We start from the raw sequence: 144,179 nt of genomic DNA on the forward strand, positions 1-144,179 counted from the left end.
GGTAATTAAGCAATGGTATGTGTGATGAATGTAGAAACCACCGACCCCCAACCTCCTTGTACATGTTCCCCCAGAACACTGGTCGTTCAAGGTTAACCCTCCATACAAGAGATTGGAAGAGACTTCTCTGAAGGAGGCTGGCCCTAGAGGGGAACTCCGAAGATACTGACATGGGGTTTGCCAAATGGCGCGGCCAAAATCACCTGATAGCAAAACTCTTTTCATAAGCTCCACCCACACTTTCAGACCTTCCAGTCAGCTTTCTAGTACTTTCTTTTTTTTAAATTTTTTAAAAAATGTTTATTTATTTTGGAGACAGAGACAGAGACAAAGTGCGAGCAGGGGAGGGAGAGCAGAGAGTAAGTCGAGATAGAGGGAGACCCAGAATCCGAAGGAGGCTCCAGGCTCTGAGCTGTCAGCACACAGCCCAGCATGGGGCTGGAACCCACAGACTGTGAGATCATGGCCTGAGCCGAAGTCAGACGCTTAACTGACTGAGCCACCCAGGCGCCCCTCTAGTACTTTCTTCTTAAATGAACAGGCAAGAATTGTCAAACCTTTAAAGAACAGAGAAAAAAATCAAGCATCAAGCAGGAAAAAGCAAGTAGTTGTAAACTGGCTCTGCAGAATACAGAAAGCTTAAAAACTTAAAAAAAAAAACCCTACCACTCACTAACAGAAAGCTTCAAAAAAGGAACGTATAAAAAACAAACAAAAAACTCCAGCTCTTAGAAATTGTTAACATGCTATTTTTTATTCCCTTCCTCTATGTTCATCTGTTTTGTTTCTTAAATTCCATATATGAGTGAGATCATATATTTGTCTTTCTCTGACTGAATTATTTCACTTAGCATAATACACTCTAGTTCCATCCATGTTGTTGCAAACAGCAAGATTTCATTCTTTTTTTCCACTTAGTAGGATAAAAAATGACAGGGAGGCAAACCATAAGAGACTCTTTCTAAAAAAATGTTTTGATGTTTCTTTATTTTTGAAGAAGAGAGAGATAGCACAAGTGGTGAAGGTGCAGAGAGAGAGGGAGACACAGAATCTGAAGCAGGCTCCCGGCTCTGGGCTGTCAGCACAGGGCCTGACACGGGGCTCAAACTCACAGTCTGTGAGATCATGACCTGAGTGAAGTCAGATGCCCAACCGACTGAGCCACAAGAGACCCTTATATACAGAGAACAAACTGAGGGATGCTGGAGGGGAGGTGTGTGGGGAGATGGGCTAAATGGGTGATGGGCATTTAAGGAGGGCACTTGTGATGAACACTGGGTGTTGTATGTAAATGATGAATCACTAAATTCGACTCTTGAAACCGTTACTACACTATATGTTAACTAACTTGGATTTAAATAAAATTAAAAAAAAACTAAAACCAAAACCAAAAGAATAGCCATTTACTGATAGTGAACTGTGTTTATCATTAAATATGTCTTTGTTTGAAAAAAAAAGAAATCATAAACACAATAGCAGAAATAAAAAAAAAAATCAGGAGTTTGAAAGAGCCAGGAGAAGAAATCTCTCAGACAGAATTTTTTAAAAGATGAAAAATAGGAACACAAAGAATATTAAAGGATCAGCCCAAGTGATTCACCATTTGAACAACAGACGTGAGAGAGAGAACAATGAAAATGGAAAGAAAGAAGTCAATGAAATAACTCAGGAAAATTTCCCAGAACAGATGTACATGAGTTTCTGGGTTGAAATGGCCCTAGCACAATGGATGAAAACATACAGCAAAGCTCAGTCATGAGATTACAGAGAACATGGAGATTTTATGAGCTTCTGGGGGGAAAAAAATCAAGTTCTAGGGAAGGGGTGGGAGAAATCAGAATGCCCTTGAACTGCCACAGTAATACTGGAAGCTTAATGTCAGTGGAATAATGTTTTCAACAGGGAGGGGACATGTTCTATCTAGAATTCTACACCCAAGCAAATGATCAATTGAAGGTCTCAAATGTACCTCCCATATATCCCTTCTCAGTAAGCTACTGTAGGATGTGTTCCATCAAAAAGAGGAAATAATCCAAAGAAAAAGACATGGGATACAGGAAACAGGAGGTGCAACCTGTGATTAAAGGTGATGGGAACTCTCAGGATGATAGTGAAGTTAGATTCTAAGTTAATGGAGGGATAGTCTTAAGGTAAAGGAAGGTGAACGATCTAGCTTGAAATTGGTCAGAAGGTTCTAGGAGATACTTCTTCCAGGGATGAAGAATTGTTCGAATTCTTATTATCTGCAAACATTGAAAGGAGATATATGGACACTTGGTGGAGAGACTGGGGTTAAATCCTTAGAAAACCAAGCAAACGCATGAGAGACTTCTTATGAGCACTATGGGGTTCAAAGTGCAGGAAAGGAGAATTCATCATAGCTCTCCTCCACACGTTTCAGCCTTGACTAGCATAGTTATTCTAACTGAAACTTACTGATTTGATTACACTTCTATACTGACAGGATGGGAAGTGTGCCCCTGTATCGCGAGAGGTCAATGGATAAGGACAAAGCAGAGAGGTAGCAACACACTCACGTTATTTAGTTACAAGTCAGTAAATACCAAAACAATCCACTAAGAGTCAAAAGTGGATGGGCCGCCTGGTGCCTCGGTTGATTGAGCTTCCGACTCTTGATTTCGGCTCAGGTCATAATTCCAGAGTCGTGGGATCAAGTCCCAAGTTGGGCTCCATGCTGAGTGTGAAGCCTGCTTAAGATTCTGTCTCCCTCCCTCCCTCTTTCCCTAAAATGACATCATTTTTTAAAAAGTGGTTGCCTCTGAGGTAGAGGAAGCAGGAGGAATGAGGGCAGGGGATGGCTTTCTTTCACAAACTTGGTAGGGTAGTGAGCTTTAAACCTATGCTTTCCAAAAGTGGCTTGCAAATTCCCTAGAGGTGTGCTAACAGGAGAATGAAATTAGAGATTCAGTTCCTCAGTCACACTAACCCCTTTCAAATGCTCAGCAGCCACACGTGGCTAGTGGCTACTGTAAGGGATAGGAGAGATCCAGGACATTGCCAACTTCACAGAAAGTGCTGTTGGACCGCAGTATTTTACAGGGTTGTGAAATCAATAGGGGGGATCACAACCAGAATTTAAATAAATGAAATAGAATAGAAAGTTGGTGAGCAAGTCATTAATACTGTTTTTTCACCTAAACAAACAGTTTCACAGAATATCGCTTTACGTACATGTCAGTGGGTGTGCACAGCTTTGTGAATCACGGTAAAAAAAAAAGTTTGAAAACTCTTCTTTAAATTATGTGTACAGAATGCGGATTTTTTTTTTTTTAAACAAGAGAGTGGCAGACTCCTTGTACCTAGCAGAATCCTCACTTCTTGTGATGGCATCATCCACAGCCTCATTTCCTTGAAGGAAACTGTGGGACCTAGGGCATTAAAAAAAAAAAAAAAAACAGGGGCATCTGGGTGGCTCAGCCGGTCAAGCATCTGACTCTTGATTTCAGCTGGTCATGATCCCAGGGTCGTGGGATCAAGCCCTGTGTCCGGCTCCATGCTGAGCAGGAAGGCTGCTTCAGGTCCTTTCTCTCTCTCTTTCTCTCTCCCCTTCTGCCCCTCCCTATGCTCACACTAAAATAAAATAAAAAAACAAAGGGTATCTTTTTTGAAGTTTGGCCTTTGTATTTATTTTTTTAATATAGAAAGAAGAAAGTAAGGCTAAGAGGGTATTTTGGGATTTGCCCATAGTTACAAAGCCAGTGATAGAATGAGCCAGGTCTCCCTCACCTCTATATCCAGAACTCTCCACAGTCTTCAGGGACTGGCGATCCTTTTGGGCCGGAGTATGTTGATATGTTAAATAACCTGACTGACAAAGATTGGCTATAATGATGATGATGATGATGATGATAGCTAACAAAAGCTTACTATGTTTCAAACATTTTACCTGGACTAACACGTTTTAACCCTCACAACCCCCCTGTGAGGTAGATCCTATTATCAACCAACCCCATTTGTTCAGATGGAAGAATGCAGGGGACGGGTGTAGATTAACCTGCTCACAGTCACCCAGCTAGTGACCAGACTGAGGCAGCCTGGTTCCAGGGCGCTAACACTATATGACAGACACCCTCATAGAGGTGCCTGGTTGGTTCAGTCCATGGAGTATGTGGCTCTTGACCTCGGGGTTGTGAGTTCGAGCCCCCATTGGGTATGGAGATTACTTAAAAATAAAATCTTGTGGTGCCTGGGTAGTTCAGTCAGTTAAGCGTCTGACTCTTGATTATGGCTCAAATCATGATCTTAGGGTTGTGAGATCGAGCCCCGTGTTGGGCTCTGTGTTGACAGTGGAGCCTGGTTGGGATTCTCTCTCTCCCTTTCTCTCTGCCCTTCCCATTGCTCACGCTTGTGCTCTCTAAATAAACGTTTAAAAAATAATAGTAATGACATACACCCTCATATAACTCAGATAAACTGACTTCCTAAATTTTAAGTAGCCTAAAGATAACAGTTATCATTTATTAGCACCTACTAAGAATCCACACTGACAGGACTGTGTTTTGTTCCACAATTAGCAGTGTTACAAAGGAGGTCTACTCTATGAACTGTATCAATGTAACAGCTTTGGGTTCCAGCCGTCCAAACTAATGGATGGGATTTACACAGGCCAGGTTAGCTGCTTAATGCAATTCAGTAAACCTACATTTGAGTAATTTTAATTTTTTTTTAATGTTTATTTGTGTGTGTGAGAGAGAGACAGGGCGTGAGCGGGGTAGGGGCAGAGAGAGAGGGAGACACAGAATCCAAAGCAGGCTCCAGGCTCTGAGCTGGCAGCACAGGGCCGGATGAGGGGCTCGAACCCACGAACCGCAAGATCATGACCTGAGCTGAAGTCAGTTGCTCAACGGACTGAGCCATCCAGGCGCTCCTACATTTGAGTACTTCTTAAATATGTGTTTAAAAGTCTGGCTAACAGGGGTGCCTGCCTGGCTCAGTTAGAGGTGCCTGTGACTCTTGATCTTGGGGTTGTGAGTTTGAGCCCCATGTTGGGTGTAGAGATTACATAAATAAATAAATAAATAAATAAATAAATAAATAAATAAATAAACAAACAAACAAACAAACTTTAAAGAAGAAAGGAAGGAAGAATGGGAGGAAGGGAGGGGGAAGCAAGAGAGAGAAGGGAGGGGAGGGAAGGAGGGAGGAAGGAAGGAAGAAAGTCTGGCTAATATTCTGGATTTTTATCTGCAGATTTTTATCTTGGCACTTCATTAGGCACAAACTGGCTTGATATGGATGGTTTTATTTCTTAAGATTCGAGTGCAAACTTAAAAACAAGAACAAACCAAGTTTTTCATTAGGAATAAACACAAAAATCAAAGTAACAATCCTGCGATCGTGCATTTTTAACAGAAAGTACAAAATATGAATACATTATCATTTGTAACTACATTTGAAAATTAAAATATTTCTCTCCAAGTTCCAAATACCACACAATCATTAACCTGTCTTCTTCTTGTCACCTCAGAGACATTTGTCATGTGCTATCAGGAAAACATAGGCAAGGATTATTATGAATCAGTCTTTATGCCCCAAAGAAACATTATTCTCCTTAACTTCTGACTCTTTGAATCATTCACCTGTATCTAGGTTTTGAAAAGCCATACAATTATATCCTTCCACTCTAGGAAGAAAAACAAGAAAGAAGCAATACAAGTATCAAGGAGGCAAGATATTTTCATGTAATTAAAGCAAAAGTCACAAGTGTTCGATTTAGAAATATACAGAACTGTAGTAAAATCTTTAAGTACAACAGCTGACATGTCAGAATAACAGTGAACAATTTAAATAGGTATAAAAATGTAGGATTAAAATCTTTAGCCTCAAATACTCGAAAAGTCACTATGAACATGGAAAGACCGGTTTACATAAACATGTATATATATATATTTTTTTGGGGGGGGGGGATGAAAAATCAGGGGGTAGTGGCATCTCCCTGGTCCCTTAACAATATTTGGATTTTCCCAAAGAATTAGCAGCACCCAACTTGAAGTGTTAATTCCATGTTTCTAAAGGACCTATACAACAGATTAGTTGGCAGTGTTCTAGCTTTCTGGAGATGGGAATGGGTCGGGGTGAAGACACTGGGGTATGCATGCATTCACATATTTAAAATCACCATTCCAAATGGGGGGGGGGGCGGAATTCACATATTGAATAAAAGATCTAAGGAAATCATCCTTAAAGGATCAGTGGGCCAGAACAGCAGAAGCTGACCAGTAGTCTACTTGATGATGATGGTTATTCACTCTTCAAAGGCAAGTCGGGAAGAATGACAATACTCACATACACATAACTTCAGAGAGTGCTTGCCTTGAATTTGACATTGCAGAACACTGAACAGAAATCTCAACAAAAACCTTCATTCTTGCTTATAACAACACCAGACTATTTTTTCCTTTTCACCACCATATACAGAACATTTAAATATTTTCATTATAAATATCTTAGAGCAAAAAGAATGTATTTTGTTGCAGTGGTGGCCCATGTCTGTACAAAGCAATGTCAGCAACATATATGTGTGTGTATGTATATATATATATATATATATATATATATATATATATATATATAATGATTAAGAAAAAAGTGCAAAGAATAACAGTATTAAGGAGTTTTGCTTTTTACAGTAACTATGGTTCAAGTGTGAAAATCTGTCAGATGTAGAATCCCAGATCTTAATGAAAGATTCAAAAAGAAGCCCGCATTGCCAAGTTACTGCACAAGTTATCAGTCCCTTATTGAGTATCTTCCCTTTTCCCTGATCTAGCATTTCCAGTTTCTCAACTCTTCCCACAAACAGGAAAATAGGGGTAACAGTGTATCCTTCCCTTTAACTTCCCCAAACTCCTCCGAGCAAATCATTCAGAGATTCAAACAAAATACTGGGGAGGTCATTCATCATCACCCGCTTTGCTCAAATTAAAGCTAAATGAATCAAATCAGCAACAGCAAGCAGACCTTAAATTACAAGGCTAATTTAATATGAGTACACTTTCAAATCAATCCCTGTTATCAAAGATAAATCCAGAACTGAAATCCTTTCCCAGGTGGTAATTCTAATGGATTTCATCACCTTTTTGAACACAGAAAATAAAAATACTTCCTGTTAAAATGTGATTTCACTTTTTACCATTTTACCCATGGTCTCAGTCCTTTCTTTTGAACAAACCTAGAAAGACAGCTCTCGACATTCTTCAAAATGTACTTTACTCTTAAGTCATTCCAATAATTACAGTTACTGATTTCAGACCTCTGAGTTTCCAAAAAAAGAAAAAAAAACCAATTTCCCTTTAAATATATCACTAAGTAATTTTTGGTGCATTTAACGTTGTTGTATTCAGACTTCAGGCACTGTAATTATTCACAACATTACAATGATTCTATGTCTAACCTATGCCAACAATTATGAATCCTAAAATGGTTTCCAAGGTACTGTTTGATTCTGTAGATTATGATTGAATTTTGCCTTCAAGATAAATTGTTGGAAGAGAATTTTAAAGCCCTGCAACACTTCTGCTTTGAAGTAGTGTTAGTACATATTTCTTTTGTCATACTTAATATTTAAGCTTCTTCTGAACTAGGAAGACAGTAGACATTGGAAGATGCAAATTACCTCAAACTACATTCTACACCAACTCCAGTTTATTTTGTTCAACATTCAATATTTTCCTTTAAGAGAGCAAGCAGATGGTAGGCTAATTTTTAAAAACAGAATTTTTGCTCTAAAATTAATGACACAGCTAACGGGAAACAACTTTTCAATTTCAGCTTCATGAGAACTAGGCAAAAACTAAGTAGACTCCATGACTATTTTAATCACTTTGGGTTTCTTTCTTTTTTTCTTTTTCTTTTTTTTTTTTTTTACCATGTCTTTAGAATGATACGCCCCTTACATTCTAACAGACAGCTCAATAAGGCTTAAAACTCTAGAACTGAAAAACCGCCAGACAACCTCCTGCACACCTGTAAATGACAGAGCAGCATTTTATTTGCCCCCATACATTCGCTCAATGTCTTTGAGGTAATGGTTCTTCAGTTCCTTTCTCTTCAGTTTGAAAGCATCAGTGACCAAACCAGTTTCAGGGGTCCATGGCTCTGGACTCAAGCGGACCTTGATAGGAATTTCAAATCGTTCCAGATTCACTGAAATGAGAAAGGTAGGGGGGAAGGTGGGAGAGAGGGAAAGAAAGGGGAGATGGGAGGGAATAGTTAATTAATGATTCCGGTGCCTTCCAATTTCATCGTAGAGTTCTCAAACTATACTGAATTGTTTCAGTTGAATACAGTTTTAGCCTACAGAGATTTTATTCTACCATATTCCTACCATATGTAGGAAAAGCCTTCAGAGTCTTCCTATTCGTTGTTTCTTCTGCCTGCCATGGTCTTCCCTTTTGGTAGCTGCTTGGCTCATTTCCTTACTTCATCCATGTGTCTACTCAAATGCTACTCCTCGGGAAGGCTTCCCTGACCCTTCAGAACAGATGTCCCCGTATCCTCTTTGTCCATCCCTTGGCACGAGATTTTCTTCAAAATACTTATCACCACCCCACACATCATGTATATTTGTCTCACCTGCTGGAACATAAGCTCCATGAAAGCAGAGTTTTTGTTTCGTTCACTGCCATCCACGGGGCCACATTAAGAGCCCTCAGGAAATACATACGTATGTACTTATTCATTCTGCAGGGACCTAAACCGCTAGCCAGCCGTTCTTCTTGAGCTTTACTATGCATTCAAATTAGAATCAAAAGGGGGATTGTGAATTTCACACTTAAATGGTCTCAAGAATTGAGGTGGCACATACTGCACCTGAGTTAAACAACTCAGCACATGTTGAGATGTCAGAGCACAGAAGAAAATAAGGACACAGAATCAATCAATAGAGCACTCAGTAATTTTAAATTCAATTACACTCCATCAAGTTATTATTAGTACAAGCTCATTCCTAAAATCCTGAAGGCCCATTAACAGCAATGTTAATCTACAGATGAGCTTTATTTTTTTATTTAGAGAGACAGAACACGTGTAGGAGGTGCAGAGAGAGGGAGAGACAGAATCCCAAGCAGGGTCCTTGTTGACAGCGAGGGAGCTCCCAGATGAGGTTTATTTTATATGCAATTATTTAAAACAGCAATTTTGGGGCACCTGGGTGGCTTAACTGGTTAGGCCTCCAACTCCTGGCTTGGGCTCAGGTCATGATCTAAGGGTTGTGAGACTGAGCCCCGTCAGGCTCCATGCTGGGTGTGGAGCCTGCTTAAGATTCTCTCTCTCCCCCTCTCTCTGCCCCTCTACCCCTTGCTCATGCTCTCTCTCAAAAAAAAAAAAAATTAAAACAGCAATTCTGAAGGAGCACACATCTGCATGTTTAAAAACTACTGCTAAACAGCCTAGGTGACTTTAGAAACAACTTGGTTTCAGTGACAAGCACAAAAAGAAATCAAACTCAGGGATGTTTTTGATCTACTACCAGTCCTGAGTTTTTCAAAAGCTGGATTAAATTACTGAATTTCTCATTAAAATCAGAGAAAAATATAAACTGGAGTGTGGAAAAATAATCTTTCCCATTACACAGAACCAAATCCTTAAAAGTAATACCTGAACAGGAACATGAAACTTGCCCAAATTAACCAGGTCTGCTCTGTTGATACATTACAGCTCAGACATGGGGGAGGTGCCAGAAATAAGCCCATCTGTTCCCAAGGTCACATCTGGATGTTAAGGATACAGTTACATCCTCAGCTATAGATTTGGCTCCCAAACCTTTTATTTCATAATACAGTAAAACCTTGGTTTGCAAGCATAATTTGTTCCGGAAACATGTTTGTAATCCAAAGCACTTGTATATCAAAGCAAACTTCAAGATCCATTGGCCCAGTTGTGATCATGTGATGTTCAGCATCACGGACTATTTGCATTGCAAGACATCGCTTGTTTATCAGGTTAAAACTTATTGGAAATGTTTGCTCATCTTGTGGAATGGTCACAGAACAAATTACTGGCAATCCAAAGTTTTACTGTACTTCCCTTATTTACATAAGTCCTATTCCGGAAACACTGATAAAATCAGGACAAGGTAGGCATATTGTTTCAGTTGCACACAAGCAAATTTAGGTATATTTATAAAAGTGACTCTATTTAATCTTCATGAACTAAATTCCTGTTCAAAGGGGGAAAAGGCTACATTCTGGGAAATGTACATTTTGGGAAATTTCATTTTGGGAACTCCTAAATATTATCTAGTAACACAAGCTTCAGAGAACAATGGGTAATACCCCAGTTTCTTATAAACAGGATACACTGCCAACAAGTGAGAAAGAGCAGGGGGAAGAAAAAACAAACAGGATTTTTACACGTGGCATTTTATATGAATTACCTGCAACATTATGAAATACAGCCTGCAGGTGGCAGCAAATATTGTTGCGTTTTTTGTTTGTTTCCCTAGCCATTGGTAGTTGTCAAATCACTACAAAACTTTTCAGTTTGTATTCTTATGATAGGTAACCTGAAAGCAAGCCCCACTGGGGTTAATGAGGTTGAAACTAACAATTAATTTAAAGCTTGTTCTTCAGAGACGTGTTTCTCCCTAATCAGCTATGGTTTCTTGCCAGACCCCACTAGCAAACCTGCTAGATGTCTCTGCAGAGGCATAAACTGAGGGTCATGGATATGGCTCCAGCCTGTGAACAAGCATTCCTTCCCCGAGATAATGAGCTTGACACCGATCCAGTTTATACTGACTCACAGAGCATGCACCTAGCCCCTCACCTTGTCCTAAGAGGACCTCCTGAAGGCTGGGGCCAAATTTTGTCTCCTTCTAATGGTAAGTCTGCACCACAAAGTGAACATGGGATGTATGTTACTTATATGTGCAAGCTCCATCTTTCTTCATTCAGTTAAAAGTTTCCCAGCCCTTTTCATCAAGGTGCGTGTAATCCCAACCCGTATGATTATTTTTTAATAATTTTGTTTGAGAGAGCGAGTGAGCACAAATGGGGGAGTGGCAGAGAGGGAGACACAGAATCTGAAGCAGGCTCCATGCTCTGAGCTGTCAGCACAGAGCCCGACATGAGGACTGAACTCGTGAACTGTGATATTATGACCTGGGCTGAAGCTGGACGCTCACCTGAGCCACCCAAGGTGCCCCCCAACCTCTATGATTATTAATAAAGAAAAGAAAAGAAGAGAAAAGAAAAGAAAAGAGAAAAGAAAAGAAAAAACCTTGTCCTGTCCCCCTTCAGGAAGGCAGATTTGAGGCTTGCCCTTCTGTCTCTTTGTTTGGCTGCCTCTTAAACCCTTTCCTTGCTGCACATTCAATGTCTCAGTGATTGGCTCTGCTGAATGTCAGGCACATGAACTCAAGTTTGGTTACAAATGTGGTGAGCCAGCCAGGAGCTCATTGCACATGGTTTGTCGGCTCCCAGCCGGGAACAGGAGTCTGATGATGAGTCCAAGCAGCTGCCTAGCCTCCTTGTCGCAGGGACAGTTGCTGGGGCCCCAGCTGGACTGGGCACTGGACCTTTGCTGCTTAACTTCTGCAGCAATAGTTTTGGGGTTTGGTTTGGACAGAACTCTCTTGATGAGTACTTCACGTGGTATGGCACGTGAGCTTATTTCTTCCTCCCGTTCAGTTGCCTTCAAATAGGGGGTTTTGGTTTGGCTCTCTTAGCTTGAGTAGGAAGCCATGTGGTTGAGTCAGTAAACCTCTGACTTTTAACAAGAACTAGCAAGTAGGAAGCTGTTTCGTTCAGTTGGCGAAGTCCCGACTTTTGATGAGGAACCAACACTCTTCTGGGCTTTATTTATTGTGTTTCTTGCTGCAGTGTTTGGTATCTTTCGATCAAATGGGCCACATGCTAATTGGAAAATTGGAAATGCCTATTCAGTTCCCAAATGCAACCCTATGAGCTGTATTTCCCTAAACTTGACAATGTTTCATTATGAACCCATGAAAAGGGGGAAAAAATGGAGGCACGTGGGTGGTTCAGTCGGTTGAGCATCCAACTTCGGCTCAGGTCATAATCTCACAGTTCCTGAGTTGGGAGCCCGGTGTTGGGCTCTGTGCTAACAGCTCAGAGCCTGAAGCCTGCTTCAGACTGTGTCTCTTGCTCTGTCTTGGCCTCTCCTCTGCTGGCGCGCTCTCTCTCAAAGATAAATAAACATTTTTTTTTTAATTAAAAAAATGATCTTCTTTTTGCAACATGCAACACTGCTTGGCCACAATGTTCATTAGACTCTGGAGAAAAATAATGAACTAACAGACCCAGAAATTATAATGTTATCTTGCAATTAGCTTTGTTCTTTAAAAGGGAAGAAATGGGATGAAATACCCTATGTTCAGTTTTTTAGGATGCTGTATTAGAATAAGCCCATGCAGAAGAAATGTAATATTTTATTTCAACACACAAAGACAGACTTGGAAATTGGGCTTTTAATGTCCTCTCCACAAATATTAGTAAAACAAAGGCTGTAAGACTTTGTATCTTGTGTATTTGTAGGTGTGTCCATAGATGTTGTAAATATATATTCTCTACCTCTGGGTGGTACTGTTAAGATTAATTTATAAAAGAGCTCTATTTAGTTGGTTTATAGGCAAGAGCTTGTTAAGAATTGGGCATTCTTGGGGCTCCTGGGTGGCTCAGTCGGTTGAGCTTCCGACCTTGGCTCAGGTCATGATCTCACAGTCCATAGGTTGGAGCCCCATGACAGGCTCTGTGCTGACAGCTCAGCCTGGAACCTGGAGCCTGCTTTGGATTCTGTGTCTCCTCTCTCTCTGCACCTCCCCCACTCACACTCTCTCTCAAAAAATAATTGTTAAATTTTTTTTTTTTTTAAAAGAACTGGGCAGGGGCGCCTGGGTGGCGTAGTCGGTTAAGCGTCCGACTTCAGCCAGGTCACGATCTCGCGGTCTGTGAGTTCGAGCCCCGCGTCGGGCTCTGGGCTGATGGCTCAGAGCCTGGAGCCTGTTTCTGATTCTGTGTCTCCCTCTCTCTCTGCCCCTCCCCCGTTCATGCTCTGTCTCTCTCTGTCCCAAAAATAAATAAACGTTGAAAAAAAAAATTAAAAAAAAAAAAAAAAGAACTGGGCATTCTTAAAACTCAGAAAGATAGAAACCAACCCAAATGGTTTTCAAGTTCACATGATCTGCAAAAACAGTCAGTATTAAAGCTAACTTAAGGTTGTTTGTTTAATTAAAATGGACATGTCTTTCAAGTTGCCAGCATTAGATGTAAAACTTTTATTCTGCCTGCATTTACTTAAGTCAAATAAGTTGATAGGATCTGTTACAATTTTTTTAAAATATGCCTTGGGAGAATGACTGTGATATCTTATAAAGTTTTTATGGGTGATCAAAATATAATTGTTGAGAGCAAGTAAATTAAGATAAAAAGGTTTCTAGGTAAACTTTTAAATAGCTTCCAAAATCTTTGGTAACCTGAAACCTTAAAGTTAAATTCATTAAATATCCAGATCATTTCCAAATAAGAGAAAATAATAAAACATTCCTTACCGACCATAGGTTTATGCACTTTTGGTTTCTTTATTACAGAGAATCTAAAGATCAAGTGGGGTCTCGGGGCACCTGGGGGGCTCAGTTGGTTAAGCATCTGACTCTTGACTTCAGCTCAGGTCATGATCTCATAGTTTGTGAGACTGAGCCCCGCATCAGGCTCTGCGTTGACTGTGCAGAGCCTGCTTGGGATTCTCTCTCTCTCTCTCTCTCTCTCTCTCTCTCTCTCTCTCTGCCCCTCCCCCAGTCATATGTGCTCTCTCTCTCTCAAAAATAAATAAACTTAAAATAAAATAAGACAAAACTAACAAGATAAATTGGGGTCTCTTAGTAAACATGTTTTGTGCTTTATTAAGAGATTATACTATGAAAAGTCACAGGTTTCTAAAAATTATTAAATAAACTCATAAATGTGCCGAGCTAAAAAATTCTGGTGTAAGAGTCAGTTCACAATTGGTTACTATTAGTTTTCACTAGAAATTGAAGTTTATAATAGTTAATAATTCTAATAAATGTAATTAAGACTACTGGAAAAGGGGAACAAGTCTGTATGCAAAGAAAATGGTGTACAAAAGTGTTGAATCACTGTATCGTACCCCTGAAACTAATATTTTTAAAAAAAATTTTTTTTTTTAACGTTTTATTTATTTTTGAGACAGGGAGAGACAGAGCATGAACAGGGGAGGGTCAGAGAGAGGGAGACACAGAATCTGAAACAGGCTCCAGGCTCTGAGCTGTCAGCACAGAGCCCGACGCGGGGCTCGAACTCTTGGACCGAGAGATCATGACCTGAGCTGAAGTTGGCTGCTTAACCGACTGAGCCACCCAGGCGCCCCCCCCTGAAACTAATATTAACAGTGTATGTTTACTATACTGGGATTAAAATAAAAGTAAAAGAATAAAAATAAACCAAAAAAAAAAAAAAACAAAGGAAATGGGATATGTAATTTTGGTTAAAAAAAAAAAAGGTATGAATAATGTGAATACATTTTTGTTGAGGGAAAAGGATTTTGTCCTAAAATAATGAGACTAGTTATTTAAAAAAAACTGAGGAAAAAAATCTTTTTCTTTTTTTTTTTTTTTTTTTTTAAGAGAGAGGGGGTTGTGGACAGAGAAAGAAAGAGAATCTCAAGCAGGCTCCATACTCAGCATGGAGCCTGATGCAGGGCTTGATCCCACGACCCTGGGACCCTGACCTGAGCTGAAATCAAAGGTTGGATGCTCATTGAGTGTTGTATGTAAGCCAATTTGACAATAAATTATATTAAAAAAAAGAGTGGGACACTCAACGGACTGAGCCACCTAGGCGCCCTGGAAAAAATCTTAATGTAAAAAAAAAAAATTATGGAGGGTTTACAAAGGGAAATTTTTGAAACAGAATTTTATGTGTGGTCAGGACTAAACTTGTAATGAATGAGTTTTAATATTAATAGTACACTAGTATAAGACTGGAATTTGTTTTTTCTCTGTGTTAAGATAACAAAGTTTTCTTAGATTGTTGGTATGCTCTTGATAGAAAATTACAAAGGTTTTCTTCATCTGCCTGGGAAAACAATTTCTATGTTTTGTCTTTATCAGGCCATTGAAAACACTTAAGAAAGCTGAATCTTCTCCATATTGAAAAAGCTAAGTTTTGCTAATGCCTATGCAACCTTCTGTGTTTACCTTTAAAATCTCGTATTGTCATCTTGGTTAAACAGATAATTATTAAGTTTTGTAACGATCTGTAATCGTATTTTGGTATGTATTTTAAAACGTTCTGATATTTTTGACAAACTTCTCCAAATTCAAATTCTAAATGAAATCTTTTCAACCAATTAGGCTTATTTATTTGGTTTGTCAAATTACACAAGAAGCATTGCCAAATAAGTGCTGATAAACTTTCTTTTTAAAAAAAATTTTTTTAACATTTATTTATTTTTGAGACAGAGAGAGAGAGAGAGAGAGAGAGAGAGAGAGAGAATGAACAGGGGAGGGTCAGAGAAAGAGGGAGACACAGAATCTGAAACAGGCTCCAGGCTCTGAGCTGTCAGCACAGAGCCCGACGCGGGGCTCGAACCCACAGACCGCGAGATCATGACCTGAGCCAAAGTCGGACGCTTAACCGACTGAGCCACCCAGGTACCCCAGTGCTGATAAACTTTCTTAGGCTATACCGTGTAGATAAATGTTATGACTGTTCCAGAAATTACACAAAATTCCTAAGGTCTTGATATGTCCTGGTATAATGTCATCACTTGTAATTCTGATTACTGAAATGTTATGTGTTACAGAAGTAACCAAATTTGCCTGTCAATTGCATTATAATAAACTCTTATCAGATTTTTAACCATGGCCAATTTTTACGTCTTTTATCATTTACAGACAGTTATACTTTTGCTCAGATGCTTTTACAAAAGCATCCTGCAAATGTGTTTCATCATGAGAGAGATTCATAAAAAAGACTTTCAACAATTACAGGTTTCTGATAACCTTAAGATCATAAAACTAACACTGGTTAAGAATCCAGAAAAACTGGATTCAAACAGAACAAAAACAACATGGGCCTGAAAGAACTGACAAAGAGGATTATATTTTTTATGACTCTTGTTTGAAACATACTGGCTCTCTAATGTTGGCTCTTCCAAATTAAAAAAAAAAAAAGCTTTTTTTTTTCTCTTAAGCTAACTGGTCTATAGCAATTTGATGAATTATACCTTTGTAAGCATAATCGAAACATTTATCTTTTCCTCCCCACTTGGTCCCCCCAAAATTCAAAACTCCCAGTGATTATTCTTATTTTCATGGCAGTTACAATTGTTTGCTGAAGTTCAATAAGAATCTGTTCTCCTTGTAATAAGACACTACTGGAAACACTGGTTATATTACCAAGGCTTTGACTGGAAAGTCATATTTGAGGGCAACATGCACGGACCCGAACAGGACCAGACAGCTTAAAGAACTAAGGTTCAGGGGCACCTGAGTGGCTCAGTCAGTTAAGCATCTGACTTCAGCTCAGGTCATGATCTCCTGGTTTGTGAGTTCAAGCCCCACGTTGGGCTCTGTGGTGACAGCTCAGAGCCTGGAGCCTCTTTCCAATTTGGTGTCTCCCTTTCTCTCTGCCCCTCCTGCACTTACTTTCTCTCTCTTTCTCTTTCTTTCTCAAAAATAAATAAACATAAAAAATAAAACAATTAAAGAGCTAAGGTTGAATTTATGGATCCAATAGCACCCCTGGGAAATATCACCCTGATACCTTGCTCACAGAGTTCCCTGCAGCCATTCCAGGTGAGTAAAGAAGTCACTTCCTGGCAGGTGCAGGAACCTCAGGATATCTTGGTGGGGCCAGGGGGAAACCTCAAGAAGGGAGGAATTCACCCAAATCTATAGGTGTTGCAGGCAAGTCTGAGGGCAATTATTTGGCTTGGCTTCTTAGCTTCAAGAGGCTCTTCAAAGTTCAACTCTGGGGCACCTAGGTGGCCCGGTCAGTTGAGCATCCCTTGATTTCAGCTCAGATCATGACCTTGATCGTGGGATCAAGCCCCTCATTGGGATCCTCGCTGAACCTGCTTGGGATTCCTTTTCTCTCTCCCTCTGCCCCTCCCCCACTCGAATGTGGGTACATGTGCTCTCTCTCTAAAATAAAAATAAAATTAAAAGTTCAATTTGAAACTTCCTTATGAAAAGTTCCAGCAAAACAGATTCAAAAGAACATATATGGCCAATCACTATTCTTGCTGCACTTATGTAAATAATTAGGCCAAGTTAAAACTGGATTTATTTTACAAATAAATTTGTCTAAATGTGGCAGATCTTTGATGGAAATGAGGGTGATTTAGACAGAAAAATTATGTTTCAGTAATACAGCTTTGTGGATGTTACATGCTAGTTCTAATTACCTGTTTTTTTGAGTGTTTGTTGTTTCCCCATAAAACTGGGCTGGATAGTCAATTCTTCTGGTTTCCTCGGATATCTAGCCATGACTGTTCAAACTAAGGTTTCCAATTTTCTCCCACTCCCTTGACTTGAAATCATTTAAAACTAAAACTGGGGGCACCTGGGTGACTCAGTGGAGCATCCAACTCTTGATTTCTGCTCAGGTCATGATCCCAGGGTCGTGGGATTGAGCCCTGTGTCAGGCTCTGCACAGAGCATGGAGTGTGCTTGAGGTTCTCTTTCTCTCTCTCTCTCTCTCTCTCTCTCTCTCTCTGCCCCTCGCCCAAGTTTTCGCTCTCTCTCTCTCTCTCTTAAAAAAAAAAAAAACCAAATAACTAAAACTGCCCTTTTCCTCAAGCGCTCTGAACTGAAGCTAGACTGCCCAAAGTAAACTTCAGAGAAATTGCCACAATAGCTCATGTTTGGAAAATCTTCTTGCCTATTGCTGTATCAAGGCCACCCAAAAAGGTCGCCAAAGACATCTGAACTACAAACCAGGAAAATCTGTCAGACTGCCACTGCCTGCCCTCACTCCATCTAAAGATGCTTCAAGCCTGGGGACGCCTGGGTGGCTCAGTTGTTAAGCATCCAACTCTTGATTTTTGCTCAGGCCATGATCTCACATTTCATGAGTTCGAACCCTACATAGGGCCCTGTGGTGACAGCGTGGAGCCTCCTTGGGATTCTCTTTCCCTCTCCCTCTATCTTTCTGCTCCTCACCACCACCACCCACATACACACACTCTCTCTCTCGAAATAAATAAAAACTTAAAAAAAATGATGCTTCAAGACTGACATCTAGAAACCTTCTCATTGGCAGCACTGGGTTTGTAATTTGCTACAACCACCAACAAGGGGTTTTCTTTTGTTTCCATAGAAATTCCACTTAAAATTAATTACTTGCTTGCTTGCACAATATAGCCCTAAGTTTGAGATCCTGCTGGCATGACTGCCTCCTGAAATGGGACAAGTGTTCTAACTGAGCTGACCTTTTCTCAAGAAAGACTGGTTCATGCGATATGGAGCAAACTTCTTACCTAAGGTCCAGAACAAAACAGTTGAACCCTGGCTACTAGTGAACCATGTTGATCTGTGTGATGTTTTTCTAAGAAAAATCTTGGTCAAAGGGGGTATCTTCCCATTACTTCTAACCAGCCCTGGGTTAGCCATGCCTTGGCAGTTGGAAAATAAGAGAAATCTACTTATTTAAAAATTAGGTTTCGCTTTCTCTATTCGCAATCTCAATGAAACCAGTTATTGTACCAACCCTCTTAAACCTTTTTATCAAACAAAAAGGGAATGAACACCGGATGGGAGTTACCTGCCTGATTACCAAGAGGACAGATTTTGACATCTGTCTGGGAAAACATTTTTACCCTGGAGGGGAATCAGAGCTCATGATCAAGAATCTTTTCTATCACCTTAGGCATGCTCACCAACAAAACTGCTGTTGTTGTTGTTGTTGCCCAACAAAAAAGAAAATAAACGTGTTAGCCAAGGTAGTGTTTGATAAGCACGCTGCTTTGGACTATGCTTGCAAAACAGGGTAGGATATGTGCCAGTGCTAACACAACTTGCAGTGTTTATATAATGCTTCAGATTAAGAACAAACTCATTCAGATAAAAGCAGAGAGTAAGCCACTTGGCTACAGTACATTTCCCCAGAGGGGTCTAGAGAAATTGATTTGGTTAGTGGACTCTTTTCCCAGATTTCTCAAAGGATTAGGTCAGTGTCACAGGGAATACTACGATTTGGGTTATCTATACTTTACATTAATTAGATAATGTAATAATCAAATATGCTTTCCAATGTTGTTTCAAAACAATCAAAAAAGGAACTGATATTTTGGTCATGCCAAATGTACATGTTAAGTCAAGTACCAGGGAATATTTCCAAAGGGGTACAAAGTTGCTTCATTCCTCAAATCCAGAAGCTGTGCCCTTTTGCTGCAGGAAGCAGCCAGAGTGGCCACTGTCCCAACTCCTTCAAGACACAAGAGAAAGCGAAACCATGCCCATAAGGTTAATGAGGTTGAAACTAAAAGGAAATTTGAAGCTTGTTTTTCAGAGATGTGTTTCTCCCTAATCAGCTATGGTTTCTTTCCAGACCCCACTAGCAAACCCGCTAGATGTCTCTGCAGAGGCATAAGCTGAAGGTCACAGATATGGCTCCAGCCTGTGAACAAGCATTCCTTCCCCGAGATAATGAGCTCGACACCCAATCCAGTTTATACTGGCTCACAGAACATGCACCTAGCCCCTCACCTTGTCTTAAGAGGACCTCCCGAAGGCAGGGGCCAAATTTTGTCTTTTAATGGTAAGTCTATACCCCAAAGTGAACATGGGATGTATATTACATGTATGTTTGCCAAATGTGCAAGCTCCATCTTTCCTCCTTAAAAGTCATAAGTTTCCCCACCCTTTTGATCAACATGTATGTATTCCCTGGCACTATGATAATTTAAACAAAAACGAAAGCAACAACAACAACAACAACAACAACAACAACCACCAAAAAACCTTGTCCTGTCCCCCTTCAGGAAGGTGGATTTGAGGCTTGCCCTTCTGTCTTCCATTTTGGCTGCCTCTTGAACAAACCCTTTCCTTGCTGCATACTCGATGTCTCAGTGATTGGTTTGGCTGCGTGACAAGGCACACAAACTTGGGTTTGGTTGCAGACCTCACACTTCTATTTAAAACATGAAGAGGCCCACTATAAAAGTTGTGTGCTTTCAGGAAGTTTTAGCTGAACACAGTCAAGACTATTTTATACTTTTTTGCCTTAAGTCTCTGAAATTATAACTGGAAGCAAAAGGTTGGCAAGATAAATATTTCGTGGCACAGAAAAACTAGGACTTATACATTTAAGCTCATGATTACTGTATATTTTCCAAATCACTGATTGTTCAATTTCATGCCTCAATCTAGGCAAGTTATGGGGGTCCTGCAGATCCTAGAACCTTATTCCATTTGTCACCTGATTGTGATCCAGGTTGACTTTCCCCATTATTGCTTTCACACAGTGAAATACACAATGACAAATTATTCAAGTCGCATTTTACCCATTAGTACATTCAGCGGGTGACTAAGAATAACAGCCTATTTGCTGAAATACTTTTTGAAATACTACATGAAAAAAAATTCTGGTAGCCTGGTGATAACAACATAAAAAGTGTGATATGTCAATAATACTATAACTGACAAAGCCATCTTTGAGAAAAAAAAAACAAAACATTAAGCCCCTGTCTTTATGGTCATAAAGCAACTTACCTTTCAATCTGATTATGTTAACTGGCATCTGTTATGTAAAACTGTATAGTGTCCACAGTTAACTACAAGCATGTTCTTCTTGGGGAAAAATAGTTTTTCAACTTCCACCCAGTAGCTACTATTACAAACCATATTTTTAAGCCAAAATGGAACCTAAGTAGTTAATTAAAAAAAATAAATTATATGTAGCCTAGTTAGGGAAATAGGAGTGCTTGTGTACCTCTGATAAAGGTATAAACTAGTCTACAGTTTTTCTGGGAGAAGAGGGAGTTATGTGACAATGGAGAGGAAAAAGCCTTTTAAAAATAGACATTTTCTTTGACTCTGAAATTCCATTTCTAGGGATTCATAGTAAAAAAATAATTAAAAAAATAATTTGAGTATGTAAGATATGTGTTATATTTGTTTACAGTGCAGGACAGAGGACTCACTTAAAAAGTCCAACAAAGACTTAAGTGGATACCCTGATACTGGAATACTATTTAGCTGTTAAAAATGAAATGCAATTCTGTATCTACTGACTTAGAAACAGGTCAATGATGCTGATGGGTTGGGTATGTTTACCAGAATGTAAGGTCACCACCCAAAATAACTACTATAATCACATGATTTTTACTTCCTCTTTTATAATTTTCTGTACTGTCCAGCATTTTACAATGAATATACATAACCTAATCAGAAAATGATATTTTCACTTTTTAGGAGGGGAAGCAATAAGGTTAAAAACTGGGTTAATTTAAAAAAAAAGAAAATTTATTGGGGCACCTGGGTGGCTCGGTCAGTTAAGCATCTGACTCTTGGTTTCAGCTCAGGTTATGATCTCACAGTTCGTGAGTTTGAGCCCCGCTTTGGGTGACCTCGAACCCTGCTTCGGGTGAGTCCCAATTCTCTCTCTCTCTCTCTCTGCCCCTTGCTCACTTGGGTCCTCTCTCTCTCTCTCTCTCAAAAAAAAATTAGGTTAACAGCCTCCAACTAAGCATGAGGAGTTCACAGTTTCTCTACGTTCCCCTTGGAAAATCATGTAAACAGTTTAAAATAATTTTTAAAGTGAAAAAGTTATTAACCACAAGGAAACACCTGAAAGGAGAGAAAGAGGACACTGGATGAGAGTTCAACAAAATTTTGGAAGACCTAAAGCAAGCAAACTAGCAGTAACTGACGGGGAGCCGAGAGAGCTAAAAGCTAATGGCCAACAGAGGACACTGACGAGAGGCAAATGGACCCCCTGAGCCCATGCCTCTGAAGACAGAGATGAGGGATACGCTGAAGAAAGAGGGTTGGCCCTCAGCTTGCACAGAGGACAGTTCTTCTCCCTGATCCTGCTCTTCCCCAGCTGGGCTGGAGACAGGTTTTCTTTTCGGAAAAGCGAACGAGAGAAACTCTGGACTCCAGGACACTAGGTACAACAGAAGGAGGGAGTAAAGCTGAAACGAAAAGGATGCTGTGGGGGTAAGAACCACCCACCCTTCCCCCAGCCCCATTCCAATTTCCTCTTTTTGGCTACCAGAATAGGCAGTGAGGCTAATATCCTCCAGGCAAGGGACTGAAGAAGTCTGCTTTGTAGAAATGGAATGACTCAAGACACCAACATCTGAATAGCCTGTTGGTAAAGCCCAGTGAGCTTTCCAAACAGTATTTTAGTGCCTCGTTCTCAAATATGAATGGACAGACAAGGATCTGCAGATATAGGAGAGGCTGTGACCAAAACAAGCAGGAAGTGGAACTTGGAGGAGATAGGCAATAACAGGAGAAGAATCCTTCATAAAAGGAGTCCCTTGAACATCCTCGAAGGAATAAGAGACAAACACACTGACTGCATTCATGAAAGAGCAACAGGGTGCTACGAAAAGAACATGGAGGAAATGGGAACGAGCTCTTGAACATTAAAATTCTGATACTGGAAATGGAAACTCCAATAGCTAGAAGAAGTGATAAAGTAGAGAGGCTCTGGGGGCGCCTGGGTGGCTCAGTCATTTAAGCATCTGACTTCAGCTCAGTACAACAGAAGGAGGGAGTAAAGCCGAGTAAAGGAGGGAATAAAATTCATGGTTCGTGAGTTCAAGCCCCACATCAGGCTCTGTGCTGACAATTCAGAGCCTGGAGCCGGCTTTAGATTCTGTGTCTCCCTCTCTCTCTGCCCCTCCCCTACTTATACTCTGGCTCTCAAAAATAAACAAACATTAAAAATGTTTTTTTAAAAAAAGTAGAGGGACTACGCCAGAATGTAAAACAAAAAGGATGAGATGGAAAACAAAAATAATAAAACCAGAGGAAGAAAGCAGGTGGTCCAACAGTCACAGAAACGTAGTCCCAGATAAAGACACAAAGAATCTGGATGGGGAAAAACTATAAAAATAAGGAGCAAACAGACAAAAAAGATAAATGGGTATTTCCCAGAACTGAAGGGCAGAGATCTCTAGATTAAAGGGGCCCACACCAAGTTAGCATCCACAACAATAAATGGTAAGAGATCCACACCAGGGCACCTCATCATGAACTATCAGAACAAAGATGGACCATTCCGAGCACAGGCTGGGTGACCAGTCAGCAGGGATGGTTGTAACATGCGATAAGGAACTAGATAGGTTATTCTACTCTACGACATTTAAGGATCTTTCCAACATACAAATACATTTATATATGTTTCTATATATTTATTATAGTATAATACATAATGTATATATAATGTATGTGTATATATAATTTTTTTTCAAGAGGCAGGTTTTTAAAGCCCTGTTTTTAATCATTAAAACAAAGAAATAGATGTCTCAAGAAGACTAATGCACAAGACATCATTAAATGACATCCAGGGACTTCAACAGACAAGTGATTTCTTACTTACTGGCATTGGCAGCTTCTCTAATTTCTTTCAGTATTTCAGCTTCCATGGCAGGGTTATTGCAGATATCGACCCAAGTTCCTTCCACTCCTTTCTGTTGTGCCAAAAGTGTCAACCTTTTCTGATTAGGAACCACAAAACTAATCACATACGACTGATCACTAAAAAATTAGAAAATAACACAAAATAGAAATTAAAACATTGAGAAAAATTGTAAGTTATTGAATGGAACAGTATACATAATTCCAAATACATATTTCTCTTATGTGTTACAGCTTCATTAAGAAGTAATAAAACCCATAGTCCTGGCATAAAGACAGACATTTACCCAATGGAACAGAACAGAGAGCCCAGGAATAAATCCTTGCATATATGTTAAATGATCTTCAAGAAGGGTGCCATCACCACTCAGTGGGGAAATGACAGTCTCTTCAACAAACGATGTTGAGAGAATTGGATATCTATATGCAAAGGAATAAAGTTGGGCCCTTAGCCCATACCACACATGAAAATATACTCAAAATGGATCAAGGACCTAAACACATAAGAGCTAAAATTATAAAACATCTAGAAGAAAGCACAGGGAAGAAGATTCATAACACTGGATTTGACAATGCTTTTTTAGATATGACACCAAATGCATAGGCAAAAAAAATTGATAAATGGGACTACAACAAAAATCTAAAATTTCTATGTTACCAAAGGACACAGTCAACAGTGTGAAAAGTCAATTTATGGAATTGGAGAAAATACTGGTGAGTCATATATCTGAGAAGAGGTTAATATCTAGAATATAGAAAGAACTCCTATAACTCAATAACAACAACAAACCCCCCAAAATAACCCAATTAAAAAGTGGGCAAAGACTTGAAACTATAAAACTCCTAAAGGAACACACAGGGGTAAGCTCCCTTGACATCAGTCTCAACAATGTGTATTGTTGGTTTTGACACCAAAAACAAAGGCAACAAAAGCAAACATGAACAAGCGGGACTATATCAAACTAAAAAGCTCTGCACAGCAAAGGAAACCATCAACAAAATGAAAAGGCAACCTACAGAATGGGAGAAAATATTTGAAAACATATATCTGATAAAGGGTTAATATCCAAAATATGTGAAGAAGTCCTACAACTCGCGAGCAAAAAAAAAAAAAAAAAAAAAAAATCAAAAAATGGTCAGAGAAACCAAATAGACATTTTTCCAAAGACATAAAAGTGGCCAACAGGCATACAAAAAGACACTCAACATCACTCATCATCAGGGAAATAAACGCAAATCAAAACCACAATGAGTTATCACCTCACAACCGTGAGGTTGGCTATCATCAAAAAGACAAGAGATGACAAGTGTCGGTGAAGATGTGGAGAATAGGGACCCCGTGTGCACTGCTGGTGGGAAGGTAAATTGGTGCAGCCACTGTGGAAAACAGTATGGACATTCCTCAGAAAATTAAAAATAGAATTACTATACGATCCAGCAATCTAATTGCCTGGACAAAGAAATAAAAATCCAAAGGAAATGAAAACAAGATATTGAAGAGAGACGTGCATTCCCATGTTCACTGCAGCATTAGTCACAATAGGCAAGGTATGGAAACAACCTGTGCTCATCAGATGTGGGATATATATACGAGGAAATATCATTCAGTCATGGGAAAGAAGAAACTTCTGCCATTTGTGACGACATGGATGAACTCAGAGGGCATTATACTAAGCGAGATAAACCAGAAAGAGAAAGACAAATACTGCATGGTATCACTTATATGTGGAATCTTAAAAACAGGAAAAGAAGTCAAACTCCTGAAAACCAAGTAGAAAAGTGGTTTCCAGGGGTTAGGGGAAAGAGGGACAGGTTGATAAAAGGGTACGAACTCTCAGCTATAAGGTAAACAGGGCCTGAGGATCTAACGTAAAAACATGGTGACTACAGTGGAGAACACTGTATTGTATAACTGAAAGTGAGAGAAAAAATGTTTAATGAGCAAAGGACTTGACATTTCTCCAGAGGTGACATACAAATAAATGGCCATCAAGCGTATGAAAAGATGCTCCATGTCACTAATCAATAGCAGGGAGAGATCCCCTCGTACCTGTTATGATGACTGTCAAAAAACTAGAAACAAGTGTTGGTGAGGAGGTGGGGAAATCAGAACACTTGTGCATTGCTGGTGAGAAGGTAAAGATGGTGCTGCTGCTCTGGAAGACAGTACGGCGGGACCTCAAAACATAAAAATAGAGCTACCCCATGATCCAGCGATCCCACATCTGGGTAGATACCCAAAAGAATGGGAAGTAGGATCTTGAAGAGATATTTGTGCACCATGTTCATAGCAATATTATTCACAATAGTCAAGGGGTGGAAGCAACTGAAGTTGTCCATCAGTGGATGAATGGATACACAAAATATGGTCTATCTGCATAATGGAACATTATTCAGCCTTAAAAAGGAAGGAGATTCTGACACATGCTACAATATACAACCCTGAGGACATTATGCTAAGTGAAATAAGCCAGTCACAAAAAGACAAATACTGTACAATTCTATTTATATGAGGTATCCAGAGTAGTCAAATTCACAGAAACAGAAAGGAGAATGGTGGGGAGCCAGGGACCACAGCCAGGAAAAATGGGGAGTTGTTTAATGGACAGAGAGTTTCAGTTCTGCAAGATAGAAAGCTCTAGAGATTGGCTGCACAACAATGTGAATATACTTAACACTAGTCACCTATACACTTAGAAATGGTTAAGATGATAACCATTATATTTTGTGTTTTTTACAGTTACGTTTCTTAAAGGGTGTAATAAAGCCCATAAAAATAAACCATATTAACGTATAAAGAAAAGGATCTAACCTCTTAGGTTTTTGATTTAGAAAACTTTGACTAGGGGTGTTAACTTCTTAGGAAATTTACTTATGCTATGTCTCAGCTGTTAAGGATGTTGAATGAAGTAAGTGCTGTGGCATAGCTAAGTACTTAGCAAGACACAGAAGGTGTCCAATAATTAGTTAAAACGTCTCAATCATCTCAAACGATCTTCAAGCTGTTGAACTTTCAGAAATGCGTAACATTCCCCATTGCTGATGAAAATTTGATGTTTCCCTTATGATTATATGTAATCACAATTTTTTTTCCCAATCATCCTTTTTCTGGAAGTATAGGAGACACAAATGCAGCCTTTAAAATTACCTTTTGGCAAAAGCACAGATGTTGTCTATTAGTGGACAGTTCTTCAATGCAGCTTCAACTTTCCCAAGGGATACATATTCTCCTGCTTGTAACTTCACCAGATCTTTCTTCCGATCTAGAAGTCATGAAGAACGAATGGTAAGTTATCCGGTCCATTTTATTAAGATCTGCACAATTCTGATTTTCCCTCAATCTCATTGCCTTAATCTTTATTTACACAGATACTTCTTCTATAATTCTGTTATAGAATAATGCTTGTTCATGCACATCCATTACAAGGAAAACACCTAGCTGAAGAAGTACTAGCTAAAATGCTCAGTATTTTATTATAATCTTAAATACTATGATAAAGTTAATGGAAGGGACAGGGTCTTACAGCATTAGATTTGAATGACAGCTCTGCCCATTACAAGCTACATGATCCTGGGCAGGTCAATTGACCCCACCAACCCTCAATTTTATCAGAGATACTGACACCTACCTCATATAAGCATATAGGACAATGTCTGGCATACAGAACATGTTTAATAAATGTTAATTCCCCATTTTCCTTATTTGACATTACCTTATTAAAATGACAGTGCTCTAAGAAAGAATGTGCTGGCACAGGATGGCACAGCTTGAATAATCATCAGTGGCCTTACAACTCCATATGAATTCTGACTTGCCTACCCATAGCCTGGGAACCCACTCTACATGCTGACAGAAACCCACCTTTGATTCCAGTGCAATTAAGGATCAAGAAAAAAAAAAAAAAGTAGAGGGGATTGGTTCTAGATTAAATCATGTTTACCAGGGATTTCCCCAGTAGATCAAACTTCAGGATGAAGAACCAATTTTCCCAAGAAATCTTTAACTACATTCAGGTCAGGTACAGGTCCAGAGAGATTTAAATGGACCGCTAGAGATATGACTGAGGAAATTTTATGGCTTAAAAAGGACCTGAATGGGACTCTACAGAGTGGTCCTTCCCAGCTGGCTAGTCAAATTTTTATTTTAGCTTTTGCCTGATTAAAGGGAATAACAGAAGGGCTATTTTGGAGCTAAAAGTCTATTTCACTAGGCTTAGTGAGGGCAGTGCCAAACCAACTGACATTCTCAAGAATAGATCACTGTTGAGGATTTATGATTTTCTAAGGTTCCAGGATAGCTGGAGCCATATGTATAGATAGCCACTAGGGAAAATAATGTGTCCACACTGCCTCTTGGATAGGAAGGAAAATGGTGAGAATATACTGACCTATAATCTGTAAACATCCATCAGGGTGAAATTCTCCAATATCTCCAGTGCAAAACCACCTTTGGCCATTTTCATCCACAGAGTAATCCTCTGCCGTTTTCTCTTCATTTTTAAAATACCCCATGGAGATATTCTGTCCACCAATTACAATTTCCCCTCTGGGGTTTGGCTTGTCATGAATTGTGTAGCCGCCTGGAAGCCATTAAATTAGTTATTGTTCTAAAACAAAATGTACTTGCATTCATTCTTAACACTCCTGTGTTAATATTTTTCTGCAGATCAAATTTTGTTACTCCTTGGGAGAACATTAGTTTCCATGTATTCACATTGACCTGAGGATAATGGGTAACTGTAATTTGGGGGGTACTGAGGAAGGCGCAATGATAATAACCAACCACCACCCATCCCAAACCTTCCCAATGACAAAATTTCACACTTAGAACGCCACTGAAGCTTGGGGTTCATAGAGCTTTAAGAAAAAATTACCCCCAAGAAGGGTAACGATTGAAGCTGTTTTAAGTAAATTAGTAATATGCTGGTATCAATGCATTTCAGATTTTTTTCTAAGGAGGTTTTAATACAGGGGCGCCTGGGTGGCTCAGTTGGTTAAGCATCTGATTTTGGCTTAGGTCATGATCTCACAGTTTGTGAGTTTGAGCCCTGCATTGGGATCTCTGCTGTCAGCACTGAATCCGTTTTGGATCCCGTCTCCCTCTCTGCCCTTCCCTCTCTTGTGTTCTCTTTCTCTGAAAAATAAAAAAAAATAATAAAACATTAAGGAGGTTTTAATACAAGAGAGCAGGTAGGGAGTGTCTACCAAAGGCAACACCATGAAGTGAGAGGGAAAGAGAAGCTATGGGAAACAGGCAGGAAACTATATTTTCTTAACTTTGGCCTATGGCCAGTCACGACTTTAGACTTTTTAAAAAAATTTTTAATTTATTTTTGAGTGAGAGACCGAGCATGAGCAGGGGAGGGGCACAGAGAGAGGGAGTCACAGAATCTGAAGCAGGCCCCAGGCTCCAAGCTGTCAGCAGAGAGCCCAGTGCAGGGCTTGAACCCACGAACTGCAAGATCATGACCTGAGCCAAAGTCAGATGCTTAACTGACTGAGCTACCCAGGCACCCCACCCAGTCACAACTTTAAAACACTGAAATGACTGACAAGAGCTCTAAAATATTTTACCACTACTCATTACCTATTTATTATTGAATAAAGCTTAATTTAAGGGAAAAATACAAAAATCTGAATTCATAAACTGAGATGTTGATTAGGTTTTATGTTTAATTTTGTAATGTTTATTTATTTTTGAGAGAGAGTGCTAGAGGAGGAGAGGCAGAGAGAGAGGGAGACACAGAATCTGAAGCAGGCTCCAGGCTCTGAGCTGTCAGCACAGCACCCAACGCAGGGCTCGAACTCACGAACTGCAAGATCATGACCTGAGCAGAAGTCGGACGCTTAACTGGCTGAGCCACCCAGGCGCCCCTAGGTTTTAAGTTTTACAAGGATTCAAGCAGAGTCCTTTCAGCTGTTAGCTGCTCTTAAAAATTTTAAACTATTCAATATTTAAATATGAAATCCATTGCATATAAAATATTAAGATCATTCCTATTATATAAAACAAAGTTTCCCTCATGGCAAGGAAAACTCCAGAGACATATGCAAAAATGGCCCCACTCCCCAAAACTGATGGATGCTGAAGTACAATAACAGAAACTCAGAAAATAAAAATTAGGGGCAAAATTCGCCTTACCAAGTTGTACGATATACCTGCTTTCTCTAATTTCACTGCCTAATAAATAACCCATCTAATGAAACAGTTGTGCTGCTAAAGCTCAACACACCCAGACACATATTGTCTATGATGTCTTCAGATTTTCATCCTAAAATCGGAACAGCATGGCCATGGGAGACAGAAGGAGGACTTAGTCCCAGGATGTAAAGATCTTGGGAATGCAACTGGATTTTAAATGTGGTTTTTAAAAAGAAGTAGTTGTAGGGCACCTGGGTGGCTAGTCAGTTAAGTGTCTGACTTCAGCTCAGGTTACGATCTCATAGTTTGTGGGTTCTAGCCCCACATCAGGCTGTCTGCTCTCAGCACAGAGCTCACTTTGGATCCTGTCCCCCACTCTCTGCCTCTCCCACGCTCACATTCTCTCTCTCTCTCAAAAGTAAAATAAACATTTAAAAATAAAATAAAATAAAGGGGCGCCCGGGTAGCTCAGTCGGTTAAGCGTCCGACTTCGGCTCAGGTCATGATCTCACAGTCCATGAGTTTGAGCCCCGCGTCAGGCTCTGTGCTGACCGCTCAGAGCCTGGAGCCTGTTTCAGATTCTGTGTCTCCCTCTCTCTCTGCCCCTCCCCTGTTCATGCTCTGTCTCTCTCTGTCTCAAAAATAAATAAATGTTAAAAAAAAATTAAAAAAAAAGAAAAATAAAATAAAATAAAATAAAATAAAATAAAATAAAATAAAAAGAAATAGTCATTTGCTCTTTGAGCACTGACAATAATGCACATAGGCAGAAAGTCATAGGAGGAGAAACACTTAGGAACTCCAAGTTTATGTCAGATACAGCCGATTCATGGTCTTGGGTTTGAACAACCTAAGAGAATTGTCCTAGAAGGTAACTAACTGGTCCTTTAAATTTTCACCTATGGCTCCATTCAACAATGAATATTCCCTTTTAAGATCTTAAGTTTTTAAAAAAAATTTTTTTAAGTTTATTTATTTATTTTGAGAGACAGAGAGAGAGAGAAAGAGCACAAGTGGGGGAGGGGCAGAGACAGAGAGAGAGAGAATTCCAAGCAGGCTCCACACTGTCAGCACAGAGCCCCACGTGGGGCTCAAACTCATGAACCGTGAGATCATGACCTGACCTGAGATCAAGAGTTGGACACTTAACCAACTGAGCCACCCAGGCACCCCTAAATTCTTAAGCTTTTTAATTACTTTTCCTTTATCTGGCAAGGCCAGGCTGTTCATTATTTTGCAGTTAATGCAACACATTTAGTAGTTTTCAGTTTTACCAGGAAGACTGGTTTACTTCTGCCTCCAGCTGCTTTATAGAAAGGATTATCACCAATGTCTATAAAGTGCAGCCCTCCCTTTACAATTAAATATAAAGATAAAATCATACAAATGGCCTGAGAACTGAGTCTCATCTGTGAAAATGTTTGCGGGGGTCAAGAGCTAAGAGGTTGGAGCATGCATGTGTCATCAGTCAGTCCTTCAATCCCCTAAAAATCTGGGGTTTCATTTCCTGGCCCAAATGTCCTCACTAGCAAAGTCAAGCTTCCAAAGATCGGATATACATCCTTCTCCAGACCTAGGGAATGCCCCACTAAGAATGTTCTTCCTCTTTACCATCAAGTATTCTCAAGTTCAGAATCATCATGCCTAAATTCCAGAGGTTTTTCTTTTCCTCTTGGGACCCTCTTTACTGAGGAACAGAAAGCACCGGGAACCAGCAACAGCAAAGAGTCCCTTGCTATCACAGACGACCTAACACTTTAAAGACTGGGTGTCTTGGGGCTCATGGTGGTTTTCAGCGTATCTAGAACCAGTAGAGCTGGTCATAAAACTCTTACCTTCCTGCCAGTCTTTTAGCTTAATTTCACAGCAAATAAGAGGGGCTCCAACTCTGCCCGTAGTATAGTCAGTAACTAGGAGGAAAATGCAACAAATATATTAGCATACCACATTTCAGACTTGTGCCCATGGGAGACCAGGGATATTGGAGTTAGAACCAGAGTCTCACAGATGATAAAAGAGAGGCCACTGTGAGTGCAGCACAACGTGTGACCATGCTTCAGTATTTCAACTCTATTTCAACAGTGCAATCAGTACCAATGTTGTTACATCACTTTCGCTTCTCACGGGCTCTATTTCAGATAATAAGTACAAAAATCTCTGTGAAAGGAGGAGAGCTGCCCCTACCATTATCTACCTAGGATTCCAGGAGGACAGATTTGGATTGGAATTCCTTTTCTGCCACTCACTGATTGACTGTGTAACTTGGACAAATTACTTAACCCCACTGGGCCTCCATCTCCCCATCTATTAAAGGGGGAGAGTAAGAAAACCTACTTCTTATAGAGATATGCTGTAGGGATTCAATGAGATGATGCGTGGATGGTGCTTAACACTTCTTGGCACAAACTCAGTTTTCAATAAATGTTAACTGCTATTACCAAACAGGATGATGACGATATTCTCCTTTTGTAATTTGTAAGTACTGCTATCAATAATCAAGTATTTATAGATACCCTATAATGTACCTAGCATTATATTAAACACTGAAAGGAGGAAACACGTAAAAGATAAGGAGACTATGCCCTCAATGAGCTTACAAACAAACTACCTGGGACAAAATGCGCATGAAGCAACTCAGAGCACATTTAAATACTCAATTTCATGGTACTGGAAGTGCACACAACGGTACCTCAGGGACTTGAAAGATCAATGTGAAATGAAATCACTGGCAAAGACTTAATTGAAGAGTTGAGCATTAAAAGGTGGCTGTGTCCAGTTAGCAAAAAGGGCATTCCAAGACAAGGGAACAGAAAATACAGAGAGGTGAGAGCAAGAATGCCCGTAAGAGAAAGAGAGGAGAGCAGAGCCAGGGTGTGTGTGTGTGTGTGTGTGTGTGTGTGTGTGTGTGTGTGTAAAATAATGGAAAATAATGATGGATGGGGACAACGGCAACAGATTAAAGATGTCTGGAAGCTAGGTCCACCAGGGCTGAAGCAGTGTTTGAGGTGGAGATGCCCAACAGAAATATACAGGATCAATCACAAGTGATACAATAGAGGCAGGAATGGCCGCTAAAAGGCTGTTACCTCAGAGGAGTGTGAGGCAATAAGAGGCCAGGTACGAAAGGTGGCATGCAGGGGAGGGAGCAGTCCAATGAACAAATGGGAAGATCCAATTGAAGTTAAAGTTTTAAAAAATAAACAATTAGAAGACTTCAAAGCTAATGCTGTGAATGGTTTTAAGGATGGTAATACCACAGTCACCAACCATCTGCCAGGTGGACAGAGGTCTGGGATGATGGCATTGATTTTGGGCACATGAATATAAAGTGAAAGTGGGATGATCCAAAAAGTATTACCTACCCCAGTGTTTCCCAACCCAAGATGATTTCACCCCTCAGGGGGTATTTGGTAATGTTTTGATTTATGTTCCATTGCCACAGCTGGGAGGAGTGAGTTACTCCTGATACCTACCTGGCTGATAAACATCCTATAATGCACAAGAGAGCCCCACCAATAAAGAATTATCTGGTTTGAAATTTCCATAGTGCCAAAGTTGACACGGCTATCGGGTTTTGAAAAGAACAGAAAACAAACAAGAAGTCAGGGCAGGAATATACATTCAAGAGGGAGCATAAAAATGATACTTTTTTCCAAGAGTGCAGTTCTCCGAGGAAACAAGCATTTAGACAGAAGAGACTAAAGGACCAGGGTGACAGAATTTTGAGGACTGACAAGATGGCATAAATACAGACAAGGCTTAAACATAAAGGGCACACGTGATAGTTCAACTGGAAGTTTCTAGAACTAAACCTGTTCAGGATTACACTGAATCTGTTATTACTTAAGGGGTATAAACATTAGTGACAACAAACAGAATTATTTGCCATGTTACCAGTACTTACCTTCAGTAACTGTGCCGGCACCACATGATTCTGTCAGTCCGTAACCCTGACCCACAGGGCAGCAGAAGCAGACATTCATGAATCGGTGTGTCTGAGGAGACAGCGGGGCTCCACCAGACAGCATCATGCGGACATTCCCTCCCAGCAAAGCCTTCACCTTTTTAAACAGTAACCTTGAGAAAAGCACAAGGGGCAATAATTTGAATACATGCATACATTATGCTTGGTCACATCCTAATGTATAAGCTCTGGGAACTATTTCTTGACTTTGGTTGGACACCTACATTTCAGAACCATGGTGGTAATTAATGAGAGGTTCACAAAGCAACGATTAATAACACCTTGAAAAAAAAAATGCCAGAAAATGACAGATGGTAGCTATACTTGTGGCGAGCACAGTATAATGTACAGAGTGGTCAGATCACTATGTTGTCCACCTGAAACTAAGGGAACACTGTACATCAGCTATACTTCCATTTTTAAAATTCCAGAAAGACTCTTAAAAATTAAAAAAAAAAAGAGGCAGTGTTGGGAAACTGCTCTCACATACAGCAAATGAAAGAAAATGATGATGTCAAAGGAAACAAAAATTACAATTGTCTTTAGAACATTTAGTTATTGACCTTATCTCCCTTTTAATGAAAAATGTTTCCCTATCTCCACCCTCCAGTATAACATTTAAAATAGCTGTTATGCTCAGGGTGCCTGGATGGCTTGGTTGGCTGAGTGTCCAAGTTCTGCTCAGGTCATGATCTCATGGTTTGTGGGTTCGAGCCCCGCATTGGGCTCTGTGCTGACAGCTCGGAGCCTAGAGCCTGCTTTGGATTCTGTGTCTCTCTCGCTCTCTGACCCTCCCCCACTCATGCTATGTCTCTCTCTCTCTCTCTCTCTCAAAAATAAAATAAACATTTAAAAAAATTAAAAATAAGGGGCACCTGGGTGGCTCAGTCAGTTAAGTGTCGGACTCTCAATTTTGGCTCAGGTCATGATCTTACAGTGTGTGTGCGTTCAAGCCTCTCACTGGGCTGTGTGCTGAGAGCTCAGAGCCTGAAGCCTGCTGCGGATCCTGTCTCCCTCTCTATGCCCCTCCCCTGCTCTCTCTCTTTCTCTCTCTCTCTCTCAAAAACAAACACTAACCAAAATAGCTGTTATGTTCATATATTTATTACACTGTTTTATGAATACAATAAATCAGAAACCTTCCTGCAGATTAAAATCTTGAGTATCACCTTTTGTCAGAACTGACCCTTTGTAAACTCACGCATTTTGATTCCAAAGTCTAATCTAGTTTTTCTTCATAAGACCAAATTCTGCAATAAAGTCTTAAACATTTACTCAATTATTAAAATCTGTTCAACTGCCAAGATCAGAGCTCAGAGTCCTCTGTCTATGTTTGCTATGGAAGCAATGAGGGTTAGAAGTGAATAAAAGGGAAATGCAACCTTATGATGATGGTGGTGATGCCCAAAGTAAATTAGCTTGCCATTTACTTCTTCATCTTCCAGATGTAAACACACGATATCTCCAGGCTCACACTACAGAGTCTATGAAATGTACTTACATATTGCAAAGTGGTGCATCGTATCCTTTTTTGATCTGTTCCAACTTGTAATCATACCCTATCTTGAACAGTGTTTTCTGAATATAATTCATCTCTTGGACTTTGCTCATAACATTCTTATAAATTCTGTCCATGATTTCCTAAAAGGCAAGCAAAATATTCAATAATCTGAAAAGAATTACACCAACACGGAGATGGTCTTTAGTTGAAGATACCTTGTTTCTGACCTCTTAGGTCAAAGTTTTTAGTATAATGGATATATTTACTTTATTATATAATTAATTTCACTGACTTTACTTGTTCACGATTTCAAAAAGACTAGGGACACGTATAGGGATTTTCTGGTTCTATACACTAAGTTTATCTAAAAATTTTAAAAAATGTCTACTAGAGTGTAAATAATTCATTCACCTCCCACATAAGTATCATTTTTAATTCTTTTTTTCAAATATATTCACTTATTTCCCAATAGCACCGAAAAACACCCAACTATGTTGAATCTAATTCTGATGTTTTTCTCACTACTACCTTGTGACTCTTATAGCATGGCAGAGAGATTTACAGAGTTTCTTAAGAGTTGTCTTACAGAATTTTCTAGAGTTCCTTAAAATTCTTATGTCCCTGTAATTTAGGCATTTCTACTCCCTTTCAGTAGAAGCTAAGATTACAAAAACGAACAGGATTCTTGCTCATGGCTCCTTGGAAAATTCAAGGAGGACTAGGTTCGAGATACAGTGACTCCCAAGGTAATACACAAAACAACAAGAACCCCGAAACAAACCAGCAAAAAAGCCCAGACTATCACTAAATGATGTTTTCTTGAAACGAGTAAGCACAAATTAATAAGAATTATTGCATAAAGCACATCTATTTATAAACACCTAATTTTAAATAGTTAAAGTGGCAATTAGTGGAAATTCAGTTGTGCTACCATGAATAGTTTTATGAATGGCTCTTTCGATATCATAACAGAGCCATTCACAAATAAGCACAGCAAAAACATCTCTTGCCTTATGCTATGGGAAAGTAGTCAGAAAGAAAAAGACAAATACTATATGGTCTCACTTCTATGTGGACTCTAAACCGGCCAACCTCAGCAACCGAGAGTAGACTGGTGGCTGCCAGAAGCTAGCGGGTGGGGCAAATAGGGAGATGTTGGTCCAAGGATACAAACTTACAGGCAGAAGATGAGCAAGTCCTGGGGATGTAATGTACAGCACAGCACAGGGAGTAGAGTTAACAAGACTGTATTATATACTCGAAAGTTGCTAAAAGAGTAGATCTTAAATGTTCTCATCATATACATACACATGGTAACTTTGTGAGATGATGGGTGCGTTAACATTATTATAGTAATCTTTTCACAATACATACATATGTCAAATCACTGTACACTGTATACCTTAATTGACACGATGGTATGTGTCAATTATATCCCAATAAAGCTCATGGGGGTGGAGGGAGGCTGCAACAGCATTCAAGGATGGCACAATGTTGTCCTGTCCATTTCCACAGATGGAATCATTGTGTTAACTGACATATTTGTCTAGATCTGTGATTGAGAAATTCCAAAAGTTCCCTACAGGACTTTAATATCCTGTAACTATCCCACTTAAGAAAGTGAATAGGATGTCAGGTGGAGGAAAAAAGCCTACAGGAGTGAGACAGATGTGACAGAACTACCTCCACTGCTCTTTCCAGTAGATAAGAGTCATGGGCACTGGAAGGCCTCTATGAGTAAGGAACACAAATGATAGTTGTAACAAATTGGCAGGATTTATTATTAGCACAATAAGTCACCCTTCACTTCAACCTAATGTTACATGATGTTCAACTGAGTCAGTGCTTACAAGAAGCAGTGATGTATTCTAAATTCTCAGCCTGTGAATACGTGACTGTACAATACTAAATGGATCTTTCATTCTGATCCAGGAAAGAAACAAACTCAGATAATAGAATCTATCGATTTTCAGTAAAAAAGATTTTTTTAAGGCCTATTTATACAGGAGGGGGAGGAGTTAAGGGAACCAACAAAGTTCAGTGAAACACCCATGGACCAGCAACATGAGAGTCTGTTTACTATCCTCAGGCCTAAAGAACCAAGAGGAGAGATGTATTATTGGAACCCGGTGAAGACTATAGCCACGGGCAAGACCTGGTTACAGCCAATGGGAAAGAGATTGTTCCATGGACGCTTGACAACTGCCCCAAATTGCAGCCCAACAGGGAAGGAGCAAAGGCAGTAAATATGCAGAACCCCTCCTCTCTCCCTGCCCTGTGATCTCTCCTGAGTGCCAGTAATTGGCTGAACCCAACAAAAGACAAGCAAGCCCTGGTGATTCATCCACAGAAGTTAGCCTTCCAAGGCACAAAGTAAAGAAGAATGGACCATGGGCAATTAGAAGATACACAGCATATCCACAAACTCCTGCTTATCCTTCAGGCCTAAATTCAGACATTGCTTCCTACAGTCCTTGGTCTTTTTCCTTCCCTATGTTCTCTGATAGGGTTTACTAGGGACTCCTGTACTTTGAGTAATAAACCCAAAATATTTCCCAAAACACCAAACACAATCACAATCCTAAACAGACAGGCATAGTAGTTAAGAAAAGTCTGGTATCAGACTGGTAGAGTTCGGGCTCTGTGACTTCGGGAAAACTTTTTTTTTTTTCTTTATAAAACCAGAAAAATAGGATCCACCTAGGAGAGTCTTAGGGAGGATTAAGTGAGATAATCCATCTAAAGCCCTTAGGGACAGGTCCTGAAAACAGCAAGTACTGTAGTACCTATCATTAGCATCACTTTATTATGTTTTAATCAGAAGCTTCTTTCAGTTTCCAAACTTGCGGAATTCTTCAGCACCTCTAAATAAAAAGGCAAAGGCTACTCTGCCCTCTTTTAATTCTTTTGTTATTTAATAATTTTGTAATAAGAAGCTTAAAAAACAAAGTGGCTGAACACTTCATTATCTCGTCTCCAATTTTCCATGTACAAAAATAATTCTGAGAGAGATACTGGGATGAGACTTAAAATCTGATCACAATACAAGCAGTCACGGTATACAGTCCCGCTGGAGTTTCCAAGCCTAAAAGTGCTAGAACATATCTGATTATGCACATTTGAAACACTGTGTGAAATGTTTATCATTACAAGGCCAAAAACGCTGTAACATCTTATTTTGATGAAAGGCAGTATTTCACATAAGGATTTTAAACGTCTGGAACTAAGCTTTTTTCTTTGGAAAATCTCTCAAGTGCCAGTTTTCCTAGTCACGATTAGGGTCAGGAGGCTTGGATTTGAGACTCAGTTCCATAACTTTGGATATGCTGCTTCAGTTCTCTGGGATGACCTACGCTTCCTCATTTGTTTGAAATTTGTGATTAGGGGCGCCTACATGGCTCAGTCAGTTAAGCATCCAACTTAGGCCCAGATCATGATCTCGCAGTCCAAGAGTTCAAGCCCTGCATCAGGGTCCACGCTGTCAGTGTGGAGCCTGCTTGCGATTCTCTCTCTCCCCCCTCTGCCCTTCCTCCGCTCATGTGCGCATCGCGTGTGCACACTCTGTCTGTCTCAAAATAAACTTTTAAAAAGTCCAAAATAAAAATAAAATACAATTTGTGATTAAACAAAAATGAGATCTAGAATATCTTCTACCCTTGAAATATTATGGCCACTTCTCACGCTAGGTAATCTGAACTAGGTCATGTTCATCACTAATTTTCCAGGATCAGCAACACTAACAGGCATACATGTCAGAAGTTTGCCAATGCTGATCTCAGATTTAAATGAACACACTTGCCACGATCTCAATTGAGTGAAGTTGTTTAAAAATGTATGCAAAACCCTGAGAGCATCACCTTTTAAAAAGTCCAAGTGCAAGCAATAAAGGACATTTATATTCTGTACTCACCGGAACGGCCGCCATGAGTGTCGGCTTCAGCACAGTACAGTCTCCTTTGCTTCCCTTTTTAATTTTGCTGGACTACATGAAAGAAAAAGCAAATAGGATCAGGAGAGCCAGCCTCAGCAAAAAAGTGTGATAATTCAAGTACTGACAGTGACAGAAATTTACACAATGGAATCTGATCTTCTATGGCCCCGTTGAGTTATTGGTTACAACTCTCATAACTTGCAAACGTCTAAAGTGGAAGTGGCTTTGGTGCTTTAGCCTGGAGATGATTTCTTCTAGTACATTTCGGCTTTCCTTAGAGGAGAAGCTCTGACTCATAATAAAGGAGAGTGGGATATTTGGGTAAAGTGCGCATTCTTGTCTCTCACGTATCAAGCACAGCACAGATCATCCATTAAAAAAAGAGAGAGAATAGAAAACCTCAGCTAAGGTACAGTGAACACTAAAAGAAAATGGAAAATATTTTAACTTTCTTTGATTAGCCAAATGGCAAAGCCACCTCTTGAAGTCACTGCCATTGATGAACATGATGGAAAAACACTAATTTGGTAACACTGTGGTTGACAGAATACTGAAGACCCTGCCAGTGACCATGTGGGGATATGCACATATATATCTAAGTATGTATATATTTCTCCTTTCTTTTGTTTTCTTTCATTGCTTACACACATAAATACTATTTGGGATTTCAAATATCAGAGCAACAGGTAGAAAAACTGATAAAGCAGCCCACTGAAAAAGGGAGATGAAAGGAAGAACCAGCTATAATGCAGTTCATTAGTCTGTAAGTTTAGATGTATGATGTGTCTATTAGTCACGCTGACACAGGCGGGAAGTAAACCAGCTCTTAAGGGACAGTGTGATATGCCAGGACCACCGGCTTCGTCATAGAGAACTTTCTGCCAATAGAACCAAATTGCTTTTATCCTGCTTTTCTTTAAGATGGATAAAGGAAATAAAATAACTGCTTGTTGTTTCATGTATGTGCGAGTGTGTGCACATTTGCAAGTGGAAACTGACGCCCGCACGTGCATATGACACATGGGAGGGCAGCTCTGTAGAGAGAAAGATGGGCTCTCATGTCCTGCAAGTCCAAGCTGCCCTCCATGTAGTGCTGACCAGTTGTCGCTTTAAAGAGCTGTTCCAGGGTAGCACTAGCCACAAGGAGCCCTTCTTCACTTTCTTTATGACTCTATGTAATGGTATCAGTTCTCTTCTTATGATCGCAATAATCTCAGGACAGCATCACGCTTATCTGTTGGCTTCAAATGTGGCACCTCTAATGTCCCACCTGTTTCTGATTTCCTATCTGAGGGAGATTCCTGGGTTTTTGATTCCTAGAAATATTGAGACTTTTTATTAGGAAGTTCGTGAAAAAGATAGGTGGGGCATTCACTCCAACTGCCCCCCCCTTCCCTACACTGAGGCTATTATTTCCAGAAAGGCAGTGAAAGCTAGAGTTGCTAGTCCCTCACTTCTGAACTTCCCTAAGGTGGGGGGGATCAAACTCAAAGTTTACTGAAAGGTGTTTCACATTTTGAAACATTTCTAAATACAAGAAAAGCCCACTACAGTGCATCAAAAACATAATCGTTGTGGATTTTTTTTTCTTTTAACATTACAGAGTTTTCTAAAAAATTTTTTTTACAGTTCAAGCCCCAGTCTTATTCATAGATCAATTTTAACTTGACTACATCAAGTCTCGTTTATTACTTTACTTGATCACTTCTTTTCTCCATTACTGTTCTAGCAGATTTTAAATGTGAACTTTCAGCTGAGTAGTTCATACGGCAGCTCTCCATCTTACAAAGAGGTTGTGTTCCCTAAAGTACCAAGTAGGTAGTTGTTTAGAACACAGAACATTTTTCTTATGATAAAGCCGCTTCAAGAGGTGGTTGGATTATCCTGGGAAGTTGCAGGGAGGTGGTCATCATTCAGAAAGGACACAAGGACGTTATGGAGTTCCAGGAATGTTCTTTTTTATCTTGATCTAGATATGGATGATTACAGGGGTCTATGTGTGTACATTGAATGCAATCAAGCAGTGTACTTAAGATTCATGTCCTTTAAGTTATACATCCAAAAACAATTTTTTTTTTTAAAAAGATGGCTGGAATCTCAAATCCGAAGACATCCATTTAACTTTTCTGCCTTAATATCACACAACCTACCTAACCTCTCCCTAAAACCAAGTCATTCCTATCTATACTCAGAAACTCTTTTTTGCCTCAACCTCTGGTTGACATTTTTCTATAGCAACAGGTCCAAAGAAGAAATTAAACAACTGTGGACAGTAGGTATTAGCTGTGTAATTTCAAATGCACGTAAAATACGTGAGTTAGCTCTAGCCATTGTTGGGCTTCCTACTGTGAACAAAGGAGAAGGGAGAACCCAGTTGGACTCCAGGCGCAAAGCTGAGGGCTGCCTTTGGATACGCAATAGAACTTTCCATGATGATGGAAAGGTCTGGTACCTGTGCTGTCCAAAGTGGTACCCACTAGTGACACTTAGCTGCTGAGAACTTGAAATGTGGCTGGAGGGGAGGGGGATAAAACATAAGAGACTCTTAAATACAGAGAACAAACTGAGGGTTGCTGGAGGGGTTGTGGGTGGGGAGATGGGCTAAATGGGTAAGGGACATTAAGGACGATACTCATTGGGATGAGCCTTGGTTGTTATACATAGGGGATGAATCACTGGAATCTATTCCTGAAATCATTATTGCACTATATGCTAACTAACTTGGATGTAAATTTAAAAATTTAAAAAAAATTAGAAAACAAAAAGAAATGTGGCTGGAGCAAATGAGAAATGAGATTTTTCTTATATCATTGGAATTATCTCTACTTCAGCGTGCTGTTGTGGACAGCACAGTGTTAGAGAAAACTGAGAGCAAAACTGGGCCACGATCCTACCACCACATCTCCTCCCAGAAAACCTATCCCTGTTTATGGGTAATGTATCCAAAAGACTCGGTGCATTTATCTTCTCTACCCAAGCTATCCAGAGTCAAAATCTCATAAAACAAAATGAAAGTAACTGTAAGCTTCAAAATCATGTAAGAAGATGTAGATGAAGCAACACTAACAAATCCATAACTCTTTTTTACAGCTACATATTTGCCCACAGGGGCTATTTTTGAAGTCGAGGAGAAAGTGCCAGTGAACTGAAGTGTCTCACATTCGCAGTAATACGTTCTCAGGCAAACAGCGCAACTTAATAGGATGGCGCGGAAAGAGCAAAAGGCTTGTCACCTGGTCAGAGAGTGTAAGTGGAGAAGAATAGCCAATCCTACAGCCGTAGGTAAAGCAGGATATCTCTGCTGTCAGTTCTAGCACATGAGCCAAAGGCAAGTAGCCAATGTAAGTGTCCTTTGGTCTAAAATGAAATAAGAGAAACATGTCAGCCGTCAGGAATAAGGCATGGTTAAGTAGAAACATCAATAGCCTTCTCGTTTCTACACAGATGGAGTTTAGACGATGTCAAACAGGAGCTCTCATCGCAAAGAAGAACATGGAATGAGTCTCTCTTACCCCAGCCCAGGAATCCTCTCACACTGGCCTGTCATCCCAGCTATCAAATTGCTATGGTGCATCATCACTCCCTTGGGCCGGCCGGTAGAACCACTGGTATACATGACAATAGCCATGTCCGAAGGAGTTGGTCTGTTCGGAGGAACGCTCGCTAAAAGAATGAAAAAGCACTGCGTTTTCTTCAGTTTAGAAGTTCAATTCCTTACACAAAGATTAAGAGTTTTTAGGTATTTTTTGCATAATGATGAACCATGTAAAACAAATGCTCTCTACTGACAACCGACACAAAAAAAATGGTGATTGAATTTCTGGTTACCTGCAGTGAGAGTCTTGAATGCCACTGTGGCCCTTTTTCTGGGTGTTGAGCCCAATCCCGGTCTACCCCTGCCTGGCCGAGGTGCTGCACACACAGCAGTGCTGTGGAAAGCTAGCCAAGACTTTGGAGAATCAGGGAGATAGACTATCGTGTGCAAGCCCTTCAGGCCTCAGTTTGCTCACCTTTAAAATGAGATGGCTGGGCCTGATTATGGTTCTCAACCACTGGGGGGCATGAGAATTACCTGCAGAACTTAAACAAAATACAGTCTCTGTCTCTGGCCCCCACCTCTGAGCATTCCGGGTCTGGGATGGATCAAAGGCTCCACAGGTGACACTCATACACACCCCTGATTGAAAGCCACTGGACTTGGTATTTTTCTCACTTTTTATAAAAATAATTTCATTTAATAATAACTGAACCATGGACACTGAATTAGATAACCATTATACATTTAACAGATTATTTTAAGATTACGTTCCAAGCAGCACATATAATCCAAAGAACACCAAACCAAAATGATATTTTCTACTGTTTTTAGTGTTGCTTCTTGAAATCTGTATAGGAAATCAGTTTTTCAAAGTACTGAAAAGTGTGCCTAGATAAAAATAACACCAAGAGGTCCTTTCTCTCTTCTCTCTCTCTGTGACTCACTCGCTCACTCACTCCTGTAGTTACAACCCATGTTATGTGTCTGGCTTCAGGACTCTTTTGGGTCTTCCAGATTTAGTGCTTATTGCCCTATCTGGATTGGACCATACTTTGATTCTGTCTAATCAAAATGAGACAGGAATTTTATGATACTGAGAGAGACTGTGTGGAGAGGTTTATAAACACTTCATTCCCTATCAATGGTAATATCTAAATAGTATCTAAATTTCACTCCTCCTAGCCCTCTGTCTGAATTTAGGAATATTATTGTTGTTGTTATCGTAATTTATTGTATTTTTGAAAGAGAGAGAGTGTGTTTGCATGAGTTGGGGTGAGGGGAAGAGGGAGAGAGAGAGAACCTTAAGCAGGCTCCATGCTCAGCGTGGAGCCTGACACAGGTTTCGATCCCACGACCATGGGATCATGACCTGAGCCAAAATCAAGAGTCGATGTTCAAGTGACTGAGCCACCCAGGTGTCCCTGAAGGTACAAATGTTGCTCATCTTAAAGATGAGCTCCAGTGCTATCTTTGCTTTTCCTGAATGACTGGGGGAGGAAAATAGAGAGGTCTTCCTAACAGATTATATTCAGCCATCTTGAGCAGGGGTCGGCAGACTCCTTTTCAGAAAGGACAAGACGGTAAATATTTTAGGCTCTGAGGGCCATACAGCCTCTGCCAAAGGTACCCAGCCATAGACACTTGTTAAATAGTTGTCATGGTATTCTAGTCCAACTTTATTTACAGAAACAGACAGCAGGCTGTAATTTGCCAACCAATGCACTAGAGTCGTGTTTCTCAAACTATGTGTTGTGAGGACCTTTTCCCCTCTAATGATTTATGGATGGATGCTTTTGTAAAATACAATAAAAAGGGATTATTGGAAAAATGAAATGAACATAACACACAAACTTAAAATTTTTGCATTAGGGGTGCCTGGGGGGCTCAGTCCGTTGAGTGTCTGACTCTTCATTTCAGCTCAGGTCATGATCTAGCGTTTCATTGAGTTCAAGGCCCACGTCGGGCTCTGCGCTGAGGGTGGAGCCTACTTGGATTCTCGCTCTCTCCCATCCTCTCTGCCCCTGACCCACATGCACACACTCTCTCTCACACACAAAGTAAATAAACATTCAATCATATATGGTCTTGATAAAAATTTTAAAACTTTTTTTTAAATCCAAGAAGTGTACAGTTTCCACTTGCATTACTTCCTTTCCTGACCTACTGACAACAAACCTTAAACAGATGAATAAATTTGTTTTACCGGCTTTACTTACCGTTTTCTGGCTTGGATCCCAACTCTTCTACTGATTGCATGCTGTGAATCTCAAATCCTTCAGGGTATTCTGCTTTATTGATAGTCTTATTGTCCACATAAATTATATGTTTGACACAGCTGATATCTAACAGTGCAGTCTGTTGAACAGAAACAAGATCCAGCTATTAAATACAGGCCCACGGTAAACTCAGTCATTGGACATTTTCATGACCTGTCAGATAACACCATATTAATTAAGAGAAATGTTTTTATTTACCTTAAGTTTACTTTCCAGAAGTTCAACGCTAGTGATCAGGTAGGTGGCCTCGGATTCATTTAAGCCATGAACTACAGCTTCTTTGCCAAGCGTGGCATATAAAGTCACAACTACACAATAAAAAAAAATACAAATGTGAACTAATTAAACAGTTAGGAGCTACATTATTTAAGTCAGCCTTTTGTGATAGGAACATTCATGGATGCACACGTCTTATAATGTAATTTCATTTCACAGTCTCTGCCAATATCTTTCAACACTGCCTCAAACTTCGAGGTAGCCCCAACTTTTCCTTATAAATTCACAGGATTCTAACATCCTAAACCTGAAGAAACCCAGAAATACTGGAAGTGCCACAACTGTTCAAAAATTAGGCAATCGTGATTCTCGAGGTGAGTAAGTTTCTGGCTGAACTGCTAATTCCGGTCAGAGCTAGCCTACCTAGGACTACCCTATGACATGCAGGTTCACTGGCCATGGCACCAAACAGTGGGTAAGTCCTTGAGAATCTTCAGACTGAGGATCTCAAGTCTGAATCATGTTCTCACTCCTCCTAGGGAGTTTTTTAAGTGGGCCCAACGTCCACGCTGATTAGTGACCTCTAAGCCTTAACTGGGTGGCCAAGGAGATCTAGTCTTTAGGAGCTACCAGAGAAAGGAAACATGGACTGAAACCAGGACCAGTTAGTATCAAAGGACATCTGCTACACCTAGATCGGATTGGAAATTCAGCTCTAGGCTCGTAACCAAAACAGCAACGTGGGTAAGAAGAGCCACTTTTCACAAGGTATTATTTATTGAAGTTGGGTGATGGGTACATAGGGGATCATTTCATATTCATTTTTGTTTGCCTGAAATTCAAACTCCTGATTCCTACACTACACCTGTAGTGTTCTACCTCATTCAGTAAATAACTTAGTGCCTAGCACACGACAGGCACTATTCTGGACTTAGAATTTTTTTAAACCATTTCATGCACCATTGCAAAAACAAATGTTTGTGAAGCAGGAAGACACCCAACTTTACTTTCTGGCCAACATATCTAATGTGCTCATTTCACACGTAAAACAGAATGAGTCAAATGAGATGCCCTGGACATGAAGCAACAAATTAGAATTATCCTAAGCAATGGTATTTTTGTTTTTAATCATTATTTTGTGTGTCACTTCCTAAAAAACACCCCCAGGTCCCAAATATTTCAGGTACAATTCACTTCCAATTGAAAAGCAAAATCCTAAATTCTATCCATTCAGCTGCCAACTAATTCCCACGCTAGCTCTTAGAAATTAATAGGCATTATCAGATATCTTTTAACTACAATACGTACTGCTTTATGGATACAATGGATGCAGAAAAATTGCTAAAGAACACCTACCTTGAAAACAATAAGGTTGCAGGACAATTTCACATGTTACTAAAACCCTTTCTGTCCCCCTTCAAAAACACAAGGCACTTACGAGGGAAGTTGTACTTAAAGCAGGTCTGTGCCGCAATCATCCATTCGGCCCTGGTCTCACAGAAAATGGCAATAGTGTTCTTTGGTTTTAGTCCCAATGCAGTGAGTCCACTACCAAAATTATTCACTCTGCGGTTCACTTCGAGATAGCTCATCCACTTATAAGTCCCAAGAATTAACTGTTAAGGAGAGACATTCTCTGAATATTAGTACATTCAAGCAAGCAATTAAAATACCATTCAAAGTGTAGCGCTCTAAAATTGCCTTTAAGTGAATATACAGAAGCCATGAGCACCTTCTGAGAATTTGTTATGCAGCATATTTAAATGGAATGGCAGCATATTTAACATGCATTTGATTTATGATAAAGTAAAAACATACCTTCCCCTTAAAACAAATTAAAAAGCACAGAAATGCTATACCTTCTTAAAAACCTTTCCATTTGGCTGCATTTCATTTTCTTCACTTAGGATCTCTCTGGTCCCAAGGCTGTCCTTCTTCCCAAACTTGGACACAGCATGATCAAATAACTTATCCAGAGTGTCTGCTCCAGGGATGTCTATGACAGCTAGCGAGTCGAAGTGCGTGACAGAGCGATATGGACTTCCAGGTGTGTCTGAAGTGGGCTTAGCTTTTATTCTCTTTGCCATAGCGTTTTTCTTCTTCGCATTGGTAAGAAAATACCATGGAATAAATATAAGGGCACTGTATATTGTTATTAACAAGTGGACAGGCAGCAAAATAATGGTGAGCACGTTTAGCCTAAGTTTCATAGTGGCAAGGCTTCTACAATGGTGTTTATTTCTTGTTATTCTTTGGCTGCAGAAAGCCTTATTTTGCTGAAGAAGGCAATAATGGAAGCAGCAGTAAGAGGAGTATAGCCAAGGCAGTTCAATTTTAATGATACAGATAAAAGTTAGTAATCTTTGGAAGCCGACAATAAAGTACACCTGTAGGTGAAGACAATGAACCAGGCAGAGAGCAGGAAAAAAAAAAACAAAAACAAAACAAAAGAGTATTAACAAGTTGATAGCAACATTGATTTAAATACTCAGGTCTTCAGTAGTTTATATAATTGATTTGATACAGCAAGTTGAAATAACTGGTCTGAAAGACTGGCATTTTCCATTTTAATCATTATTACCATAAACTTCTCAATTTATTTATTTTTTTGGTTTTTAGGTATATTCTTTTTTTTTTTAATTTTTTTTCAATGTTTATTTATTTTTTGGGGGACAGAGAGAGACAGAGCATGAACGGGGGAGGGGCAGAGAGAGAGGGAGACACAGAATCGGAAACAGACTCCAGGCTCCGAGCCATCAGCCCAGAGCCTGGCGCGGGGCTCGAACTCACGGACCGCGAGATCGTGACCTGGCTGAAGTCAGACGCTTAACCGACTGCGCCACCCAGGCGACCCTTTTAGGTATATTCTGCCCATCACTCTGCAAGTCACTTGAGTGACACTACTTTAATGAGTACACGAATGCACGGATGTGATATTTCAGCTTGGCTAAACTTCGGGAATGCCAATGATGAGGTTTCTCTTAAGTATGCCCATGTGAACCAGGTAGTTTTAAACAGGAATGGGTTTTGTAGCCCAAAGGGGAGAAATCCACCAGTTTAAGGCTTACTTCTCAATGCTTAACCCAGAGATACTATTCTGAGTTCCTCATCAAGGTAAATTTCTGCGGTAATGCTATGCATTATCTCCAGTCCCCCAAAGTGGAACAATACAATCATATAATCATTTCCTAAGTGTCCGTTTTGTGCTCAAAATTGCACCCATGGCCTTGGAGGAGGAGGAGTCAGAAAGAGGTCCGAAGTAGTGTAAGTCCCGGCCTTCGCTCATTACCAGTTACCACTAATGAGGCCATCTGCACACAAGACAGAGCCAGTGTTTTTCAAACGTTTTGGAGGGAGAGGGGTGGCGAAACAAACCACTCCTTTGAATAAAAACTCCTGCCAACGTCCCACACATGCAAGCAAAGTGGAACTGCTCTGGCTGAACCCAGGGGTGAAGTGTGCCGAGTCCCACCCCGGACTTCCTGGAAGCGTGCTCCCAAAGTGCCCACCGAAGCATTTCCAGTGAAAAGCCTGCTGGAAACACCTAAGTGCTGTGGCATGCGGTACAAACAATGTGACAGACATCGTGAGGAAGTGCAAAACGGCCAGCAGTAACTAAGGGGAGCTCTGTGAAGAGTAGACTTTTAAAGTGGACCTGATGTTGGGGATCTGGAAAATTAAGGAGAAAGAATGGAGAGCATTCCGGGCAGGGAAACCACATGGCAAGATGCAGAGGTAGGAGTGAAAGAGCTTTGGGAGAGTGGGAGTGCCCATAAGGACACTAGACTGACTGGGGCATAGAGCGAGTACATGTTGGCTAAATAGGCTACGGGTAGTGCAGGATCTGACAAATCAGACCAAGTAATTTTGATCTGATTGAATCAGACAGAAAACTGGGGGCCTCTGCAGGTCAGAAACAGAGTGCCAATTGGAAAGGAATGGCAGAACCGGCCTCAGGGATGATTATAACTCACAGGGAGCTTGCCTTCAGCTGAGAAAGCTATTTTGGTGAGTGGAAGAGTATTTCAGCGATAAAAATTAAAATAAGTTTGCTTTGGGACACCTGGGTGGCTCAGTCGGTTAAGCATCTGGCTTTGGCTCAGGTCACGTTCTCACAGCTTGTGGGTTTGAGCCCGTGTCGGGCTCTGTGCTGATAGCTCAGAGCCTGGAGCCTGATTCGGATTCTGTGTCTACGTCTCTCTCTGCCCCTCCCTCACTCATGCTCTTTCTATCTCTGTCAAAAATAAATAAACATTAAAAAAGTTTTAAATAATAGTTCACTTTGAGGAGACAAATTGAATGAAGCCCGTCCTTCTGCAACTCTGGTGGAACCTATTGCACCCAGGACAGTTGTTTGTTTTAACACCAATTACCATGAAGTGGTTACCTAAATCCTGCCTCCACTTTAGTTCATGCCCTGCAACCTAGTGGGGCAAGATGAGCAAGAAACTACAGGAACAAAGACCTGGGTTTCAGTCTCTATCTCTGTCACTAAGTGGCTGTGGAAGCTTGAGCCAAACAAGCTATCTGAGCTTAAAATCAAACTAGATTGGTAGCCCTTAACTTCTTAGAGGTGATGGACCCTTTTGAGAATCCAACTGCGACCTATAAACCCAAGATATGCAAAAGGGTCTATGTGATTTTAGGGGGTTTGTGAGTTCCCTAAAATCCATCCATAAACCCCAAAGGGTGACACCAACTCTGAACTAAGAACTGCTGGCTTATATGATTTCCTGGGGTCCTTCTGACTTTAAATTTTGGGATTTACCCTACCTAGAAATTGCTGCCTTGGTCTGACAAGTCGGGTCATTCATCTCTTCAAAACTAGGTATGTCAAGTGTCCATCATGGTGTCTGGTCCTCAATATGCAAGATCCCCTCTAACAATCCTCCATCATTCATTTCACGATGACTCAAATCCACAATAATCTTTCCTTTTTCTAACTTCCTACATCACTTGAAATGTCTCCCACTCATTTCAATCCTTGATTATAGTACGGATATTCTAAACATCTAAGCCCCTAAGTCCACAGCAAGGACCAGTAGTTCTCAACCTGATCAAACCCAACACCTTTTTCTTAGAACAAATATTCTGTAATACTCTCTTATCAATCTTGAAAGGTAGTCATATATGATAACCCACTTACATACATAATTTTAAAAAATAATTCCTTACTGGTAATAGAAAGGAGTACCAAAAGGAAATTAATTTAAGACACAACAATACTTACTTCGATACATAAATTGTCAGAGACAGTACCAGAAGTCCCCCCAAAAAAGTCTCTGAATTGATATTATGCCCTAATGAGTACCACCTGACCTTCAATTGAGACATTGTCAGACTTGGGGCTGAAGATATATGGACAGCTTTTGAAGGGTTTATAATCGAATTGTATTAGTTGCATTATACATTTTTATTAATCTTTTACACATATTTGCCTTAAGGCTCAGAAGTAGGGCAATGTCTTTTGCTTAATCCTCGTAATACAGAGACACATTGGTGTAAACACACACACACAACACAACACATACACAGCAGACAAGCCTCAAAGAACATTCAGGTGAGGAGAGCTCTGAGACATCAGTTAGTTCAGGTGTTTTCAAATTCTTTCTGGTGGTGATGAGGGGGGCCTGGGTCATCCACTGGAATAAAATCTTATATGAACATGAAAATACAAAGGTAGATAGATAGATAGATAGATAGATAGATAGATAGATAGATAGATAGATAGATAGATAGATAGATAGATAGATAGATAGATAGAAAGGAAAACGCAGAGCTGCTTTGGGAGGGGAGGACTGACAGCCCCTGACAGGACTCCTTGGAACCCCCGGTTCAGCTGAATGTTTGAACCACTGGCGTTTTCAGTGAATGAGTGACAGCTGAGGCCCGTCCCCTGGTCAGTTGCTCATTCAAGCCAGCCTCTGCCCAGCGTCGCCTGTCATCTGAAAATCTTTCCTTGCCAAAGGTTTTCCAGGGTTACATTCAGGTCTATTGATAAATTGATTTCAAGAAAAGAAGAAAACACCTACTCTGTGTAAGTTTTGAGCCCTTAGTACAAAGATGAGTAAAGCACACATACCTCAATCATTTACATGCATTACATATGTGTTCATATGTATGGTAGGGGGCAGGGAGATCAGTTCACAAATACATAGAAAATGTAGAATGTAATATATCCCATAAGAGGGGTTCCTGGCTGGCTCAGTTGGAAGAGCATACAACTCTTGGTCTTGGGGTCATGAATTCAAGCCCCACGTTGGGTGTAGAGATTACTAAAAAAAACCAAATACTAATAAACTTTTTAAAATGTGTGTGTGTGTGTGTGTGTGTGTGTGTGTACATACACCTCCAGTAAGAACAAAAGGCTAAACATATTCAAGGGGGGGAACTGCATCAGTTTTGGGGGAAAAAGAGATGAAGGAGGAAGTAGAACCAGCTGGAAAGATTTCACAAAAACCATAGTAGTTGAGATAGGTAGGTTTTCAAAAGGAAAAGAAAAAGAGTGGAGAATGAGGACAGTCCTATCAGAGAGAACAAATGGATGAGCAAATGGATGGAAGCAGAACAGCGCAGGATGGAGGTAAGAACCGGCCAGTAGGGTAGCAGGTGCCTGATGCTTTCCATGTAAGATCCTGCTCCACTTTGGGGATCTAAGTCAATGAGAAAACTGCATTTTTTCAGAGCCAACTTCACTAGCATGTAGCTCTACTGTAAGAGTCACATGCGTATGATGATTTAGCAACTCAAGATTCACCCCCTGGCTATCGCATTACGGGGATATGTCCTCTGCAGAAGAGAAAGGCTGAGTTCCTGGGTGGTAAATGGGTTAAACCGAGGTGGGAGATCTGGGTCTGACCTCGTATGTGCTATGAAGTGTGACTCTGAACAGGTAATATGAACTCTCACAAGCTCTGCATCTCTGTCTCAGCTCATGTATAAAACAGGAATACTGCTTGTGCTATTTGGTGGCATTGTTGGAAGAATCCTTCCTCATGGCCAGCTTACATTCCATGGGCAATAATAATCAGTCTCTGGAATACCCTCTCGAGTTTCTGGCCCCTCTCCCATTTTGTTGTACTTCTTCAGCTAAACTACACCCGGGCTGAATCCAATCCTCCACTGAAGTGTGCACCTGCACCCATGCAGCTGAATTTGGCTAGAAAAAAAACGGACGTGCTGAGCGTCCCCCCTTCACCCCTATTTGAGAAGGACCTGGTGGTGCTGCTCCACTGACTCTTCCCTCACCCACCCCGTTAATTTTCCCTGCTTGACTGAATCGTTCCCATAAGCATCGTAACAGGCTATTACCTCTGTCACTTTAAAAACCATTCCCTCTGGGGCGCCTGGGTGGCGCAGTCGGTTAAGCGTCCGACTTCAGCCAGGTCACGATCTCCCGGTCCGGGAGTTCGAGCCCTGCGTCAGGCTCTGGGCTGATGGCTCAGAGCCTGGAGCCTGTTTCCGATTCTGTGTCTCCCTGTCTCTCTGCCCCTCCCCCGTTCATGCTCTGTCTCTCTCTGTCCCAAAAATAAATAAACGTTGAAAAAAAAATTAAAAAAAAAAAAAAACCATTCCCTCTCTCGGAAGCTCTTCTCTGGCCCCAGCCCCCTTTCTTCTCTTCGGGACTCCTTGAGAGTTGCCTACACTCTTCATCTCCCAGTCCTTTCCCCCTATTTCCTCCGGAACCTACTACTCAGGCTTTTACACACTACCACTCCACAAAAGTGCTCTGATTGAGGGCCCCAATGACTTCCATGCCATCACATCCCAAGGTCAGTTAAGGCTCCCACTTCTCCCTTGATTCATCAGCAGACTTTGACACAGCTGCCCCCTCTGTTCCTCACTGAAACAACTTCACTTGGCTTCCAGGAGACCACAGTTCTTCCAGTTTTCTCCTGACTTCTCTCGCTGTTCCTTCTCAGTCTTCTTTGCTGCTTCTTCCTCATCTCCCTGACCTCTAAATGCAACAGTCCTCAGTCCCTGCCCCTCCTCTTGTCTTTCTCTCCACCCATGCCATGGGGATCCCATTTAGTCCCATAGCTTCAGATAGCATATATATACGGTGATGACTTCCAATTTTTTTTTTAATTTTTTTTTTCAACGTGTATTTATTTTTGGGACAGAGAGAGACAGAGCATGAACGGGGGAGGGGCAGAGAGAGAGGGAGACACAGAATCGGAAACAGGCTCCAGGCTCTGAGCCATCAGCCCAGAGCCCGACGTGGGGCTCGAACTCCCGGACCGGGAGATCGTGACTTGGCTGAAGTCGGACGCTTAACCGACTGCGCCACCCAGGCACCCCGATGACTTCCAATTTTTTCCCCCTAGCCTGGAGGTCTTCCTTAAACACCAGATTTGTCAATCCAACTTCTTCCTCAACAGATCCCTATCAGTTAAATACCTCAGACTTAATATGGTCCAAGTGGAGCTGCTGATCATCTGGCCTCACACCTGCTCCGCCCAGTCTTGCCCATCTCTGTAATTCCAGTCACTCTGACCAAAAAAAAAAAAACCCTTAGAGATTCATTTCCACTCTTCTTTCTCACACATTCCACACCGATCAGCAGCAAATCCTACCAGCTCTGACAAGACACATACCCAGTTGAACTGCTTCCCGCCACTTCCACTGCTACTGTACTGGTTTCAGCCACTATCATCGCACCTGAATAAATGCATTTGCCCATCTGATCTCCCTGCCTCCACTTTTATAACACATTCTAAACTCAGCAGCCAGAGTGCTCTGCTGCAAATGTAAGGTTGATTATGTCATTGCTCTGCTCAAAACCTTTCAAAGGATCCCCATAGGACCCCCTCAGTCCTCACTCTACCCAATGAGACTATGTGATCTTTCCTCTATCTCTGAAATTTCTGACTTCCTCTCCTACGCTTTCCCCTGGCTCATTCTGTTATAGTTCTACCTGTTACTTGCTGTTTCTGAAACACATCAGGCATGACCCTGCCTCAGGGCCTTTGTACACACTATTCTCTCTGCCTGGAATGTTCTTCCAAGATACCTGCATAGCTTATTCTCTCAACACCTTTTTGTCTTTACTGAGATACCACCTTCTCCAGCCATCCGAAAATTGCACCCCAACAACCTGCAGTCCCTTTCTCACTCTGTTCTTCTCCTTAGTACTTATCACCAATATGACATATGCTTTCTTCTTCATATTTATTATTGACATCCCCATTAGAACATAAGCTCCATGAGACAGGGTTTACAGTTTGCTGCTGAACCCACAGTGATTACTGTGGTCTTTCCAAGCATTAGCAGTTCAATAAATTCGTTGACTGAAAATAAGAATATACATGGAACTACTCTAAAATAATAAAGTAAAAATGTATGCAAGGACCACAGCCTGAAGACAACCAACCTTAGTCATCTTTAAAAAAGAAAATCACTCTCTATGTCAAGAATAAATAAAACATTTAAAAAAAGAAGAAAAAGAAAATCAGGGGGTGCCTGGATAGCTCAGATAATTAAGCTTCCAACTTCGTCTCAGGTCATGATCTCACAGTTTGTTGAGTCAAGCCCTGCATCAGGCTCTGTGCTGACACCTGGTAGCCTGGAGCCTGCTTCAGATTCTGTGTCTCCCTCTCTCTCTGCCCCTTCCCCCCTCACATTGTCTCTCTGTCTCTCTGTCTCTCTGTCTCTCTCTCTCTCTCTCTCTCTCTTTCTCTCTCTCATAAACATTTAAAAAAATTTTAAATCACTTGTCCATGCCAACATTCTATGAGAGGGTATCCTGTTAAAATCTGTGCTAATTATAATAAATTTGAACATGTTCTTAGTCACTTAATAGAAAATATGGGGACGCTTGGGTGGCTCAGTTAAGCATCCAACTCTTTATTTCAGCTCAGGTCATGATCTGACTGTCATGAAATCAAGCCCTGCATCAGGCTCCATGCTAGGTGTTGAGCCTACTTAAGATTCTCTCTCCCTCTCAAAAAAAAAAAAAGTGTAAATCTGCCTGTTGCACAGAAGTGAAAGATTGCTGTTACAAAAGCCTGAAGTCTTGGGGCAGCTGGGTGGCTCAGTCAGGTAAGACTCTAGATTTTGGCTCAGATCATGATCTCACAGTTCTTGTGTTCGAGCTAGGCATGGGGCTCCACGCTGGCAGTGTGGAGCCTGCTTGGGATATTCTCTCTCTGTCTCTCTCTCTCTGTCTCTCTCTCTCTCAGCCCCTCCCCAGCTCACTCACTCTAAGGAAATAAACTTAAAAAAAATATAAAGAAAAGCATGAAGGCTACACAATTGGTACTACGTGCTTTTTCACCAATGCCTTTCACAAAGGTATGCTGTGCTTACATGTATGAAGAGTGATACTGCTGCCCTACCAGAGGACATGAACTCTCAGCTGTGCTTCCTTGAAATCAAGTAATTCACTTCTATGGCAACCAGGAAAGGGAAGGCCATCCTTTTCAGTCACAAAATAATTCACTGTCCCTGCTGATGTTTACCGTTCCACATGGAAATCAGATTAATAACTACATACTGAGCATTTACTATGGGCTAGGCACCACGCTTGATCCTTTAGATGCATTATCTCATTTAATCCTTCAGGAAACCCCTTTGAGGTAGTCCCCTCATTTTACTGATGAGGCAACTGTCTCAGAGAGATAATATGCCCAAGGTGACACAGCAAAGCAGGGATTTTGACCCAGGTCTAATAGATTTTAAAGTCTATGCTTTCAGCTATACTGTCTGTGACCCTGATCATACTGGTATAATCCAAATAGGTGAGAGTGACAAACCTTGTGTATGAAGAAATCCTGGCAGCAGTTTTGAGCACTGATCTGTCCTAAATCCTAAGGCATTTTTATGGGTGGGGAAAAAAAGCCCTTTAGGCATCTAGTAAGTCCTAGAAGTCTTAGTGGAAAATCAGATAAAATTTTCTTTTACTTTTTGTCCTGAGGTCAAGTTTAATGTTAAGTATTTCATTCCAGTTACTTCAAACGCTCTCAGATAGTTAGGTTAAAACACAAAAGCATTAGTGATACATTTAAGCTTTAGCATATGCAAAGTAAACACATACTACATATTGATTAAAATCTGAATTTAAAAGAAGAAATCATCTCCCCCAGAAGCATGTGACACAACATCAATTTAATAATTAAAGAGAAAAACTCATAAACTGAAGTCGATTAATGCCAAGACATTTTTTTTTCAGAAGTTTGAGAAAATGGAGTAAACCAAGCAAGGACCCATGCATTTGCCAACCTGAAATACGCAATAAGGACAAATTAACTTCACCTGTCCTTGCACAGGACTTTATCAAAATGTAAAAGGCATCAATTTGAAAACCAACAATGAACTGTGTGAGTGCTACTTGAAGAAATCACATTTTCAAGTCACATGTTATTTAAGGATAATTTAAATACCAAATAAAGAAACAAGTTGCCTTCTGAAAAGGAGTAGCCATATGCACTAAACATTAAATCAGGAAACAATTATAAAATTTCAAAGAGATTAAACAGATAAAGCGTACCTGTGGCTCTTTAAAAGATCATATTTCTACACAGATGTTGCATCACCAAGACTTTTGTAAAGGGGTGGAGTGCTTTTTTTAAAATCCTAGTTTCTTTCACACATTCTTTAAAAAGTTCCAAACGATATTAACATACAGGAGAAAGCTCAAATACAATGTTAAAAGAATAGCTGCATTTGGTTAATGAAATCAAACTTTACAGGAGCTATATTACAATAGAATTCACTTAATATTTTAATAGTGAAACTTTAAAAATATTACTGTTTTAAGAAAATAAAAGGCATTAAAAGAGTAGCTAGTAGGATCTTTTGCTGTTAGTCTGCAAGACTGAATCATCTTGTGAAAGATATATTCATCAGCCCCTTGTAAGTCTCACCTGATTCAAATTGACAGACCAATCTAATCAATATGGCATAATCTGTACAATCAAGCTTTAAATCCGATACATAGCAATTAGAAGAATACATTTGAAAACTGAAAAAGCAAAACAGAAACAAAGACCTAGGGTGAACATATACATGCCCTATCCCAACTCACTGCACCTGTGCCTAGCAAGCTATTTTTTTTTTTTTTTTTTTTTTTTTTTTTTTTTGATCAGCAGCGTCTCACAACTATGACTGATCTTTGGGTGCGTCTCTAACAAGATTAACCAAGCCTGTCTACTTCATCACCTGGAGAGTTATTAACTCCTGAAGTCGCCATCCTGCCAGTCTCTTCCCAGCTTTTCCCAGCAAAGAAAGCACCTCAGCTGCCATGTTGAAGATGCTCTTTCACACTGCAGCAAAAGTTCCCTCCCATAATGCCTTAAGAACATCCCCAGCATGCATCAGATTATGTTTTTTCTAGGTCATAGGATCTTGTAATTGGGATCCTATCTATATGTGTTGAAATAAGGTGATCTAATGTGTTGAAATGAGGAGATCTGGGAGCCAATGTTGCTGCCTACACATTTCACATACATTGTGTAATTATATATCTATTCCCCATTTTAAGTGATCATCACACACTTGATTTTTAAATATTATGAAGCTTTCAAAAGTCAGGAGTTGGTTGTATGGATTTTACCCAAAGCTTGCATTTAAGGAATTGTGAGGATAAACCATGTTAGTAATGGCCACATACTGACGAAGCATGATGTTACCATCCAACTTTATCAGACACCTGGAAAAGGGAAGAAAAACTAAGTTCCGAGAGGTACATGTTTGGAGAAACATAAAAAAGGGTTCAGTGCCATAAAGGGTGAGTAGATAGCACAGTGCCCATTTCAATGTTCTGCAGCTACTGCTGAAAATTAACTGCTACAGATCCCTGTAAACAAAACCTTGCTGCTGAATTAGGGGGCGCATCGCACCGTGGCGTAGCCTTTAATTTTGTCTGTAAAGTCTTCTATTGCCTAGGTAATTTTTCTCCAAAGGAACACAGTTATGGTTTTAACAGATGCTAATAAAAATAATTGGGTTACAGAACTTCACTTTAAATTAGGGGAGCCTGGGTGGCTCAGTCGGTTGAGCATCCAACTGCAGCTCAGGTCATGATCTCACAGTTCATGAGTTTGAGCCCCACATTGGACTCTGTGCTGACAGCTCAGAGCCTGGAGCCTGCTTCGGATTCTGTGTCTCCCTCTCTCTGCTTCTCTCTCTCTCTCAAAAATAAATAAACATTAAAAAAATTTTAAAAATCAAATTAACTTAGTTATAATAAATGTATTTTGTCCAAGTGAAAGTTACACAGACTGTATCTCCTGTCATGTTACCTACTTGTCAACAATAAAGTAATACAAACCACAAGTATAGATTACAAAAAAAAATCTGTGACCAGCAGTAATACTCCCATAGTAATAACTTTGTGTAGCAGGGAGAATTTTGCAACTATACCTTTTTTGCCACATGACTTACCCTCCACATTTGCTAGAGGAGCCAGTCTAACAGGTTAGTTCTTTGTTAATGTAGTTACCCAGTACTTTATACTGTTAAAAATTATGCAACAATGTAATCTTTATTTCTTACAAAATGGCCAAATAAGTCACTAAAATTCAACCCCATGGCCACCATGTGAAACTGGATGACCCTGTTTTGTTTTTTTTAAAGCTCACTCTGCTCTTCAGTATTAAATACATCTTTATAAGTGAGACTAATAAAAGAACTCAAAGACTGATCAATCTGTTGAAGACTGAAATCCTGTAACCATTCAGTCAACTCTCAAATATTAGCACTGGTAAAGAGAAGGGCACAGATATTCCAAAGACAGATCATTCAAAATGTATATTATGGGGGGTGGGGTGCCTCACATTTTAGAAATTAAAAAAATTATTAACTAAAGCATGTATTTATGAAGCTAAATACAAGAAGCCATGGAAAAGTACTCATAGAGTCAATGTCTCCATACTAGGGATGAGGAATACTTTCCATTCTGCTCTCTTCACGTTCATTTGTTTACCTGGCCCATGCATGTTTCACTAAGGTGAGGGAGGGAGGGAAATGGAATTCGGTATTTCTGTTTTGAAGTGTATTTTGGGATAAGCAAGGCCAAGCTCTGCCAACTGAAGAGGAGTCTCTAAAGTGTCAAAGACACTCCCAAGAACCCGTACACACTCCTGAACACAATTGGCCTTATGTTTCTGCTAATGCTTTTTGGCAACTCCCACTCTTTGCCTTGGTAGTTTTTTCTCTTACCTATCTAGATGGGCTGTAGGCCGATTGCTATAAATGTTTATCTATGTTTGCAGTGTGTGTGTGTGTGTGTGTGTGTGTGTGTGTGTGTGTGTGTGCGTGAGAGAGAGAGGGAGAGAGAGAGAGAGAGAGAGAAGTAGGGAGGGAGAGAGAAAGGAAACAAACTCTCTGTGGATAAATAAACTATACAAGTCTGAATACTACTGCCCTCACAATGGAACCACAGTCTATTTCCCAAAGGAAACACTAACCTCACTGGTATCTTACTTCTTTGATCAATCCCGGCGTAGTGTGCTAAGTAGCTGAATTCAGAGACAGTGAATTCAGGTCTGCTTATGAAAATTTCTGGCCGCGCTTAAGGTTTTTCTAATGCAAACTAATAATCGGTCGACTTTAGCACTGAGCTGTACCAGAACATCAAGTCTTGAATTTCTTTACACTTGCAATTCAAAAATAGTGATTAGCACATGAAAACTACCAGTTCGTCTGTTTCAAGTTTATAACCTATTATAATTAAAGCGATTCGTAGAAAAGACCAGAAATACAAGAGAGGCAGCATCGTATACAGGGTTTTGGTCCTGGTTCAGCAGCTTGCTGAACTGTAAGACCTGGAACAAATTAAATAACTTCTTGTCTGTTTCCTCATCTGTAAAATGAGAAAGCTGGGTTCTTATTTTAAGATATCACAGACCACTAAGTTTTTGAAACAAAAAAAGGATGGTGAGAGAAATAACACAGCTGCCTTTTTTTTTTTTTTTTTGGCCAGGTATGGACATTTAAAAAAACAAAACAAAACAAAACAAAACCCTACCATTTGCTATCACCATCATTTCATAGAAGATAGAATGTATTTAATCCCCCAAATTAGATGGACAGATCTTATAATAACAAGTAATCGTGTAAATGGGAAGAGTTTAGCTTTAAGAAACAAATGGCCCATTGTCCTTACTCTCCTCACTTCACCGTGGACCAATAAAAACTCTTCACTGACCAGCATTTGTCTGAAAATCAATGTTTGGGAAATACTAGACTAGATAATTTTCAACGTCCAAGACTCAAACACTGTGATTCTAATTTAAGTGCTCTGTTGTATTTCTTTGATTCCATGCTATGGTCTAGAGTAGATGCTTCAGCGAAGGAAGGACTAATACTTACAACTCTGAAAATCAGGAATATATTTAAGTCAGTTTTGAGAAACAGTAACTAGAATAAGGTTTAATTTATTAGGGAGGATATATGCTACTACAGATCTATCTTCATCAGTAATAATGAACCTCATTACAGATGAGGAAATTGATGCAAAGGGAAGCAAGATACCTTGTCAAAGACACTCAACAGCCTGTAAGCCTCAAGAGTCAGAACTGGAACTCCAATCTGTGAGTCCATGTTTTGGTATCACTCAAGGAAAAAGATTTTACTTAGATTTCAATTATCACCTCCCCTTTTATAAATGAGTGATGATGGTCTAAATTTTACAAGGTGTACAGGGTGAAAAGTTTTCCCACTTTACTTTTCCAAATCCTGCCTTTTTAAGACAAACATTGGCAGGGTTTTTCCACTACAAAATGAGTCAAGACACCTGTTAGTATGGTTAAAACTTAATTTTTTCCAAAAGCTGATAAAATTACAAAGTTAGAATTTTTAAAGAACAAATACTTACAGATTTCCTTTTTCTCTCAAGAAGAACACGTCTATCTTCTTTGATTTCAATCTGCAATAAAAGACAACGCTTATGGCTACAATGACATGAGAAAAGAACTCCTTTAAAAAAAAAACAAAACTCAAGTGCTGTTTTGCATTACCTGTGCACCTTAGCTCATGATGAGCCAGGTATCAAAGGAAAACCAAGAAATGACTAGAGATGATCTGGCTAGAAGTAATGCTATTAGAATCTCAGAAAAGTAATTGAGCCTGATTAAGAAACCGTAGTCAAAACTCTGTGGGGAAAAAATGGCAAGATTAAAAAATGAGTGGAGGGGGTATCTGGGTGGCTCACTCAGTGAAGCATCCAGCTCTTGATTTCAGATCAGATCATGATCTCGTGGTTCATGAGTTTGAGTCTGGGTGTCGAGCTCTGTGCTGACAGTGCGGAGCCTGCTTGGAATTCTCTCCCTCTCTCTCTCTCTCTCTCTCTCTGCCCCTCTCCCACTCTCTCTCTCTCTCTCTCTCTCACACACACACACACATACACACACTCTCTCTCTCTCTCTCTCCTCTGTCTCTCAAAATAAATTTTAAAAACTTTACAAAAATGGGCAGAGGAAATGAATAGACATTTTTCCGAAGACATACACATGGCCAACAAGCACATGAAAAGGTGCTCAACATCATTCATCATCAGGGAAATGCAAATCAAAACCACAAAGAGCTATCACATCACACCTGTCAGAATGGCTATCATCAAAAAGACAAGAGATAACAAGCGTTAGATGTGGAGACAAGAGGATGTGGAGAAAAGGGAAGCTTTGTGCACTGTTAGTGGGAATGTAAATTTGCACAGCCACTATGGAAAACAGTATGGATGTCGCATAAAAAGTTAAAAACACAACTATCCTATGATTCAGCAGTCCCACTTCTGGGTATATGTCCCAAGGAAATGAAAACAGGATAGCAAAAAGATATCTGCACTCCCATGTTTACCGCAGCATTATTCACAATGGCCGAGATATGGAAATAACCCAGGTGTCCGGCCAGTGGATGAATGGATAAAGATGTGGTGTGTGCATACATACAATGGAATATATTCAGCCATGATAAAGAAGGAAAGCCTGCCATTTGCAATGACCTGGATGGACCTTGAGGACATTATGCTTAGTGAGATAAGCCAGGCAGAGAAAGACATGTTGCATGATGTCACTCATATGTGGAATCTAAAAATTCCACGCCTAGGAACAGCATATAATGGTGGTTATCAGGAGTTGGTAGGGGGGTAGGGGAGACTGGCGAGGTGTTGTTAAAGGGTAAAAATTTGCAAACAGAAAATGAGTAAGTTCTGGAGATCTAATACACAACATAGTGATCATAGCCAACAAGACTGTGTCATACACTTCCAAACTTCAAAGAAACTAGATCTTAAATGTTCTCACCACCAAAAAGAAATGATAATTATGTGATGCAATAGAGGTGTCAGCTATAACTACAGTGGTAATCATAACAATATATAAATGTATCAAATCAACACGTACGCCCCGCACAATGTTATATGTCAATTGTATCTCAATAAAAAATTTTAAAGTAAAATAAAAAGAAAATGGCAAGAAGCAGGATTCATGCTCTTAACAGTTTTATTTGTACTTCTTATTCCCCCCCATCTCCCAAACAGGACAGGAGCCAAGTTCAGAGACAGAGACAAAGTGTGACCACAGAAAACTAGTCAATCTACCTAGATATCCCCACCCCCAAGTGCCTGCAGGCACCTAGCGATTTCCCCATAAAAACCCACAATGAATAATTTCCTTTAAACAGCAAAAGGTTCTTTCCAAATTAAAATACAGCCCTGGTCTAGGTAAAACCTACAGATATTTTCATCTTTCCTCAGTGAATATACAGATCAGTTTCATGATGTTCTTTCTTCAAGATGGATATGCCATGAAGATTTAAGGTCAGCTTGCAGCTGAAGATTAACATATTTTGTACAACACAGGAGACAAGGACTTACCATCTGAATACTCAGAATGGTAAAATAAGGTCCTTCAGTAATTTGACATTGCTTACTTATTGCACATTTCAACACTACTGGGGTATCCTAGGCACGATTATAATTTTGAAGAAGAAATGAGCTCTTATTTCCACGCAGTAGTACTTAAGCAGGACTTACTTAAGTAGGACTAAGAGAAGAACCCTTCAAAAAAAATTTGGCGGGGGGACCTGGCTGGCTCAGTCGGTTAAGCATCTAACTTCAGCTCAGGTCATGTTGTTGTGGTTCGTGGGTTCAAGCTGTGCTGACAAGTCAGAGCCTGGAGCCTGCTTCAGATTCTGGGTTTGCCTCTCTCTCTGCCCCTCCCCCACTCATGCTCTGACTCTTCCTGTCTCTCACAAAATGAATAAACATTAAAAAAATTTTTTGGGGGGGCGCCTGGGTGGCGCAGTCGGTTAAGCGTCCGACTTCAGCCAGGTCACGATCTCGTGGTCCGCGAGTTCGAGCCCCGCGTCAGGCTCTGGGCTGATGGCTCGGAGCCTGGAGCCTGTTTCCGATTCTGTGTCTCCCTCTCTCTCTGCCCCTCCCCCGTTCATGCTCTGTCTCTCTCTGTCCCAAAAATAAATAAACGTTGAAAAAAAAAATTAAAAAAAAAAAATTTTTTTTTAATCTAGATGCCCCAATGGAAGTCACAAACACCCTTGGGCCTAATCACCACACTAACAAGCTGGTATTAACTCAGTTCACTTTCTCCTTTGCTACCATCAGAGAACAATGAAGGGAAGGATGATATATATATACCAGGACCTATCAGTAACAGAGCATGCCTTTTGTTTGATAGAACTACTTTTCCAATGCAAGTGAATATCCACAATCTACTTTTGGGGAGAGGGTGCTGGGGACAGTGTTCAGTACATGTGTGAACACAGATGGTTAAGACTACTTACAAACAGAAGGCATGCTACTTAACATTTTCTTATTTTTCTCCCACAGGGCTAACGTTTGATATCAACACAAGTAAAGTAAATCTCCGCATATACATATTCAAGTCCAAAAAGCTCAGAAAGAGAATTATGGGGAGGGAAAACTTCCTATTTCTATATACAAATGGAGAGATTTCCCCCACAGATTAATTCAGGTAACTGATAAATGACAAAGACTAACCTTGCATAAAATCACTGAAAGACCTATGGGTGGCAGGGGGAGATACATTTCCAGTCTCATAGCCCTCCATCAATCGGGCAAGACAAAGCAACTCTAAGAGGTTCTTGAATATAAAAGATAGACTTTACTGCCTATAACTTTAATGGACATTTCTTTCATCACACAAAAAAAGCAACAGCTGCCCAGCAGATAAAAGGGAACTAAATCACATTTCCTAACATAGCCTAATTTTTTCTGTACAACAGAAAACCTGACCCTGAACTTAACCTCTCTCCTAGCCTCCCCCCTACAAAAATAGCATCCCATTATTAAAATAAATTGAAGAGATAATTTCATATAAAAGGACTAAGCAGATTGTCACCATGCAGGCTCTATTTACAAAGGACTCTGACTAGGAATGATCTAGCAGAAATTAGAATGCAAAGTTTGAACATACTTTTCAGTTCACATGTACACTCAAGTTTTTGTAACACAAGGAAGTTGGAAATCCTTCACAAGGCAAACTTTTAACAGAATACAGCATATAATATAGTTTATTTCCACTTAATGATCACCTGGTGAATGGAAAAAGAGAGAATACAGCTTCTAGAGTTTATCATCTTTCAATCAGGCAATGAGGCAGCCCTGAGAAAACCTTACTCACCGAATACCATGCAGCAAAACTGTGTCCATGCGGCTAATAGGACAGTGATTAAGGAAAAAGCAATACAAATACAAGGCAGTGCTGTTCAACTTCAGACAACCCTCATCTTTTGAGGCAGGCTTAAAAATAAACCATTAATGTGTTTAGTTTTTGCCCTCTTGCAAATAAGTTAGTCTGTTAGCCAGCATTTTGAGAACATTCTTCTAGAAGTAAAGTCAATACTGAACTTGTGATAACATCTGCTGTAAATGTTTAAACCATAAGGAATCTTCCTCCTATAATTGATATCTCAAGGACCCATCTTAGTAAGTTTAAAAGAGAATGTTTCAGAAAACAGTGGAAAATATTAACAAAGTTCTGAGCACTTGGTGTTCAAATCTAAAAGTAAATTCTGGTGAGTCCCTTATAAAACACTGTTCTAAGAAATGGTCTTGCTTCAAATAAATACATGTAAGCCACATATTAACAAGTGCTAGTGAATGAAAACTGCCATAGTAGAATACAGTTCAAAGGTTAGAAATGTTGAAATCAAGAAACAACACAGATACAAAACAGTACATATAACTCCATTATATACACATATTTGAGTGGGTAGATATTCATAGAAAAATTAGTAAGATATGTACCAAATATTAATGCTAGCTAGCTATTGCTGTGTGGTAGGATTACAGGTGAGTTCTATGTTTTAATATTTTCATATATATTCTTTGTGCTGATTTAATAGCTTCCAAAATTCCCATAAATGTTGTTTATTTCAAAAATGATTTCTAAAGAGTCATAAAGGAAAAAGAAAATGATATTTTTTTTAAACGTTTATTTATTTTTGAGACAGAGAGAGACAGAGCATGAACGGGGGAGGGTCAGAGAGAGAGGCAGACACAGAATCTGAAACAGGCTCCAGGCTCTGAGCTGTCAGCACAGAGTCCGACGCGGGGCTCGAACTCATGGACCTCGAGATTATGACCTGAGCCGAAGTCGGACGCCCAACTGACTGAGCCACCCAGGTGCCCCGAAAATGACATTTAAAACAGGCCTACATGACTGTCATAAGTCAATCAAACTACTAGAGAGCACTGCTCAAAATCTAAGCTACAGTACAATCTTTTCTTTTCCCTTTAAGAATATATTTGAGGGGCGCCTGGGTGGCGCAGTCGGTTAAGCGCCCGACTTCAGCCAGGTCACGATCTCGCGGTCTGTGAGTTCGAGCCCCGCGTCAGGCTCTGGGCTGATGGCTCAGAGCCTGGAGCCTGTTTCCGATTCTGTGTCTCCCTCTCTCTCTGCCCCTCCCCCGTTCATGCTCTGTCTCTCTCTGTCCCAAAAATAAATAAACGTTGAAAAAAAAAATTTAAGAATATATTTGAGTATGAGTGGTCCAAGAATCTAAAATGTTTCATAGGATCATAGGTCACTTGATTCACAAACAACTAAAACGTATTAAACAAATGTTATAACCTAAATAAAACGACCCAAAATTTATCATGTAATAGTGTAAAGAGTATGGAGATAATTCCAGACTGTCACAGACTAGAATGTTGCTTCATGGAAAAGTTATGTAACCTAAAACAAAATGTGTTTTAAAAATATTCATGATATCTCAATAAAGAGGTTTAAAAACCTCAAACATTACAAAATATAAAATACAAAGTGAAAGCATATTTTTTATTCAATCTTGTAGAAGTAAGAGCTTTTAATAGTATGGTGGGTACCCTTGGAGACATTTTTGTAAGCATATTCTAATACACTCACACATGCACAGCTTTTCAGCAAAAACTGAATCATACTATCTATACAGTGTGCAACTTTGTGAGTTCGAGCCCCACATCTGGCTCTGTGCTGACAGCACAGAGCCTCCTTGGGATTTTCTCTCTCTCCCTCTCTCTCTGCCCCTCCTCTGCTCTCTTACCCTATCTCTCTCAAAATAAATAAACTTTTTAAAAAAAGATGGAGACATACCAAAGGAACACAGGGGCCAACCCAAAAGAGCTCCCAATGGTCAAATCTGGGACAATTTGAACAAATAATGATAGTGTTAGCCTAAATCCCAAAGAATAAAATAAATATCCATGAGGGCATACTAATAAAAATAAATGATTGAATAAATAAGTACACAAGGGAGAAGGAACAAATATTCCTTATACAAAAATTCTAATTAACAAATGTGGAAGAAATAAAGGAAATAGAAAACCTGGTGAGTGAAAGTTTTAAAGTTAAAACTGGTCTCAAAGTATTATCCCCAAATATGTATTAATACAATATAATAAAGTTGAAGCATTTATAACATTTATTAACTACAAAGAGAAAAACTATAACTTTACTGTAGAGAAACACAATTGACATCACCTTAACTAGGTGATCAAGGTTACCATCACTGATAATAGGGCACATCGACATCACATACCCCTGACAGGACGCACTTAGAAGGAGACAACATTGCTTCTGTGGTATTCTTGCCCAAATTACATCATCTCAATCTAACCAAGAAAAAAAATTAGGTAAACCCAAATTAGGGACATTTTACAAAGTAACCAGTATTCCTCAAAGCTGTCAAGGTCGTAAAAGACAAAGACTGAGGAACTGTCATGGATTGGAACAAACTAAGGAGAGCTAGAGTCTTATACTAAATGAAATAAGTCAGAGAATGACAAATACCATGTGATTTCACTCATATGTGGAACTTAACAAACAAGCAAAGAGGAAAAAATGAGAGAGAGAGAGAGAGAGAGAGAGAGAGAGAGAGAGAGACCAAGAAACAGATTCTTAGCTATAGAGAACCATCTGATGGTTACCAGAGGGGAGGTGGGTGGGGGGCTGAGTGAAATAGACGATGGGGATTGAGGTGGGCACTTGTGATGAGCACAGGGTGATGAATAGAAGTGTTAAATTACTATATTATATATATGAAACTAATATAACACTGTAATCCTACTGGAATTGAAATTAAAAACTTAAAGTTAAAAAAAATGGAAGAGACTAAAGAGATACGGCAACTATATGAGAACCTAGATTGGATCCAGGAACAGAAAAAAGATGTTACCGGAAACACCGATGAAATTTAAACAAAGTCTGTAGTTTAGTTAATAGTATTATACCAATATTAATTTCTTAGTTTTAATTAATTGTACTATAATTACATAAAATGTTACCACTAGGGGGAGCTAGGTGAAGGATCCACGGAAATGATGTACTAGGTTTTGCAACTCTTTTGTAAAAGTTTAAAATTTATTCCCCTCAAAAAATTTTAATGCTCTATAAAATAGAATACATCATTTCACATTCCCACCAGGAATGTGTTAATATGCCCATTTCTCCACATCCCCTCTAACACTGCATTGAATTCTGTTCAACAGGCACCAAAAACACTTTTTTGATATTTTTCAATGGATGTATTAAATTATTTACAGTAGTCACTATATCTGAATTTCTTATATGAATGAATATGAATCAAATCCTTTGTCCATTTTTTCCACTTGATTATTCATTTTTTCTTAGTGATTCATAAGAAACCTTCATATATTAAGGAAATAAAGCCTTTGTCTGCAGTATTCTTCCCAATATAGTTTTTCTGTTGTTTTGGGTGCTTAGGGCCAAATATTGGTTCTCAAGTTTTAATAACACATATTGGTAGTCTCATTTGTGGCTTCTGGGTTGTTTTTCCACTTCAAGATTATAAAAATTATTTCCTCATAGTTCCTAAAAGTGTGATTGCCAAGTCAAAGGCAGATTAAAGGAAACTATTTATATATAATAAAAAATTATTTTCCAGAAAGGCTGTACCTATTTATATTTCCATCAGCAGCATTAAATATTTTACTATGAAATAATTTTTAATAGGAAAAATATCTGCCTTATTATTCCACCCAAAAGAAACCATTTATCACCTTGAAAAAATATATATCATATTCATATTCTCTGGAATTCTCCTGTGTCATAGACTTCATTCATGTCCTTCTTTCTACCCAGAATTCTGCTCAAAAGCCACCTTTTCTGGGATATCTTCACTGATACCTTGAGCTAACATTTCTTGCCTTCTTTTGAACTTCTACAGCTTTTCTCCAACAGCTTGAAACTTCTAACGTTTTTTTTAAATGTTTATTTATTTTTGAGAGAGAGAAAGAGAGACAGAGACAGAGCTCGAACAGAGGAGGCGGAGAGAGAGAGGCAGACACAGAATCCGCAGCAGGCTCCAGGCTCTGAGCTGTCAGCACACAGCCTGACGCAGGGCTTGAACCCATGAACTGTGAGATCATGACCTGAGCCGAAGCCAGACGCTTAACCTACTGAGCCACCCAGGCGCCCCAACAGCTTGAAACTTCTATTACATTACCTTGTATTATTTATGAATTTGCCTTAATCACTTATCTAAACAGTAAGCTCATTCAGGGCAAGGACTGCATCTTACTACCTCTGTATCCCACCTTGGCTTGAAAATAGCATCAAATACTTGTTGGAATGGACAAAATAAATAATCTAACACTTGTCAGAGAATACAGCTGGTTTAAGTCATTATTTTTTTTCCCTTCACAATTCATATCAGCCTTCACTTTATTTGTAACTATTTTTTTTATTAATGAAGTATGGTTGACAAAATGTTCTATTGGTTTCAGGTGTGCAACATAGTGGTTTGACATTTCTATACTATACTTAAGCTAGAATTTCTGTTTACATTATCATCTTCGGCAGATATTTGGTAACAAAAAACTACCATTATATTTTAGAATGATTATAATCACTTTTAGCCAAACAGAAAGTCCTTTGTTCTACTCCTAACTCAAAAATTATTCTTGTCAGTACCGGGAAGAACATATCACCCGTATATCCATGACAACAATGGATATCTCTTCACATAGTTAAATCTGCAGTATTCTGGGGTAGTTTCTTTGTTGTACTTTCTCGGTTTTGAAGCAATGCTTATTTATGCTACACCCATTGCCTTTACCCAAGCTCAAAGACAGAGTCTAGTTTCAATGCCAAGAGAAATACTCCAACTCTAGAATTATGTTACCACCCATTTTGGTATACAAATTCTCCCCCTATAATTAGTATCTTTACACACACACATACATTTAGTCTTACCATTAGTATGATAAACTTTATACACATGCGCATGCACACACACACATCTATGTAAACTCTGTGTGTGTGTGTGTGTGTGTGTGTGTGTGTGTGTGTGTATAAAAATAACAAGTACCTGAACTACAATATAGGTACTAGACTTCATCTGGAACAGAAAAATAAACTAGGTGTATATAAATTCCACTCCTTACTTATAAAGTTACAGATTTTTCAGAGCCAAAATAGGCATTAAAATGAGAGTAGTGAACTAGTCTCTAAAATGATTCTCTTCTCGGGGCACCTGGGTGGCTCAGTCAGCTAACCGTGCGACTTTGGCTCAGGTCATGATCTCGAGGTCTGTGGATTTGAGCCCCATGTCAGGATTGCTGCTGTCAGTGCAGAGCCTGCTTCATATCCCCTGTCTTCCTCTCTTTCTCTGCCCCTCCCCTGCTTATGCTATCAAAAACAAAAACAAATAAACATTAAAAATATGTACATTAAAAAAATTCTCTTCTCTCTCTTCTCCAAATGACCATAGGAGCTAAAATAAAGTCTACTTTCTAGAACATTAGGAAAGCATCTTATGTGCTTCCCTATGCAGGATAATTAAGAATTTCTTTCTCATCAGTATTGATTATTCTTTACTCTTGAGATGAATGTGAGAATATTAGAACACAGGGGCGCCTGGCTCAATCAGAAGGGCATGTAACGATCTCAGGATCATGAGTTCAAGCCCCACATTGGGTGTAGAGATTACAAAAATAAATAAACTTTAAAAAAAGAATATTAGAGAACAAAAAAGTTCCAATCCTTTCTGCTACCTAGGATTAAATTAACAACAGCATCAAGAGGGAAAAACACATCTTACTTAAAAGTTCTCAATACTCAATTGCATTTAAATAAGAATTTCTTTAAGTAACAAACACCAATAAATCCTTGTAAGGTCTGCCTAAACATATGGCTTCGCTATTATGAAACACCAATAGGGGAAAAAATGTTTTAACACATGAAAATTGCTGTCGCACTGGTAATTCTTGACTTGGGACCAACAATGTCATAACACTGATTTTTTAAACATTTTGGCCAAATAGATTGCATCATATCAAAAATTGGACATACCAAATCCCTTCCTTCCAAGTTTATTTAAGAAATGTTTTGATACACAGATGGTTCTGGATTTATAAGGCTTTCATTAAAATACTAAAGACCCAGGGGCGCCTGGGTGGCGCAGTCAGTTAAGAGTCTGACTCTTGATCTCAGCTCGGGTTATGATCTCACAGTTCGTGGGTGCAGGCCCCCCATCGGGTTCTGTGCTGATGATGTGGAGCCTGTTTGGGATTCTCTCTCTCTCCCCGTCTCTCTTTGCCCCTCCCCTGCTCTCTCTCTCAAAATAAATAAACTTAAAAAATTTTATAAAAAAAAAATACTACAGACCTGAACAATACTTGAATGCAGTGCTTGTTACTCTAAGTGATTCTCACCAGAAAGTACTCCAGTATAACAATTCAAACTTTCCAAAAATTCATGTAATTTTTTCCAGAAGTTACATTTTGTTTTTAAAGACAACAAAAGCATGAGTCTTAATAAACAGTATGCACACAAAGGGTAAGTCATAAACGATAAGCACTCATGGAGCAATAATTTTAGGAGGAAAAAACCTAGCACTTTCCCCTAAAGTTGAGATTGATAAACTACTTGAGGAAGGAAAAAATATATATTTTCAGAAACATAGACTCTTGGAGCTAAAATACAGTCTGTTTTGATGGTTCTCAAAGTATCCAGGGCCACCAACTCCTTGCACTACTAACTGTTGATATTATATACCCACTTTCATTTCACCAGGAATAATTTTTATTTACTAGAACAGCAATGTGTGGAAGTTCCATCAGAAGGAGTGCCAATTAAGAATAAAGAAAGTACTCAGTGCCGCCAAATATATACAAAAAGGCACTTTATATACTGTTGACAGAAGCATAAATTGGTACAAGCTTTACGGAAAGCAATTTGGAAATATGCCTCTTACATCATACTCCCAACCTAGTTATTTCACTTTCTACTTCTAGGAATATCCTAAGGAATTAATCAGAGGTGCACACACACAAAAACGTAGACAACACTCATCACTGTTATAAAAAGAACTGAAAAACAAAGAACTAATTGCAAATGCCCAAATGGATGGATATTGGTAAAATAACGATGCATCAATATAATTAAATACTACACACTCATCAAATACAGCACTGCCAAAGCGTATTTAAGGATATATTCAAGATATATACAGTTTCATTGGCTTAAGAGGAAACTTGAACAATAAATATCAACCTCTTCAAACGGTATGCAGACTACAAGCTGAAATGTTAACCCCACCCCCCCCCGAGGTTGTAGAATTATCAGTGATTTTTAGTTTTATCCTTATATTTTTCCTATCCTTTCTAAAACTTCTGCAGTGAACATATTAGTGTCATCATTTAATAAATAAGGAGAGAATAGAGCACTAGTCTTTCAATTAATTCTAGTGTGCATCTGTGTTTGTGTGTGTTGGGAAGTGACAATGAATAGGGCCCCTAAGGCATTTGGTGCTACTCAAGTGGGGAAGTGACACTGTAAAAGGATCCAAAAGTTGACTTCAACTGTGCTACCGAAAGATTAGACACTTGTTTCTAAACTACCTAGACTCAAAATAAAAGAAACTTCTTTTGCTCAAGAAACATAATCAACAAAGCAGAATAAAGTTCCTTTTTTCTTGCTATAACTACAATGTTAAATGTTCCCTAAAGCTAACTGTCCTCGTGGTCCCCTATGCCAAAATGTGACTAACAACCATTGACAACTATTGGCAAGTGAATGCACGCTATCAAAAAAGCAGACAATCCTAAGGGGTTCCACACAGAATGAAATACAAGTAACTTCCCAAAAGCCCAGGGTTCCACTCGCTTATCCTATTAAAATAAGCAGGAACTCAAATGCCAGAGGATATCTGCTTAAGATTTAATAGACACCCCGTCATACTTGCCAACTCTTCTGCTCTCATAAAGGAAAAGGGTTTTTGTCTGACCAGCATCAGCCCTCTAGGGGAAATCAAGGCCTTCTCTCCGAAAAGGTATCACAAGCAAAAGGCACCAAGTGGGGATCACCTCGTTGCCTTCCACTCAGGGGCTAAGAAGGATTTTGAAGCAAGGGCACTTCAGAACTGAAGTCTCCATCAGTATCCAGTTGTTTACAGCCTCAACTCTGGGACCAACTTCTCTGAACTTCAGAGTGTATCATCTTACCTAAGACTGACTTGCTTTAGACATTCCAATCAACTGTGATATCACATTACAAACGCGTACTCGCTTCAAAAAGAAGCAGGCAGAAAAGGCTGAATCATCTCTTTCCCTCAAAGTTTTCATTTCAAAATGTTTCAGGTAACAGTAAAGTATCATTAAGTAATCTCACTTCCTGTAAGGCCCAGACGGCTAGGAGTGTGTCCTGCAATAATCTCGAAAGGGCCTAGCAGCAGAGTCCACAATACTAAATACTATCATAAGAGTACAGCTGATACACATACGATTGCACCGCAACATATAATAATGTATCTACTTGAAAATTAATGTTTTTACTGTAAAGTCAAGGGAAAACGATCTGTGGCTGCTGGTTAACTCAACTGGGTTGACCCAGTGCTCCTGAAGCTAAGCCCACAAATTTGATGCTTATGTGAACAGGTTCAAATGATGGTGGTCACACTTGCCAGTCTGCCAGAGTCTGTCCCCTGGTTTACCTGTTGGCCCAGTGTAATTATTGTCAGAATCCTCACCCGTTTTTTGGCAAAAACATTCCTAGTGGTGACTCTAGTGATAACTCTAACTCTGGCCCCACAAAAGAACAAGGCAAGAATATATGCTACATCTGCAAAAGCCAACCTTCACTAGTGGAGAGAAATACAGACTCCTGATTAAATCCACTGTCATATACAAAAGGGCAGGTAAATGAAAGTACCAGCTTTGTGCCATTATGCATACATATGCGTACACACATGCACAATTCTTTATCCCCAGTGTTTCAACAATGTAAAATTATGACAATCTCAGTTTACATACAATGCAATATTTATAATCCAACTTCTGAAATCTAGATTAAAACCTTAATTGATAGGGGCGCCTAGGTGGCTCAGTCAGTTGGTTTAGCATCCAACTTGGACTCAGGTCATGATCTCATGGTTCGTGAGTTCGAGCCCCACGTTGGGCTCTGTGCTGACAGCTCGGAGCCTGGAGCCTGCTTCAGATTCTGTGTCTCCCTCTCTCTGCCCCTTCCCCGCTCAGTCTCTCTCTCTCTCAAAATAGACAACATTAAAAAAAAAATTCTAAACCTTAATTGATAAATTCAAACTGAAGTATTCAATTCCTCATCTTACAAAACACATGCTTATATTTTAAGTACATAAAAGGATAAATCACAACCACTATAAGATCTCTCCATTTATAGGTTCTTAATTTATGACTTTTAAAGACTATAGTCCTATTTAAAAAGTTGTGTTTACCCTTTAACTAACTTTAAAAGTCAGAGGAAAGGATATTGCCAAATTAACTGTAGCAATCAAGCAAAAATTCCAGCCTTGCAGGGATACATATTTTATTACTCATTCTTTTTTACAAAAAAAAAAAAACAACAACAAGTAATTATAACTTCCCATCAATGATTCTCTGGAAAATACAGGGTAGCAACCTTAGAGCTGCATATCAAATGAAGTACTTGGTTCCCAATCAATGGTAAAAGACCAAAGCAAGCCGGAGAGTTTCTGGGCTAACCCAGATGCTGTAAGCTTAAAGAATTTTTCACATGTTTATAAGTTCTGGCTCTTGGAATAGTCTGTGCCTAGTATAACCTCATATTCAGCTTAGTAAGAAAAATTGTATTTCACCTGGCCAATCTGAGAAAAAAGACCACAGATTAACAGGATAAGGTCCTATGCTTCATTGAAGGCTAAAGAAACAGCCCATGAAGCTCCAATGTAACACAATGCCCTGCTGAGAGGCAGTCTACCATGGTAGTTAGGAGCCAAAATGCTGGAGCCAGATGGCCTGGGTCCAGCTCCTGGCTGTGCCCCTTTCTAGCACTGGGTGACCTGGGGCAAGTTGTTTAACCTCTTTACCCCATTTGCCACAATTCTAAAATGGAGGAAGTACTATTACTACCTGTTGTGAGGACTTGTGTGAGGCTCAAATCAAGCTGATCTCACAAGCTCTGGCCATTATAAACTTTAGTTTTTCAGAAGAACCAAGCTTAATCTCTCACCTTGGAGTCTAATACATGCTTTTCCTTCTGCCAAGGACATTCTTTTCTCCCTTTTCCTGGCTTCCTTTAGGTCTTAGTTTAAATAGCACTTTTAAAAAGCCTTCCTTACCTCCCCACGTTACGTCAGGTGTCTCTGCTATTTGCTCTGCGGGCACCCATACAGCACAGTACTTAAACTTGTTCAAGTTTCTGTCCCCTTGCTGGGCTGTAAGCTCCTTAAAGGCAGAGGTCATGCCTGTCTTGATCCCCACTATAATCCACAGGACCTAGCACAGTACAGGTACACTGTAAATGCTTACCAAATAGTTTCTGGATGAACACGGGATGAATTAACAAGTCCTGCTACACAGAAGGGAAACTAAAGAATGACTTCCAAGTTAAATCTTTCACTCTTAGGTAGATGTGTATGCCTCTTCAAATCTGACCTATATAAAAGCGCTTCCCCCCATACAACTGAGAAGCTTGAAATTAAACACAAGAAGTGCCATATTCTGACAGAATACACACTTAATACCCATTTTGGGTAGGAATCAGGACTTCATAAGCAGACCAAATAACAGTCTATTCGGTGTGTTTATTTATTACTTCTTGACTAGTGTTCCAAAGCCTTTATTTAAATAGGGATTATCACTGCAAAGTTATATAGCTAGTATATGAAACCCAGCTAGTATAATGAAACCCAGAAGTGCCATTGGCATAGGTTGGGAGAAGAAAAGGAAGGGGAGACCATGAACATGGAAATGCATAAAAGAAAGGGGAAAGAATGAAAGTATTTGATATGTTGGAGGGTGGTAGAGAAACATGAGCCGTTCCTCTAAAAGGCACCACTGGGTGGCACCTGTGTCCCTGGCCATCCAATACAGATCTGCAATTAGAAGACCAAGCTGTCGGGCTATCTTGCAGAGAGCTTAGGTTGAATGTTCAGCAATTTTGAAGGGGGAGTGTGTGAACACTCTTGCCTGACAAAATGTGTCTGCTCACCATTCTAAATGCAGGCATACTCAGTAGAGTTAGAGGACAGGGATTCTCAGATGAATGAGAATGGAGGAGGAGAGCAGGAAGGGATCAGAATAACCTAGAAAGCTTTTTCTTTTCTTTTTTTTTTTATTTTGGAGAGAAACAGCATGCACGAGCAGGGAAGAGGGGCAGAGGGGAGAGAATCTTAAACAGGCTTCATGCTCAGCACAGAGCCCAATGCAGGGCTTGATCCCATGAGCCTGGGATCATGACCTGAGCTGAAATCAAGAGTCGGATGCTCAACCAACTGAGCCACCCAGGTGCCACCTGCCCACCCATTTCTTTTTTTTTTTTTTTTTTAGAAAGCTTTTCCAACTATTAGGCTGACCCATATAAAACTTCCAATAGTCAAAACCTGTTACGTTAAAAAAAACAGCAGTTTCAAATGATTCAACCTAATACACAGATATTTAGAATCACTCGCTTAATGAGCCATTGTTACTGAGACTAGTGTCCTATTTCTCAGGTTTATGGGCAGGGCATTAAGAACACATGCATAGTTTGGCCTTAAGGCATGAAGAATTAAGCTCAGAAATGGAAACAACAAAATGTCTTAAGGGTAGGGAATAAATTAAACTATGTTAAAAGCATTAGATGAGGAAAAATGTAAACACAAAAAATGCTATATTAAGTGTAAAAAAGCAAATTACAACACAGTTTGTAACTTGTCTCTTAAGGAAATATGAATAGTTTTTTTTTTTTTGTAGGGGGGGAATGTTCTATAGGGAATATATTCTCTATAGAAAAAAATATGGAAGGATGTGTATTAAAAATATCAGTAGTTATCTCCTTGTAGGGGGATTACCCATATTTTGTCTTTTTATCTAAACAGGTTTTTTACAATATGGGGCGCCTGGGTGGCGCAGTCGGTTAAGCGTCCGACTTCAGCCAGGTCACGATCTCGCGGTCCGTGAGTTCGAGCCCCGCGTCAGGCTCTGGGCTGATGGCTCAGAGCCTGGAGCCTGTTTCAGATTCTGTGTCTCCCTCTCTCTCTGCCCCTCCCCTGTTCATACTCTGTCTCTCTCTGTCCCAAAAATAAATAAACGTTGAAAAAAAAATTTTTTTAAATAAAATAAAATAAAAAAAAAAACGTGTAACAATTTCAGATCCTGGTACAGAAAAAAAAAAAAAAAGACTGGTAGAAAAACTAGAGAAATCCAAACAAATTGCACAGTTCAGTTATGAGTACTATACCAATGTTACATTAAATGTTAACATTAAGGGGGAGCCAGGTAAAGATATACAGAACCAGTGAACTATGTTTACAAATCTGCTGTAAATCTAAAATTGTTCCAAAATGAAGCACTGTTATTTTTTAAAAATAAGCCATCTAGTAAGATCACATTTGAAAAATCTAGAAGAAAAAATGCATTTGGTTAAGAGATCCTGACATATAAACAAGAATATGTTGTAATAAAACTTCTTTGACAGTAAGTCCCTATGCCCTCTATCATGACAACAGAAAGGTGTGAAGATTATTACACCACATGGCCTCTCCTGAATATGATAGTGATGTCACCCTATTGTGCACAGACTCACTGATGCAGGAAACAAATGGTTCAGTCTCTCTTTTCTTTGATTTTATAATCATCATTGCTGAAAACTAACCACCATAATAACATTTCTATTTGAGGAAAGTAATCAAAAATACATATAGCCGGTAACAACCAATTTCCTTTGTAATGTTTTAATTTTTTTAACGTTTATTTATTTTTGAGACAGAGAGAGACAGAGCATGAATGGGGGAGGGTCAGAGAGAGAGGGAGACACAGAATCTGAAACAGGCTCCAGGCTCTGAGCTGTCAGCACAGAGCCCGACGCGGGGCTCGAACTCACAGACCGTGAGATCATGACCTGAGCCGAAGTCGACCGCTTAACCGACTGAGCCACCCAGGCGCCCCTGTAATATTTTTCAAAACCTAGTTTCTTAAAACCTGGGTGGTCACAGGTGCATGCACATTCATCTGTTCAAAAACAGATCTGTTCAAACATCTGTTCAAAACGTATTCCGTGAGCATATACTCATCGAGCTCACTATTCAATAGATAATATTGTAAGTGGACATTAGACTAACACTGAGAGCAGACATATAGGTAGAATCGGAAAGGAGGTCGCCTATGAGGCAACCCTTGACCCTATAATAATGGCCCAACCAGACAATTACATACTTTTTTAAAAGCTAATAATAATAGCTACCCTCTGTCCAGTTATGTACCTATTACTGCTTAGGTATTCATTGGCTTGCCTAAAATGTACTTTTTAAAAACTTCTTTCAAATACTGGGGCAAGGAAAAGTCTGCAAAGCCAAAACATGAAAGCAAGGTTCTGAAAAACAATCAAGGAAAATGCAGAGCTGGAAAACACAAACCAGAAACTGAAACTCCAGATCGATTTCACCTCTAGACGACTTGCCAGCTTTTACAAATGACACTGCCTTTTGGCTACACCACTACTCTGGCAAACATAAAATTTGGAATAGGCTAGTTCCACTGTGGAACATATCTAACAGAGGTTTTATTACTTGGGAGGTTTCATTACTTAAGAATTTAAAACGCCTCAAAGTAAGGAAATTATGCACAGGATGAGATCTGCAAAAAGCATCTCAAAAACAGATTTAAAGGGGCACCTGGGTGGCTCAGGTGGTGAAGCATCCGACTTCAGGTCATGATCTCACAGTTTGTAAGTTTGAGCCCCGCGTCAGGCTCAGTGCCTCGACAGCTCAGAGCCTGGAGCCTGCTTGGGATTCTGTGTCTCTCTCGCTCTCTCCCCCTCCCCCACTCGTGCTCTGTCTCTCTGTGTCTCTCAAAAATAAACATTTTTTAAAAAATTAAATAAAACAGATTTAAAGAGAAGCAGCAGAGCACTAAAAACTCCCAAGGAGAGCAGAGTCTTTCTCCTATCTCCGTGAAACACTACTGCTTAAGGAGGGGTACTATGTGTCATATAAAGGTCAGCTAAGAAACTTGCTATAAGGTTAACAGCGCTGATATTTCCTACTAACAGGTACTGCCATTTATCCCTGAAGCATTTAACTTGTGCTGCATCTGCAATGTAATGTGCCTATAAGACACCCTGTTGCAATTACTTCTGAAACATTTAATCTAAAATATGTCATTTTTTAATGTTTATTTTTGAGAGAGACAGAGAGAGACCGAGCCTGAGTGGGGGAGGGGCAGAGAGAGAGGGAGACAGAATCTGAAGCAGGCGCCAGGCTCTGAACTGTCAGCCCAGAGTCCAATGCGGGGCTTGAGCTTACAAACCACGAGATCGTGACCTGAGCCGAAGTTGGACGCTTAACCGACTGAGTCACCCAGGTGTCCCGCTTTTTTGTTTTGTTTTGATGTTTAAAATATATCAGCTTTAAACTAGGTTATAATTCAATCCTCCTTTAAGCATCTGTAACCAATCTGAGCAGCAGTAAACCATAAGAAGGCAGTTTGCTTTTGTATGTACATGGGCCAATCTGCTGCTTACTCTTCCTCAAAAGCAAAACCAAGGTCAACCCAGAGGAAGGTCTGAAAGCAATAGCTCTCTGTTACTATACATCTTCGGGTCTGATACTTATGTGACAGTGGCTTACAGGCCAGATTTTTAAAGAATAAGAAAAGGGATTATCCAAGCACTTCCAACACCTCTATCTTAGGGTTTCCAGGGTTGCCGTGCCTGTAAGTAGAAGAGGAAGGCAATGAGGTTCAGTGCCTGGTGCCAAGCCCAGGCAACATCCTGCTCTTTCAACAGCGATGAGGCAGTGCCGGTAAAAGCAGGAAAAAAAAATTTTTTTAAAGGTCTAGCAATAGCAGAACGTGGCTCCAGACCTGGCCAAGTACCAAATTCAACACAAATTCTAAAAGTTCAGAATATCATTCCACAGAACAATTTTATGCAACCCAAATATGTAACTATGCCACTCTGAAATGTCACTGATTTTCTTTCACACAGGGAGAGGTCAGCAGCAGAGGCAGCAACAAATCTTAAGAACTGATTTTGCATCCTAAACAAAGTCTGAATCACTCTCCCCAAAGCAGAAGAAACTTTTTCTCATGATTTCATCACAAAATGTTGTAACATCCAGAGGAGAATGGACACAGAAAATTACCTTAGTGGTACATTAGAAAAGAAGAAATCAAGTCCAGGTTGAGAAACAGTTCTTTCGGCCAAAATTAGCTGCTTCAAAAGGAATCGCTTGCGTATGGCTGACAGATGGTAACTAGACATTGTGGTGATCATTTTGCAGTGTATACAAATGTCAAATCACTATGTTGTACACCTGAAACTAACACAATATTGTGTGCAACTCTAAAAATAACAAAATAAAGGATACATCTTTGATTACCTACTCAATGAAACAATAATCACACCTTTGAAAAAAGACAAGACTTTTGTCTCAATTGTGCAGATTTCCACTGGAGACTGTGGTATCACCAAAATAAACACAGCAGGGCTTCTCAATATACTCCTAGCTTAAAGAACCCTATAGGCTACAACTTGTTTTTAAAATATGTCTTTAGAGGGAGCGCCTGGGTGATTCAGTCGGTTAAGCATCCAACTTCAGCTCAGGTCATGATCTCACGGTTCGTGGGTTCAAGCCCCACATCCAGCTCTGTGCTGACAGCTCAGAGCCTGGAGCCTGCTTCAGATTCTGTGTCTCCCCCTCTCTTTGCCCCTGCCCTGCTCACACTCTCTGTCTCTCAAAAAATGAATAAACGTTAAAATATATATATTAAAATATGTCTTTAGGGGCGTCTGGGTGGCTCAGTTGGTTAAGCATCTGACTTTGGCTCAGATCATGACCTCACAGTTCATGGGTTCGAGCCCCAGGTCAGGCTCTCTGCTGACAGCTCAGAGCCTGGAGCCTGCTTCGGATTGCATGTCTCCCTCTCTCTCTGCCCCTCCCCTGGTTGCTCGCTCTCTGTCTCCCAACAATAAATGTTCATTTAAAAAATTTTTTAAATAAAATAAAATAAAATATGTCTTTGCAGCACCAACTGAAGTTGAGATCCCTGGTTTTCAAACCTTAAGGTACACTCTGGGTATAGATCATATATTCACTGCCTCCTCCCACTCCTTTGGCAATGTCCGAGTATAGCATCCACCTCCTCTTTCCTGCCTGCAGTGCCCTAAGTGACAGGTCCCTTCACTCAAAGGCGGGGAGGCAGATGGCCAATCTTCCCCAGTTGAGGACAACTAGAAACAAGATTGTACATAAGCACTTTCACCCTAAGAGGTTTAAAAAAACTGCCATCTTCAGGGTTAGGGGCTTGTTGAGAAAAAGATCAGCTGTCTGAAAGTTGTGTTAGTGTTAGGACAGCTCTCCCATTTCACCAAATGTTATCATTGCAAGCATAGGCCAATCACTCTACACAAACATTTCATGTAACCAAAGAACAAGGACATAAATGCAGGCTACCATAGAGATGAGAAAGGGAGTGGGTGACTATCTGGGCACTGGTCTGTCTTCTTCCAAGGGCCAGGGTGCCATGGTTATGGCAGTCTCCAGGGTGAGCCCAACGCTTATGGTTATGGCAGTCTCTAGGGTGAGCTCACAGAGCTAGGATTCGAGACAGCCAGCAGGGCTGTGCCATTTTAAGCCCACTGAATAATCTGTATTCCTGGGGTCAAGAATCATCCCTCATTCACTTCTACCCACCCAGTCCCCAAAGAAATGCTGTGAAAGTGAGGTGGGGGAATTCTATTTCAAAACAGAAATTAAAAAAACGAGGCAGAGGTTTCATGAAGATTTCCATTTTGCAGCTGTCTCTTCTAAAACTACCTTAAAGGAAGGCGCCTGGGTGGCTCAGGTGGTTAAGTGTCTGACTCCTGATTTCAGCTCAAGTCATGATCTCACGGTTCTGGAGTTCGAGCCCCGCATTGTCAGGCTCCACACTGTTAGTCTTGGGTGTGTGTATGTCTCTCTCTCTCTCTCCCTCCCTCCCTCTCTCAAAACAAACAAACTTAAAAATAAAACTCCTTTAAGGGATACCACTTGTAAAGAATAAATTATTTGGGGGATATTTCCTAAAGAAAGCTACTGCCCTGCAAACATTTTAATACTCAACAATCTCTTGGTGGTCAAGAGAATATTAAAATTAGTTAATTTATATACATATATAAATACGTATATAAATTAAAAATCTGCTTCCACATAAAAATCCCGGGCTCTATACTTGGCACTAAAAACAAACTCTAGGAATACAAAAATTTCTGGGGGAAAATTTAGAGTTGTACAACATCCTTATGAGTTCAATCATTTTTCTTAAAAATGTGTAACGTAACTGTATTTGAATGGATATGCCAATGCTTACACTTCTATTTGGGGAAATAAACACCACATAGCTTCCCATCTGCGGCTTGCTATAATTCACCAACAGTGAGCCTGAACCCTGCACCTTTTCTAATTTCCATAAAACTACTTGCTTCACAGAAATTCTAATGGACTCCTGGTAAGGAACTGCCTGGGCACCAAGGGAATCCCAAATATTTTCCCAAAGACTTTAAAACATCTTAGACCAACCCTGCAATTGACCAAATGCTGAAGGTTTCTGTGGCTCCAGGTATGAGAATACTGATTTCCCTGGTCTGCTTTTCTCTTTTCTGCTCTACTTGTCTGAAACACATTCAGCTAGTTCTGCCCAGTTTGACCCCTTGGTCCAGTTGTGATTTTTCAACTCTTCTTTTAAGCTACTTCTCAACTTAGTTATCTTCAGTGGTCATGTGGAACATAGAATCTTTTACTTGGATTCACCCCATGAGATATTGGTAAGGGTCCTGTCTTCTCTTCTGTGTTCAAAGCCACAACTGAATTTTAAGCCCGTTGACCAAGTTGCTGTTTCCTGTGTGAGGGAAGTTTGCAGTTTTCAGTTCATTTGAGAAGCAGAAACAACTAACATATTCCGGGCATAGTGATGATCACCATCTCAACAGTAAGAGCTCTGCTCGTTTCTCCAGATTTTCTTTTATGACTCATCACTCAGGTACCCCAAGGGGAGTGGTCCTTCAAAACCCTGTCATTACTTTTTTATAGCATTAAAATACGTTAACCACATATTAAAGGTAATAAACAGAATACCTAAGAGAAAACAGTAATGTTTCCAACACCCTCTGTAATAGCCGAATCTTGCAAGCTCCCCTCTCATTAATCAAGTAATACAGAATGTCTATCCTGACTCCTGTGTAAAATCTGCTACCCTGACAACCCCGATGACAGAAAAAATCCTGGTAATGCAAACTCAGTTTCCAAAAAGCCAAGATGCGCAGCTTTCAAGAACAGTGACGCTGTTCCGATCGCCATAACAAAAACACGAGCAGGAACGCCGTTGGTCTTGACATTCATGCTATTGTCTATGGAGTAGACTCTTCTTCTGGTACTCTACTGCATTCATTAAAAATGGCTAAAGTTATCAAAAAGTATTCAGTGTAATGTAAACTAAGGTATTTCCACCTCTAAATCCACAGCACAAACCCGGAAGAGGTTATAAAGGAACCTTCGATGGATGTGCTTAATAAGTGCTTCAGGAGGACATGAGAGAGAATACATGACATACTTGCCCAAATCAAACTTGATCCTCCAACACGGTTCTCATAATATTCAATTTTATATACCACAGACTGAGATGCCACAGAGATTCATGCTGCTACAGATAACCTAGGCTTTCTTCACTTTTATAGGTTGTAAAAGAATACAAGTATGCCCACACCTTTGCCAAAAATTAGAGCAGCTGGGTGTTCTATGAGTCAAAGCAACTGTTCAAGCTCAATTTTAAAATCCTTATTAAAACCAAACTCCACCGAAGACAGATTGCTAATGACATTTTGATATATCACACAATTACACATCATTACTAGTAACTACAATTTAAAGAACGTGTTCATGGTTAAATTCAAAACAGAACTGAACTGGTTCAACATCGAGAATTTAAGTGTTTTTTAATGTTTATTTATTTTTGAGAGAGAGAGAGAGAAAGACAGAGCATGAGTGGGAGAGGGGCAAAGGGAGGGAGACACAGAATCCGAGGCAGGCTCCAGGCTCCAAGCTGTCAGCACAGAGCCTGATGCAGGGCTCGAACTCATGAACAGTGAGATCATGACCTGAGCCAAAGTTAGACACTTAACTGATTGAGCCACCCAGGTGCCCCAACATTGAGAATTTTAAAATTCCTTGGTTATTTGTGCTTTTTTTAAAAATTTTTTTAATGTTTATTTTTAAGAGAGAGAGAGAGAGAGAGAGAGAGCAGGGGAGGGGCATAGAGAGAGGGAGACACAGAATCTGATGCAGGCTCCAGGCTCTGACCTGTCAGCACAGAGCCTGACACCGGGCTCAAACCCATGAACTGTGAGATCATGACCTGAGCCAAAGTTAGACGCTTAACTGATTGAGCCACCCAGGTGCCCCAACATTGAGAATTTTAAAATTCCTTGGTTATTTGTTTTTTAAAAAAATTTTTAATGTTTATTTTTAAGAGAGAGAGACAGAGTGTGAACAGGGGAGAGGCATAGAGGGAGACACAGAATCCAAAGTAGTCTCCAGATTCTGAGCTATCAGCACAGAGCCTGACGCAGGGCTCAAACTCAAAAACTGAGATCATGACCTGAGCTGAAGTCGGACACTTAACTGACTGAGCCACCCAGGTGCCCCTTGGTTATTTGTTTTTAATTTTTTAAATGTTTATTTATTTTTGAGAGAGAAAGAGAGAGGGAGACAGAGAGTGAGCAGGGGAGGGGCAGAGAGAGGGAGACACAGAATCTGAAGCAGGCTCCAGGCTCTGAGCTTCCAGCATAGAACCTGACGCGGGGCTCAAACCCACAAACCATGAGATCATGACCTAAGCCAAAGTTGAACGCTTAACCGATTGAGCCACCCAGGCGCTCTAAAATTCCTTGGTTATTTACTTTTGGTGACCACGGATTTTTTTTTTTTTTTTTTGGTAAGATTATAGTTTTCCCTAGAAACCAGTTATTTTAACTGGAACACTATTTACATGGCAGTGTTTTTCTTTTCCCAACAAAATGTCTTTTTCACTTATTCATAACTACCAATCATGAAAGATGCTCACACAATAGTGCCAAGTTGAAGAAAGCAAATTACAAATTGGTATATACAGCAAGAACCCATTCTTGTATAAAGACATGGTTGCACATGACCATACACATGTGCATGTGTGTGTGCAAGTACCCATACATGTGTGTACACAGTTTTGTGTGCACAAGCATATATACCCAAAAGTTGATAATAGATCTCTCTCTGGGTATGGAATTACAGTGATTTTATTCTTTATACTTACACGTTCAGTGCAGAAAGTTAGAAAATACAAATAGTACTTTAACAAAGAAAGAAGTTACCCTAAAAAAAAAAAAACAACAAACCTCTGTGCTCACTAAACACAGGGCACTACATTTCTAGTACAGTGTCATCGTATAATGCATAATAACGGGATCATAAGTATCCTCCAGTGTGTAAATGTTCCATACTATTATCTGTATAATTACTATCAAAATAGTAATCACAAAGTTAGAAATTCACTAGAGAATTGTACAGGGTGAAAAATAAACATATCCCTTATACTGCCTTTCGTTAGCAACACTGCCTTTTCCCCCAGAGGTAACCACTCATGGTATGTATCAATCAGACCTTTTTGTATTATCCATACACATAAGGAAGGTTCTGTTTGCTTTTAGAAAAATGGAATCACGGTATATGAAGGGTGCAGACTCCCTCCTTCCCCTCCCTCCTTTAACAACGTACTTTGGAATTCCTGTGTCAGTTTACATAGGTTTGAAGGGGTTTCTTTCCTTCAAACACCCTATGGTATTCCATAGAACAGCACATTATTTAAATCATTCCTCTATTGATGGATATTCAGGTTGCTGTTAAGTTTTCACTATTATGACCAGTTTCAGTGAAACCTTATACATATCTAGTTTCCTAACAGTATTGCTGCATCAAAATATACCGTACATTTTTAAAAAAATATATGTACATTTTAAAATGAGAGGATTTGGGTATTTTTTTTATCAAGAAGCCATACAATTTGTACTCTAAGTAACAGTGTATGACAGTGCCCATGTCTTTGCTAAAAGTGGATATTATATTTAGTTTTGCCAATGTATTTGGTGAAAAGTGGTTTTCATTTCCTTAATTACTAGAGGGAATTTGAGCATCCTTTTTTCTTATTCATCATTTTTATTTCTTTTTCTCAGAAATGACAATTCATAACCCTCTGCTACTTTCTCTAATGTGTGCCTTTTTCTTATTGACTTGTAGGAGCTTTTTATATATAACGGATATTACATAGTAAAAGTCTTTTTCATAATAGGTGAAAGATTTATGTGATCTGAAGAGAAGAAAACAGAGTATATAGCAGAATCCTTTTAATCTAATGTTAGTTAATTAGTTAATCGAAACAGTTGATTAATCAAAAGTGTCAATTAAAATAAACAATCATAAAAATATGCACATGACAAACATTTCATCTTCATTAGTAGTAAATGTACACCCATCAAACTTTTTTTAAAAATTTTTTCTATGTTTATTTATATTTTGAGAGAGAGAGAGCACAAGCTGGGGACGGCAGAGTGAGAGGGAGACACAAAATCTGAAGCAGGCTCTAGGCTCTGAGCTGTCAGCACAGAGCCCGATGCGGGGCTCAAACTCACGAGCTGTGAAATCATGACCTGAGCCGAAGTCAGACGCTCAACCAACTGAGCCATCCAGGAGCCCCCAACTCATCAAACTTTTGATACAGGGCCAGGAGGCCAAGAGGCCAAGAGGTTTTTTTCTTTAACTCCAGGCCCACTGATTGTAAACATTTTTAAACTGAATTCTTAGAAAATGTAGAACTTCAAAGAATTTAAAAGACACTTACAAAGCACAATGAGAGAAGAAACACTTAGATTTTATAATTTTTTTATATAAATCTTTAATCTTACCCACACTTAACTGAATGGTAGTAACTTGCTTTCATCAAGTCTCCAAAACACTGGATTTGTTTTGTTATAATGACTTGAATGTAACTATCACCCAACTTCAACAATTATCCACATGTGCTGACTTTTCTTTCCTTTACCACTGGATGCACTCCATACTTCCACCCCATCCCCCCAGACATCATATCATCTGTGAATTTTCACAGGTTAAGTATCAATAGCATTTGTTCTAATGGTAGGTCCTCAAGCATACTGGCACACTAGAGACCAACCTACTAAATCCCAAGTGTTCAGTGCAGTGTATTTTACAAAGGAAATGAAGAGCATCATGTAATGTGGTAGGTCAGTTAAGAAGTCAATTAAAGCTTCTATCACATATGTAAATGGTATTTTCCCCTAGTCTGTCTCTTACATTTTAACTTTGTTACAGTTGTCTTATGCTTTCCAGAAAAGCATTAAATATACAGTTAAAATTTTAAACTACACCCTTAATTTCTTTCTGTATATGATGTGAGGTAGGGATCCATTTCTTTCCAAATATACGGCCAACTGTCCTAACTCAATTTCCATTTTCAACATCACCCACAGGGTGTTTAAAAAAAACAAAACTAAAGTGTCAATTTCTAACGGACAAAAGAAAGCTATGCAAACAAAACAGTAAACCAACAGTCTAAGTTGAGCTTGATAAGATCAAACTCCTATGTATTTAAAGGTTTAGGAGCCAGAGCAACAGCACTGCTGTACCAGGCTCTGTCATTACCACTCTGGCTTACAGTTAGGATCGCCAAAGGACATCAAAAAAGGGATGGACATCTCTCTGAATCTCATGGGTTGCCCTACCTGAAAATTTACATCACAACGAAATAGCCCACTTAACAAGAACAACAAAATCAACTTTCCCAACCCTCTGTCCATTCCTTAATGCTGCTCCTGGACCCAAAAGCCTTGTAGACATAGGAAAGAAAATGAATACACTCTTCTGAACCACAATTTCCCATAGAAGTGTAACTAAAAAGTGCTAAAAGACAAGGTGAACTTTGTTAAATTTCCTTTATAACTCAGAGATGTGATAATTTAGAAGGCTGTTTTATCTCTGGGCAAACTTTTTCTGGAAAGGACCAGAGAGTAAATAGGCTTTCAGAGCCATACATTCTCTGTTTTGACTCTGATGTTGCATTTTGAATGCAGCCAGACAATACATAAATGAGTGGATGTGAATGTGTTCCAACAGAAGTTCATTTATAAAAATAGGGTAGGATTTGGACACCAGCACTGTTTTGCCAGCCTTTGCCTTATACCAATGATTGACCTTTATCAAGTAGGAATCCACTACCCTAGCTGTCTACTCTTCTGAGCAAATATGGTGACACTGAAGAGACAAGTAATAATTTCAGTACCACCTTACAGAAATAAATACTCTCAAAATTAATCACTACCCTTTTCCTGTAACTTCTTCTCATAATTTGAGCACATCCATTTTTCAAAGTATCAAATTGTAAGTCACCTTAAAGCTAATGCTTATTTTTAAACAAAACGAACACTAAGTGGCTACTATACAAGGAAAGCAATAGTCTAGACATACACATTCAAAAGTCTGGTATTCATTATTCTGAGAATCAATAGTGAGTATAAAAAGCCTCTTAAGTATATGGTCATGATTTGTGACCTCACTACTGAGAACATAGAAGTTAACTTTTAAAGTATGTTTAAATGAGAGCCCAAATTTGTTCTTTGGATCACTTAACAGAAACCTTGATTTAAAAACCATACATACTCTTTTACCCAGTTTTAATTTAGAAAGTGAAACCAAAAATCGCCTTGGCACATCTGCATCTCTTTAATTTTAAAATATTAATTTTAACACTTCACAGCCTGGTTGAGGCAGAAATTATATTTTCAAGGCACAAAAGATGGCAGCCATTTTAATATGGCAAGAGCATGTGTGAGTATGTATTCACACTCGAAGCCATCAAGGCAACTTATTCACAGAATGCATTTGAGCTCCAGGATTGCTGAAAAGGAAAACTGTTTACACTGCTTACAGAAATACTGAGTGTTATGCAGACCAGCAAGGAATAAAATTAAGGGACAAAGGCACACCAGACCCCTGGACACCCAAGGCACCATCCACAAAAGGAAAAATTGATAAACTGGACCTCATCAAAATGAAAGGCTTTTGTTCTTTGAAACTCCCTGTGAAGCAGATGAAAGACAAGCTATATAGACTGGGAGAACATTATTTGCAAGCCACGTACCTAACAAAGGACTAGTATTTAGAATATATAAAGAACTTTCAGAACTCAACAGTAAAACCAAAAACAAAACAAAAAAATAAATAAATAAATCCAACTAGAAAATGGACAAAATATGTGAACATACATTTCACCAAAGAGGATACAGAGATGGCAACTCAGCACATGAAAAGATGTCCAACGTCATTAGCTATTTGGGAAATGCAAATTAAAACTATGACAAGATATCACTAGACAGCAATCACAATGGCTAAAATATAAACTAGTAACCACAGCAGCTGGCAAGGATGAAAAGCATTCATTCATACGTTGCTGGTGGTAATGTAAAGTGCCACTCTGGAAAACAATTTGGTAGTTGCTTTTAAAATGAAACATACAGGTGCCCGGGTGGCTCAGTTGGTTAAGTGTCCAACTCTTGATTGGCTCAACTCATGATCTCATGGTAGTGGGATCGAACCCTGTGTCAGGTTCTGTGCTTGGCATGGAGCCTGCTTGGGATTCTCTCTCTCCCTCTCCCTCTCCTGCTCATGCTTGTGCGTGCTCTCTCTCTCTCTCTCTAAATATAAATAAAAATAAACAAATAAATAAAATGAAACATGCAACGACCTTACAACCAGCAACTGCACTCTTGGGCATGTATCCCAAAGAAATGAAAACTTATGTTCACACAAAAAGCAGGACACAATTGTTCACAGAAGCTTTATTTATGATAGGTTAAAAAGGAAAAAATAAAAATAAAAAACCATGAACCAACCAGATGTCCTTCAACTGGTGAATGGTGAAACTGGGGCACATCTACACCATGGAATAGGACTCAGCAATGAAAAGGAACTGGATACTAGAGTCCCTACGTGAATCTCCAGGGAATTACTCTGAGTGGAAAAAAAGCCCATCTCAGAAAGTTACATACTGTCTGATTCCATTTATATACCATTCTTGAAATGACAAAATTATAGGCATGGAAAACAGATTTGTGGCTGCTTGGGGCCAGCGAGGGAGGGGGACTGCTGTGGCTATAAAAGGGCAACACCAGGCATCCTTGTGGTGATGGAACTGTTCTGTATCTTTACTGTGGAGGTGGTTACATGAATTTACCCATGCGATAACACTGCACAAAACTAAATACACACACCCAAATGACTGCATGTAAAACCAGTGATCTCTGATTCAGGTGGATGAATTGTATCTCTTTTTTTTTTTGTAATTTTTTAATGTTTATTTATTTTGAGAGAGAGAGAGTGAGCAGGGGAGGGACAGAGAGAGAGGAAGACACAGAATCCGAAGTGGGCTCTAGGCTCCGAGCTATTAGCAGAGAGCCTGACGCGGGGCTTGAACCTACCAACGGTGAGACCATGACCTGAGCCGAAGTTGGACGCTTAACTGACTGAGCCACCCAGGCACCCAGAATTGTATCTATTTCAATTTCTTTGTCATGATATTATACTACAGTCCTGCAGATGTTACCACTGGGGAAAATTAGAAAAAGGGTATTATTTCTTACAACTGCATGGGAATCTACAGCTACCTCAAAATGACCAGTTAAAAGACAAAGAAAGAAAAAGAATATATAAGGCCAGCCAGTGATAGGAGAGGAAAAATAAAGCTTTTATTTTTGCTAACATCTCAGGAATTGAAAGTCAAGGAAGGGGGGAGGGAAGGAACGCCAAGAAGAGAATCTATAATACAATCATCTCCTCCTCCACTATGGGGGTTTAAGTTCCCCCAGGATTTTGTTTATGTCCCTGATTTGAATGTTCTTGTTGTTAATAAATATAAACTGTATATACATCTATCTCTTCACAGCCTCACCACAACCACCCCAGACTATAAACTCACGAAGAGGGTTTTCTTAACCATCATATCCTGGTGGCCTGGCACCAAAACCAGGGACAGCTGAAGGAATGAGATAAGTTCAATGAGTGATAAATGAATGAATGAGATGCCAGCATATTCTTTAAAGTTCCTAGTCAATTACAGTTACAAGGCAGTATGTATATATTCGCTTTCAAATTTCTAAAAGACATGAATGTTTTTTAAAAAGTGTTCTATGCACATGTTTCACTTGCAAGCAGAAGTTAACACCCAACTTTTGTAAAATGCCTCCCAATTTATAGACTTCCACATATACTCATTTGGTAAGATAGGTTATGAATTATGCACACATAAATTGGAGCAAGCATATGCAGATGTTTGAGAAAAACATTCTCAACAACTGTTATAACTAAGGACTTAGGCCACAATGTTAGTGCTGCTTACATCATATAATCATATATCTATCAGTATAGGAACAAAGAATTCAAATTGGGAGACTTATGGCTCACTCTGCCAACCATCAAGAGGCTTTTACAGATGCAAAAACCAAGACAGGTTAGGTGACTTGTTCAAGGTTATACAATTGGCTAGGGCTGGATTCAGAGCCTCTCCAGAGTCCCAATTCATTTCTCCTCTTAAATTGAATTGGGCAAGACTCTCTTATCCCCACCCATCCCACACCTACCCAAAACACAAACAAAAATGTTAATCTTAATCATTAATTTTTTAATAGGGTTTTTAGGGGAAAAGCTTTTAATTGTTGCAGTGCACCTTCCCATGGATGTTTAAGTGTCAAATTCCTTCTAGTATCAGAACAATATGGTACTTTATTCTATGGTGCAAGTATACTAACGGTGTAATGTTTCATCCTCCACCCAAAGAAAGGGTGGAGAGGGTGTTAACTCCAACAGGAGTCTTACATGTCTCACACGTTAGTAGCTTCAATCGAAAAAGAGAGCTATTTTATAATTCAAGAGGCCTTATGCTATAAAAAGCTTGACTGATATCCTCATTGACAGTCCTGTAATTGAATCTTCCATTGCATGCTCCCTTAGGTATCAAGAACAGTTAAAAGTATTAGAGGCAGAATAAAAGAAAAACTAAAGAGACGAGCAACTACCAGGAAATGGGACTTTAATTAGGTTAAATCTCTGTTACGCAGCAACATGTAACTAAGCATGAATTTAGAGGTCCTAGAATCAAAACGCTAGAGGAACCTTATTTGTGCTCTAGTTCAACATCCTCATTTTTGCAGATGTAGAAACTGAGGCATTGATTAAGGACTTAACCAGTAAAGCAGCCTACTTACTTATTCAGCAACTCACCGTCGTTTCTTGGAGCCATGGCTGATTTTTTTTTTTTAAGGTGAGAGACTATAGCAAAATTAATTTCAAGAGGGTGGGGAAATGCCTTTCAAGGAGAAGATGCTGGAGTGCGGAGAAAATATGACGTCCTTTTTAAAATATGTAACCCCTTGATGGGGGTTAGGCAATGAATCATATTCTCCTCGATTTTTCTATGTGCTATAGACATCAGCCGCAATTCTTTCTGCAGGGTCCTCAAATGAGAGGAAGAGGAAGTGAATGAAGCTGATGCTAAATATAAGGCATTCATGAGGACAGGGATGTAGACAGAACGGGGGGGGGGCGGGGTGAAGAGCACGCTTCTGCTAGAATTCAGCCGTTTTCTAACGCACCTAAAGATACGGAAGCCAGGAAGAGCTGGGAAGGCAGGGCATCCCTCAAATCCGAAGGGCGGATGCTGCTAGGGCCAGAGGGACCACAGAGCACTCAGAGACAGAGCGACCCCGAAAGGACAAGATGGAGTGGAGGTCTAGGGGCGCCCTAAAGGTTGTCTGGAGGTCTGGCAAGCACTTGATGTGCTCCTTCGGAAAGGGTAAAGGCAACGCACAGTAAGCCCGGTCGGGAAGATGCTTCTGGCCCTCGGGGGATGGAGGACGGTGGGTGGTAGGAAGAGAAGGAGGCAGGGCTCTCGAGGACCCTGGACTTCGGAGGAGTAGACACAGAGACCCCCGGGAATCTTCCCAGCACCGGGAGGGAGGCGGGCGGGTAGATCGGCCGGGCTCCCAAAGAAAGAGAGCCCATTCCGGGAACTGGGACGTCCCCTCCACCTCCGCGGGGCTCAGGTGCGGGACGGCGGCGCCGCCGGAGCTGGGGCTCCTACCGCGACAAGGGTCAGCAGCCGGGGCTATACTTACCGGAGACGCGGTCCACACGGCGTCTTCGCAGCCGGCCGGCGCCTGGCACCCGGGAAGCCCGCGGAAAAACCGCGTGCCCGCTAGCGCTGGGGCGAGGAGGGGCGCGCCACGGAGGCCGGAGAAAAAACCGCAGCGGCCCGCGCGCACCCGGACGGCCGGCGGAGGCGGGACGAGGCGCGGCGCGGCGCGGCGCGAGCCCGGAAAAGACGCGCCCGGAGGGGCGGGCGGAGCGGAGGCGCGCGGTGGTGTGGCTGAGCCGGCCGAATCGCGGGCGGCCGACGTCTCGGCCCACCCACGCGCCCGCCTCCGCTCGCCCCGGACGTCAGCCGAGGAGGCGGGGCCGAGAGGGCTTCCCGAGGCGAGGGAGGGCGTTGCGGGCGAGCCGAGTCGACTAACGGCTCCTCGCTGGCTCGCCGCAGCCTCTCGCTCTGGCTTCCGAGTCGCCGGGAGGGCGGGCCGGCTGGCCGCGTTATCAAGTGTGTTTTCGGAAGGGCCTGGAGCCTATCCGATTTCAGCGAGGTCTGGGACGCGCCCATCGCCCGCACCTGTGCTGGCTTCCTAGGACTCAGTCCCAGGATGAAAGTTCCCCTTGGGTCATCTTCCAGCTGCCCTTTACAGATACTCATCTTTGGACCTAGCCTCTCTTTCTTCTGAGGGAGATCCTATTCTTTGATTAAAGGCATCCTGCTCCTCCAAGCCTGAGCCAATGCCCTTGTTCCTTTCACCTCGCCTCTCACTGCGTTAAGACCCCAGCTCCCTCTAGCTTATGAAATACCAAAAGAATGGGGAGGAGGGGGGGTTCACTTTATGTCTTTCCTTCCCACCGTGGTGTAATGGCAAAAGAGCCGACAGCTGATAAGGGTCACCGCGGCATTTTGACATTTTACTGGCCATGATCGTAGCTCATGAGCCAGTCCTACAAAGACCGTTCCCAAGAGATTCAAGAAATTGCTGTTAAAAATAGAATTCTGGTGAACTGCCTCAAGACTGCAAAAGGGACAGACCATAATTGTAAATGAGCCATGACAAACTGCAAGAATATATCACCAGAAGAAGTAAAAAGCACCAATATTCTTCCAAGCTCCCTGATGCATAATGGAGGACTAACTTCCTCTTCCTGCTAGCAATGGACATTTCATTTCACTTGCTATTTCCCATCTTCCCATAGAATTACTTGTCACCCTACAGGCTAGAGTCATTGTTAACTTTACCATGCATCCAGATCATCTTGGGTGCTTGTTAAAGTATGGGTGCCTATAGCTACAACCTCCGGATACTCTGTTTAAGATCTGAGGGGGACTGAGAAATTTTATTTTTTAATAAGCATCCCAGGTCACACCATGGTGGTTGGAGGCCAACATACTTATTCTGAACTGGGATTACTCAGCCAATTTCCAACAGGCCCGCCCACTTACATTTAATATGCCTACAAATATTACTACGGCAATCATGAACTTCCTTTTTCGAGATTGACCTAGAAAGTTCTGGACTTCAAACGAATTTCTCATGTTTATTTTATGAGACCTTGTTGCAATAACAGAAATAAGTAATAATTTGCCAGCTATATAATTCACTGGGTGTCTGCAGTATACAGAGCCCTGTCATCCATAGCAGGGTTAACACAAATGAAATATAAGGAATGATCATCCCTGCCCTCAACAAATTTAGTGTCTAGTCATGAAATTAAAACACAGACACAGGACAGACCCAGTATAGCACGTAAGTCAATCTGTTGGACCAAGAAGAAAAAGAACTTATAATTAAAGAATACTTTGGTCCATTTCCTTCACTACCTATCATTTAGCTCAGACCTCCTCAACTAGGTAATCTCCTCTGAACACGGAGTCCTCAGTTCACTGAAGTTCCTCCAGCGTTACAAGGTAAAAAGGAAACCCTGAAGCTATCAGGTTTTGTTGGTATGTATGAATTTGTATACATACATACCTGTGCATATGCATGTGTGTATATATGGATATAGATATATTTATCAGACCAAGAAACTACTTGAATGTTTCAAGATCTTTATCACTTACGTTATTCATTAATACAGACAGTCCTGGCTACCTTTATCACATACCAGATCTCCCTTTCTACGGTTAACCACACCCAGGATGAAGCCAGAAGAAGAGCTACAACTCCAAAAAGGAAATCAAGTGTATCCATACTATTTCTAGCTTTCCTTTCTCACTCCTTCAAGGTCCAGACAAAACCTTATTTAATTTCTTGTCATCGGAAACCCTCAAGCATTCCTACCCAGGAACAAAACATTCCTCCCCCCAACCCCCCCCAACCCCCCCCCCCCCGCCACTGCCAGCTGCCTGACATTTTAGAGAGAACATTTGCACGATTGTTTACTAGCTAGGAAGACATGGGATTATTACCCCTATTTTACAGGTGGAGAAATAGATGCAGGTTAAATGACTTGTCCAGTCACACAAGTAACTAGTAACAGAGCCTGGATTTCCTAACCATGGTTCTCACATCTCCTACACTACTGCCTTTGTGACTACATGAGGTTTCCTGGGTAGTAAGTCCTCCCCAGAACTACCAATCAAATTAGAAACAGAAGAGATAAACATATGGAAATGGAAAACACAGTGCAACTGACAGATTCAAAATACAACATCAAAAGCACTTAAAAGCATGAGAATTAGACTGAAGCCAAATGGAATTTAACACGGCAGCTCTCTTAGCAGGTACCGATATTTAGGCCTTGCTCATTTTACTCTCCTGTAGCAAGAAGCTGAAAGAGATAGCCAAGCCGCTCCTGGCATTAGTTATTTATGGAAGGGCAGAAAACAACGTTCTTCATGGACTGTGTAACAAGCCTTTGCGTGTTAAACATACTTCACAGGTTTGTAAAATAATAACTTCCTCCTGTGGCCCAACTACACGCAGCAGGACTTTATCATAATATTTGCATAGACATGTTATGTTTTGTCATTAGCGAGGCCTTGTTTTTTTCAGGCCCCTAACGAGGCCAAATACTGTCTTCAAAGGTATGTCTTTAACAACTGGTAAAATCAGAAACCTAGACAAGAGATGATCTTACTGTGAATATCCCAAGCTACTGCATTCAAAAATGGTCAGCAGTGTAGTAGCTAGATCTAAATGTTATCTTTCGAGAAAGGATTCTTTCATCTTTTTCAAATGATGATTTCTTTTCATCCTGGCATATTGTACAGGTTTTTATATGAACTGAAAAAATAAAAAAATAAACATTAAAAAAAATTTTAAGTGAATTCCTATCCCCTCTAAATAAAAGCCTCCACAGTGTCCTTGCAAATTGCTTTAGCAATTCCTTCCCAAAAGTGGGTGGAAAAAAAGAACAAAATATTCAGATTATCTGTAAGGCCAGAGGCAAATGAAATGGGCTGTGGTTGTCATCAGATCTGCATGGAAATTACCTTTAGTATATTTTTGCCCACTTTCTGTAGTGATTCTAGCCCGATAAGGTTAGGGGGAAAGATAGGTCATCAGTATCATAACTCACATTCAATCTGTCTTCATTTTCCTTTCCCTTTCACATACAAGATTAGATTTCATCTCCCATTCTTAAAAGACAAGTCAAATCACAACAGCATTTTTTAATGTCCCTTACTCAGAATCATTGACTACTAGAGCCAGGAGGCCACTAAGAGGCAGACTAACAGGACTGAAAACCATATGGGCTTTGGACATGGACCAAACTAGACCAAGTTACATAATCTCTTCAAAGCCTCCTCATCTGTAAATTGGGGATAATAATGGTCCCTCATTCATAGGACTCTTCTGAGGGAGGTTAAATGAAACCATGCCTGTAAAAAGCCTGGTTTATGGCAAGTGTGGAGAAAATGGCGGCTATTAATTACCAAGTTTGACCTCCTCATTTTACACGTGAGAAAAAAAGGAAGCTGGTACCAAAACTCACATCTCTCCATTAGACCACACCAGTCTTTCTCCAGATCCTCCTATTTACTGACTGACTTTCTTTAAAGCCAAGGGCAAAATTTCTTAAGTTTCTACAACCACCACCTTCACTTTCATTTACTGAATCACCCTCTGACCTCCAGGCTTCAATCCTCTAAATATACCCTTTGCTAGTGCCTTCTATGAAATGGACAAGCCCCTTCATTATACCTAGATATTCATTCTGCTTAAACCTTGAACACTTACTCAAAGCACTCCTTCTCCAAACTAAAATGCTATAATAAAACTGTCTCATTTGAGCGCCTGGGTGGCTCAGTCAATTAAGTGTGCCACTTCAGCTCAGGGCATGATCTCGAGTTTCATGAGTTGGAGCCCTGTGTCAGGCTCTGTGCTGACAGCTCGGAGCCTGGGGCCTGCTTTGGATTCTGTTCCTCCCTCTCCCTCTCTGCCCCTCTCCCCCCCCCCCAAATAAACAAACATTTAGAAAAAAATTAAAAAACAACAAAAACACTGTCTCCTTCACATGGAACCCAGTACAGGCCAAGTTATTGTTATTAAAATGAAACATCTTTAGCAACACTTTTAAATAACAATGGCCACCAGGTATTAAATACTATGTGCCAGACACTGCCCCAAACACTTTGCACTTATTATTTCATTTTACCCTCACAATAAGCTTATGAGGTAGATATATTACTATTTCAGGGGAACATGTGCATATCACTGAATAAGGAATATTTCACATACCCAGCTCATTATCACATAAACCCGTCTAAAAGAGAAGCAAGTTCTCAAGTGGGAGCATTCTACTTCTATATTAGGCACAGGGGGAACCCGTCCTATAAAAAGACACTTAAAGCGAATACCTTGAAGGTGAACTCATAGATTTTGAGAGTCACTTTTAGCTAGGTTATGTATCTAATCCAGAGTATCTATACAGACAGCTTTGAGAATCAGGGTCTAACCTCAACTTTCTGCAATCTCATCTCAATAGTATTTATAAAAGAATTCAACAAATCTGATTTTGTTGCCACCGGGGAAAATATTAGGTATGGCAATCTAGATCAGCATATGAATTAGTTCTCTCTTTGTTGAGCCATGAAGCAAATTAGGCCTTATGTAAAATTGTCTGAACTGTTTGTAGCGATAAATTGCTGTCCACAGACTAATACATTCCTGAAAGGCTATTTTTATTTTTTTAAGTTTATTTATTTGTTTTGAGAGACAGAGAGAGCATGTGCGCGCCAGAGGGGGAAGGGCACAGAGAAAGGGAGAGAGAGAGAATCTTGAACAGGCTCTGCACTGTCAGGGAAGAGCCTGATATGGGGCTTGAACTCACGAACCTTCAGATCATTACCTGAGCCAACATCAAGAGTCAAACACTTAACTGCCTGAGCCACCCAGGCACCCCTGAAAGACTCTTTTAAAGCAAATTTCGGGGCACCTGGGTGGCTCAGTCGATTAAGAGGCTGACTTCAGCTCAGGTCATGATCTCACAGGTGATGAGTTTGAGCCCTGCATCAGGCTCTGTGCTGACAGCTCAGAGCCTGGAGCCTGATTCAGAATCCGTGTCTCCCTCGCTCTCTGCCCCTCCCCCACTCATGCTCTATTTCTCGCGCACGTGCACACGCGCACTCAAAAATAAATAAAACACCAAAGCAAACTTTCACACAGTAAGCCCCAGTTATCCACTAATTGTCTCTTTATTATTATTTTGCTTATAAAAGAAGTACATGTTTGCTTCTTTTGTTCAAATAGAAGTTTACAAAGTAAAAGAATCTCTGATCGTGCTCTATGGAGATAATGACAGCTATGAGCAATCTGATACATATCTTCCCAAATGCACATATATGGTCACAAATACTTATTTTTTCAAAATGAGAATATATTATACACATTGCTCTACAAATTGCTTTCATCCACTTAGTATATATCACAAACATCATTCCATGTTATTATATTTGTATGTAGATATCTAAATAATTAGGCCCCCCCTTTTTTTTACTGCTACCCAGAATTCCATAGTTCAGGTGTACCATAATGTATTAGCCATATCCCTATTGATGAACATTCAGGATCTTTCCCTAATTCTTCACAATACTCCAATTAATATCCCCATGCATGTGTCTTTGTGTATTTGTTCAAGCATCTCTATATAGTTGAGCCCTGTAAGTGGTAATGATGCTGGGTCAAAGAGTATGTGTATTTTATTTTATTTTGTTTAAGTTTATTTATTTATTTTGAGAGACAGAGATAAAGCAGGGAAGAGGCAGAGAGAGAGGGAGACAGAATCCCAAGCAGGCTCAGCGCTGTCAGCTTGGAGTCCGCTTCAGGGCTTGAATTCAGGAACCTTGAGATCATGACCTAAGAGGAAATCTGGAGTCAGTCGCTTAACCGACTGAGCCACCCAAGCGGCCCAAGTATATGCATTTTAAATTTTAAAAGATACTGTCAAGTTGTCTTTTAAAAGGACCAAACCTGGGGCGCCTGGGGGCTCAGTCGATTAAGTGTCCAACTTCGGCTCAGGTCATGATCTCACTGTTTGTGGGTTCTAGCTCGGCATCTGGCTCTGTGCTGACAGCTCAGAGCCTGGCCCTGCTTTGGATTCTGTGTCTCCCCCTCTCTCTGTCCCTCCCCTGCTTTCGCTCCCTCTCTCTCAAAAATAAACATTACAAAAAAATTTTTTTTAATTTTTTTTTCAATGTTTATTTATTTTTGGGACAGAGAGAGACAGAGCATGAACGGGGGAGGGGCAGAGAGAGAGGGAGACACAGAATCGGAAACAGGCTACAGGCTCTGAGCCATCAGCCCAGAGCCCGACGAGGGGCTCGAACTCACGGACCGTGAGATCGTGACCTGGCTGAAGTCAGATGCTTAACCGACTGCGCCACCCAGGCGCCCCTACAAAAAAATTTTTGAAGACCAAACCAACTTACATTCCTACTTAGAGTATATAAGAGTGCCATTTTCGTCATATCCTTGAAAGCTTTGAATAGTATCAATCTTTAAAAATCTTGCCAATCCAGGGGCACCTAAGTGGCTCAGTCAGTTAAATATCTGACTCTTGATTTCGGCTCAGGTCATGATCTCACGGTTCATGTGTTCGAGCTCTGCCTTGTGTCAGGCTCTGCACTGATAGCCCAGCATGGATAGTGAGGAGCCTGCTTGGGATTCTCTCTCCCTCTCTTTCGGCCCCTTCACCATTCATGTGTGTGTGCACGTGTGTGCACTCTCTCTCAAAATAAATAAACTTTAAAAAATAAATAAATTAAATAAATAAAAAATAAAAATCTTGCCAATCCCACAGGCAAACACTGCTATCTCATTATTGTTTAATTTCCATTCATTAAAATGTTTGAGGGCTGCTTGGGTGGCTCAGCCAGTTAAGCATCTGATTTTGGCTCAGGTCATGATTTCATGGTTCATGAGTTCGAGCCCTGAGTCTGGCTCTCTGCTGTCAGCCCACTGTGGATCTTCAGTCTCCCTCTGTCTCTGCCCCTCCCCCCATTTGCTCTCTCTCTCCTAAACTTTTAAAAAAGTTTGATAATCATATATATTTTTCTAAAAGTAGTAACTATTCATTACAGAAAATATAGAAAACACCAAAAATATATAAAGAATGCTCTTTACATCCACAATTCTGCTTCCCTGAGTGAGCCACTAGGAATATTTTGATGTATTTTTACCAGTTTCTTCTTATGCATATTTTTTTCCAAAACTGGAACCATTCTATACATTCAGTTGACCCTTGAACAGTGTGGTGGGAGGGTAGGGGTGCTGATACCCTGTGCAGTGGAAAATCCACATATAACTTTTGATTCCCCACAAACTTAACTGCTAATAGGCTATTGTTGACTGGAAGCCTTACAGATAACACAGCCGATGAGCACATATTTTGTATGTTATGTGTATTATACACTGTATTCTTACAAGAAAGTAAGCTATAAAAAAAGAAAGTGTTATTAAGAAAATCATAAGGAAAAAATCATAGGGAAGAGAAAATCCATTTATAGTACTATACTGCATCAAAAAAATTCCATATATATGTTGTTCAAGAATCAACTGTATAGTATCGTGTGCTTTTCTTCACTTGACCTTTAATGTGAGCCCTCTCCCATGTTATTAAAAATTATTTAAAAATCATGTTGAAGGCTGCATAATATTTTAGCATATGGATGTTACCTAATTTATTTAACCAGTCCCCTATTGTTTGTGGGGCATTTAGGTTGGTCTTTAGATTTTTCTAGTACTGTAACTGATCCTGTTCTGAACATCCTTGAATATAAATTTGCATGTCTCTGTAATTAGTTTTTTGAAATAATTCTTAGATGCAAACTTGCTGAATCAAATGATACATTTCAAGGTAATTGACTAGAATCCCTAAAACACTTTCCCTGTGATTTTCAAAAGCAATTGAAAACAATAATTTGTAGTAATAGTCCCATTGATAAATAGACCCCAATAAGAAAACAAACACATGCACTGATCTTCTGTAAAACCATAAAAGCAATTTTAAATTAATTAAATTAAATATAATGATCCTTGAAATGAGTCACCGGCACAAAATAGTGCCTGATTTGGGGTGGAGAGATTGTTTCTTTTGTTTAGGATTTGAGTTTGGGCAGTTTTTTTGGCAGGTGTACACTATTTTAACTTTCTACTGGAGAAAAAAGGTGGGGAGAAATAGTTTAATTGAACATAACACACTCACCTTAAAAGCCTTTCAGCTTCATTTACACCTCCCTCTCCCCAGACCTCACACTCTATCCTGTTCCCAGCCTTTAACAGAAGTGACTGCTTTTTTGGAAATAAACAAGCTGACCTAGGGCTGAAAGACTAAATACAGAAAACCAAGGAAGGCACAAATGCAAAATAGGCTTGCAAATTAACAAAAAAAGAAATAGCCAAGGGGTAATCAAAACATCAAAAACAGGTCTTCAGAGAATGGAGATCTTATCAGTTCCCTGCTCAGGTTATGTGATTGTAAATTTTGATACAGCCTTTATCTAATCTACTACTGTTTTTAACTTGAGAAAACCTCCAAAATTGGAAATAAACACTAATGCAAAGACTAGAGCTTTACTGTTTTCATTGGCTCTGTATTTTATTTACTTTTTAAGCTTTTTTTAAAAATTTAAATTCCAGCTAACAGTGTAATATTAGCCTCTGGCATAAACGCCTGGTGCTCATCACAAGTGCACTCCCATTGGCTCTGTATTTTAATTCTAAGATTATGAACCAGCTTGTACTGTGTTGTAGCTGAAATGTAACATAACCCTTCCCAGATAGATCTTAAACTCTTGACTCCTCATCAAGGACTAAAGTTGTTAATTGTACTCCTGACAATGAGATGATCCAGAGCAGCCTAGAACCTGTGTTAGCCTGGCTGGAGGGAGGGGTGCCTGGGTGGCTTAGTCGGTTGGGCATCCGACTTCAGCTCAGGTCATGATCTCACGGTTTGTGGGTTCTAGCCCCAAGTTGGGCTCTGTGCTGACAGCTCAGAGCCTGGAGCCTGCTTTGGATTCTGTATCTCCCTCTCTCTGTCTCTCCCCTGCCCCTCTCAGAAATAAAAATTAAAAAAAAAAAATAAGAAAACAAAAAAACAAAAAAAGACCGGCTGGAGGAAGGCCCGTATGGTGGCAGGGCAGAATCCCCTTATCATTTATTGTAACTTCCCCTACAAGTGAAGGGGGTGAAATGTTTCAAAACCCAGTGTCTCCCCGTGGAAAATAATGCATCATCAGGTGAAGTGAAAGTCAAGGTACCTCGTTTGAGGTCACAAAAGTTCTAGAATGAAAGACTGGAAAAGTTCAGATGAGAAATGTTTTAGCCACTGACTAGGAAATAGTGCAATGTCCTGTCTGAGTCAGTTACACTGTTTGATAAACAAACATCTAGGACACACATTGCAAAATGAAGATTAAGAAACCTTAGGGCAGAGGGCAGATCATCACACATACAAGTGTACCGAGGCACTCAGCCAACACACACATAGGAGCCTGGCTTCAGAACTTGGAAGTCTATGACCCTGGGCCTTGTCTTTTCCTTTTTCAACTTACTCTGTTGATGCAGGTTTGAACTGAGGCGACAGTTTTAATTTCTATACATACAAAGAAAGAGTATGCATTTGCCTTTGAACTTTAAAGTCCATAACACATGAACTTCGCAAATAGAATTTCAGAGCTGCAAAGGACTTTTAAAGATAATCGAGAGTCCTATCGTTCATTTATTTACAAATGAGGAAACTGGGGCTCCTAGAGGTTAAGTCATTTATTCAAGGTTACAAAGCTAGTTATTTTAGAAATGAGGGCTGGAACACAGATCTCCTGACCATCAGCTCAGATCTCACCCTACTTTGCCACATTGCCTGCCCCACCTCCATTTTCCAGAGGTTTGATGACCTAACCATAAGCACAGTTACTATAATCGCACTTATTAAGGTGCTCTGGATTGAATTTGATTTTGATTTTGATTTTGATTAAACAAAAAGAATCAAGAATATCTGAGGAAAACAGGAACATAGATAGGGTCTGTTCAATTTACGTAGACCGTGTCAGAGAAAGCAAGCACAAGTTTTAACAGGAAAGATTTTTTTTTTCTCATTTTCCTATCTTGTTCAGGAAACAAGCCCACAGACATTTCCAATACACTTGTCAATTACTTGCGTGTGCCCAGTTGACTCTGCAAAAGACCCAATCCAGGGTGCAACCTCCTTCTTACCCAACAGGCGTAGGAAGTCAGTTGTCAACTTGTCCTGTGTACCACTGCTTTCCTTATTCCCTGTTTGCCACTTTTATGACATTCCTCCTATTTCGTTTAACTGTGTCAGCAAATATTCACAGTCTCTACGACTTGATATCAGAAAGGAACTTTCCATTGTTGTGGAAAATGTGACAATCTCAGAGGTTGGGGCCAGGAAGACATTTGGGGCATCTGCCAAATATAATTCGGTAACACTAGCTGTCTCATTCCTGTTTGCCTCTGATCTTTCTATCTTCTATACCATATACATATGACAGAAACTATAAACATTCAGAGATATCCTAAAGTCACCAATAGTCTACATTGAAAATGACCAATAAATACAGGGAAAGATGCTCAGCATCATTAGTCTTTCGGGTAATATAAAATGTAAATCAAAGTCGCAATGAGGTAACACTTCCATCCACTAGAAGGGCTGTTTTACAAAAAAGGAAAGGGGCGCCTGGGTGGCTCAGTCGGTTTAGCGTCCGACTCTTGATTTCAGCTCAGGTCATGATCTTGTGGTTTATGGGATCGGGCCCCATGTCGGGCTGTATGGTGACAGCAAGGATTCTCTGCTTGGGATTCTCTCTCTCTCCCTCTCTCTCTGCCCCACACCCAGCTTGCTCTCTGTCTCTCTCAAAATAAATAAATAAAGTTTTTTTCAAACACTTTTTTGGGAAAATAACAAGTGTTGACAAGGATATGGAGAAAATGGAAACCGCCTATATTGCTAGCAGGGATGTAAAATGGTACAGGTGCTATGGAAACCCGTTCAGAAGTTCCTCAAAAAGTGAAACATGGAGTTATCATTTAATCCAACAATTCTCCTCCTAAGTATATGTCTAAAATAACTGAAGACAGGTACTGAAACAAACATATGCACACCCATGTTCGTAGTAACACTATTTATAATTTCTAAAAGGTGGAAAAAACCCAAATGCCCATCAATTTATGAACAGATAAACAAAATGTGGTATATCCATACAATAGAACATTATCTGCCCATAAATATGAGTAGACACTGATACATGTTACAACATTGGTGAACCTTAAAAACAGCCCACCAGAGGCACCTGGGTGGCTCAGTCGGTTTAGCATCCGACTCTTTTTTTCAGCTCAGGTCATGATCTCATGGTTTGTGAGTTCGAGCCCCACATGGGGCTCCATGCTGACTGTGCGGGACCTGCTTGACACTCTCTCTCTCCCTCTCTCTCTCTCTCTACCCTTCCCCATCTCATTCTCTCTGCCTCTTTCTGTAAAATAAACTTAAAATTTTTTTGGAAAAAAAAACTTGCCAAGTGAAAAGGGCAAGAACAAAAGATCACATACTGTACGATTCCATTTATACAAAATATCCAGAATAGATAAACCCATAGGACAGGATACACAATACCGGATGCGAGAGCTGAGGGAGAGGACACAGCTTAACAGGTACAGGATTTTACTTTGAAGTCATGGAAATGTTTTGAAACTGGACAGGGGCAATAGTTGCACAATATTGTGAATGTACTAAATGGCCCGGGGTTGTATGCTTCAAAATGGTTATGTGAATAACAGGTATGTGAATTTCACCTCAAAAAATCATTAAAAATCTGCACTGAAAGAACAACGGTAAAGATTACAAACTTTCTGTTTTCAAGAGTTCATGGGGTGAAGCATCAGAGGAGATGCTGGGGGTAAAATTTATGTTCAGTGAGTCGTGGGGGTGTTTTTCTTGCTCACTTGTCTTGGCTCATTTTCTAAGACTTAATGTTTTCTATATCTGTGTGACACTTTAAGTCCTGAAAACTAACAGCTTCAGTACTGAGAGTTTAATCTGTTCTCATGGATTTTTTTTTATTTCTCTTAAATGGGAAAAAATATCTAGGGATAAAATATTAATTTAAAAAAATTTTAATGTTTATTTGTGAGAGAGAGAGATAGGGAGCATGAGTGGGGGAGGGGCAGAGAGAGAAGGGAACAGAGCATCTCATATGGGCTATGTGCTGACAACAGAGAGCCTGATGTGGGATTCAAACTCACAAACCTCAAGATCATGACCTGAGCAGAAGTCAGACACTCAACCAACTGAGACACCCAGATGCCCCTAATTACTTTTTAATTCAATACCATATCCGGAATTACCTGAATAAATTATTCACTGACATACAATATAAGTTATAATGATTTTATGATTTAATAAAATTAACACACTGTGTAGTGTGTTCCTAAATGATGAGGCATTCAAACTACAAATGTTCTTTGAAAACATTCCACAGTTTGAAACTTAAGTCCCTAATTCCCATTTTTTCTTTCTTCTTTTTAATAATTGTTTTAATTATATTTATTTTGAGAGAGATAAAGCACAAGCTGGGGAGGGCCAGAGAGAGGAAGAGAGAGAGAGAGACAATCCAAACAGGCTCTGCAGAGTCAGCGCAGAGCCCAACATGGGGCTGGAACTCACAAAACCGTGAGATCATGACCTGAGCCGAAATCAAGAGTCAGATGCTTAACTGAGCGAGCCACCCAGATGCCCCTTGCCTTTTTTTCTTAAGAGATTAATGAAGTGAAACACATTCCCTATGAATTCAGAATTTCCAGAAATTTTAAATATTTATTCCAAAGTCCTTCATTCATCCATTCAGTCATTCAACAAGTATTTATTTAATTCGGACTCTGTGCCATACTGGGTGTAGGCACACAGATTCAAGCTGAAATAAAAAGACAAAGTCCCTGCCCCTAGGAAGGTTACATAATAATGTAGAAGATGAACAAGGTAATTCCAGAAAGTGGTAACTTCTACGGGCAACATGAAACTATGAAATCAAGAGCATGTTTGTGTGTGCATGGAGGGTATACTTTAGATAGCGTGATTAGCTTTGCCGAGAAGGTGATGTCTGAGCTGAGATGAAAGTCATGAAAAGGAGCCAGCCATGGCGACCCAGGTCTGGAGGAAGAATATTCCAGATAGAGGGGATGGATCATCAAGTGCAAAGGTCATAAAGCCAGTCTGGCCTTGGGCCTTGTACTGCTTGGATGGGTCAAGGGAATCGAGGGCACAGGGTCATGGGAAGAAGACATAAATGTAGAGAAGGCCTGGTTTTTCAGAGTTGTATAGGCTAGGGTTAAAAGTTTGGTTTTACTAGGGTATATCTGGGCTCTGAAATGTCTTTCAATACCAGTGGTAACCTGGTTACAAACACAGTAGCTAGTGGTGAAACACACACACACACACACACACACACACACACACACACACACAGATGCACGCATAAAGGAGATATACCAAGACAACTACACCTCTCTGTGGTTGTGAGAAATTAATGTGATCAACCTGGAAGATTTCTTTCTTGCCCACTAGTCCAGGGTTTCTCAATCTTGACAATATTGGCATTTGGTGTAGATAATTTTTTCCTTAAAAATTTTTCAATGTTTATTTCTTTTTTGAGAGAGAGAGAGAGAAAGAGACAGAGCATGATCAGGGGAGGAGCAGAGAGAGAGGGAGACACAGAATCCAAAGCAGGCTCCAGGCTCTGAGCCGTTGGCACAGAGCCTGATGTGGGGCTCAAACCCACAAACCCTGAGATCATGACCTGAGCTGATGTTGGACGCTCAACTGACAGAGCCACCCAGGCGTCCCTGAGAATTCTTTATCTGGGGAGCTGTCCTATGTACGGTACCATGTTTAGCAGCATCCTTGGTCTTTATCCATTAGATGCCAGTATACCCGTCCCTCAAGGTTGTGACCCCTCTTAAACATCTTCAGATATCGACAAATGTCTTGGGGTGGGTGGTGCAATACTGACCTTGGTTGGGGCGCCTGGGTGGCTCAGTCGGTTAAGCATCTGACTTTGTCTCAGGTCGTGATCTCACGGTCTGTGAGTTTGAGCCCACGTCGGGCTCTGTGCTGACAGCTCGGAGCCTGGAGCCTGCTTCAGATTCTGTGTCCTTCTCTTGCTCTGCTCCCCCCCCCCCATTCTCTCTCTCTCTCTCTCTCTCTCTCTCTCTCATAAATAAAACATATTTTTTTTAAATATTGACCTTGATTAGTACTATTGCTCTAGTGTGGACCAAGGGAGTGAAAAGGTGCCATGTACAGAAGGCAGACTTTGAAGAAAATGGCATTTTCTTTTTAATTTCACCTTTCCTACATCCAGACTCATTCCAAGGCCTCTCTTGATTCCCAGAACTCATGCAGTGGTGTTAAGTAAATATTCAGTAAATTCATTCAATGCAGACTACCAACCTGTACACATTGAGCCAAAATTTTTCTTTGACAGCAGGGTGGTGGGTGCAGGATACCACTGCATTTGAATAGTCTGGGCAGCCGCCTCAACTTTCCAGCTCATTCTGTTTATACAGAACTTTAGAGACACTACATCTCTTACTTTGTGTTCATATGACACCAAAATAATTACTCATTTTATGCATTGCAACAAAGTTCTCTGAAAACACAACTTTTATTCACTGACTTCAGTGAGCCTGGTTGGCTCCGTCAGTGGAGCGTGCAAGTCTCAATCTCAGGGTTCTGAGTTTGAGCCCCACATCGGGTGTAGAACCCACTTAAAAAGTAAATCTTAAAACAGAATTAAAGTGTCTGAAATATGTATCCAGGCACCCATACTGGTGTGAATGAGTGATGAATAAAGCAATATGGGAGAAGAGACAAATCTCCCACGAGGAATTCCAAATAATTTATGTAGATATTCCCCCCTCAATGACATGGAGCATAACTACTCACATGGCAAGTCAAGGCTGCACATCCCATCAAAGGCAGTGGCAATAACATTAGAGCAGACAAACCTCATAAACACTATCTTGGACAGGTGGTCAACATTAACACCATCAATGATAAGTCATTCTGATAGCCCTAGATATGATGTGACGACACTTGCACCTGACCTCTATTGTCCTTCCCTTTAAAAAGCCATAACCAAGCATTGGGTGTTGTATGAAAACCCAATTTGTCAACAAATTACATTAAAAAATAAATAAATAAAAATAAAAACCCATAACCACAGTCTAATCATTAGAATAACATCAGAAAGATGGACATTCTACACAAGTTCTGACCTATATTCCTGCAAACTCTCAAGGTCATCAAAAGTGAGGAAAGTCTGAGAAACTGCATAGGCAAGAGGAGCCTAATGAGTCAGGGCAGCTAAATACAACGTGGTTTCTTTGACGGGCTCCTCAGACAGAAAAGAATATTAGGTAACAACTAGGGGAATTTGAAGAAAGTATAAAGTTCAGCTAGTAATAATGTGTCGATATTGTTTCTTTAGTTGTAACAATACACCCTTCTGACGTGAGGTGTTAACAAGTGGGTTTGCAACTTTTTGCAGTTCTAAAACTGTACTCAAATAAGCAAGTTTATTTTTTAAAAATGCCTGCAGACATTGCCAAATGTCCCCTAGGAGGCAAAATCTCTCCCGGTTGAGAGTGACTGCTCTAGGTCCACATAACCATTTGTTTTAAATTGTAACATTTTTCAGCCTTTATATTTTACCAACTCCCAAGTTTTTATCCATGCTGGCAGCAACCCTTGATGGGCAAGAATTTTTCTTATGACTTCAAGATCTCCTGAATCGTCACCCACAGCTGCCCCAAATTTCCTCCTCCCTAGTTTTGTCTGGCAATTCACAACGTGCCAATTGAAGTGGGGGTTCATTGTCATATCCCTCAAGGGTAACAATATCTAATAAATCGGGTCTATACTTCTACTTCCATAGTTCGCTGATTTGTTTCTTTTGTGTGGTTTTCAGGGTTTGAAAACCTTCATGGTGAAATGACTAGCTAAAAAGGGCTACTGGAACTTCACTGCTGCAGTAACTGTACTTTGAAAGCAATACTGTGTTCATATTAAGGTCGCTTTGCCTGTAGAGATATTCCACTGATTTATGGAACAGAAGGCTTCAGCTTTGGACATGAAATAGAATTAATTTAAGGCAAAGGGGTCTGCCAAACTCGATGTCATCAATCACTTTCCATAGCATTTCATGATGCAAGCCCATCTTAATTAGCGGTTGTTTCGGCTATGAGTGCTAATTAATGTCTGTACTCTTCTGGATCTAAAGATGAAGGAATAAAAGGCTTTGACTTAATATTGAAATTAAGCCTGAGAAAATGAAAAAAGATCAGTGAGAGAGACAAAGGGAGTCAGTGACTCTTTCAAGGTTTAATTCTCTTTCTGAGATGGTAGTTCCTTTCGTATCACTGTTTCCTTCCTCTGATATGCTCTTCCTCTTCCCACTCAGGCCCTGATAGAAACATAGCCTGTGTTTTTATCATACACATAACAGAGTGTCTTGGCTGGGCTCAAGCTAGTGCTAGAACTTCATCGGAAATAGGTCAGGTGATAGTTTCCCTTACTCCTTCCTTTACTTATTGGCATAAGTCTATAGGCATGGAGACTTTGGAATTGGGGCTGAAGGAAGAGTGATAAGTTGGTGCGGTTTTTCTGGGGCACACAGAAGAGAGAGAGATCTGGAAAGAATACAGGGCAAGTAGAGTGTTTGATGCTTTGGCTAGCCCTTTGGGTTCAAGGCCCAGTGGGGAAGATAGAGCCAAAAGCTGAAGGCACTGTTTTCCTGAAGTCCCTTCTATGATTCCGGGCTCAAATTATGCTATTTAGAGCCAAAGTGACAAAATCTATATGAAGTTGGGTGACAGGCCCAGTTCTTAATACCTCAAGGACTGGAAGTTCTGTGCTATTTGCACAAAGGGCATCAGCAATGGAGGCAGTGATGAGGTGCCTTAACCAGTAGTCCAGACTATAAGAATGTGAGTGAGATACTCACAGGCACATGTGGTAACAGTCCCCCCCCCACCTCCCCACTGAGAGTCATCAGAAATAACTGGAGAGTCTTTGGAATGGGGTTAAATTCCTCTGTGAGCAGGTGGGGCCTTGCAGCTGATGAAATTTGGATAGTAGGGTTCATGTGATCTCATTTCACCAGCTGGAAAAGTCTGGGATAGTTGTGTTACATAATTCTTGTTTTCTAGGGCTTGCTGTTAATAGGAACTGGGAGTTCTTAAGCTTACCTCCATTATAGACTAATACTGCGCCAAGCCTAAGCCATCATTCCCCTCCTAGAACTAAGGGAATTCTACTGCAGTTTCCACTGAATCCTTTGAGCTGTCTTATCTAACATCATAGTCACTGGCTACTGCTCTCATCCTCTATGAATTCCCTAGAGTTAGTCTTCCTTAGATAGTCTCTTAAGTCAACAAGGACAATCCTCCTCCAGAAGAGTCATTTAACTTTATCCACCTTGGTAAGCTCGAAATATCCTTTTATAAACACTTCCCAGAGGGAGCCACTTGCTTCTTTCAATGACCAATGATTTCTTCTTCTTCTTTTTTTTTTTTTTTTAAGTAGGCTCAACACCCAGCATGGAGCCCAACATAGGGCTGATCTCAACCCTGAGATCAAGACCTGAGCTGAGATCGAGAGTCTGGCGCTTAACCGACTGAGCCACCCAGGCGCCCCTGACCAATGATTCTTGTTATGAAAGTGAGTCTCTTCACATCATTACTTTATTGAAAATCTAGACTTCTGTAATGCTGGGGGGAATATAACATTATTTTGTTCTTTGTCTCATTTTTTTGGTACTGTTTATCAACATGGAAAGCAGGTACTCACACTCTGCATTGTGGCGGATACAGAAAACAATTAAGTGAACATCAAGATTTCTTGACTATATTATCAACTGACAAAAGATTTGTCACACATTTTCTGGACCCTAGCCACATGTCGTGTTGCTGATTCATATAAGATCCACTTAAGGTTTCAGAATAATATGGTTGGTTGTACTGTAGATATTGGTATCCTGACCACTCCCCTCTATCACTAAGGATATGAAAGAAGGTCATGCAATAGGTTCATTTTTATTTTTGACAAAGCCAATACTAACAACCCAACAAGGAATTTGGATACTAGTCTTTCCAGTAAGCTTCTAATCTGCTTCTCAAGTAACACATAATTCATCCAAGATCCAAGTGCTCCTGCAGTCTATGTATAAAATGGAAAATATTCACAAGATGACACGCAAAAGATCAAAAAAATAGGGGGCGCCTGGGTGGCTCAGTCAGTTAAGCGCCTGACTTCTGCTCAGGTCATGATATCGCTGGTTTTTGAGTTCGAGACTCGTGTTGGGCTCTGTGGTGACAGCTCAGAACCTGGAGCCTGCTTCAGATTCTGTGTCTCCCTCTCTCTCTCTGCGCCCCCCACCTTGCTCAAGGTCTGTCTCTCCCTCAAAAAAATAAACATTTAAAAAATGTTTTAGGGCACCTGGGTGGCTCAGTCGGTTTGGGCATCTGACTTCAGCTCAGGTCATGATCTCACAGTTCATGAGTTCAAGCCCTGCATTGACCTCTGTGCTGACAGCTTGGATCCTGGAGCCTGCTTCAGATTGTGTCTTCATCTCTCTCTGCCTCTTCCCGGCTCGTGCTCTCTCTCTCTCTCTCTCTCTCTCTCTCTCAAAAATAAATAAACATTAAAAAATTGTTTATAGATCAAGAAAATAAATATGAATACTACTGAGTTCATATACAAGACTTTATCATGGAAGTGTTACAAAACATTTTAAGATATTAGTGGAGATAGACAAGCAAAACCTAATGACAAATCTGCTATCTAGAGAAAGAAAACCAAAATTATAAGATAGATGTCTCAGCAGATTAAGCAAGAAGAAATAGTGGTAAAACAACAACATCAGTCTTTAGAGCAATCCAAAGATCTTCAGAGTTTGGTCTAGGGTTTCTTTAATAACTATAGCATCATTGTCTTTAAGTCAGATGAAAAACCAAGATGACCAAAAAAGAGGTCTTAAAATGAAGCTAAGTGAAATTATACTAGCCCTCATGTGATGCACATTCCAACAGTTTCCACATAGCAAGAGCAATTTCAGTAAGTATAAACAGGCAGCCCCTCTCCCAGAGAAAATGCCATAAAGTGGGGCACCTGGGTGGCTCAGTCGGTTGAGTGTCCGACTTCAGCTCAGGTCATGATCTCACGGTTTGTGAGTTCGAGTCCCGTGTCGGGCTCTGTGCTGACAGCTCAGAGCCTGGAGCTTCTTCGGATTCTGTGTCTCCCTCTGTCTCTGCCCCTTCCCCACTTGTGCTCTCTCTCAAACATAAATAATTATTAAAAAAATTTTAAAAACCACAAATCAGATTACCTTCATGTGTTTTTTGGTTTTTTTTTCTTCATTTGTTTTTTAAACATTTTTTAATGTTTATTTATTTTTGAGAGAGAAACAAGTGAGGGAGGGTCAGAGAGAGAGGGCGACACAGAATCTAAAGCAGGCTCCAAGCTGTCAGCACAGAGCCTGATGTGGGGCTCGAGCCCACAGACCATGGGATCATGACCTGAGCTGAGGTCCGAGGCCCAACCCACTGAACCACCCACGCACCCCTGTTTTTAAAATTTTTATCTAAACATCACTGAGATAACATCTACATTGAAAGATGGCATTGGAAACACAATAGGAACTTCTGGTTTCCTGTCCAGCATGCAAGGAGTTTGGAAGTCACCCCTCCATCCTAACAAAAAGTACAAAAGCTGAGCAAACTGAAAAACCCACAACTCTTCTTAGATCCACAAAAGAAGTGAGATCATAAGGCAAAATGTTGCCCTTGAAAGTGGAGAAACAGGCAGATACAGAGACTCACAACTTACCTAAGCAGAAATTCAGGGCAGAAATCTCCACAAGAACCAGTACTGGGGTAGAAAGTCCTGATTTATAATTAATGAATTATGGGAGGCTTAGCGGGGACAGGTCCAAGAGTTAAAAATTCCAGGGGCGGGGGGTGGGGGGAGGGAACCTTACACTTTTGTCACTTTAACCTCCTGGAGCTCTACCAGGTTCTTAAAGTGAAGAAAAGAGGAAAATCCCCTTAAGCTTCTGGTAGAGGGAGGAGAAAAGGAACTATTTCTAAATAGACCAGGGCATTCTGTTCTTCTTAACAAGACCTGACCTCTAGAGAATTTCTTTTACCACGGCCTAACCTACTGGGGTTTTAGCAGAGCTTAAGTGACCTGGGGGAAAGGTAGTAACTCCATTTCAGTTTGCTCTAGCCTTCCATGAAAGGGAAGAGACGTATCCAATTCCAGCCCCTTCCAGCCACCCTGTCATAGCTAAGATGAGGGAGGAGGACCGAGAAACACTGGTAAAGTTTATGGTCCACTGGCACAGGCTTATTAAAAGACTGAAACCTGATCATTGGACTATGAAACACTTCCTCTGCCCCCACACCTTATAAGCACATTCCTGAAGACTTATTTGCTGGAAATCTTTTCATTCAGTACATCATGTTTGGCTTTCAACAAAAAATTGAGACATACTAAATGGCAAAAATACAGTTTGAAGACACAAAGTAAGCATCAGAATCAGACTCAGATATGGCAGGGATGTTGGAATTATCAGACTATTAATTAAAAACAACTGAGGGTGGCGTGCCTTGGGTGGCTCAGTCAGTTAAGCATCGAACTTCGGGTCAGGTTATGATCTCACAGTTCGTGAGTTTGAGCCACGCATCGGGCTCTGTGCTGACAGCTCAGAGCCTGGAGCCTGCTTAGGATTCTGTGTCTCCCTCTCTCTCTGTCCTTTCTCTGCTCACACTCTGTCTCTGTCTCTTTCTGTCAAAAATAAATAAACATTACATTAAAAAAAATAAAAACAACTGGGATTAATATGCTAAAGGCTCTAATGAAAAAGTGAACAACATGCTAGGACAGATAATGTTAAGCAGAAAGATGGAAATTTGAAAAAAGAATTAAAACGAAATACTAGACATCAAAAATACTGTAACAGAAATGAAGAATGCCATTGATGGGCTCATGAGTAGACTGGACATGGCTGAGGAAAGAATCTCTGAAATTGAGGACATTACAATAGAAACCTCCAAAACTGAAAAGCAAAATAATCTCAAAGCAAGCATAAGGAAGAAAACAATTAGTAATAGAGCAAAAATCAATGAATTTAAAAATGGGAAACCAATAAGGGAAGTCAATAAAATCATAAGTTAGTTCTTTATAAAGATCAATAAAATCAGTAAGCCTCTTGCTAAGCTAAGGAAAAAAGAGATATGACACAAATTACTAATACTAATGTTAAAAATGAAATAAAGGGTATCATTACAGATCTTATGAACATTAAAAGGATAATAAAGGAATAGTATGAACAATCCCATGCCCATAAATTTCATAAGCTAGATGAAATGGACCAATTCCTTGAAAGATACAATCTGCCAAAACTGACACAAGAAAAATTGACAATCTGAATAGGGCGATATCTATTTAAAACATTGAACCAATAATTAATAACCTTCTAAAACAGAAAGCATCAGGGTCAGATAGATTCACCGATGAATTCTACCAAGCATGTAAGGAAGAAATTATAGTAATTCTCTACAATCTCTTTTAGAAGATAGAAACAGAGAGAATTTTCCTAACTCATCCTATGAGGACAGCATTACTTTGATACTCCAAACCAGGCATATATATTATTAGAAAAGAAAAATATGGATCAATATCTCTCAGGAACATATAAGCAAAAATACTCAACAAAATATTGGCAAATTGAATCCAACAATATATAAAAAGAATTCTACAGCATGACCAAGTGATGTTCATCCCAGATATGGAAGGCTGGTTCAACATTTCACAATAAATTAATGGAATCTATCATATCGACAGACTAACGAAGAAAAATAACATGATCATATCAATAGATGCAAATAAAAGCGTATGACAAAATCCAATATCCATTCATGGCAAATACTCTCAGCAAATTACAATAGAGAGGAACTTCCTCAAGTTGATAAAGAACGTCTGTAAAAACACTACAACTAGCATCATCCTTAATGTTGAGAAACTAGAAAATTTCTCACTATAATCAGGGGCAAGGCAAGGATGTCCACTCTCACCACTCCTTTTTAACATCACATTGGAAATCCTAACTAATGCAATAAGATAAAAAAAAACGTAAATAAAATGTGTACAGATTGGGAAAAGAGGCATAAAACTGTCTTTGTTTAAAGATGACGTGAGTGTCTATGTAGAAAATTCGAGTCAACAAGAAAACCTTCTGGAACTAATGAGCAATTATAAGCAATTATCCTGCATCCTTATTAGTTGCAGGATACTAGATTAATATAAAAAACTCAATCACTTTCTTATACACCAAAAATGAATAAGTGGAAATTGAAATTAAAAACATAACACCATGTACATTAGCACATACAAGATAATTAAGTTTAAATCTAATCAAATATGTACAAAGCCTCTTTGAGAAAAACTATAAAACTGATAAAGAAATCAAGGAACAACTAAATAAATGTAGTTATTCCATGCTCATGGATAGGAAGATTCAATATTGTCAAAATGTCAGTTATTCCCAATTTGATCTATAGATTCAACACAGAACCAATCAAAATCCCAGCAAGCTATTTTATGGCTATCAACAAACTGATTCTAAAGTTTATAAGGAAAGGCAGAAGACCCAGAATAGCTAACAGAATATTAAGGAAAAACAAAGCTGGAGAACTGACACTATCAAACTTCAAGACTTACTTTAAAACTACAAGCATTTTTATTTATTTTTTAAAGGTTTTTTAAAAATGTTTATTTTTGAGAGAGACAGAGACAGAACGTGAGTGGGAGAGGGGCAGAGAGAGAGGGAGACACAGAATTAGAAGCAGGTTCCAAGCTCTGAGCTGTCAGCACAGAGCCCAACAGGGGGCTTGAACTCCTGGACCATGAGATCATGACCTGAGCCGAAGTCAGATACCCAACAGACTGAGCCACCCAAGCACCCCAAGAATTTTTATTTTTTAATATTTATTTATTTATTTATGTTGAAACAGAGACAGAGAGAGAGAGAGAGAGAGAGAGTGAGAGAGAGAGAGAGAGAGTGAGAGAGAGAGAGAGAGGGAAGGAGGAGCACAGAGATAGAGAAAGAAAGAATCCCAAGCAGGCTCTGTGCTTTCAGAATTGTGAGATCATGACCTGAGCCGAGATCGAGTCAGACGCTTAACCAACTGAGCCACCCAGGTGCCCTGAGAATGCACCTCTTGATCTTGGGGTCATGAGTTCAAGCCTCACACTGGGTGTAGAGATTACTAAACATAAATAAACAAACAAACAAACAAACATTTTTTAAAAATAGAAAAGATGCAGAGCGTCTGGGTGGCTCGGTCAGTTAAGCAGCCAACTCTTGGTTTCAGCTCAGGTCATGATCTCATGATTTTGTGACTTCAAGCCCCATGTTGGGCTCTGCACTGGTATTGTATGGAGCCTGTTTGAGATTCTTTCTCTCCCTCTGTCTCTGCCCATATCTTTATGGGCACTCACACTATCTTTATCTCTCAAAATAAATAAATAAACTTAAAATTTTTTTTAATAAAAAAGAAAAGATGCTCCATATCATTAAGGAAATGAAAACAACAATGAGTTATCACACACATTTGTTAGAATGACTAAAATTCAGAACCTTGATAACACCAGATGCTGGTGAGCATGTGTAGCAACCGGAATTCTCATTTTTCCTAGTGGAAATGCAAAATGATGCAGCCACTTTGGAAGGCAGTTTGGTAGCTTCTTACAAAACCAAACTTATTCTTAACATACGATCGAGTGTTTGCACTCCTTGGTATATATCCGGATGAGTTGAAAACTTGCATCCACAGAAAAACTGCACATGAATGTTTGTAGCAGCTGTATTCATGATTGCCAAAACTTGAAAACAATCAAGATGTTCGGCAGGTGAATGGATAAATAAACTGTGGTACCTCCAGATAATGCAACATTGTCCAAGGCTAAAAAGAAAAGAGCTATCAAGCCATGAGAACATATGGAGGAAATTTAAATGCATATTACAAAGTGCAAGAAGCCCATCTGAAAAGACTACATAGTGTATGATTTCAAACTCTATCGTCTTCTGGAAAAGGCAGATCTGTAGACATAGTAAAATGCCAGTCATTTCCAGGAGTAGCAGAGGGTGGAGGGATGTATAGACAGAACACAGAGGCTTTTTAGGACAGTGAAAATGATGATCATAGTGTGACAGTGTAAGTTCATCAGTTCTAACAAATGTCCCACTCTGGTTCCAGATGCTAATTGTGGAGGAGGGGAGGTGGAGGCAGTGCATGCATGGGGGTAGGGAGTACATGGGAACTCAATTTGGCTATGAACCAAAAATTGCTCTAAAGAAATAGTCTATTTAAAAGGGGAGAAAATCACAATGGACCCAGTGTTAAAATTAAATTATTTAATAACACTAACAAGGTGGCATTCTTTCCAATAGTTTAACATCAGAAATTCCAGTTGCAAAATTCCCTCCCTTTCATTTTGCTGGCATTTATCTTTATGGGGACCATAACTCCGTCTATTTTTTGCCACCCTTGAATGTTAGGCTAACAAAACGTAAGTGACTATTTGCAACTGGGCGTGGCTATGGAAACTAGTCAATAGCTTGAAGCATGGAAAAAAACTGAAAAGGTCCAGTATGTTTTCTCCAGGGAAAAGAAGTACTGATCCAATGTACTTAAATCTACTTAGTTATTCATTCGACATGGATTTACTAAGCACTCACTTTGTGTCTTGCTCTCGGGAACTGACAACCTAGTGGTGAGACAGACGAGAATCAGGTAACCACACTACCAAACCTCAAAAGGAACTTTGAGAAGTACAATGAAGGCTAGTACACAGTGGTGTGACACCTTTTATTTATTCTTTTTAAGTTTATTTATTTATTTTGAGAGAGAGCTTTCACGCAAGTGGGGAAGGGGCAGAGAGAGAGAGAGAGAGAGAGGGAATCCCAAGGAGGCTCCACACCACCATTGCAGAGCCTGATGCAGGGCTTCATTCACCAACCTGAGAGATAAAGACCTGAGCTGAAGTCAGATGCTTAACCTACTGAGCCATCCAGGCACACTGCTGTGACGCCTTTTCACAGTTGGAGTTGACCTAGTCAGGGCAATCAGGGAAGGCTACCCCAAGGGACTTACTCAAAATGAAACTGAAGGATGAATAAGAGGTGAGAAAGGAAGGAACAACAAAGAAATCAAATAAATTAAAGTTTGCAAAGGCCCCACAGCAAGAAGGAGCAGGAAGGGTGACCGGGGAGAATGTAAAGACAGATGTGGCTATAGTGCAGAGAGTGAGGGAGTTCCAGATGAGCCTGGAGAAATGAGTGTGTGCCCGGTCATACGGCCTTGCAGGCTACCTTGAGAAGTTTTGTGTTTATCATAAGAGTGATAGGAAGCCATAAAGGTATTAAGCAAAGGATGATATGGTATTCCTCATGCCAAGACCATTCTCTGAAACCAAAGAACAAATTAGAAGGGACCCAGAGTGGGGCACCTGGATGGCTCAGTTGGTTAAGTGTCTGACTTCAGCTCAGGTCATGATCTCACCATTCATGAGTTTGAGCCCTGGGTCAGGCTCTGTGCTGACAGCTCAGAGCCAGATTCTGTGTCTCCCTCTCTTTCTGCCCCTCCCTCTCTCTCTCTCCCTCTCTCTCTCTCTCTCTCTCTATCTCTCAAAAATAAATAAATGTTTTTAAAAAGAGAGAGAGAGCTACTATACTCTTCCAGACTGGTTTCTGTCCTGGTGGGGAAGGGTGGAAAAGGGAGAGCCACCGTACTATTGTGATCTTCAAGGTGGTGAGGTCCTACATGCCCAGCCATTTTCTGAGAGTGGAGCTACACCATCAAAGTTTACAGGCTTCTCAGGGGCACCTGCATGGCTTAGTCAGTTAAGCATCTGACTCTTGATTTCGGCTCAGGTCATGATCTCACGGTTCGTGAGTTCGAGCCCTGTGTCTGACTCTGGGCTGACAGTGTGGAGCCTACTTGGGATTCTCTCTCTCTCCCCTCTTTCTCTGCCCCTCCCCCCAACTCACACTCTCTAAATAAATAAACTGAAAAAAATTAAATTTTAGAGGTTTCTGGTCAAGGTCTCTGCTCTGAGAGAGAGATTGAAAGAGAGAGAAAATAAGGCCTACCCCCTCAAGACCTTACTGAATTCTGTAGTTCATATTTTTATGCCCTTGGGAACCAAATGGGAGGAACAAGTTAATAACTCGGTGGATTTAACATTCTGACCTCTGAGTCAAAAAAGTTACTCAATAATCCTTACAGTGGTGGATGAGGGGGTGGGGCCTTCAGAGTCAGGAGTCTGTGGCTGTGCTACTGACTCATACGCTGGATGATCATGGGGTAAACCATATCAATTCCCTCGAGTTCCTTATCAGTTATACCGCCTGTTCTTCGTATCTCTAGGGGTGGTTATTAGAGTCTGATGAAATCACAGATGTGAAAGCATTTTGAAAATGTCAAACGTTATCACACCAAAAACTAAGCCATTAACCCCCAGACTAAGCCTTGAGTAAGATACAATTTTGTTACACCATGCATGTATCAATTCCTGTTCTAACTGTCTTATGTCCAAATCATGTTTCTTTTTGAAAACAGGACTTCTGAGCTATTGAGATATATGCTAGCTGCTTGTACCACTACGACTAAATACTAAAATATCTAAATAAGACATTGTTATGTTAATCGATATTCCAGGTTGCAAATGGAAACTCCTTTAAAAACAAAATGAAATGTAAAACCCAACGCTCATTTTGATCATAAGTTGAGTTCAAAGGCCTTGACTTAGCCCACTAGACCTTACATTATCTAGTTCCTATCTCTTTGACCTCCTCTTGTGCCACATCCCCCTTCCCTCACTCTGTTTTAGCCCTTTAGCGAAGACTTCTTTGCCATTCCTTGAGTAACCCAAGCACTGTCTTGTCCCAAGGCCTTTGCGCTGCTCTTACTCAGAATGCAATTCCCTCTGACATCCCTCATCTTATTCAGATCGCAGAGGATATAGAGGCCTTCCCAGCCACTCTATATAAGTAGCCAGAGCACCCTACTTAAAGTTGCACCTACCCCTATCACTTATCACCTTTGTCTCTCTTTCTCCATCTTCTTAACTTGATTTCTTATTCTTCATAGCACTTACAACCAACTGACATCCTATATTTGTTTTACTGTTTTCCCTCCAACAAAAATGTAAGCTCAGTGTAGTAGGGGATTCTTGTCTGGTTCGTTCCACTGTTGTAGTCTTAGCACTTGGAATATAGCCCAGCACATAGTAGGCACACAATAAAAAGTTGTTGAATGAGAGAATGAAAAAAAACATGTTCTTACTGCTCCCTTGGCCGGCAAAATCCTTCGTAATGCAGCACCTCACGCTCATGCACTCAAGGAATTAGAATGCAGGAATTGAGGAGCAAGGTACTTCTGTGAGCATGACCGCTTGGCTGATTTTGCAAAAATATCACAGGTGTTATGTTATTTGGACCTAACAGAAGCCCTTAATGCCACCAACAGAACCAGGCTATGGCAACTTTTGAGTAAATCCGGTTACCTTGAAAATTCCTGTGGGTTCAGAAGTTCCCCATCGCTAGAGATGGACATCTCATCTAGATGTCCCTGAAATTCCTTACCTTACCGAATGAAGTGTGCTGGGATCAGCTACAAGCTATAATCAGCATTAATTGTCAGGATAGATTCACCAAAAACCAAGCCTTAGAATGCAATCAGACTACTGGCGTTGAACAACAGTCTTAGTTCATTATAACTCAAACCAGAGAAGAGAACACACAGAAATGTACAGCTGCCAATGCCAACCCCAAATGGTGGAGTCATCACAGAAGGCCGAAGCAAACTTTGTGCACGATATGGACTATCTGTTGGTGCGGTGAATCTCAATTTTGTTGGAACTTGGGCATCTGTTGTTTAAGTGATCCCATGTCTGGGATCATATGACCACTTTACAAGAGGAGGGGATGGTCTCTCAGAATATATCATGTAAATAACCAGCACTCATAAGAACAATGAACAAGATTTAAAAAGAAAAAAACAGAGTCATGCATTGTGGAGATAGCCACTGTTTTGAGGAAGTCTGTTAAATCACGTCAGAAAACTGAACGAAATACGTTAGAATTCACAGTCACATTTCATTTAGTCAAATATGTTCTGGGTTTTTAATTGAGTTGTAATTAACATATAACATTATATTAGTTTCAGGTATACAACAGAATGATTCGATGTGTGAATATACTGCAAAATGATCACTATAACAAGTCTAGTTAACATCCATTACCATATACAGCCGTAAAATTTTTTTCTTCTGATGAGAGCTTGTAAAGTTTACTCTCTCAGCAACTTTAAAATATGCAATGCAGTATTATCTACCAGAGTCATCATGCTGTATATTACATCCCCCTGACCTATTTATTTTTTAACTGAAAGTTTGTAACTTTGGACTCAATTCAGACATTTCTCCTGCCCTTCCAACCCCTCTGGAAGCCACCAATCTGTTCTCTGTACTTATGTTCCCTTTATTTTTAAACTTTGTACAGTATGACTTACTGATTCAGCACTGTAGTCAGTGCTTGCTTCTATTTTCCATTTTGTTTACAATAAGGAGTTAACAAAGTATTGACATAGTTCTACTTCCTCTCACAGGCTCAAGGGGTAGCCAGATCCCTAAGCAGTGACTCTAATATTCATACATTGACAATGACCTAAGATGGAGTGAAACTCCTAGTAGAAAATTCTTTGTCTTCAAAATCATATGACTTCACTCATATGAGGACTTTAAGAGACAAAATAGATGAGCACAAGGGAAGGGAAACAAAAATAATATAAAAACATGGAGGGGGACAAAAGAGAAGAGACTCATAAATATGGAGAACAAACTAAGGGATACTGGAGGGGTTGTGGGAGGGGGGTGAAGGGGGGGTGGACTAAATGGATAAGGGGCATTAAGGAATCTACTCCTGAAATCATTGTTGCACTATATGCTAACTAATTTGGATGTAAATTTTAAAAAATACAAAATAAAATTTAAAAAAAAGAAAAAGAAAAAAAAGAAAATTCTTTGTCTTCATCCTCTTCCTGTTCAATGTCATGTCATGCCCAGCAATAATACATTTATTGACTGAATTTTATGTGTCTGGTACTCTTATCAAGCACCAGGATTTTAAAAGCTTTATAAGGGCACCTGGGTGGCTCAAGTGGGTTAAGCGTCCAAATTCAGCTCAGGTCATGATCTCACAGTTCGTGGGCTCAAGCCCCACATCAGGCTCTGCCTTGACAGGTTAGAGCTGGAAGCCTGAATCAGATTCTGTGTCTCCCTCCCTCTATCTCTGCCCCTCCCCCCTTGTGCGCGCACGCGCGCTCTCTCTCTCTCAAAAATAATAAACATTTTTTAGAAAGCTTTCTACATCTTGCCTTCAAACCTAAAAATTCCAAGTGGTACCACTTGAGAACAACAGCACAGAAACTGTTTTCATATTTAGAAATCAGAAACTGGGCAACTCTTTTGGAGTGAAGGATTCAGACAGGGAGGATGGCAGAGTATTTAAAAAAGCACAGGTCTTGTCTGGAGTCAGAGTCCTCCAGATCCAATTCTTGCTCAGGTACTCCCACAAGCTGTGTGACATAGACATGTTGTGTAACCTCCCTGGGCCTTACTGTCCTGAACTGTAAAGCAGGAATAATAATAATAACCTGTGCACCATTGAGTTGTTGAGAATAATATATGAAATAATCCCATGTAAGGTGCTTGGGACTAAGCCTGATTCATTGAAAGCACTCAATAAATGTGAGCTGTTATTATGCCAAAAACTCAAAACTGGCAAACTCTATAAAGAGCAACTCTGGCTACAAATCAAAGAAAATCTTTTGTGAAGATTGGTAAAACTATCAGTTGCCTGATATCCTTTTGTGTCAAGCCCTCATACACAGTGGTCATTATAAATGTGTAACTAGGAGGTCTAGCAATATATGAGAAGTTAAAGTCAGTTACAGGGCTTTTATTTTTTTTAATTTTTTAAAAATGTTTATTTATTTTTGAGACAATGTGAGAGACAGAGTGCAAGCAGCAGAGGGGCAGACAGAGGGAGACACAGAATCTGAAGCAGGCTCCAGGCTCCGAGCTGTCAGCCCAAAACCCAACGTGGGGCTGAACTCAGGAACCTGGAGATCATGACCCGAGCCCAAGTAGGATGCTTACCCGCCTGAGCCACTCAGGCACCCCAAGGACTTTAAAAAAAAAAACATACATTGCTATACAAAAGGGGTTGGCAAATTTTCTCTGTAAAGGGGTAGATAGGAGATATTTTAGACTTCACAGGACAGACAGTTTCTGTTGCCACTACTCAGTTCTCCTGCAGTGAGACATTTACATATTTGCAACAATATGCAAATGAATGGGCATAGCTGTGTTCCAATAAACTTTATTTACAAATACAATCTTTGGGCCAGATTTGGCTCATGGGTCATAGATTGCCCACCCCCACTCTGAAGAATTATCCTGGCTTACCAGGGTTCTAATGGCCACTTCAGCTGCATGACCACAGAAATCAAATAAATGTGGGAATAAAGGGAGAATAAAGGGAGTGAGAAGAATTGAAGAAATGAGAAAGTAAACATTGGCTTCTCCAAAGTCCCTCCCTCATCCTAAATGGTCTTAGACACCTTACAGGACTAGGGAACAGCACGCTCCATTTATTGTCTCCTTCATTGAATACCTGAAGGTGAAGCATTTACCATGAGAAGTGTTGCTGTAGTTGTAGAGCTCAAGGTAGGCTTTCCTGAGGAACCTAAATCTGAAGCTCAGGCTGATATCTGACAAACAAGTAGTCATTTGGGAATAGGGCAGAAGACCTTTTCAAGCAAAGGGACCAACAACATAGGCTCTGTGATGGTAGAAAGTCTGGTGCATCAGGGATGAGAATAAGGTCACCATGATCTGAGTCCAAAGAACCCAATGGAGCATGGTGGGACATGTGACTGCAAAGAAATAACATCCAAATTAGTTAGCAAGTAGAGGTCAGCCTATGCAGGATCATGTGGTAGCAATCAGTTATTCATTTATTCAGTAAATATTTACTTAATATTACTCTATGTTGGACTCCATGGATACTGTGGTAAATGAGAAAGGCAGACATTAAACCAACATGCATATAAATCTATAATTAAAAAGTTCTGCCTCTGGAAGCTCTATGTGCTGAAACCCTGTTTAGTGGCCTGATATATTTTTAAAAATTACCTGGGCTGTTCCCAGGACGCAGTCCCAATTTAACCGAGAAGCCCTGTTTAGGGTTACATGCAAATGTATTACTCATTCTACCTTTCTCTTTTTTTTTAAATTTATTTTAATCTTTATTTTTGTGTGAGAGAGAGAGGGAGAGACAGAGTGTGAGCAGGGGAGGAACAGAGAGAGGGATACACAGAATCCGATGCAGGCTCCAGGCTCTGAGCTGTCAGCACACAGCCTGACGCAGGGCTTGAACCCATGAACTGTGAGATCATGACCTGAGCCGAAGTCGGACGTTTAACCAACTGAGCCACCCAGGCACCCCTCTACTTTTTTCTTTTAAGTCATAGGTGGATTTGATGTATCATCACCAAGGCTAGCCCCACGAAACACCATGCTTCACATGACTTGCAGGTTAACAAGGAAGGAGCCACTAATGACCACTTTTTTTGGGTGTAAGCTTCCAGAGAGATGTGGCCTGCTTGTGATGTTCACGTGGACAAGGCTTTACAACTTGCTATGGGCATGACTGTGACAATATAGTCTGAGTATTTGACCCATGAATTCAATTCTTTCAGTCTGAGCTGTTTTTCTGGTTTTTTTTCATTTTCTTTTCTTTTCTTTTTTTTTTTCTGTCTCCTTCCCTTACATATTTATTCCTGAGATAAACCCTGTCAATGTATTCTAGCTTACATTTTAAACCCTTAGAAGGAACAGGGATCTGTTCTAAGGAATTGCAAGCTTACCAAGTGCTTTTTGATGTTGGTGGCTATGAAAACCTAAGGAGACTTTTGAACAGTTTCAAAGAGATTTCATGACAATGGTACTGTTTCTCTCTTAACCCCATGGCCTATTTTTCTATCAAAGAAGGAAATTAAAATGTCACAGAATGACTTGCTTTATATAAAGCTGGGCTGATTGCTATCCAGTACTTGATGCTAGACCAGATGGGTGAACGGATTATTTCATTATCTCCTCTACTGCAGCAGTTCTGGTTCTCAAAGTGTAGACCACAGATGCTTAGGGTTCCTATGACCCTTTGTGTGAGAGGTAAATATTAGTTTCATAATCATACTAAAATGTTATTCACTTTTTGCAGAGTGCTGGTATTTGTGCTGATGGTCAATGACAGTGGTGGGTAAAAGTGCTGGTGCCTTAGCCTGGATCAAGGCAGAGGCATGAAACTATTCTACTTGTCATTGTATTCTTTGCCACTGTTCACTTACAGATAAAGAAATGACATTTTCCGTAAGAATGTCCCAGATAAAGTAGAAGTTATAAAAATTATTTTTCTTTTTTTAGGTTTATTTATTTTGAGACAGAGAGAGAGAGAGAGCAGGGGAGGGGAAGAGAGAGGGAGAGAGAGAATCCCAAGCAGGCTCCGTGCTGTCAGCACAGAGCCTGATGCAGGGTCCGAGCTCACAAACTGTGAGATCATGACCTGGGCCCAAGTGAAGAGTCGGGCACTAACCGACTGAGCCACCCATGGGCCCCTAAAAATCATTTTTCATTAAAATGCCATTTTTGTTAACATGCATTCATCATTTTTTATTTTAAAATTAACAAAAACTAAAATAAACTAAGAAATTATTTTAAATTTCTTGGCTTTCATATCTAATTTGATAAAAATAGGTAGCTATACCTCACATAAACAAAAGATATTTGGGGCCTCAATGATTTTTAAGAGTATAAGGGGCTCTTTAGATGAAAATATTTGAGAACTGCTGCTCTCTTAACCTTCCAAACATCACTCTTATCAAGACAAGTTTCCTCTTTTTAATTATAGGTCGCACGAAGACTTTTCATATCTCCAGATCGATCTCTTCTTCATGACTTCTCAAGAATAGTGGCGAAGGGCTCTAAAATAACCTTCTAGAATTCCTTAATCACTCTCGTGCATGTTCAACCGATCTGTTTCCTCTCATTCTCTTCTAATGTGGTGTTTTTGAAGGACTGACCTGAATTTTCCAGAATTTTGGTGTACTAGGAAGCAGCAGCAGCAATTGGGTTTCTGTTTACCCCACACAATTTCCTGTTCTTCTCTTTCTATTAACATCATCCCCTTCCCGTTAAAGAACTCCCTCCCCATTCCTTGTCTTCCTGATTAAGCTGTCAGTCACAGTGGTCCCGCCCTCACACCGACCCTGCAGACTACAAAAGTAGGCACATGATCCAGGCTTGGCCCCACCATAGCACTGCGTCTCCTGGGAAACAGTGACTGGTCTGAGGGAGAGGGCACATGACCTAAGCTAAGTGAATTGGAAGCCTTACCCAAAATTGTCTGAAGTAAAGGTAATTCTTACTTTGATCATGAGTTGTACGGGTGTATGATCTGGGCTACTACCGAGTATCATTCTCACCATACAAAAAGAGCCTGTCTACAGAGTAAATCCAAGCAGAGACAAGAAGAAATAAAGATGAGTTAGAGGGAAAATTCTGTCACTGTTGAATCCTTATTGAAATCTCTGAGGCCCTGGTTCCTGGCAGCTTTTTCTCCCTTTGTTTTCTAGGTTATGTGAACAAATAAATCCCTTTTTTTGTGCTAAAGAAACCATTCTAGTCAAAATAATTTGGAATCGTGCATTTGAGGAAGTTACCTAACCTTCTGACTTTAGTTTCCTTTTCGGAATATCTACTCCCTCATTCACAGATTGAAGGACTTTTTTTTTAAGTTTATTTATTTATTTTGAAAGAGAGAGAGTGTGTATGTGTGAGCTGGGGAGGGGCAGAGAGGGAGAGAGAGAATCCCAAGCAGGCTTTGCCCTACCAGTGCCAACTCGGATGCAGGGCTTGATCCCATGAACTGTGAAATCATGACCTGAGCCAAAACCAAGAGTCAGGCACTTAACCCACTGAGCCACCAGGCGCCCCCCAGATTGAAGGATTTAATGAGACAGTTAAAACACATTGAAAATGGGGCGCCTGGGTGGCGCAGTCGGTTAAGCGTCCGACTTCAGCCAGGTCACGATCTCGCGGTCCGTGAGTTCGAGCCCCGCGTCGGGCTCTGGGCTGATGGCTCAGAGCCTGGAGCCTGTTTCCGATTCTGTGTCTCCCTCTCTCTCTGCCCCTCCCCCATTCATGCTCTGTCTCTCTCTGTCCCAAAAATAAATAAACGTTGAAAAAAAAAAAAACACATTGAAAACTATAAAGCATTATACAAGTGTTCAGTATAATATTTTCCCTCTGTACCCCAGTAGCAAGTGACTAGCCTTGCTGCCCCCAAACTATTTTTAGAACACTAAGTATGCTCATAGCAAATCCTTGGGTCTAAAAATGGCTTAAGGGGCCTTGAATTTCCTCTGGAAGTCAAATAAGGCCTACAAACCCTTTTTACTACAGTTCTATATCAAGAGGTTTTACCCCGCACTTAAGCTACTTCAAGAATCATGAGGACACCAGGAAAGAAGTGACTGTTCAAGAATCTGGCTGGAGGTGTAGGGGCCAAGGACAGCCCCAAGATGGGCTACTTTGGCGTGAACATTATTTTGAATTAAAAGCAATCAAAATAAGGTTTTGCACAGCAAAAGAAACAATACACAAAATTAAAAGGCAACCTACAGAATGGGAGAAGATACTTGCAAATGACATATCTGATAAAGAGTTATATCCAAAATCTATAAAGAACTTATCAAACTCAAACCCCCCAAAACACATAATCCAGTTAAAAAACGGGAAGAAGACATGAATAGACATTTTTTGCAAAGAAGACATGCAAATGGCCAACAGACACATGAAAAGATGCTCAACATCACTCATCATTAGGGAAATTCAAATCAAAACTACAATGAGATACCACCTCACACCTGTCAGAATGGCTAAAATAAACAACACAAGACACAACAGGTGTTGGTGAGGATTCAGAGAAAGGGGGACCCTCTTGCACTGTTGGTGGGAATGCAAACTAATATAGCCACTTGGGAGAACAGTGTGGAGGTTCCTGAAAAAGTTAAAAATAGAACTACCCTACAATCCAGCAATTGCACTATTGGTATTTACCCAAAGGATACAAAAATACTTATTCAAAGGGATGTATGCACTATCAACAATAGGCAAATTATGGAAACAGCCCAAATGTCCATTGACTGATGAATGGATAAAGAAGAAATGGTATATATACATATACATATACATATACATATACATATACATATACACATATACATACACACACACACAATATGGAATATTACTCAGCCATAAAAAAGAATGAAATCTTGCTATTTGCAATGTCATAAATGAAGCTAGAGAGTATAATGTGAAGTGAAATTAGTCCGAGGAAGACAAATATCACAAGCTTTCACTCATATGTGGAATTTAAGAAACAAAACAAATGAACATAGAGGAGGGAAAAAGAGAGGCAGACCAAGAAATAGACTCTGAACTATAGAAAACAAACTGATGGTTACTGGAGGGAAGGTGGGCAGGGAGGCAGGGGTGGGTGGAATGGGTGAAGTAGGTGATGGGTACTAAGGAGGGCACTTGTGATGAGCACTGGATGTTGTATGGAAAAGATGAATCACTAAATTCTACACCTGAAACTAGTATTTCACTATATGTTAACTACCTGGAATTCAAATAAAAACTTGGAGAAAAAATATTAAATATTGGAGAAAAAATCAAGAAATAAAAATTGACAAAAATGAAAGCATTCAAAACCCAGCAAATTCAGGGAAAGCTCTTGACCCCCCCCCCAACCCCCTCAACTGCCTGCTTGTACCAGGAAGAAGGCTATTAACAGAGAATCCTCTTTACCTAAGAAATGTATCTACACAATAAGGCAACCTTAGTTTTCCACATATCTCCTTTCACATTCCTGCTAATGGTCTCTCTCCCCTTTGTATCCTCAGACCCCTACCCCTCTCCTTAGCTCGTATATGCATCATGTTGCCTCACTGTCTTTGGAATCTCCATGTCTGTGTGGATTCCCCATATGTACATTATTAAATGTGATTTTCGGGGCACCTGGGTGGCTCAGTTGGTTGAGGGTCTGACTTTAGCTCGGGTCATGATCTCACAGTTCGTGGGTTCAAGTCCTGCGTCAGGATCTGTGCTGACAACCCAGAGTCTGGAGCCTGCTTCAGATTCTGTCTCCCACTCTCTCTGCCCTTCCCCCACTCGTTCTCTCTCTCTCTCTCTCTCTCTCTCTTTCTCTTTGTCTCAAAAATAAGTAAACATTTAAAATATTTTTAATTTGATTTTCTCCTGTAAGTCTGTCTCACATCAATTTGATTCATAGTCCAATTAGAAGGACCTTGAAGGGTGGAAGAAATTCTTCCTCCCTAACAGAGGTCCCAAGGATCAGCTCTCAGAGCACTTAAATAGGTCCAGACCAACAAGGCAAGAGAGAAGGGTGCCTGGTGGCTCAGTGGGTTAGACGTCCGATTCTTGATTTTGGCTCAGGTCATGATCTAACGCTTTGTGAGTTCAAGCCCAGTGCAGAACCTGCTTGGGATTCTCTCTCTCTCTCTCTCTCTCTCTCTGTCTCTCTCTCTCTCTGCCCCTCCTCTGCTGGCACTTTATCTCTATCTCAAAATAAATAAATAAAATTTTTTTAAAAAGAGGTGTGGAAGTGTGAGAGGGGAATCTTAAAACTATTGACTCTTTTTTGCTGAAAAGGTTCACTCAGCCAAAACTAAATAAAGACTGGAAAGTCTTCAGAGGACCATCACATGTTAACCAAAGAGGACTCCCACACAACTAAATGCCACTTAATATGAAGCATAAATGAATGAATCAAAAAAAAAAAACATAGCTCAAATGGTGGGAGGAATACAGTCAGGTGAATCATCTATAGCATATGGAATTTGGGGTGTAGGTGGGGGATAAATGCCATAGGAACATTTATGGTTCCACACTGTGCTTGGAATCTCTAGGTTAAGAAATTTTAGCCAAGGAGCACCTACGTGGCCCTGTCGGTTAAGCGTCCAACTTCAGCTCAGGTCATGATCTCATGGTTTGTGAGTTCGAGCCCCACGTCAGGCTCTGTGCTGACAGCTCAGAGCCCGGAGCCTGCCTCAGATCCTGTGTCTCTCTCCCTCTCTCTGCCCCTCCCCCACTCATGCTCTGTGTCTCTCTGTCTCTGAAAAACAAATAAACATTAAAAAAAAAGTATTCTCTCAATGTGGCCCAAGGAATCCAAGGACTCCACTGGATCTGAACCAAACTGTTCTCATTCACTAGTGGCTGCTCTGTACTGTGCCTTTTTAGAAAAAGACAGAAGGGGGCATCTGGGTGGCTCAGTCTGATAAAAGTCTGACTCTTGTTTTCGGCTCAGGTCATGATCTCGTGGTTCATGAGTTCGAGCCCCCGTGTCGAGCTTGTGTTGACAGTGCGGAGCCTGCTTGGGACTGGCTCTGTCCCTCTCATTCTGTTCTTCTGTCACTTGTGATCAATAAATAAACTTAAAAAAATCTTAAAAAAAAAAAGAAAGAAAAAGACACAAGGATCCATGAGGCCTCCTCGGGGACACTCTTTGCTTGTATCAAAAGTCTGACTTCCCCTTAAACAACTCTTCTAATATTTCTTACTGTCTCTTTAACTGAATTTGATTATGTGGCTACAGAGGGCAAGATTTCCCAGGTGAGTCTGCCCACCAGGACAAGGATCATTTCAATGCCGGTGCCTGACACCCCACCCAGCAAGAGGGCAGCAGGAGAGTGATTTTATTTAAATTGTTCAAAGAGCAATCCTGTCCAATCGTCTTTTTAAAAATGCAAGGACGCTGACACAGGTGCTTGCAGTTTATATTCCAGGTAAATGTGCATCATTTTTATTCATTAGATGAGGAACAGGAATGACTTTTAATTTTGAACGAGGGCTTGATAATTAACATTCGTTTTTTCAGTTCTGCCAAGGACCTGCCAGATGGCCTTGTTCCTGAGCAGGGGGGGGGGGGGGGGGGGGGCGGGGAGGAATGTCTTACTCATCACTCAGCTTTTCTGTTTCTTATAACAATGTCACAAATCTCCTTCCGTTCTGATAGTGCTTAGCCCCTCTTCCCTGTTATCAGTGAGAAATCATGGGGCTTCCTAATTGTGAAATTTAAAGGAGAACGTAGCAACATACCAGCTGTTGAAGCCTGAACTGACGCTGCCACCACCACCGCCACCACCACCCGGCCCTCAAAGGCCACTGGCCTATTTCCTCCGTTAAAAAACAAATTTCACTGAGGCGCCTGGGTGGCTCAGTCGGTTAAGTGTCCCACTTCGGCTCGGGTCATGATCTGCAGTCTGTGAGTTCGAGCCCTGCATCGCGCTCTAGGCTGATAGCTCGGAGCCTGGAGCCTGCTTCCGATTCTGTGTGTGTGTGTCTCTCTCTCTCTCTCTCTGCCCCTCCCCCACTCACATTCTCCCACCCCCCTCTCACACACACAAGTAAACATTTAAAAATTTTTTTTTAAAACAAATTTCATCTTTGAAGATTTGGGTTCGCCTGCCTCAGTCAATAGGATTCCTCTGATAACCACAGGAATCAACTTTGCAGTGCCTTGAAGTGAATTTGGAACACGAAACCTGTAGCTTTACGAGACCAACATGGAAAAAAAAGAAATTGGTCCAGTTCACCACAGAATAGGGAAGTCAGCGGCCCAGAGAAGCCAGAGGCATGCTGTGAACGGTCCCTGGTGACCCAAAGCACCGCAGTTGGGGCCCTCCGGACCAAACAGATGGGCACAGTGAGAGCAAATCTGGCTCTTGTGAGCTCTGCCTTTTCTGAAAAGTCTGTTGGTTTCGTGGGGGTTAACAACCAGTTCGTGTTCAATGCCATTTCAGGTGCGGCTCTATCGTGACTTTTTCAGGATGAAGTGGCTTTAGCCCGTCCTGCAAAACTGCCGGCAAGGAAGTGCTGAGGGGAAGGGGCAGTTGGAACCATCCGCCGCTTCTCTGACAAGTATAAATCTCCATGTGACCCCGTTACAAGGCCATTTGGCACGCTTTGCTTCCTGACCCAACTCAGTTAGGTACATTATAGGCTCCAGGGCAACTCAACTCACCCTTTCCAACTCCAAGTTTTTCTAGCTTCTTGAAAGCCTTCCAGGCCTGCTTCTCATATAGGAAATGAACCAAATCTTTTACGAGATGATATTTAGGCAACACTAGCAAACACTGCAAATATTCCCAGAGACATACACAGTGATCCGCTGAGGCTAGACCTTTGACTTTGACTCTTTATGACAATGATTTTGATTAGCCTGTTTATCTGGAACTGACCCAAGAGAGTCATGTTTATATCTGAAAGATGAACCAATGCAGCCTTGAGAGCCAGTCTTCGTACCCCCTGACTCACTCACACAGATTCTTTTCAGCCTCTGGGCAAAAGAAAGCATGAAGGGCCAACTACCCCGATTATTAGAAGGTAATAGAATCTGACTCATTCCTTCGAAGAATGAACTCTGGGGATATTTATTTATACCCATTTAGGCGTCTCCCAAAATATTAAGCAGAAGCCTACCACCCAACATGGGTCTTGGTCCAGAATAATAATAACACTGAATGAACACTTATAAGAGGCTTGATCCAGTCAAGTGCTTCATGCACATTCCTGTTTATTCCTCATAACAAGCATAGGGAGGAAGTGTCGATACTGACTCCACCACTCATTCACTGGGAATTGGAATGCTGTTACCTGCACTCTTAACGACTTCACTATCTTATAGGAGGGTGATGAGGATTCTGCGAACCGAAGTAGACTGGATCAATACTACGAAAATGTGTGGGCTGCAGACCAGTGCTGGTCAGTGAACAGCTTGTCACTGATTTGCAATGAGATAAGCCAGAAATTGAGAGTCAGCTTTTGAGAACATATATCACTCAATTATTAAAAAGTGGGGCTTCGTCTTTGTTTTTTACTAAATATCATGTGATAGTAATTCACTGCTATTATATATTTTTTTTCAAAGCATCAGCCCAAGACGGATTGGAATCTAAAGAACAGAAAGAAAGAAAAACTAGTCTTTTGCTGGACTAAATAGCATATGCTCATGATGACCTTTGTAGAGAGGAAAATGGGAGACACTGAAATTTGAGCTTCTTCATGAGGTTTGTGGGAGTGTTCGTTCTTATCAGCGCTCTACACTTCTCCCTGATACATCTACCCATTGCTGTGTCAGGTTTTAAGAGAACAATCTATAACACTACTTTTCCTCTTCCTAGTTTGAAAGCAACCGAGACCATGGACAACAGAGTCAGATAGGAGATCAAAGTACCAGTTACAAAACTAGACTGGAGGACATAGCCGAGATGTGGGATCTCAACTGTCTTTTGAATCTTTCTCCCACCCCTGAATTAGGGAACCTCACCCACCTAGCCCATGGCTCAGGGGGCAATCACAGAACTTCTCCCACAAGCTAAGAGCAGATCACAACAAAACCCTTAGACAGAAGACCTGGAAATGGCAGAGCAGAGCATTCTCAATTTCTTCTCAAAAACTCAGTACTTGGGTAAGTTTTTCTTGGCTTGATTGGGCACAAGGGAGGGTCAAGGAGAGAGATCATGGGTGTCCCCATAGTGCATGTTCCCTCAAGGAAATGTGAGTTGAAGGGAAGGGAGGCTTCTCTAATGTGTCATTTCTCCATTCATTTAATTTCTACCTCTGAACATTCTACTAAAATGCACCCGATCCCATTCTATGAGCTTTATTTTCCCCATGACCAGATCAGCTCCTGAGAGTCTATGTCCACCAGACAAGTCTGGAGAAAGTGGTAGTAATCCCTTATTCAAGATCCTTTGCTCAGCTCTCTGGCAAATGCACTTCCCTTCTTTTTTGCACTCAATGAAAACACATGATTTATTAAATTATTGTAAGTTGTTCACCGTTCAAGCTCCAAATTTGTTGTCCCCACAGAGTTGTCTACATGATTATAAATCCTATGAGGGCAGGGGATCACACATGTGCTTACTCATTTCCTACAGCTCCGTGTAACAAATAGGCATTTAACGACTGCTTTGATCTCAAGGATGATGAGCATGTGGATGGGAGTAAAGATGTCTCTTGTGGCTATTTGCATTTAAGTCGTTAATCTTGGATGAGAAACCAGTTTTCCCACTTCAGCTCTCATTTTCCAGTCATACCTGATCTGCTGCTTTTCTCCCAACATATCACTTCTCAGCCAAATGCTTGCAAAAACATACTCACATTAGGAAAATTAGATGCTTCTCCTACAACACGTTACTTGACCTTTTGAGATTACATTCTTCTATGGAGTAATTTTTTACAGAGTAATTCTTAATGCATTTGTTTCGTGGGATACTGTTATGTGGCCACCACGACTCCATAGTGTGGTCAGTCTTGTCTCACTTCCAGTCTTCCTTTCCTGCCCTCCTTGTCACTGATCCTCCTTCTAGGTGCCTGAGCAACTCCTGGGGCACTTTCTAGAGCTGCCCTCATGACACCCTCTCTGCCAGCATCCTAGATCTTTCCATCCCACTTTTTTGTTAGTCCTCTTCACAAGATCCTGTTGCATTTGAACACGTGCTTTCTGGAGCTCTTTCTCCAAAGAAATAACACTACTGGTGGGAGTGTCAGAAAAGAAGGCAGATCACTAGGAGAACATCTGGGAACAGGAAGGCTGTTAATTACCCTTCTGACCACACTGCGTAGATGGCTGCCCACATGTAAGGCAAGGTGTATCACCTTGCATAAGTACATAATTACATTTTAAGAGATGAGCTATATACTCACATACGTGAATATGAATGCAAGTTTCATAAGTGCATGTTTGTGTAAACCCCTCATTAAGACATCAGTAAACCACCTTCTTGCTCACCTGGTACCTCTAGTTTCTGACAGCAAGGAAAGTGTATCTATGTTGAACTCATAGAATTAATTACTACTTTTGTTAAAAAAAAAAAAACTATGCTAGATACAAACTTAATTAAATGATGATCTGAATCTCTGAATCCGGGTGCTATAAAATCGACCAGACTGGAACACATGCCTCACCATCTGCCACTTAGCAGCTTGGAAACTCCACCTTCAAGGCTCCCTTGAACTCAAAACCGGTTAGTTTTCGAGTGGACCTCTCTGAATGACTCCTCTTAACACAAAATATCTTCCCTCATCCGTGATGAGGTTCCTGGTCCTAAGACCAGCTTAGGAGTCCAAGCTATAGTGCCAGGTGTCCCCAACCCATATTTCCAATCCTGTAGCCTTGAAACATTTGCTATTACTTCCTTTGTAGTCTCATTATGTCTATATTCATAGGGAATAGGAAAACTGGTAAGAAGCAAAGGAGAGTACTAGGTATCTCCAATGGAGACTAAATATTGTTTAGAGTTCTCTTTGAGTTATCTGATTTTGGTCTTTCATTTTCTTCGAGCTATTTAAAACCTCTGCATGTTGTAGATAACTGGTACCCATGAAAAATAACTCTTGTCTGTAGACATGAAAATAAATTTTGTCTGGCGGAAGTTCAATTTACTTCCCTTTTCCTGCTTCCATGGAAAAAGCCAGTTTCTCATCTTTTTTTTTAACGTTTATGTATTTATTTTGAGATACAGAGTATGTGCAAGGGGGGAGCAGAGAGACAGGGAGAGACAGAATCCTAAGCAGGCTCCTCGCCATCAGCACAGAGCCCGATGAGGGGCTCAAACTCATGAACCACGAGATCATGACCTGAGCCGAAATCAAGAGTCAGATGCTTAACCGACTGAGCCACCCAGGTGCCCCTCCCATCTCTTTTTAAATTCAACGTTTCTTGAATCCATACAGATGTGTGCATGTTTGACTACTCCTTTGAACTAGTTGGAACATCTGACCAGTTTGTCTCATTCATTGATAATGAGTTAAATAAAATCTTTAACACGTGTTCATCTTATATCTATATGAGAGTCACGATTAACAGGTGTAAGCTCCCTGCACCAGAGGATCTGCTGGAAGTGGAGGAGTAAGTGGTAAGTTCATTCCACCTACTGGCTCTAGACCTTGGGCAACTTGTGTACCACTCTGTGCATTAGGTTATATGTATGTGCTGGAATAAGAATGTCTTCTCTGTCTCCCCTAAGGGCCTGTCACAAAGACAAAATGAGTCTACACATGGGAAAGAAGTAAAAAAACGAGAGTGTTAAATATAGAGTCTTCACCTTTTCCCTTCTGTCAGAGTAAATGCTACCCACACTTTATGACTTAGCATGATTCTTTTTTTTTAATGATTATTTATTTTTGAGAGAGGAGAGAGAGAGAGAGAGAGAGAGAGAGAGAGGAGAGAGACAGAGCATAAGTGGGGGAGGGCCAGAGAGAGAGGGAGACACAGAATCCAAAACAGGCTCCAGGCTCCGAGCTGTCAACAGAGAGCTCAACTCAGGGATGAATCTCACGAGCTGTGAGATCATGACCTGAGCCGAAGTCAGACTCAACCAACTGAGCCACCAAGAAGCCCCAAGAATAGTGAATTTTAGTTTAACTGCTACTATGTGCTGGGCACTTACTGCAAACCCTGTACATATATTGACCCACTTGAGACTCACAACAACCCTATTAGATAGGTACTGTTATTATCCTTCATTCTACAAATGAGGAAATGAAGACAAAGGGATTAAGGGGTGCCTGGGTGGCTCAGTTGGTTGGGCATCCAACTTTGACTCAGGTCATGCTCTCACGTTTCATGGGTTTGAGCCCCACGTCGGGCTCTGTGCTGACAGCTCAGAACCTGGAGCCTGCTTCAGATTCTGCCTCTCCTTCTCTCTCTGCCCCTCCCCCACTCGTGCTCTGTCTCTCTCAATAAATAAATAAATGTTGTTTTTTAATGTTTTTAAAGAGAGAGATTAATTAAATAACTTGCCCACCACGTTCGCCCAGCTAGTGAGTAAAGACTGGCTCCAGAGTCTAAGCTATTCACCACTATACCAAGAAGGAGAAAGGTGAAATACAAAAGAGCTTTCTCAGGCAGTGAGTTTTGCATTATTTTTATCTATTTATTATTTTTGCATTATTAGCCTTTTTGATTGTCAGAACAAGGACTTACAACAAGAAGGCAGAAATAAGGAGTAAAGGAGGATGTTAGCAAAGAAGAAAGGACAGTAGTGATCATTGTCAGAACAGCTTGAGAGTATGTGACCTTGGATGGGCAAGTCATTTGACTTCTTAGTAAGATTACTGTAGGTACGACGTGAGATAATTTATATCAAGTGCATAGAGCAGTGCCCAGCACATTGTAAACCCTCAATAAGCGGTATTGTTATTAGTTTCTAATTAATATTATCTATTACTATTAGTAACCACAGTAGATAGAGACAGCTTATCAGTGTCAGGTCTGGGATTTTCGGCTACTTGCAGGCTAACAAATCAGCTTTTGGATGCTGGCAGGCTCGTGCATGCTGGCAGAAGACATGAGACTATAGATTCGGGGATAAAGAGCTTTTACTCGCAGCACAGCTAGCGACATGAGCCTCTGCATGTTTGCATTGGTCCCCTTTGCCTCATCTCTCAGGGTTGTGTGCTGAAAACACAACACTGAGAAATGGCCCAGGTAGTGAGCCGTGAGGGCTGTGTGGTATTGGCCTATCCAGCGAGAGCATGCAGGAGCGCTCGGGGACTATGGCAGCTTGCTTCTTCTTCTTTTTCTTCTTTAATATAATTTATTGTCAAGTTGGCTCACATACAGTGTGTACAGTGTGCTCTTGGTTTCGGGGGTAGATTCCCATGACTCATCACTTCCATACAACACCCAGTGCACATCCCAACAGGTGCCTCTTCAATGCCCATCACCCATTTCCCCTCTCCCCCACCCCCCACATCCACTCTCAGTTTGTTCTCTGTATTTAAGAGTCTCTTATGGTTTGCCTCCCTCCCTTTCTGTTTGTAACTATTTTTCCCCTTCCCCTCCCCCATGGTCTTCTGTTAAGTTTCTCAAGTTCCACCTATGAGTGAAAACATACAATAGTTGTCTTTCCCTGGCTGACTTACTTCATTCAGCATAATACCCTCCAGTTCCATCCACATTGCTGCAAATGGCAGGATTTCCTTCTTTCTCATATGGCAGGTTGCTTCTCGCAATAATCATCAACATCATTTGCTTCCTTATCATCATTTGTTGCCAAAAATGCTTTCTTAGTTTATAAAATAATTTCTCCAACAAGGCATTACTCTTAGTTTGGTAACACTTCTAACAATATCCTTTCATTTGTGAAGACTTTCACAAAGATTCTTGCCCACTGAGCTTTGTTGATGAATACATAATTAAATGCTGAAATACTTGGGGCTACTTTTTGTCAAGGTTAAAACACACATTGCCAACCAGCTATATAGTGCATCTTTTTGCTTCCTTATCGTCGTTAATTCCTATTATGAATCAGGGTGAAGGAAGATAACTCTTGTATTTATTCCCCTGTTTACATCTGCACGCATTCCATCTTATACCTTCTTATTCTGAACCCTGAATTGGGTCTTTTGACGGAATACACAATGACTCAAATAAAAAGGAGTCTGTTCTTCTCTTAGCACTTCCAATTTCCTTTCCGTGACTGCAGACTTAGGCTCTTACCACTCTTGCTTCCTAGTTTACTTCATGTGAGACATTTACTTTCCTTCCTTCCCCTGCATTAAGCCATTTCAGAAGGCAGCTATGCTCACCACTATATCACCAACACCCGCTTAAGGTATTCTGAAAAAGCACTGATTTTTGCCTCTGGAATCCGCATGTTATCTTCCAGCATATCATCTCAGTCTGGAAACACCGCTTTCTCCACATGGATATGAACAAAGTATCCCTTTATAGGCAAGATGTGGCTTTCTCCAAAATGAGCTTTGGAAAGTGATGATCAATGTATATTTCACTGAGCTACCTGGAACAGCCAATCTGCATTTCAGTAGATACTAAACATGCCTATAATATCCACGAGAAATGCTTTTCTAAATCAGAATTTAAGAAGTGCTAGTAGGGAAAGAGCACTCAGATGTTGTGCCGGAAAAGTAACATAAACTAGATGACTGAAAACAATGGAAAATTATTCTCTCATACTCCAAAGCCCGTAGGAGAGGATTCTTCTGGTCTTTTCCAGTTTTGGATAGCCTCAGGGATTCCTTGGCTTGCAGGTTCATAACTGTAATCTCTGCCTACACAGAGGAGTTCCCCCGGTGTTTCTTTCTTCTCTTTTTACAAAGACATCACTCATGTTGAATTAAAGGTCCACTCTATTTCAGTATGACCTCGGATTAACCAATTACATCTGCAATGATCTTATTTCTATATAAGTCCACATTCTCTGTTCCTGGTAGTTAGGATTTCAGCCTCAAAAAGTTGAGGCAAACAATACAAACCGTAACACTGACTAATCTAATTCCTTTATTTTATAGATAATAAAACTGAGGCATAAGAAAGCTGTGAGGTACCCATGGCCACTGCTCTTCAAATTCCATGTCTTTCTGGATTGGGGACCCTTCTTAAATCTTCTCCTTTAAGAACTGCAGGGTCACAGTGTACCTTGCTGGCTCACTCGTTAGAGCACTTGACTCTTGATCTTGGGGTTGTGAGTTCAAGCCCCACACTGGACATAGAGCTTACTTAAAAACAACAACAAAAACAACTGTGGGGTCCCTCACACTTTGCTTAACATCTTGGACTTCTAACCCATTCTCTGCATTGAACTTTAATATCTGATTCCTCACCTTCTGGAATCCCATTCTGTTGAATGACCCTTGCCCTGATGCCACCCATGTACCAAAGTGTAGGCCATGGGAAGCAGTCTTCATGTGTCTGAATACCCCAGGGTGAATCCACAATAAGCATTGGAGGGCATGTGTGATTTTTCTTTGGAAAAATGAGTCAAAATGAACCTCTTGGAGAACATGTAGGCCAGTAGAAAATGAACATAGGTGGTATTCACGTGTGAGAGAGTTTATTATTAGAAATCTTCTTGGAATGGTAGACAAATCATAACCATATAATTTAAGATAATACAAGACAAAACTAACGCATCTGACAAAGGTCTGTTTATGACCGAGTGAAACCTTTGTACCATTCTCATCTCAAAGCTTTTTCCTGGCTGTAGAGATTTGTTCATGTTCCTCTGGGACTGTAATATGCACAAGTGATTCAGAGCTTCTGTTACTGGATTAATGGCTCAGAAGTCAAACCCTACAGGGGTGCCTGGGTGGCTCAGTTGGTTAAGCATCTGACTTTGGCTCAGGTCGTGATCTCACAGCTCGTGGGTTTGAGCCCCACGTCAGGCTCTGTGCTGACAGCTCAGAGCCTGGAACCTGCTTTGGATTCTGTGTCTCCCTCTCTTTGCCCCTGCCTGCTTGCACTCTGTCTCGCTCTCAAAAATAAATAAATATTTTTAAAAAATAAATGAAAATAAATAAATGAAAAGAAGTCAAACCCTATAGACAGAAGTGCCTATAGACAGGCAAACTTTCCCTCAATTTGCTTGGGATTCTCTTCTTTCCTTAATATGAAAGGCACTTCTGTATTAATTCAGGGATATTTATCTTCTCATTTTATTTCAACAGTAAAATACCTATAAAAGGCTATCTTAGTTTATACCAATGCCTGAATGGAGTTAACGGTATCATTTTATATCATTGAAATGTATTTAACACCTTAAAACCTCTCTTGTTGCATTTATATTCTGAAAATATGAAGGACATAAAGAGAGGAGGAAAGACCTAGGGTTGATAACTAGCTGAGTTGTAACAATTTAGAGAAAAAAATCATAGCGCTTTCAAGATTCAAGGGAACATTTAAAAAAAGTGGACTTCCACATCATTTGTTTTTGCTTCTAAAGCTCATCAAATTTCAAAACCGGGCATTTTCAAATGGGGCAAATGGGAGGGTTACTTGGGTCATTCCTGCCTGTTGGAGTAGAATTGGTAGAGTTGATCCCTGGCTCTACCATAACTCTCATCTATCATTTTGGGTTAAAAAGAAAAACAGGGTGTAGCTTTCCTTTAATATCCAGATTGAGGTGTGCCTGGGTGGCTCAGTTGGTTATGCATCTGACTCTTGATTTCTGCTCAGATCATGATCTCAGGGTCGTGGGACTGAGAGCCCTGCATCAGGCTCCATGCTGTTGGCACTTGGGATTCTCTCTCTCTGCTCTTCCCCCACTGGTGCTCACTCACTCTCTCAAAATAAATCAATTAAAAAATAAAATAAATCCAGATTGAGCCTGTTATATAAGCAGAGGCCAACCCCATCCAAAAGTAGATACATTACTCAGGACGCTTCAGTGGTTCAGTCAGTTAAGCATCCAACTCTTGGTTTTGGCTCAGGTCATGATCCCACGATTTGTGGGTTTGAGCCCCGCATCAGGCTCAGCACTGACAGTGGGTAGCCCACCTGGGATTCTCTCTCTCTTCCTCTGTCTGAGCTTCCTCCCAAGCTCTCTGTCTCTCAAAATAAATAAATAAACTTAAAAAAAATAAAAGGTTCTTTTAAAACAGTAGATACGTTACTAATGGTGGTTGCCAGGGGCTGGAGGGAGGCAGGAAAAAGGGAGTTGCTATTTAATGACTCTATAGTTGCAGTTTTGCAAGATGAAAAAGTTGTGGAGATCCATTGTATAATGATGTGAATATACTTACCACTATTTTTTAAAATTTTTTTAATGTTTATTTATTTTTGAGAGAGAGAGAGAGAAAGAGAGCGTGAGCAGGGGAGGAGAAGAGAGAGAGGGAGAGACAGGATCTGAAGCAGGCTCCAGGTTCTGAGCTGTCAGCACAGAGCCCGATGCGGGGCTTGAACTCACGGACAGCGAGATCATGACCTGAGCCAAAGTCAGATGCTCAACCAACTGAGCCACCCAGGCGCCCCATATACTTAGCACTATTAAACCATACACTTAAAAACAGTTAAGTCAGTAAATTTTGTCATGGGTTCTTTTACCACATTTAAAAATACAAATAATTAATTTAACACGTACATAGGCTAATGTGATTGAATGCGGAGCCCCAGGGTCTCAGACACCAGAAGCCCCTCCGTAATGGCCTATTTTCTTACTTCACAATCCCCCTACCCAACTAGAGTGCCTCTTTCAGGTAAAACTATTTTCTAGATAAGATCACCATGTAAAGTGCATACAGATTTTCAGGGGGGAAAGGGATGGTCAGATAACTATTAACATGAATTCGCTTATGAAAAATATATAAGTGAGAAATTAGGACAGAACACTAGACAATATTTGTGGGAGAGGAGGGATCTAGAAAAATTGGAAACATGAGATAACCAAAGAGTACAGACACAGGAAGGGTGAATGAAGTGGGAGTCCATGAAATAGGAGGCAAGGTCATCAGTATGAATGCTGAAAGAACAGAGGAGCACGCTCACCATGCGATTTGCTTACTGTACAACCAAAGCCTGGTTGGTCCTGTACTGAGACTAAGAACATGGAAGCTGACAATATCAAAGACCAGGACAAATTTCTTGGACTGGAAAACATAAGCCAATTCTAGGTGTTCAAGAAAGCTAGACACACAAACAGGTCATATCTGGTGAAGATCCCAAGAGTAGATGGTTATGGCAAAATTGAATGTCTAAAGCCAGGTCAAGATACCATAGGTCTGCAGAGCCAGATGGTGGCCAAAATGAGATACTCAGAGAAGAGTGAAGGTTTAGGAAAGTATACAGTTAGAATAGAGAGAAGTTCTGGAACACCACTGGCCAGAATGGACTTGGAACTCAGGCAAAGGTATGCTACAAGTGATAGAAACCAAATTAAATGTTTGGGTGTCAAATACTAGAACCGAGGCAAGAAGTCTTAGAAACAGATACAAGGGATGAATGAGGGCCTGATGTGGATCAAGTTTGTCTGAGATGTGTAAATTAATACCATTCCTATTAAGGCAAGAACGATGCAACAAGGCCCTACAGGTGAGAGTTGCTGTTTGGGTCTCCATCGTTTTTGGCAGGAAGATTCTAGCCCTTTGGTGCAGAAAGAGCTTGGAAAGGAAGCTGATTCTGAAAGCATAGGCTTTTAATGATTTACCTTTCACCCATGCTTAGACCAAGATGCTGTTCACTTGGTGCTCTTTGTAAACAAGCAGCCCTCCGTTTTTGCTGTCCTTCCTCCATTCATTAAGCATTTCCCACCAGTGTCTGGATATTCCAAGACAAGAGCCTATACACAATCTTACGTCTATCTTGGGCCTTCCATGAGAAATGGTCTTTTTTTTTTTTTTAATTTGAGAGAGAGAGTATGA

The 144,179-nt window shown here is 40.4% G+C and overlaps 1 protein-coding gene across 4 annotated transcripts; it reads right to left on the reverse strand.

Moving 5' to 3' along the window:
- Nucleotides 1-5,243: 5,243 nt before the first annotated feature.
- On the reverse strand, nt 5,244-93,534 carry ACSL4 (acyl-CoA synthetase long chain family member 4). 4 transcript variants are annotated; one of them, XM_047843757.1, is made up of 16 exons: nt 93,311-93,534; nt 60,982-61,032; nt 47,024-47,551; nt 46,603-46,780; nt 45,147-45,256; nt 44,889-45,027; nt 42,647-42,797; nt 42,368-42,491; nt 39,114-39,185; nt 35,204-35,343; nt 33,643-33,815; nt 31,574-31,648; nt 27,985-28,176; nt 26,745-26,859; nt 23,559-23,716; nt 5,244-8,166 (listed from the first exon to the last, which is right to left on the reverse strand). In XM_047843757.1, exons 3-16 carry the CDS (start codon nt 47,372-47,374, stop codon nt 8,009-8,011), a joined length of 2,136 nt encoding a protein of 711 aa, XP_047699713.1. In that variant the 5' UTR covers nt 47,375-47,551; nt 60,982-61,032; nt 93,311-93,534; the 3' UTR covers nt 5,244-8,008. The 4 variants fall into 4 exon arrangements, with proteins under 4 accessions (XP_047699713.1, XP_047699716.1, XP_047699717.1 ...); XM_047843760.1 differs by having other exon boundaries at nt 47,024-47,263; nt 93,311-93,532; XM_047843761.1 differs by lacking the exon at nt 93,311-93,534 and adding an exon at nt 69,855-69,859 and having other exon boundaries at nt 47,024-47,263; nt 60,982-60,996.
- Nucleotides 93,535-144,179: the final 50,645 nt, after the last annotated feature.

Source organism: Prionailurus viverrinus, chromosome X, assembly GCF_022837055.1.
Source record: "Prionailurus viverrinus isolate Anna chromosome X, UM_Priviv_1.0, whole genome shotgun sequence".
Lineage (NCBI taxonomy): Eukaryota > Metazoa > Chordata > Mammalia > Carnivora > Felidae > Prionailurus > Prionailurus viverrinus.

What these genes read in the sequence shown, in the direction of transcription:
- ACSL4 (XM_047843757.1), bottom strand. Translation starts at nt 47,374, where the DNA reads ATGAAACTTAGGCTAAACGTGCTCACCATTATTTTGCTGCCTGTCCAC. An exon ending in CACTTACACTCTCTGACCAG is followed by an intron (nt 39,186 to 42,367) that starts GTGACAAGCCTT and finishes TCTTTCATGTAG; the next exon opens with TCCAGCAAAATTAAAAAGGG. An exon ending in TGGATGTTTACAGATTATAG is followed by an intron (nt 26,860 to 27,984) that starts GTCAGTATATTC and finishes CATGACTTCTAG; the next exon opens with ATCGGAAGAAAGATCTGGTG.